The sequence below is a fragment of the Tamandua tetradactyla genome, chromosome 8 (genome assembly GCF_023851605.1).
Source record: "Tamandua tetradactyla isolate mTamTet1 chromosome 8, mTamTet1.pri, whole genome shotgun sequence".
In the NCBI taxonomy this organism is placed as follows: Eukaryota; Metazoa; Chordata; class Mammalia; order Pilosa; family Myrmecophagidae; genus Tamandua; species Tamandua tetradactyla.
The window spans coordinates 8,615,195-8,759,373 of NC_135334.1; the positions used below are offsets into that span (position 1 = coordinate 8,615,195).

The window sequence follows — 144,179 nt, forward strand, 5'->3', positions numbered from 1 at the left end:
AGAAATCAGCCTGGCTGTTTCCCCTTAGTAATCACCTGTGAAATAAGTACCCAAAGAAAAATCAAACTTTCATTTTTTTCTCAGAGACGTCAAAATTTGGTCCTATAGCACTGAAAGGATATTTTCTCCCTTGAGCATGTTTTAAAAATCTTTCTACTAGGACTGGGACTTTGCCTCATTATTTACATTGCAGTGCATTTGGCTTTTCCCTGCCCTTCCAGAAAACAGCTGCAAGAAAGAGTGTCAGTATCTTTGTCTTTGCTACTGAGTAGGATTGGCACTGGCTCTAATTATATTAATTTTATAAATAGACAGTCCTAAAGTGTCACTTGTGGATGTTATCCTATGCCAGGCTTTATATCTGCAGGGTGATCTGCCTCCCAATCACTCCTAAACGCGTCTGGGATTCTCACCCCTCCACTTCCTCAAGGCACCATCATCTCTTGCAGGAACTATAGCAATGGATCCTAATGGATCTTAACTTCCCCAGGCACTCTTCAAATCTGTTCTAATAGCACCCTCAAACCGAGGTTATATGCTAGCTGTTACGAAATTCTATTCTTATTTGAGAAAACAAGTAAACCCAAGGAAAATCTGAAGAATTTATAAGATATTCATTGAGCCATACCATATTCTCAGTCAGGAGAGGAGGTACTGTAACTGAGAAATCAGGATTCAAGGGAAGATTTTGACTACTGAATCATCATATAAATATTCTTTTTTGCTTTCTGACATATTGGAGTAGATAGAGAAATACCTGAAACTTCTAAATTGTAATTCAGCTGCCTTGATCTCTGATAATGGTTGCATAGCCCTTATTTTCTGCCCCTGTGATTGTAAAAACCTTGTGACTGATCTTCATCTGTACCTAGTTATCTGGTTTTTCAACTTTAGAGTCTTGTAATTAGTAAAGACAGCTCCTAATGTTTGTTAATGAAGGGTCTTGGGTCTTCCCGGAACTAACCCATCCCAAATCCAAATTTTCTCGATGTCTGAAACCGGATTTAATCCAAGTGGGCCCACCTGACATGCACAGTAGCTTAAACTTTAACCTACAAGTCACCTATACTTCACTCCGCCATTTTCGTTCACACATTCTGTGAGTAAGCATGTAAACAGTCTGCATATGCTTAATATTAGATCACCTCTGATTATATCATCTGGGGCCACTGTGCTCATTAACCTAAACCCTGCCGATCCTTTTCTCTACTAAAACTATCCAAATGACTGCAGTTCGAGGAGAGATTCTGGGCTGCTAGGCCATCTGCTCTCCTATTAGCCCTAGTAATAAGTTCCTTCTCTCTTTGAAACCCCAGTGTCTCAGGAATTGATTATTGAGCACATTGGACAAAGTAATCCATGGCCTTTGTCTGGTAACAGTACTTGAGGCAGACTAATGAGGAAAAAAAATGGAGGATAGAGATGGAAGGAGAAGAGGGAAAGATGCTGCAAATTGAAGAGAGTGAGGAGATAAAGGGGGGAACAGAAGATCCCTTGGAGAAAACACTACTACCATCAAATCTTCTTTTTAAGTGAGAGGGTGAAAGGAGCACCTCTCTTGTTCTTGAAAGGCACAGATATAATAAATCACATGCAACATGGCAGGGAATCTTATTAGACCTCATTGGGGCACAGTCCAATGGGGTTTGGACAATGCCCAGTGGCGATCCGTGAGCACCACAAACCTCCCAGGTTGCACTGTTTGCTTGACCATAAGCTGTTGAGGAAAGGCAGGAGATTTGAAATGGCTGGGTTATTTGGGGGGTGTTAAACTGGTTTTGACTCAGGAAATGGAAAAAAGTAGGTAAGAAAAAGTAACAGGAGGAAATAAGCATGAATGGCTTGGAAGAAGAAATTAGACAGAATGTGAGCAAATCTTAGCTCCCTCAGTGTAAAGATCTATTTGCAAGACGTACATGGTTATCAGAACCTACAGGTGTAAAATATTCGTCATGACTACTTGTCATTGTCTGCAGTCAAGGGTAGGAGAGGGTCCAGATGAGAGACTCAAAAATAAGAAGATGCATATAGTGGGAAGGGAAAAGAAATAAGAAAGACTAATAATTCATACTTCTATATTTCCATCTCCCTTTCTTCTAACTGTAAGTGGTGCAAAAATGACTTTTAATGTTCCTCAGCCCAGTGTTTTTCAAACTTAGTGTGTAGGCTGAATTAAGAACTCCAACTAAGACATGGTCTTAACCTTAATCTGTATTCCTTTGGGTGTGAATTCATTTGTAAATAGGACTATTTGAAAATGATTGACTCTAAATAGGATCTTCTAAGATCTTCTTTTGGTGTGGCCAGGCTGAATGTGGGTAAACCTTTATTCCTGTGACTGGAAGCCTTATTTGAAGAGAATTTCTGATGCAGCCAAAGGAGCCAGAAACTAGAAGTCAGCAGAAACCAAAAGAGCAGCCACAAAAAGAGAAAGATTACCATGCAACAGGAGGTGGAGACACAATAGTTAAATATTATTCTTAATACTATCTGAAAGTAATTCAGGCAAAGCATAAGGCATATCCCCTGGAAAAGATGTGTGTGTGGTGGGATGGGGGATTGTTGAGAAGTGAAATCCATTCCAACTTTCATTCCTTTTATTTTTTTGTAAGCTTGTAATAGATATAAATCATTCTTCTTTTAAACAAAGAGACACAGACTGTGGTGCTATACTGATTAAATTCAAATTCAAACTATCAAGGAACCATTTGCTAGTTGTGTAACCTTGGAAAGGTGAATTAACTTCTCTGTGTCTCAGTTTCCTCTTATGTAAAATGTGAGGCTAGATTTAGTTAGTAAATATAACCAGATTTAGTTCATAAATATAAACTTACTTAGGACAAGTCCTGGTACATAGTTAGTATTATAAAATCTTTTTTATAGTCAAATCAAATCTGGTTCCAGACCTCACCCACCAAAGTACTTAGAGGTTTGATACAAATCATTTGGTGGAATAAAGACCCAGAGATTGTGCAGTCCAGGAAGGGAGGAGTAAAAATCCCATGATTGTCGATCCATGCTGTCCTTAGTCATCGTCATCAGTCCTTCTACCACACAATGCCATAGGTGGGGGTTCTTCAAGTCTTTGGATATAAAAAGGTGAGATCAAAATGCAGGCTTATTATGTGGATCATTGCCACAAGGACATGCATGATGCCTACAACTCAGCCTCCACAAGCATCCAGTAAACCATCTACAGCCCAAAGTTCTGACACCTCCAGGCACAGTGTGCAACTGAAGCACAGGTCTTTGCCACTTTAGATCTCATAGCCTGTCCCTTTCCCAGTGATTGAGGATACCACCGTGACCAAACCTCCTTCCTCTGCCAGCACAAGTCTCCATCCCTTTTCTCTTTGGGAATGTCCATCCTGATTCTTTTTCATAGGCTTGAGATTGAACCTATAAGATTCTGATAACTTTCCCACAGGGGTGTAGGGAGCACAGACAGTATGTATTATGTTACATTATGTTACATCTGATGATGTTATGGAAAGTAAACAGAACCACCTTTGAAGTATTCGTACTAATAATGTGGCTTGAATTTTTGAGGATCGATGAGTTGCAGTGAATTCTGGAATACAACCCCTGGCCTTGCAGAGTGTAGAATCCCATTGGGAACTTGCATTAGTCAGAGTTCTCTAGAGAAATAGGACTAACAGGGGATATCTGTAAATATGATTTATAAAGGCATCTCCTGCAATTGTGGGAATGGAAGAGTTCAAAATCTGTAGGCAGGCTGTGAAGCTGGCAGCTCCAGTGAAGGGTGTGTCAATTTGACTCTCTTGTGGACCCCAGAAAAGCCATGTCTTTTAATATTCATTCAATAATTGATGCGTGGGACCTTTTTCATTGTTCCCATGGAGATGTGATCCACCCAGTTGTGGGTGGCACCTTTTGATTAGATGGGCTCCATGAAGATGTGTCTCCACCCATTCAAGGTGGGGTTGCTTACTCAAGCCCTTTAGGAGGGAGTCATTCTTTAAGAAGCTTTAGGGCCACAACAGCAACCAGGGTCCACACAGCCAGAGACTTTTGGGGATGATGAAGGAAAATGCCGCCGGGGGAGCTTCATAAAACAAGAAGTCAGGAGAGAAAGCTAGCAGACTTCACCAGTGTGCTCTTCCAGCTGAGAAACACGGAACTTCATCAGTCTTTCTTGAGTAAAAGTAATCTCTTGTTGGTGCCTTAATTCGGACATCTCCATAACATTGCCTTAATTTGGACATTTTCACAGTCTTAGAACTGTAAACTTGCAACTTAATAAATTCCCTTTTTAAAAAACCCATTCTGTTTCTGGTATATCACATTCCAGCAGCTTGCAAACTAGAACAGAGGGTCTCAATGAATTACACAGGAGAGGGTCCCTGACTGAAGAAGCAGTGAAAGGTCTGTCTTCTTCCTTAAAAGTTTTCAACTGATTAGATTATCTCATTGCAGGAGGCATGTCCTTAGTTGATCACAGATGTAATCAGTCACAACTGCAATCAATTGACTGATGATTTAATAAGCCAGCCTTCCGGTTTGTCACTTGGCCATGAAATATCCTTGCAGCGACAGTCAGGCCAGTGCTTACCTGACCAGACAACTGGATGGCATCAACATCTGGCCAACACCAGAACCTAATCATCACAGAAGTCACAAGCTTAAAACACAGCAGATATACTTTAATACTCGCTATAAGTTTGCAAATATAGAACAACTCAAGCAGACCCACCTTGAGCCATGTTGCTTTTATAAATCATACATTTATTCAACTCTTGTTTTGCTTTACTTCCCAAACTGACATGTTTGATCAGATCTGTGGACAGTAAGTTGGTCTCATACTTGAGCAGTTTCTTCCTTCTTGGTATTCTGTCCCCACAGTCTCTATTAATAGAAAGTGAGGCTGCAGAGAACACAAAGCCCCAGCAAGGAATAGACAGGTGTCTACATTTTAACAGGAGAATCACTTAGCTGCAGCCCCAGGAGTTATTTGAAAACCTAAGTGAGGATGCAGCTGTCAGAACTGGGAACAGCAATCTATTCCTTGAAGACTTTTATTTGCATCTGAACACACACACACACACACAAAAAAGCTTCCTAACTTGCTTTTGTTGTGAATATTTGGGTGGGAAATTCTGCTTTGAATTAGGGGTAAAACACACAGCATCTTGGATTCCCTTTTCTGACACCTGCCTAGTTTTTGCTGAGAGTTACAGAGAATTCCTGAAAAGGAACATCAGCCAAATACCTTGAAGACTGTGTCTCTGTGGGAAAGTAGTCCCTCCTCTCTGCTCCAGATGTAGGGAAGATAATACAAGGAAGTCAAAGATTTCATTTGAATAGAACTGGATTGATTGCAAATGGCTTAATTTTTGCAATAGTCTCAAATCAAACTTAAAATATAAATTCACTGCTGAGTTGTAAGCCTTCTTTCTAGATAACAAAATGTGAGGAAATTTCACTTTGTTTTTTGAAGCAAAGTGCTGATCTTTCCTAAAATGTATCACTGGCCTATAACCATTTTCAGACTTCTCGAATTAGTCAAAGGAGTCTGTAAGTAGAGGCAGTATAGCTGAATGGTTAAGAACGTGACCTTTGTGCCGGATAAAATCTGTTTGGATCAAAATTCTTTATTGACCTTGAATAAATTACTTAATTTCCCACTGTTTCTCATGTGTGGATCCTAAGTGTATCCTAAGGGCTAAGCACTATAATGAACGAAGTATGGCTGGCATAGAATTTGACATATAGTGATGGATTAATATGATGGTTATTTTATTGTCTCTGTTTTGTTGCTTAATTCTTTTAAGTATATGATATTTCCTGAATTGCAAGACTTATCCTACAGCCAGAAAATGAAGGCACTGAGCATTTTAAATTGAGTGTCTTCAGTCAACCACATGGCTAGAGTTTGGAACACAAACCATTTGCAAATGTAATGAAAGCCATGGACAGACATCCTTCCCCCAAAAGAAAAAATGCATATTTATAAAACAGTATCAGGAAATTCTGAATTAGTCAGTCTAGAGAAAGGCTTAAATATTTTTTAAGAAGAATTATTGAGATATTTTTTCTACCATAAATTTGACCTAAGAGAACAATGCATTGAGTTTTAGTCAATTAAAGCACAACCATTACCATAATTCAATTTTAAAATATTCCCATCACCCAAACAGTTCCCTGGCGTCCATTTCCAGTTAATTCCTGTTCCTACCTCGGTCCTCCAACAACCATTTATATGTTTTCTGTGTCTCTGTTTTTGCCTTTTTCACAAATTTCATAAACATTAGTGACACAATATGTAATACTGTATGTTTCATTTCTTTCATTTAAAGTGATATTTTTGAGATGCACCAGGAATCAAACCCAGATCTCCAGCATGGCAGGCAAGAGCTCTGCTTGCTGAGCCACCGTGGCCTGCCTTCCATTCCTTTTTTTATTGCTGAATGATAGTCCATAGTACAGAAATACCACAAATTATTTTCCCATTTATCAGTTGATGGAAATTGGGGTTGTTTCCAAGTTTTGGCTATCATAAAAAATGTTGCTCTGAATCTTCATGAACAAGATTTTCCAAAAACTGTGAATTACATAGCTACCTGGATGGAGTGCAGTGTGGATAATCACGACTCTCTCCACTGCATCCTCAGGTAGTCATTTCATTCAATCTAAGAATGACCTCAGAAACAGCAGAGAAAGCCACCACCATCATGGTGTGAAACACTTCTTTGTTGCCTTATTCTAAGTAGAAACCATAGAAATTCAGGGATTTTAGAAGTTAGAAGATCCAGCTCTCTCCTTTTACAAATGAAGAAAACCTGAGGTTCTGGATTGTGAAATGATAAAAATCGAAAGGCTGAAATTGCACAATGAGGACTGGAATCCTAAAGATTCTCTTTCCACTCAACCGTGCTGGGTCAGTTGACTGTAGCTTCCTTAAACCAGAAGCCATGGTCATGCGAAAGTAGACAAGCTGCTGCTATTTTCTTAAATATCACAAGGCCATTCATGCATCAACCTGGAACTTGTATTATATCAGCTAGGAAGTCCTCTGTCTAGGAGTAAGGCCCTACTTTCATTTAGGGTCAAACTCTCCTCCCAGCTGAAACCTGATGCTGATATTGTACTCTGAGAGGACCATGATGCTTTTGGCATGCACACACTGGAACAGTTAGGTTAGTGGTGACTTCTGACCTACCTTCAATATGCTGTACTTCTCCTGCCCTATTCCATTTTCTTGCCCCCAGCCACCAGAGCCTGAAGATCCTGCTATGAAGAAGTTTATGACTTGGCCAACAGCAATAAATATGTCAGCTTCTCCCAGGCCCAGCCCTATTCCAGTTCTTATGGGACATTTTCCTGAGTATTTTTTGGTTAATGATTTCTGTAAGAAGCTAAGTATGACCTAATAACAAGGAGAGATGAAAGACTCATAAGTTGGCTTGAAATATTTCTCTAAACTAGGTATCACATGGAGATAAAGATGCAAGTGTACCAGGCCTGAAAATACAAGTATATTAAATATGAAATAGAATATTTGACAATATGAATGCCAAGGCATATCTGGACCTCTGGTGACTCTACAAATTTATCCAAGATCTATCTTCCTCCTTCATTATTATCAGTTTTGGGGTTCATTCTTTAAAGTCCAAATCTGCTCCATAGAAGTTTTCATAGATACATGTCAATACTATTGAAAATAGAAGAAGGCTGTATATAGTCACCACCTGAATGGCCTGGGTTCATCTCTGCTCTACATAGATTACCTTACTTCATTTTCCTCATCTACAGCAATACTGCCTATTTCATTGGCTTTTTGTGAAGGAGACATGAGACCCTCTATGTAAAGGGTGCAGCCAAAGAACTTCATAACTGGTGACTACATTCAGCCTTCTATTTTAAATAGTATTGACATGTAGCCATGGTTCCATTATATAAATTCTGGAAAGTATAATCAAATCTATTGTAATAGAAAGTTGATCATTCACTGCCTGGGTATAAGAGAGGAAGAGATAGTAAAACGGTATTAGAAAAGTATTATAATGGAGTAGAGGGAAATGATTGAGATGATAAATATACTCGTTATTTTGATTGTGGTTGTGGTTTTATAAGTACATACATATGTCAAAACTTACCAGATTTTATACTTTAAATATATGTAGTTTATTGCATGCCAATTTTACCTTAATAATAAAGTTATTTTTAAAGAAGACAAAAGCACTCAGTTTGTTTATAGTGCAACTTCAGCTGTATGTATATATTTAGAGGTGAAAGCAAAACTGAAAAAGCAAAAAATGTTAGGAAGCTTGAAAATAAATGAATTACAAGAAGATAAGTCAAACTGATCCTTACCTCCCAACATTCACTTAAATTCTGGGTAGCTATGAAAAGATATTTATGCTCACTAGTAAGCAAACTAAAACCCCTATGAGATCTTACCTCATAATGAATACATGGGTTAAAAAATGAGATCTGAGAATATCAAGGGTTGTTAAGGATGTAGAAAAATATAAACTCCCATAAGCTGATGCTGGAAGTATAAACTGATGAAAACTTCAGAATCGGTTTGGCATAACATAATTAAGTTGAGGATATGCATGCTTATGAAGCAAATACTCTATGCCTATGTATATATATATATATATGTACTATATATATATATATTACATTTTTATTATGAAATATAACATATATGCAAAAAAGTGATAAATTTCAAAGTGCATTTTAAGGAGTAGGTATAGAACAGATTTCAAAGTTTTGTATGTGTTACAGTGCCACGATTTCAGGTTTTTCCTTCTAGCTACTCCAAGCCACTGGAGACTAAAGAGAAATATCAATATCATGATTCAGTAGTCATACTCATCTGTTAAATCCTACCTTTTGTGTTATAACTCATCTTCTCCTTTGATTCTTCTCCCAATCTTTGGGGATACTTGGGCTATGACCTTTCTAATTTTTTGTGTATTGAAAAAGAGGCTACTTGTTTTAAAACCAATGCAATTCTTGGTTTCTGCTTTCTATCTCCTTTCTTCTTATTGCTGTACTGTCTTTCTGTGACATATTCCCCCTGTCATTTTTACTGAATTTCTTACCTATGTCTTTGGACTATCAGTGAATCAACATGCAGAATTTAATCTTAGGTTAAATGAATGACTGTTCGTAGTGACTGAGTGCAATTTTTTGCCCCCTTTTATAAAAAGCAGACTTTTAGATGCTTCTCTATCCCACCCTTGATATATTTCATACATCTTCTTCCATTCTTCCTCTCTTCTTTCTGTCCTTACTTTCCTCTTTCCCTCCTTTCTCTTCTTCATCAACGGGTCAGTTAGACCAAATGCCAAATTTGGAAGTAAATCAATTGTTCTCAACTGGGGGTGATTTTACCACCCTCCCGCAAGAGAATATTTAGAAATATCTGAAGACATTTTTTGATGTTCGTGACTGGGATTAGGATGTTACTGATATCTTGTGAGTAGGGGCTAAAGATGCTGCTAACATCCTATAGTTTACAGGACACTTCACTTACCATGAAGAACTACCTGTTTCAAAATGTCACTTGCATCATTGTTGGGAATCTGTTGCAGAAAGACGCTGCAAACAGTTCATTATCCAGTGGGAGAGGGAAAGCCTAAACAGTAAAACTAAGAAATACATGTAGTTTAGTACTATTACAAAAATATGGCCAATTAGGGAATATACAAAGGAAGACTAAGGAAATCTGTGTGTGAATATAAAGTCGATGGCCAAGAAAGACTTCACAGGGGTGTGATTGTAAAAATTTAACAGTATTTTCCTGTGGCGACAAAAGGAAGAGCTCCTGCAAAGGAAATAATGGGAGAAAAACACATTCCATTTGGGGAGACACTAGATAATTTGGATGGCTGGAGAACAGAATACAGATACCTTAGTTTCCATAGTGGCAACATCTGCTTTTTTTTAGTAGATAATAGAGAGTCACTAATGGGCTTAAAGTAATAAAACTGAAGAATCAGATGGGCTTTCTAGAAAGACTGCACTCTACAATGTAGACTTTGGCTTGCTGAAAGAAGAAATAGAACATGATCCTGAAGAGGAAGCTGTGGTTAGAGTCTTGAAAAATGGTACTGGGGACATGAAGCATGGCATAGGATTTTAAATGTAGAAAGAGAGGTGACATGAAAGGAATTTGGTAGAAACAGTTGCATACCTGGTGACTAATTTATAGGGAGAAAAAGTAATTGAGAAAAATTCCTGGATTCTGGCTTGGACAATTGTGTATAAAATGGTGTAATTTGACTATAAAATGCAATACAAAGAGAGGAGCTGCATTTATTGGGAATGGGAGGATAGAGGGAACGGTTGAGTTTTTCTTTTAATGAGTTGTGTTGAGTTTGTAGAGACTATGAGTCATAGGTATAGAGACATTCAGGGAGCTTTTGGATGAAACTGGGATTCACAAGAGAGGTAGGTAGGCGGGTGGAGAAAAGGGGAATATGGAACTGGTCTACAGGAGAGTCTTATAAGGGTGAAGTCTGCAATTAACTGTGCAAGGGTTGAAGGAAGGAAACTAGCTAGGTCTAGATGTTATAGACAGCAACGGATATCTATTTCAGTAGATAAGCCCAAATAACAGGTGTTTTCAAAACGTAAAAGATACTTAAATCAGTCTGGGAAACTGAATTAGGATTCAGATTAGGGATAAAGAGCTAAATGGCAAGAGGTGGGCCCATGACCTAGGCTTAGTCATGGAGGCTGGGTTTGAGGTAGGACTCTAGGCTCAGCATAACTGGATAGAGGGGCAATAGAAATGTAGCCTGGTTCATCAAGCTAGGGGATCTTTGTGCACACAGATGGTGGGCCTCCAGCAATAAAAACCTAATTAGAGCCACCAGCTTGTAGGTTGCAGGCTCCTAAAGTATTCCTTGCTCTGTGGATAATTGGCTCAGACCTGGGGTAGAGCTAAGTGCTAGGTAGAGGACTTGGAGGCAAGTAGGTAAGTGGGTTTGGGAAGGCAAAGGCTGGCATATGTCATCCCCAGCCAAACCACATGGAATCTGAGGTTAAACCTCTATCAGAACTGCCCTTTTCAGAAAACACCCTATCCCATTATGGCTCATGCTTCTCATTTAGATTTTGTAATTTAGTGAATCAGTACCTCCATTTATTTTAAACTGGCTTGTACAACTGCCAAACTCCTTAATAAAGCTTAAGATTCATCTTGAAGGAACCTATCTCTGAAAGCCCTGGATGGATTCAGTCACTCTAATTTTGTGCTACAAATATAGTTTGTCTGTTATTGTATCATGAGATATGTCATCCTGGGTTGCAATTATTAGTTTATATGGCATATTGTATTTATCTTCACATCCCTGGTGGCATGGGTATAATTGGATAAATGAGAAAAAAAAAAAGGAATGAATGGCCCCTTAATCTGTTTTGGTTTGAACATCTTTGTTATTGATCTCATCTCTTAATCATTGTTCTGTTGCTTTTCCACTTAGTCTCCAAAAGTTCAAACTCTATTAGTCATATACGCATATCCATACACATACTCATGTTTGTTTAACAGTGGAACACATTCCATCTCTATGAAGTTGACATAGTTTTGTTTTAATAAGTTGCCACATAATCATCATCCTAACCTTATTTGATTGGGTACATTTTGGGAGTGGAGAAAAATATTTAAGCTTGCAATTCTCAAATCATATTTGGCAGAATTTAACAAGTTCCCCCTCTCTCAGTACCAAATTTTCACACAAAAAAGTACCTTATCAAATTTCCAAAATAATGTAAGGATTTAAAAATAATAAAGCAGTGGTTCCACTGTAGCCTAAGCAATACACACCACTGGGACTCAGGCATGACTGGGTTTGACTCATAAACCACCTGGGCAAGCAGCTCTCAGGTATCTGGTTCAATGAGTTGACCTGCATAAGAGATAGGAGCCTGCCTGAAAGAGCATGGGTGAGAAATGTCCAGGGGACTGTGTGAAATCTTTTGAGGTCTCTGGACCAGCATGAACATAAGCAGTGCATATTTAAGCCCTGTAGAAAGCAAGTATGCAACTCTAAGACATGTGAGCTATTTTCATGATGTCCATATCTCCTGAGAGGCTCTAGAGCACAATTCTACACCACTGCTCTGGTGAAAAAGTATGGGATGGGAGTGTTCTATCCACATTTTTGCAAAATCCAGCACAGATTTTGTATATTGAGAACTCCAGGGAAAGCAGCAATGCATTGGCATTTACAGGGTTGCAGATTTTGTGACATGGGGACATAGATACTTTGTGGTAGACACTACTGAATGTTACACTCTGAACTTGCTAGTAAGAAAACAGATGCTGAGGAGGGCACCATGGCAGATAAGGAAAATCAGGCTGATGCCATATGACTATTGTAATCTATGGGGTTGTTTGCAAGCTCATGGGATAAACTTCGAAGTCACTCCAAGGAACAACTGAATTAGAATATGCAGAGTTTCAGAGATTTTATGGGAGTAGCAGGAGTTGGCATTGGTGAAACTCCTACTAATGCTGCTGTACGCATTGTACTCACACATTGGCAAAGCCTATGGAAACATAGATACATTATTTGATGTATATATGTATGTATATTTTAATATATAATATAGATAAATAAGTGATAGGATGGCTGTATTGCTCTTGAGTCTTTTGTTCATGTATATGTATTTTTTCCAAAAATATTTTCCCTTGTCTAGATGCTTTAAAGTTAGTATTCAAAATATTTATCCATTTGTTCTTCAAATATTTTTAAGAGCTTATGAAATATAATGGGTAAGTTGTAGGATTCCAGATCAGGCAGGATTTGAATCTCATCCTTGCTACTTATTAATTGTGTGGTCAGAGTCAAGCTTCTTAATCTCTCTGTGCTTCAGTTTCTTTATGTAAAATGGGAATAATACCCAATGCAGACACACACATGCAAAGCTATCTCTTTGAGTTTTTACAAATATATATATATATTCAACTGTATAGGATACTATTCCAATGTCTGGCACATAGTAGGTGTTCACTAATCTTAACTTTAATAATAACTACCAATATTATCTGTTAGGTGCATGATATTGTGCTATGCTCTGGGAAACCGAGAAAAAACATCTCACAGTCCTTGTAAAAAGTTTCAGTCCTCTTATTTGCCTAAGTCAGACAGTTAAGTCTTTTTTTTGGAACTGGCATATTGTCCTTGAAATATGGGCTCTCTGTTGTTCAGAGCTTCATGAGAATCTCCCCTTCTATGGCTTCTGTGTGTGTAGAATTCTGAGTTCCCTTTGCTGGTCTATTTTGTTCAGTGAAGAAATAGACACATGGCATTGTACTGCTTGCTTAACATGATTTTGTTCTTCTCATTAATGTTTTTCCTTGATTCCATTGGGGCAGAGGGCTGATAATATTGGAGAAGACAGGAGCCCAGAAAGGTGTGTCAAGCCCTTTGGTAGAACTTTCCTCCTCTTTTATCATCGCACACTCTCCAGAATTTAACTATTTCCACTTGGGAGATATTTGACTTTGGATCATTTTGATTTTGGAAAAGGGATAAGCAAGTTAATTTTTTCATCTCAGTCATGAAGAACATTGTCAAAGAAGATGTAATCAAAAGGAAAAAATAAAGTAATAGGATGCTTCACACAACCATGAGGGCTATAATAAAAAAGATAGCCACAATGAGCATGGGTGAGAATGTGGAGGCATTGGAACCCTCGCACACTACTAGTGGGAAGGCAAAAATGATGCAGCTGCTGTGAAAAAGAGTTACCATATGACCTAGAAATTCCACTCCTCTATGTTTACCTAAGAAATAAAAACACATATCCATTAAAAAGTTGTAGAAGTATGCTTATAGCAGTACTATTCATCAGAGCTCAAAGATGGAAACAAACCAAATGTCCATCAACAGATAAATAGATAAATCAAATGTAGATTACCTATAAAATGGAATATTTTTGGCAATAAAAAGAAATGAAATACCAATAAATGCTACAATAGAGATGAATCATGAAAACATTATGCTAAATGAAAGAAGCCAGTCAAAAAGGATAACATGTTGTATGGTACCATTTATACAAAATGTCTAGAATTGGAAAATTAATACAGGCCAATATTAGATTGGAGATTGCCTAAGACAGGGGTAGGAAAAGAGAATGGAGAGTGACTGCTTGTGAGTATGGGCTTTCTTTTGGGGGCAGTTAAAATGTTCAAAGGATTGTGGTGATGATTGCACAACTCTGTATATATACTAAAAAATACTGAATTATACACTTTAAGTGGGCATATTGTAAGGTATGTGAAATACTTCTCAGTAAATTTGATGTATATATGTTGTTATATATTTATACTTTACATATACATGTAAAGGTTGACTCAATGTAGGTAACTCTCTATGTCCATACCGTGTTCAATCCACAGTGGACTGAAAAATAATCATGAGAAAGCAAAGTTTGCCCTTGGAACAAAAGGGGCATGTATTGTGAATGCAAACATGGAAGATTTCTTCCAGTAATAAAAAGAAACTAGAGGAAAAAAAGAAACTACAATTTCAAGCTAAAGGTTCAAGAAGTGCCAGGCACTTTGGTTTGGCCAAGGTAATTCATCCTCAAATATGCTGTGCCCATAGGCTTTGCTGAAATGTTTCTATTTCTATCACAATACTACAGTAGGAGTGGAATGCCCATTGCTTGTGAAATTGATGAGATCAAGAAAACCAGCCCTAGGATGGCCTGGAGGGAAAACACTGAGTCTCTTTATCATATTATTCAAAGGCCCTTTAGATCCTGTAAAGAAGGCAGAGTCACCCAATGAAATGAAGGATAACACAGTGCAAAGGAGTCACATAAAACTAAAACAGGATTTTTACTCTAGAAAAATCTCTAACTTCCAACATTAGCTAATTCATCTTCCTAGCTTCCCTGAGGCAGGAACTGATAATGTTATTTCCTTCTAGAATATGAAGAGGCTGAGGTGAGAGTAGAGTATAGGTTAACCAGGACTTCCCAGTGAACCTCTTACAGAGAGGAGTAGAGCCCAGTCGTCTAAGGAGCAAGTTCTGGGGTCCATCCACCTGGACCTTCAGTGACTGCAGTTCTGGTCCAGGAACATTTAGGAGGTCAGGTCATTAGGATGACTCATGAAAAAGAGGACAACATGTTGTCTCGCAATCATCAGACCATCACACCCTGGAAGACTTAAATTCCTTTTAACTAGATGGACCTTTTCATTTCCACATAAATAACATCTGATACAGAAACAATCAAACAGGAGCTGCTATAGCTCTGAACTGAGGAAAGCTAAAGGGAGGGAAATAGAGGAAGTGATATTGACTTTGCATTCCTTCCATACCTACTTTTTGATATTCTCAAGGATGGGAAACCCAATCCAGACAGTTTAATGCATGTTCTCCTGTTCTAGCCTCACAAACTCTATAAACCATAACTCAGCATATCAGTTTTACAGATGTGAAAACATAAATGCCTAGAGGCTAAATGATTTTCCAGGATTATGTCTAAGGAGACAGAGCCTCTAGATTTGAATCCATAGCTGCTGAAACATGTTTACTTCTCCTTTACTCGGTAATAGCTGCTTCTAATACTTGCATGAGATTCCACAAATCACTCCTTATTTTCTCTAAATAATTTTAATATTTTCATGAGTTTCTTCATTCCAATTTATGATAATTACCCACTTCCCTGAATTCTTGAGGTCTGATCACATTTATTTAAATAGCATGATATTTAAATTAGCTTTTGTCTTTCCAATGAAAATACAACTTTCCAGAGCAGGAACTGGACCTGAAGTGCCCTTCTCTCTTTCAAAATTCCATGTGCAAGTATTGATGCAAAGTAGGTATTCAATAAGTCATTGTTGAATCAGAAAATTCTGTCAGGCATTTCATTGTTCTAAGTCCCATTTTCTCCTACTCTTTTTGAGCTGCTGTCATGGTCCAGGCACTAAGCTAAGTGCAATTCACGCAGATAAGGAAGCTTAGCAACAAAGAGGTTGGGTACATATTTGCAGTGTGACAGAGCTTGAGCCTTCATCAGCCTGATCCCAGACCCTGGCTTCTTAACCATGACAGTATTTGGACTCAAGACCACCCATCATTGTGTTAATGAGACCTGAAGTTGAACCCAAGAGCTCTGGTTTCTTGGCTGCCAGCCTCATCATTAGATCCTCTACCAAGGGAAATCAACCAGTCTAAGAGCTGTGCATTCCCTCCCAACTAACTCCCTCCACCTGGACTAACATGGTGTTTTCCTCAGGGTCACGTTCCAACCTGGCGTACAGACTGCAAGTACAAAAGTTGTCTCATCAAACATTAACGTCAGTGCTATAAATACACCTACTAATCACCCTACTAAATCATCAGAGTCAGTCCCCGGGATGCTAACGTACTTTCCATTCACTTCTGCCTCTCTCAAGGCTTTTATATAAGCGTTTTACTCCCAACCAAAACCAGATACGTAAGGATGGCATTATATTTCTTCACAGCTAATAACTAGACTGTGAAATCATCCAGTAAGCAACTCCCAAGCCATGTGAACCAGTCTTAACAAATTTCCTTCATTTTGGTATCCTTGGAGATGGAAGAAAGGCCAGGAGGTGGATGAAGGAGAGGGATATTGCCGGGTATTGTTAGCTTTTTCCCTAGGTAATTGAAGTGAGAGCAGCTCAGGTTAGATGAGAAGCAAGAATCTCCTTGGAAAGGCTGGGACTTACCAGGGCCCTGGCAGGCCCATGCTGGATTGATTATGAAGCAGGAAGTGAAATCTGACATGGCTGACACTTAACACCCTCACCACATCCTGTCTCCTAGACGATGAGAATAAAGATATTATATTTTCAGTGGCACTGACATTTTTATAACTCTTAACGAAAGGAGAAATAGCATTTTGGGACTGGTTGAAAGGATAAGGAAGCAGAGAAGATAGGGGAGGTGAGTAGGAAGTTGTATAAGGAAGGAAACATCAAATTCTATACTTTGGGTGAATAAAGCAAACTAATTTGCCTCAGCCAGAGCAAAGAATGGCTTGGGTGAGAAAAAACAAAAAAAACAAATAGCAATTCAGAATAGGAAAATACAGTGTTTCTTTATTACCTGTAATAATTGAAATTTTTCAGTGTCTTCACTTTCGATGTATTCAACAATTTCCAGAACTGAAGGATGTTTTTTTCAATATTTAAAGCCCTTTGCAGTTCCAGAAAATTGAAGCATATCTGCGGATGACTGGATTCACAGTACGTCTTGATTTGATAAATAGGTGACAACTTGTGATAATGCAGTCTGAGGGCACAGATGGATCCTGGGGATCCCCCACTCCGTTCCATCTCCAAGAGGTCTTCTTCTCAACAACTGAAAAAAACAAAAGCAGAGATATCTCTACTTCCATCAGTAGCCTGTTTCCATGGAGAGAATTCTTCTTTTGGCTATTCTTACCCTAGATATTGTTTGCTGTAATTTATGATCATTTCCTCATATTATATATTGAGAGAAAGTGGAAAATAGCCTACCCACTCTCTTTTTCAAAATAAGATGTCTAGTTGAAATCAGTAGATGAAATCTATACTATTACCTTCAAAGGGTTGGAAAAGCACACTCCTCTGTATTAAATGGAATAAAAGTCACCTGCCCCCAACATGATATGTGGATGGCCAGGGATGGGACCACAGGAAATAACATCAATGATATTCTGGCAACAAGAATAACAAAAATAGCTATACAAATATCTGACACCAAAATAGCATCTTGTAATTGGAGTATTTTTGCACAAGCATCTCATTTGAAAGCTGTTTTCATTTTTATTTAAAAATCTTTCATTATTTGCAATTCTTCCCTCACTATAATACAAGCCCCTTAAAATCAATCTCCAGAGATAAATTAGAAATTTCTCATAAACTCTGTACTCTCAAATAACTATTGCTTTTCTTTTATGCTCAGTCTTCTCCAAAGTATGTTATCATTGGTCCATTTCTGAACTCTTTTGTACATTCACATAATTCCTAAAAGCAGGATTCATTCTTTTTCCCAGTTTCACTTTATGAAGCCCTTAACTCTCTTAGTAAGTATTGTTTTCCTACTTTATCTTCTTTTCTGTCATTTTACTGTCCATTGTTAACATCACAAATAAAACAAAATGAAAATGTCTCAGCCAATTGGATCAAGAAGTCTTTCTTGCAGTGCATCAGACAAACATGCATATATGGTTGCATCTGCTTATCTCCACATATTTTCCTTAGGAAATCACTTTTTTTCTCATCTTTTTGCTTTTGCCTTGGTACTCTGGCACACACACACACATACACTGTATTGCACACACCCACACACACATGTCTATGGTGTGAGACCGTCTTCTACAGAGCCAAAGCATTACTCACCACTCCTTATAGACATTACTTAAGAAACCTGACATCAGGTACTAGATGATCAGTCTTATCTTGCTTTCTAATTGAGTCAGCTACTATGTTGTGGAAAGGGCATAAGACTTGGAGCCAAAAGGAAAAAAAGATTTAGGTTGAAAAGACCTGCCACTATTTGTGGAACTGTGGGTATGACACCCAAACCTCCCAGGGTATCTGTCTGCTCATCTATAGAAGAGACAATGTTTTCTGCACCATCTTTCTCACTATGATATAAGGAATAATAGGATTGAGGGTGAGGATGCACATGCTTTATAACCCCTATGTTTAAGATGATTGATAATGATTTTGAAAACTTCACATTCTAATTTACAGTAGCAGTACAGCACAATGGTTATGTGTATAGATTCCATTGGCAAAATGCATGGACTTTTATTCTGGTTTTGATGCTTAATAGTTTGGCAACCTAACTTTTTTCTGTTTCAGTTTCCTCATAATAAGAAGCTACTTTATAGGATGCTAGGAGTCTATTACTGATAATGAATGGAAAGCACTTAGAATGGCTGACAAATAATAGGACCTTTATAAAGTCACCTGCAGTTACATTGTTATTGTTTTTGTTATTATGATCATTTTATTTTCAGTTTTATTTTTAACTTCTTCCTCTCCAAAGAATGCACTAAAGACCTTCATTGGTCTCGCTACTACATCCACATATTCAGGTCAGACTTTCTTTCAGCTCACACCTGGAAGGTTTGTTATTCATATATCAGCTTCTGGGATATTTTGTCCTTATTTGTGTTATCAGTGCCTTTCTTCTATTAGTGAGAATTGCACTTAGAAGGCCATTTTAGAGGATGCATAGAATAGTATCTTCAGGAGACCTGACTGTGGTCAGCATGTATATCGTTTACCCCTTTTGCTTGTTTCCTCTTGCTCAGAATCCACATGTATATTCTAACAGGAAAGCTTCAGCAATAACACCCACATAAGAAGTCTATATGTGCAGTTTTATTCATTACTTCATTTCTGTTCCAAATTATTTTCACTTATCCTTTGGTCATGGAATTCTACTGATTTTATAACATCTTATATTTCAGTAATTTCTATATAGAGGCAGATATTTTTGCATTTTCTTACAGGGAAAATCAATTTTTGATCAGTTGCATTTTGTGAATGAGTAACCATTGATTTCTTGCTTTGGGGATATTCTTCTCATTTTCTCTGAATTTCAGAAAAAAATCACCATTTTTCTGCCCTTATGTGTCCTGGCTGCATTGCCATCTGTTCTAGTTTGCTAGCTGCCGGAATGCAATATAGCAGAAATGGAATGGCTTTTAAAAAGTGAAATTTAATGAGTTGCTAGTTTACAGTTCTAAGGCCGAGAAAATGTCCCAATTAAAACAAGTCTATAGAAATGTCCAATTTAAGGCATCCGGGGAAAGATACCTTCGTTCAAGAAGGTTGACGACGTTCAACATTTCTCTCTCAGCTGGAAGGGCACATGGTGAACATGGCGGTGTCTGCTGGTTTTCACGTGGCTTTACCAAAAAGGACTCTCTCCAAAATGTTTCCTCTTTTAAAGGATTCCAGCAAGCAATTCCACCTTCAGTGGGTGGAGACACACCTCCATGGAAATCATCTAATCAAAAGTTACTACCCACAATTGGGTAGGTCACATCTTCATAGAAACAATCAAAATGCTCCCACCCAGCAATATTGAATGAGGATCAACGGGTATGGCTTTTCTGGGGTCTACCACAGATTCAGACCGGCACACCATCATTTCATATTATTCTCTCCAAGCTTGAAGGCAAATTTCCTGCCTTGGTCCTCTAACTAGAATTAATAAGTTTTATAGATTCTCAGTTTACAATATCATTTTCCTTGTTATCTCAAAGGATTTTATTAATATTTCCCTTCCTCCTTTATACAAATTGTTTTAAGCTTTCTCCCATTTGCCATGAGCAGCCAGAGGATAAATCTTGATCACCCTGTGACAGAACATGTTCTGCAGGGAAACCTGGACTCTCCCTGAAACCTTCTCTTCCCAGGTGTCCACCTTGCCGCTTACTTTTAAGTGGCCATGTCTACTGCTCCATTATTTTATTCTTTCTGCTTTGATTAATAACCACATTCTGTTCAATAGCTCCTTACCTTGATTCTTTTTTTTCTTCTCTAATGGGACTTTTGTACAAACATTAGACCCATCTTACTTGGTGAATGCCATAACTATCTTACCTCTTTAATGCCTATAGCTGCCACCCTTTCCCTTCTTGTTCACTCTGAGAGGTCTGGAGTTAGAGCTTTTATTCTTGCTTAAACTCTTCATCACTCATTTCTTTGATCCCATCTCTGCACATCTCTTCCTTTTGGTCTTTGATTTTGCTATTTCTGCTCAAATTCTCTCACCTTTGTGTGTGTTTTCTCCCTAGTCAAGAACTCCATTAAATGATTACACAGCTGGAAATATCTATTTACTTTTTCAAAGCTGGTGACTTTATACCTGCTCTTGAAAGCCTCCTTTATACTTCTTTCTTTCTTTCTTTTAAAAAAGTTTATTGTTCTCTGAGACTTTTGGAAGTGAACCTGGTCAATCCTCATTTCTCACAGCATAGTTTAAATTTGCTCTTGTTTTAACAGGAATCTGTTCACCTTCCATGTACTTCTATCAGATGTGTCTGTTTCTAAGAAACTTAATTTAACCATTACTAAAGCATGGCCAGACTTGGTACTGTTATTCATTTAAAGCTCTTTGAACTCCAGAATTCCAGCTATAAATTCAATCTAGGCTATTTCTTCATTTTTCTTGGTCAGTGCGTGTGACCATTTTGTAATTTTCACTAGTACTTCAATCTCATAAGGTACATTAAAAATCCACTGTTGGGCGGGCAACTGTGGCTCAATGGAAAAGTTCTTACCTGCCATGCTAGAGACCTGGATTTGATTCCTGGTGTCTGCCCAAGTGAAAAAAGAAAAGAAAAGAAAAAATCCACTGTTGACACTGTGCTTCTTAGGACTGTAGGAATTATTATATATGCAGCAATAACCATTATCAATATTACTTTTCAGATAACATTTAACATTTAATGGGAGTTTAGAGTTTGTTATGTATTAGACCTTACTAGGTATTTTCTTACATTAATTCCTTTTAAAGAGTTATAAAATACCTTATGCGGCAAATAAGGAAGTAGCAGAGCCATTTTATAGATGATAAAACTAAGGTCTAACAAGGAAAACGGCACATTCTTGTTCACATAACAATTCAGTAGCAGAATCAGAATTCAAATGCTGATCTCGCAATTTCCATTATACCACAGAAAGCATTTTTGAACTTACCCTTTTATATTTAAAAAATCATAAGCCATTTTAAGCACATTGAGAAATAGGGATAATATGATAATCAGCATATTTGATCAAAATTTGACATTTCACCATTTTTCCTTGAGAATTATCATTTTATTATTATTTTTCTTAAAGAAAATGTTATAAGAGATGCAGCTGAAGACTTTGGTGGACTCCCATCCAATGCCATTATACTGAATTTGATGATTATCATTCTCAGCCAATATAGAGTGTTGTGCTGGAGAACATGGTATTTATTTTGCTTGTGTATTTCTTTGCTTTGTTTTATGCTACCAGGGATTGTGCTTGTTTAGTTGGTGTGTCATTTGCTTTCTCCCTGTAGTACTAATGGAGTATTGAAGCCTTTAGATCATATGCATCGAGGTAAAGCACCTCTCTACTCAATACAAAGCCTTGATACAAGAGCTGCTTCTTCAAGCCAAATGAGGTTTGCGAAGCTGAAGAGTAGTTTTCATTTTATAATTGCTGCTCAAAAGGTTCTTATTTAACTTTAATGATGTGATCACTTTTGAATAATGAAGTCAGATGGGTGACTCCTGTGTGGTTGTTCTGAGGAGTTCTTGATTTCTTGTGGAATCTGCTTTCCTGAATAAAATGTAGCTATAAAATTGGATTTTGTTTTCCTGACTTATGAGTAAAGTGCAACACGGAATTAATTGAGAATTGATTCTATATTCCCAACTATAGATTTGTTTTTTTTGTTCTTTTTGTTTTTTTTTTTAGATAGAAAGCCTAGTGTTTACTGTTAGAATGCCCATGGCCAGGACTAACTGGGACTGTCTGTGAAAATAATCTACTCTTGGACAGGCCATGGTGGCTCAGCAGGCAGAGTTCTTGCCTGCTGTGCTGGAATCTCAAGTTCAATTCCTAGTGCCTGCCCATGCAAAAAATATATATATATATATCTACTCAATGATTATGCTTCTAAAAGCCTTAAACCTGAGTTCCTCTTGAGTTTAAGAAGACTGACGCGGAGCTTTATTCTATAAGGGTTCTATAGCTTATGAGGGATATTTAGAATTTCAATATAACTTATGAGGGGTATTTTTGAATTTCTTTCAAAGGGAAAAAAATTTTGCAAAGCAAGTATTACAAAGAGTCAAAAAAATGGTATCTCTGTTATAACAAAGCAAATGATTATTGCTTGCTTATTCAAACCAGGCATGGAAGAATCTGCCTTATCTATATCTCCTCATCCAATCCTCATAATTCCCTTATTAAATATTCTTAGTCCCATTTTGTAAATAAGGAAACTGAAGTTTAGAGAGTTTGAGTAACTTGCATAAATTACCCAGTTGGTAAGTAGAAGAGGCAGCATTCTATTTAAATCCAGAGACAGTCTCCTAACCACCACACTTTGGGTTGACCTTTCTCGCTACAGAGCTTGTCAAATCATAGTATCAAATGTATTTAATGTATTAAGATTGCCAAGCAAAGAAGCAAAAAATTAAATGAGAGGATGAAAGATTTGTGTATTCGTGTGTGGGTTTCCACAGCAAACACTGCATATTAGCCATCTTGGCCAGTTTATATTGAATTTTAAATTGTTTGACCTTTTATCTGTTTCATTATCACATCATCTGCATTTAAATCTTGTCTGGCACCAAAATATTATAGCACCAAATATTAATAAAGGGATGTTCAGAACAAAACATGTCTTCCTGTGCATTTTACAGTCCCCAAGTTTCATGAAACTACAGTGGCTTGTTTATTTACTGTATCAGCACCCCTTCACAAAGGAGTTCTCTTAATTTTTCTTTTGTCTTAAAAATGAAGGGAAATAGTAATTACAAAATTAATACTGTTTTAAGAATGTCATAATGACCATAGAGTAATGAAGATAATAAATCAAGGTGGATTCCCTGCTAGCCCAGTGCCTGGTACCTAGAAAGTTATCAGTAAATGCTCTCTAATATCATGATTATTTTAATAAAAGAAAACAAGAAAAATACATATTTGCAACTATGTAAGAATGGGAAGTTATATATGGAATAAAAAATGCAAGCACAAAGACAACTTTCAACTATCAAAAGGCTTCTGATCTAGATGGCATGCAACAAAAAATGCATGGGAAAAGCATGAGCTAGCTTTTGAGGGTATGGGAAAATTTTTCTTATTCTAAAAGACATGCTTAACTTTTGGAACAGGGGATTTCTAAAAGACATTATATTAGCCAGACTCTTATTTATAAGTCTGTTCTGGAAGACAGCAATGCATCAAATGAAGGAAGAGTCTCTTTTACAAGGGCTTATATTATATGAAAGTAGTGCCTCAGGCTCAGGATTAGTCCTTGCTAATAAGAATTTTTATAGTACTCACCTAGACTTATCACACAAATTATTTTAGCCTTTGTAATACTCGAAGAAGATGGCTACAACAGTTTGCACACAGGGAAACTGGGATAAAGAGCTTAAGGGAATTATCCAAGGCCAAACAGTCCACATTTTCAACCTCCAAATCAGGTTACTTTGTAAATTCAACCTCACATCTGCGGGTGTGAAAGACATTACTAGAAATAATATCTACTAAAAAAAAAGGGGGAAACCACTTCAAAACAGCTAATTTTTATGACTAGTTAACAACAAACAATTAAATGTTTATTTTAATTTCGCAATTTAACGAATTTGTAACATTTGTGCTTTACATCGTTTGACTAGCTTTTTTGCCTATATCTAAGCCAATGAAAAGATGCTGTTCGATCTCCCACTGAACTAAGCACAATTGATAGGCCACCCTTTCTGCTGAGCTTCAAAGTACTTACCGTGTTTCTCAAGGGCTGTTCTTAGTCAGTTGCTGAGCATGTTGGGTATTAAGGCAGACCCATTCCTAAGGGGTGTGGGGTTCTCTGACGGAATATTTTGGACTCCAGGACTCCTTTTTTTTGAAGCTGCAGTGCAGTTTGAGATTCCTGCTACCCAATTCTCCTTCATTCTCTCTCTTTTCTAATAAATATAAGACCTACTTCTCAGTCTGAAGGTTCTCTTACCTTCTCCTGCTCCTACAATAAACATCTCACATGTCCAATCTCAACTGGGCATCCACTTCTTGGTAGACATGCAACTTCTATCATTGCCCTTACTCCTAATATTCCCCTTTTTAATGAATCAATCTCTTCTGCAAAAAGAATGAATTTTCCCCTTTTTATGTGTGGGGTCTTCAAAATATAAGTGCAGATCCATATAGCTGAATCTGTGAGTGAGCTGGTTTGAAGTGAACTATAAATGCTGGCTTTCCTGCATTAAATGAAAATTTTCACTTATTGGGGAGGATATTAATGTACAATCCAAAGTTAAAGAGATTTGGGGTCAATTTAATTTATAAAGTAACTTAATCTCTTCTGTAGGTTTCACAGTTCACATTAGCATTCTAAAATCCCTGATAAGACTTAACATTGGACAAAACAAAAACCATTTATCTTTGCTTATTTATATAACTTTGTTTATTTAAAACAGAACATTTTTTTCCATGGAGCATATCTAATATCATTCTGTATTCCCCCTCCACCCATTTCCATCACTAAATTTTTACTCAGCCTCAGGTACACTTGGTTTCACCTGCAATCACCTTCTGATTTTGTGTGACTGATCAATGTAAGATTAGAAAAAATCTCAACAAAGAGGAAGATTCTTGGTGCTATGAAACTTCATATTTGTGAATATTCAAAATAAAATTCTAATTTAAAGTCTATAATTTAAACATTATCCCAATATACTTTATTTTTCTAGAAATTGACATACCATAATTACCTGTGTTTGTGCTTGCAGATATGTGCCTAGGTAGTGGGTCTTAGATGTTGTATTTCACTGGGAATCTAGAATACAAACCATTGGGTGCATCAATAAAAAACTAAAGATCCACAAAAGTGAATTTTACCCAAAATATTTTTCCCCTCATTCAAATTAAAATAATCAAAAGAAAATGAGACCTGAGAGATGGACGTAGTATGAATAGAATTTTGTTATGCTCCCTTTTACAGAGAGGGAAAGAGATACACAGGGAATGCCACTTAGCCAAGCTGGTAGTCGAAGTATGGATTTGAACTGTGGTGTTTGATTCTTAACTACTATGGCCCACTACCTCCCAAAAGTTTGGGAATCATGTGAAAACAAGATTCTCAACAGTAAGATTGGAAGCTTGAAGACAAGAGAGCTCTAGTTTCAAAATTTGGGCAGAAACAATTGTCAACATAAAATTCTATTCCCAGGCAAAGTAACCGATACAATGATAAAATATTTCAGGTATGTTGAGACTCAAAAATTAATTTATTACCACCTTTTCTCAGGGTAATACAAGATGATTTTGTTTTCAGTAAAAATGAAAGGAATCATTTTTTCCTAGCCATGAAAAATGTACTAGGAAAAAGATGTCACCTCTAACACAAAGGATGTCTAACACAATTGAGCAGTAAAAAGAATATTCAATATGATAGCTTGGTAGGAGGCCTAGGACCAAGCAGTATGGTTAGCACAGAAGCTCAGGAATGGAGGTCTCTGGGTGTTCTGAAAGAAAGAGATAGATTTGAGAATATGGAAAGCAATATGGATAAACACATGGCAGACAACGTGACATTTGGAAAAACTATCAATAGATTCAGTCATACAATAACTAGACAAATGAAAAATGGAGGCATTCACCACCTACAACAGCAATAGTGGGCTTTAAATAAAAGGAGAACTTCACAGTATAAACATTTGGATTGTCATGAGAATGGTTTAATTAAAAGCTGTGATATAGCAATGTTAGGAAGCTGGGAGTAGGGCTAGCGGTGAGTGTGGAAAAGCTAAGTTTTAATTTCCTGTGGCAGATTGTCAATACATATTGCTTAAGATTAAAATAAAAACAATAATCAAGGCTAGCAGTGTCAGCACACTATTTACTATGGAAGTAAAGGTCGTGTGAAATAACTAGAAGAGTTGAGGGGAGTTTCCTCCAGGGGTAAAAAGGGCTGAGAAATGAGATGGGGTGAGGTAGGAGACTGATGTTTTAAGACTATGGGGGAGAATGGATTGCAAGGCAAGGTTCAGGCATTCTGAGTATTCATCTTTAAAAAATAAATCTACGCCTGTTTCCTTTCATGTCTAACAAGGACCATGAAGATTAACCAATCACACTTACTTTATGGAAAAAATTTGTTATATGTACAAATATAAGAATCTAAGAACACATGGTTTATAGTCTTGTTCTCTTATGCTTTCTTCTACAATAGAACAGTCCCTGACTATTTATTAGAGACTAAAGTTGTTAATTCTTTGAAGTCCTTTCCAACCTGCTACAGAATAGGTAATTAAAATTTCCATATGATTTTCATTCATCCCATTTTGATTCCTACTGATAAATCACATAAATGCACATGCAAACAAAAGCCAAAAGGATAAAAATGTAAGGCTCATGATAAGTAAAGAATTAATAAATATTAAGAAAAGAACCAGTATTCTAGTTACTGGCATTATTTTAATATGTGCAGCATTTTTACCAAAATCTAAGGCTAATGATAAGTAAAGAATTAATAAATATTAGGAAAAGAACCAGTGTTCTAATTACTGGCATTAGTTTAATATGTACAGCTTTTTTACCAAGGTGGGCTGTAGTCTTATCCAGTTAATCATCGCTTAAGTTCAATAGATGAGACAATAGCACAGAGCTTATTTTATGTAGGTACTCACTAAATCACTGTGAAATAAATATCGTATGGATTTGGGAGAGGAGGCTAGATGGAACTATTTATCTAATTTCCCTAATTCTCAAAAATCGAATTTTGTCACTTAATTTTCAATTTTCTCCATAGTTCCCTCTTGTGAAACTGGGAGTCTGAACTTATCACTCACCAATATAATATTTTAACTTGGGGAGTGGGTCCTACTCAAATCAATGCTCTCTAGAAATAAACATGGAATGTGGCTGCTGGGAACATATCTATTTACAGAGCCCCCAATTTCTCTGTCATAATGTCTTCAAGTTGAATGATTTTTCTCTTGGAAGCTCTTACTACTTTATCCAGTTTCACTTTTTAAGCCTAAACGTTTTACAACAAGGAAGTCACATTTGAAATGTGTTGAAATATTAGTCTCCCAGTGAATGCCCTTGAAACGACATGCTATTTCAACAGTCCCTGACTCAAAACCTGTTGTTTCAATATTCTCTGAGCCCCAACCCATCTCACAGCTAAAAATTTCATTGCTGTCTGAAGATTTACATTCCTGTCCACTTGAAAGAGAAATATTCTGATTGGATCTGGTCACAGTGGAGTATTTGATATTGGTATCAAAGCGTCGTCTCTCTTAGTTGGGTGAGATATGGTTCAGTCTTCTTATCTGTGGTTCCGTTACCATTGTTTCTTTCTTTCCTCATACTATTTTTTAAGGAGAATATGTAACCTATTATTAGAATGCGAATCTACATGGAAGTTCTTAATTAGATCAAGTGGCATGAAAATCTCAACTATCATCCAAAGTATGACCATCAAATGAAACACAAATGATCAATTATTGTTCCACAAAAAGGAGCTTTTTTTTTTTTTTTACAGATTCCATGCAGGCTGCCATGTCATCATATCGCTTAGCCTGCTCAGCCAGTTTGGCCGTCTGCACCAGCTCATTTTTATCCATGACTGAATGTCCTGTGCCCGGAATAGGTGGCAGTGGACAGACAGGGCTCAGCAGTCTCTGGACAGCTACAGCATCAAGGTGGAATCAGGATTTAGTACTTTTAATTTTCTCGCATATAATCCCATTTAATGAGATTATTTATGCTCTTAGAGAGGCCATAACATGTTTTTCAAGCCCCTTGTTTTCAAGCATAAAAGTTAACTAGAACTCAATATATCATAGCTTATGCTTGCTCTTACAGGAAGACAAATTTAGCTTTTCCTTTTGTCATTAAACCAGTGCTATTAGGTTGTATAACTTCATGTTGGTATTGAGATATCAAGATTTGCATTACACTATATTGGGACATTTGCTACATTTCTTCTGATTGTCTTTTGGGTAGAGTTGAAGAGAATAGTCTCAGAGATTAGATGGACGTTTTGTGAGCCTCAGTTTCCTTGTCAGTAAAATGGGAAAAATGACAGTATCTCCCACATATTGTTGTTATGAAAAGTAAACAAACATAGTAAAATAATTGCTAGTTCTAGTTTCTGTTTTTATAATTACTTTTACTAAATGTTAAACTTCTTGAAATTGGGAACCATATCACAAACTTTATTAAACAATTAAGTACCTAGTACAAGTTTATTATTAATTTATACTATACTTACGATTAATGATAAATTCAGAAAATGAAACATTCTAGAAGCTTTTTTTCTTGCTTTTTCATGAATAACACCTTATTTAGATTATAATACATCCTCAGGAGTCAAAACATATTCTTTTTGCCCTGGATTTTATTAGTTTTACTCATTTTTGACTCCTCATAATAATTTTCACCAATGTTTTTTTGTCTTACCTCCATTTCAATAATAGGATTAGGTAATTAGGGAAATAGTAATTAGGCAAGGAAAATGTATCAGTCACTATTCCAGGTAGAGTGGGGGTGACACCAATAACTGAATGATAAAGTCTGCGCTATAAGGTCTACTAGAGAAAACAGGTGTATGTCTTTATAACTAATGCATGACAGATAGTAATAAATGTGTAAAATGTATAAATAAAGTATATAGAAATATGGGTGGAAAAGGCATGCACTTAACGATCTTCAGTATGCATGTGCAAGATATATACCAATAGAGCATTATAAAAGTCACCCACGTGAAATCATCTCACAGGTTTTTCTCACTTGTTCTTATGAACAGTCCATTTCTGGGTCCATTTTAAGCACTTCACCACCCCATCTCTCACAACCCACACTAGATTTCTACAAATTATTATCAGCACGTTGAAATTGGTTTCATAAGCCCTCTATCCCCAGTTGCCCACTCCCTCTTGCAATAGAGAAATAGAGGGCGTTGTCTATGTGGTTAGCAGAGTGTAGGTTAAGCCAGGAAGCCTTGTGTGAGAGAGTGGTTGCTGGTGGTTTGGCTTCAAGCGCAGAAGTCTTGTCAAAGATGGCTTTGCCACTAGCTTTAGAAGTGATGGATGGTGGCCACAAGACTGTTTTTCTCTCCGTGCTTTAAAAAAGTTCATGAAACATGACATTACTCAGAAGATTATTGTAGCAGCCCCCTTCCAAGCTCACACACAGAACTTACAACCTTCCTTGGCCAGAGGACAGTTAACATCATTTCAACTAACCAGACATTTTGAAGCTGTACAGGCACTTGCAAATGGCTTTTAAGGGGCTACTCTGAGAACAGTCTGATACACTGAAAATTCTCCATACACAAGTCATGCATAACACACCTTCCACTCTAAACCACAGACTTGGCTGCATCATCACTTGCTCATTGTTGTCTTTTGTATTTACAAAGTCTTTGCTCATTCTGGGGTCCAGCATTGGAAAAGACAATAGTTTGTTCCTAGCTGAATTCCCAGAACATCTTTGAAAATTATTTTGCTTCTCCTTTATTCTTTTCTCTCTCTCTCTCTCTCTCTCTCTCTCTCTCTCTCCTTCCCTCTCAATATATATATGTATATATACACACAAGCATATGCATAATAGCTCACTACATTCCCATGTTTCTGTAATAAAAGCAAAATAAACCGAGAGAAAGAAGAAGATGAGATGCAAAATACAAACTTCATTACATTCCACTCTAAACACACAGCCAAGGAATATCCATCTATATAAATAGATGAGTTTGCATTTACAATTAGATAAAAGCACACTAAGCATTAGAAAGTAAATGTGTGGTCTCCTGGGCAAACTTCAGTTCAGTTCAACATCATTTGTGGAAGATCATCTGGGTACCAGGTATTCTACTAGGTATTCAGTGTACCTCAGGGTCATATTACCCAAAAACTCACTGAAGAATGGGGAGAGCAGACAAGTCAGCAGTCTCTGCCATGACTAGTGTAAGTACTGAAAACACAGGGATGCCTAGAAGCACTGGGAGTACAGAGGCAACACACCAAGGCAGACATCAGTTCCACCACTTAGAGACTGAATAAGCTGAGCAGAAGAGAAAATATTGTAGGTGGATGCTTAAAGATCAATACAAAATCACCTGAATCTACACTTGGGGAAAAGTGAGGCCCAGGGAGACATAATGACTTACCTTCATTTCTACGAATAACAAACAGCAGACAGGAATAAGGAGGAGGGGAGAGAGCAGGGTAAACAGCTGAGCAGCGGTGGAACAACTGGAGATGCCTGATGCAGCTGGAACACGTGGCCACATTTGAGGGAAATTGTCCAGTGCTTTTAAACAAGAATTTCAATAGATACTTTCAGAAACCAAGACACAGGGTTTTCTGGTCTACCCCAAGAAGACACCACAAGGGGAAGAAAGGGTGTCTTAGGACTCTTAAACTAAGCTCTATGTAATAAGAAGACTTCTCAATGTTTATATATGCATATTTATATACCTGTAACTGTATGTATATTATCTTCTATTCCTATATCTAAGTCTGTGTCTCAGCCTATGCCTGGACCTATTCCTATGCCTATTCCTACTCCTAGACTTAGACCTATACCAATCTATATCTGCATTTAATTGATTTTTTATTCTGTTATATTTGTTAAAAATGTATTGAATTCATATTCATTATTTGTCCTGGCTCCAATTAAAACAAAATCCTACTCACTGAAATAACACCTTAAAGGTCTACAGAATTATGGCATAGACATTCATTCAGTTGATGCACTTCTGTTGATTCTTTCTTAATGATACTCTGCTAAGGCTGGCAATGCCCAAGAGAGTCTGTGGTCCCAGACACTGTTACATAACCTAGCGTAGGAGTTAAGATGTCTGTACAAAAAAGTGAAATAAAAAGGGCATGGTATAACAAATCATTCAAGTAAAAGGATTTCAAGCTTTTTTCTTCTCTTGTAAATGCTTTTCTTTTTTGGTATCTACGGACTTTATTCTCCCCTGTTTTTTTTTTTTTTCCTTGTTTCCAACTGCTTTGTTAGTCTTCTTTGCTGGCTTCTCTTCTTTTGACTACTGTGTAGACATTCTTCAAGCTTACACATTTGCCTCTTTTCATCTTCCTATACATCCCCACAGCTTCAATTGCGGTGCTTACCAAAGCCTTTTGGATCTTTCAGTTCCAGAAGTGTCACCAACATGCTGAAGACAATTCAAACACATCATGTCTGTAAAGAGACTACACAACTTCATCCTGAATTATCCTTCCTAGTAAATTATGTTGCTATCGTGCGTGAGCCAGAAATCTCGTTATCATCCCATCCTCTTCCTCTCACTCCTTAGTCCTGTGCCTCCACATGATTAGATTCTAATCTGTTGATCCCATATTCTAATCTTCTCTGTGTCTCAGATTAGTGTTATTGGTTGCAAGGAATATTAACCCACTTAAGATAGCTCATGTAAGGGGTGTTTATTGTAAAACCATTGCAAGTTTTGGGCACCCAAGAATGTGACAATTAGCAGGCCATGATGAGGATCACAACTGGAACTGGAAATTCAGGAACTAAGGATGACATCTCTCGCCCTCAGGAGCATCATAGTCTCCTTCTTATTTCAATCAGCCTCCTCCCTTTTTCAATATCACCTCCACACCATAGCTTCCCCTGAGCCCATGGATAGGGATAGCTAATCCTTTTTCGTTGGGGCTACAGCACTTCATTCAGAACAACCCTGACCACTAACCCAGGGCTTATCACATCACCTTTACCTTATCTGTACATGTATCTAACATGCTCACCACATTGTGAACTGACTATGAGATCCTCAAGGGCTTTCACTGTGTTTTATTCATCTTTGTATTCCTCAGAAAGTATCAATGCTTGGCAGACAGTGGCTTTCAATAAATGCTTGCTGAATGGATGCCTGTAACTACCTTAAACATGTACACATTTGCAGCAACCCTAGAACCAACCTCATCTTCTCTGGATTACTGCAATGTCTCAAACTCATCTTTATCTTCTACCATTTTCCTCCTAATTGGACTTCCTTCCTTCCCCCATCTCCACACATAAGCTATTATCCATAAAGTGACTGGAGTGTTTATTTTAAAACAGAAGTCTGATCACATGACTTCACTGATCAAAACCTCGCACTGGCTTCACATTTAGATGAAAGCCAGATCCTTACAATGGCATGTAAGGCTATAGGGTCTGATCTTGGAGCTCAGTTCCAACCACCGTTCCCCCATTCACAAGAATCTGGCCACAAAGGCCCCTTCCTGCTCCTCCATCATGCCCTTCTTGGGGCAAATTAACCACTTTTGTTCTGCCTGGAATTTTGGTTTCCAGTATCTTCAAGGACTCTCTTTGACTTACTTCAGGTCTTGGCTCAAATATAAACATAGAAACACTTGTCCCTAAACTCTCTATAAATGCCAGCCTCTGCCTCCATTCAGGCATCCCACACTCCTTTCCTTGCTTTCACAATTAACATTTGCTATATATTTTAAGTTAATTTGTTTACTGTGTGTCCTACGTGCATGACTATCTGTTTTATGAACTCAGGTAATTCTAATGTTTGGTCCACTGCTGTGTTCCCAGTACCTAAAATAGTGTCTGATACTTAGTAGGTGCTGAAAAATGTTTTCAAATGAATGAACTATAAATGGAAAGACACATTTATAGTGATTTTCCCATTTACTTCCCATTTACTGAATCCTTGAGGTTCTCTTTTTCTGCTAGCTTAATCTTATTATTTATTAACAAATGGCCACAAATCCTTTATGTTCTTGAGATCAAGAACTTTTGCTTTAATATAGGAATCAAAGCTAGGAAGGCCAAAAAAAAAAAACAAACTATGGGGATGAATAAGAATATGAGATATCAGTGAGAATTCATGATATCTGAAATATGGATATGCATATGTATGTATATCTGTTCATATATATGTATATATGTACATATGTGTGCATGGAAGAATGCATATGTCTGTAGGTGAATACATGCACATGCATGTAAGTGTGTGCATGCAAATATTTCCCAAGAAGCAAAAACAACCCAGGAGCAATGAGTATGGCTGGACTCAGATTTTGTTGTCTAATACTAAAAGTAAACAGTGATCCCCAGAAGAATGGCTGATAAGGCAGGTAAAAGATGAGCTTGGAATATCTTGTGCGAGAAAGTAAGGAAGTGATCAATATCATTATGAAGACAAGTTGTCAAAACACAGGTGCCAACCTGAAGGGCTTCATTTGGCCACATCTGGGGCAATTTGAACATCACAATTATTAAGTACAGTAGTAAACACTAAAATGTTGATAATAAATAGGTAGATAAATAAATGCAGGGATATGGGGCTTTTAATGGCAGTCAAAGGCTGGATGCTGCCTGGTAAGGTGGAAGAGTGTTCAAGTTGGAGAATCATCATTGCAAGCAGCTCAGTAGAGACTGAATCAGGCAAGGAGTGGTTAAAAGATGCTAAATCTTTGGGGAAATTTTGATGATGACCAGGGTATTCACATGGTTTTAAAGTGCCTCTTCACAGATTGCTTATTGTTGTAAAGGAAAAGTATAGTAATTAAATGATGGAGATATCAGAGCATGTCTTGAGTAGGTGATAAAAATTGGCATTGCCAGTGAGGAAAGGACAGATAGCAAGCTGGTAACTCTGATGAAGTTCCTCAACGAACTCTCAGGAGAGGCTGGCTGGGCAATGTGGGAATGTAAGGTCCAAGGTTTGTAGGGTAGGCTGCAAGCTGACAACTATGATGAAGGGTCTGGATGAACTCCACAGGAGAGGTTTGCTGGCTGAAGCAAGAAGAAGACTGTCTCTTCTGAATCCTCCTTAAAAGGTTTCCTCTGATTAGATTAAGCATCATGCATTGCAGAAAACACTTTCCTTAACTGATTACAAATATGATCAGCTGTGGATGCAGATAACATGGTCATGATTTAAGTCCTTGAAATGTCCTCAAAGCAACAGACAGAGCAGCACTTGCCCAACCAGACAAACAGGCACCACCACATGGCCAAGTTGACACTGAACCTGACCATGACAGGAGGGAAGTACATTTTTTGAGGATGTCAGTGACATAAAACAAGAAAACAATGAAAGAAAACAAATAAAGGCTGTGGAGACATATTAGAAATAAGGCTAAAAAAGACAGAAACATTATCTTATTAAAGACTGGAATCCATACTGGAAGTTTTTCTCTTCTGAGAAACTGCTAAGTTTATTATTGAGTCGCCTGAAGAATTTGAATATGGATCATAGCTAAAGTACTTCATCAAAGTTAAATTTATTGAAGCTGGTAACTACCCTGTGATTTTGCAAAGGGTTATTCTTATTTTAAGAAAATGCACACTTAACTATTCAGGGGTAAAGATCCAGGATATATATTATTTACCTTCAAATGTTTCAGAAAAATAAAAATAAAAATGGATAGATAGAGCAAACTGTAAAGCAAATAGGGTAAAATATGAACAGTAAGCTACTCTGGGAAAAAGATAAATTGTGTGTGTGTGTGTGTATGTGTACTAATTCTTGCAATTTCTCTGGAAGTTTGAGATTATTTCAAAACTAAAAAATTATTTTTTGTTAAAATTGCTGCCACATATTATGAGGCATTTCTTTAGATTCCTAGGAAAGCTCAACTGCTCTTCTGCCTGCCTCTCTACTATTTGTTCCCTCACTTGCGAACATAGAGCTGCCTCCTCCCTTTTGCCCTCTGCTAGGTAGTCACCAAAGCACCAGAAATACAGGTACATGTTCAGGGGACTTTTTTAGATTTAAAGGACTGTGGGTGACATGAGAGTACAGCAAACAATTCAGAATTAATTACTAGATAACCTGTTCTTAAATTTTCTTGGCCAACTGAGTCCACTGGAATTTTTCTCTCTGAATCTGCTCCTGGCCTTCCATGATGGCGTCTTAGACTTTCTCTCATCAACCTGACTCTTTCCTGGTCCTCTTCAATACAGATTTCTCTTGGTCTCTCCTTTATCCACATGGCAGTTCCCAGGGTGCACCACCTGTCTAGAACAGAAGCTGTATCAGTGTTTTTAACAATAGAACTGTCTGCCCCAGAGAAGCAATAGGCTGCTCCTCAGGAAGATAGAAAGGGTGCAAAGCCTACTTTTTGTCTAAAATACCATCTATTTTTTCTCTTCCTGCTCTATTACTCTTGGACTGCTGTTCAAAGAAGAGAAAGAAAAGGAGATATTGTCAACATATAGTGTTCATACCCAAAACTGTGCAGATTATTTTGCCAACATAATTTTATTTAGAAATCACAACACCCCAAGACATAGGTGCTATTATGTTTCCCATTTTCCATGTGACAAAACTCATTTTCAGAAACTTGGTTGATTCCGTACCCATAGGCTCCTAGTTTCTATGGCATGTTTCTACCGAGATGCCTGACTTCCAACTGCAGAGAAGACAACAAGCAAACTGCAAAATGTCTGCAAAGAGAGATAGGTGTGGCATGCGTGTTTTAAGAAGTATTTAATTGGCTATACTTTAATGAAGTGCCTTTAAGACATCTGAAGTAACACGAGAAGAACTCTGCTGCCATCTCGTGGTATTTTCCTCTATGATCCTCATTTAGTTCTGCCTGTGTAAAATCAATACTGATAATGCCATCTTGAGGTACAGTATCCACTTCATTACTAGGTCAGCTCCAGGGGCTGAAGCTTTTCCAGTCCATCCCACACTACTCAAGTTGTTCCTTGGAAATTAACTTGCAAAATCAAATCGTCTCCAGTCATGATCTCACATTGTTTTAAACAACGTTTTAAAAATGATTAACACTACTGGACACTTTACAAAATGATTGTATACATACCCTGAATATTTTTTTTAAATGTCCAGTCGTTTATTTAAAAACTATAAACAGTCACCAAAATAAATAAAGCCATTCTATAACATAAACTGTTAGGTCTATATTTTATACTGCACATCCTAAGGACTCAGCAGAAATGGTGGTTGGGAGGCCTTCCACGTTTTTGGATACTAATAGAACAGGGAATCGGCAGTTATAAATGGATACATTTCATGCCAGGAGGGAAAAAAAGTTTACGGAAGTGAGCAGTTTCTGAGCAGGAATGTGGTACAGTATTAAGAATGGAAGATTAATACAATAAAATCCACATTATATTAAGATAGAAAAAATAGTGAAGAAAATATCATACATGTACATGATGCAATAGCAACACAGGAGAGACCTGTATAAAATTCCATGTACTTAAACTTACTCACAATTACAAAAAATTCTGTCCAAGCTCTGAGCTTGCTCATGACAAACGTTTATATCAGATACATATTAAGGAAAACCAAAGAATACCTTCACATAGGTTTTCTTCTACAAAAATGACACAATGTATATTATTCCATGCTCTTTCAGTCAGAAAAATGAGTTCTACAAGGTATATAATTTTAAAAAAAATAAGAAAAATAGAAGGAATTTTAATTCCTCCTGTGATGCTAAGAGGATTCTTTGTGTTTTCATCTCTAAGTGAATCCCTTTGTTTTCTGCTTTAAAAAAATAAGTTAAAAAGAACTGCTGTGGGAGACCCGGGTTTGATTCCTGGACCATGAGTCCCCCCTTCCCCTGCCAAAGAAAAAAGAACTGCTGTAGCTTATTTGCAGGATGTCTTTTAGATCTGATAAATCCTGATGGAAATTAATATGATCAGAATTCAGTACCATCCACATGGGAATATACTTGGAATACTGTAAAACTTACAGGGTTAGATGAATTAGAAGTATTAAATATTCTTACCTACACCCAAGAAGGAGCACATTTTTATATTTACAAAACCATTAAAGCTGGTTTGAATAATTGAAAAGTTTCAGCACATCTATGTGCCCTAATCTTGGAGGGGGCCGCCAATATCCAGCTATGGATTATGTGTTTTGTTTAGAAATCAGTAGCTTGGTTTTCTTACTTGAGCCAATATATTTTCACTCATTTATTATTAAAAAAATTTACCAGTCTGAATAGGTCTTGTAAATATTCGAGTAGACCAACACCTTCCATGCCACTGAAGCCCCTGGAAACACATTCTGTGATTTCCTAGGAACACGATTGGTAGGTTCTAAAGTTTTCTAGACTCTCCTGTTAAATGTAAGTAATTGTGATATATTCAATGCAGTGGATGAATGTTCTTCAAATTTGTGAAAATACTTTTGCATCGGTACTGATTCTATAAAGTCAAAATAGTTTTTGGAACTGTGATTCATACCCCGAATATTTAATATTTACAATATACCTGTGGAGTAGATATAAGTATCTCCATTTTTAAAAATGAAGAAACTGAGATTCCAAGAATTTGATTTTCTCAGGTCTGCACAATTAGTTAAAAGAAGAGCTGAAATGTACATTCATTTCTTCTTAATCCAAGCCCAGGCTTCCTTCCTCTCTTCCCCCTTTCTTGGTCTTTCTTTTATTCCCTCCTTTCTTCTTTCCTCCCCCCTCTCTCTTTCCTCCTTCGCTTTTCCTTTTTCTTCCTCTTTTTCAGCAGGTGTTTACTGTTATCTGCAGCAGGTCCGTTGACTGGCTATCGTCACATTCCTCGCCTCCATCCTCTGGCACCTCCTGACCACATGACACAGGTCTGGACAGGGCCAAGTGCAAGTGGCATGAAGTCTGCAGCTCACATCACTGCCCTACTAAGGGCACGTTTTCTAGAGGCTTTCCCAACTTTGGCCATCCTTACATCAACATTTCCTTTATATATTCCTACTTCATTTATATAGTCTTCTATCAAGAATGTTGACTAGGTTTGACAGAAAAAAATTCAAGGAATGAGGGAACAGAAACCATGTTTTGCCTTTATAATAAACAAATAATAGCCTGTAATCTTCAGAGTCAAAATGGCTTAGCTTTGCAAATCATTTTCTGGATGATTTACCTTATCCCCTGCCCGCCATCCCTCGCCCCAGTACACAGGCATTTGCTCTAGACCAGAAAATAGCAGCCTTAACCCTGGTTCTTATTTCTTCCTATCTGCTGCTTCCTATTAATTCTTTCTTCTTCATGAAATCTATGACTTTGAGAATGGACACACATGCTCAATGAAGCAAATACATTCAAAGTTTTCAGCCTCACTTTCTGGGAGCATTCACATTGAATCAGGCACTAGAAGGATCAAATTGTAAAGAAGGCACTGAGAAAATTTCTGCTCTCCTCAGACCCACCTCCCTTTCTCTTCAGCCCTTAAGGGGCTCCGCCTGCTCAGTGATCCTACCATCCTTAGGCGAAGCTGCAACTTCTCTATTAAAAGACTGTGATGTCCCTTCCAGCACCTCCAAGAATCCCTACAGGGTTTACCCTCTACCTGCTACTCCAAGCCCCATTAAGTGTCTCCAAGTACCATCCTGTTCCTTAAAAAAGGATGTGTACCTAGTCTTCACATCTCTTTCTAAGCCCTGGGGACAAACTCTTCAACAGGAATGCTCACCTGCTCTGAACTCTCCCCTGGGAGCCCATTCAGCCATCTCTTAGCTTCATGTTACGCAGCTTTTGGATACCTTCTTGGTTCGGAGGGTGGACTTCTGTAACTCTGAACCCCAGACTCAAATTAAGAGTTCAGATACTTAGCATATGGTGCATTTTTAAAATTAAAATGTCTAATTCACATGAATGAAAATGATATGTAAGTCTTTCTCAATGAACTTTAAATTCTTTAACAAAAGATGTTGCCAATGCTGGGTGGGGTGGGGGGAAACATACAGATGCACCAACACCCAGCAAACTCTGCCTTTCTCTCTTTCGACTTGGTAGGGGCATATGTCAATTGGGTACAGGGGGTACATCTGACCCAGTGGTAAAAGCTAAAAAATAATGGGCCAGTGGTTCCAGCAGGCAAAGGTTTTGGGCCAGCAGTTGCCAGGTGGGCAAAACTTAGCAGTGATTCCTCCAGTGGCTCTTGCGTACAGGGTTGAATACCTCTTGGAGAGGTAAGGGCAAGGAATTTGTGCCTGATAGTAAAAGAAATGTTGAAAAGGACTGTGCAGGAGAAGAGATGGCAAGGACTTCCTCCTTTTTTATTGGGAGGCCCAAGGGTTTCAAACACTGATTAATTATTTTTTTTACTTTGTAGTAAAGCAAAGTGGTTATAAGCTCAAAGTTTAAGTCAGACAACCTGGATCCATCTTAAGCATCATTTAGCATCTGTATGCTTGAATTTATAAAATGGGGATAAGAATAATACTAACAGCTAAATTTTAGATAGTAGTTACAAAGTGCTTGGCATTTTTCTAAGCACTTTACATTTATATAATATTAAAATTCCATAATTTACATTTGTCATTACAAGCACTGAATTTTATAGCAGAAAGACTGCTTACCTAAAAGAAGTATATATGCTCAATACAACTCTTGGAAACTCCTGAAAATTCTCATGCAGTATTGCACTTTTTACAAGGTTTTGTGAACCTAACTGAACTCTCAGCAAGCCTCAATTAATTTTTCATTTTCTTCCTCTAGCATTTTAATTAACTCACTTTCTTGGCTATGCTAGCTTGAATCTCTTGTGCACCCCAGAAAAGCCATAAAAATCTTCATTCGGTATTGCTGGGTGGTATCTTTTTTATTGTTTCCATGGAGATTTGACCCACCCAATTGTGGGTGGTAACTTTTGATTGGATGGTTTCCATGGATATGTGTCTCCATCCGTTCAAGGTGGGATTGCTTACTGGAGTCCTTTAAGAGGGAACCATTTTGGAAAAAGCTTTAGAGCCACCAGAGCCATGAGAGCCACCAGAACCAACAGAGCCAACAGAATGGACAGAGCCTCAGGGAAGCTGTTGAAGAGAAAGCTAACAGACGTCACCATGTGCCCTTCCAGCTGAGAAAAAAACCTTGAACATCATCAGCCTTCTTGAACCAAGGTATCCTTTCCTGGATACCTTAATTTGGACACTTTTATACCCTTGCTTTTATTTGGACATTTTCATGGCCTTAGAACTATAAACTTGCAAATTAATCAATCTTTCCCCCCCTTTGAAAAGCCATTCTGTTTCAGGTATATTGTATTCTGGCAGCTTGCAAACTAGAATACTGACCATCTGAACATTGAAGGAAACTCTATATTAATGGCCAGAAACCCTTAAGATATACTTAATCATTATCCAAAATGCAATGACTTTTTAGTAGCTAACTTTTTTTTTGCACTACTATTTACCAGATTCTATTCTGAGCATTTCGCAGTCACTAAATCAAGCAATCTCCAAACCCCTTATGTAATCACTGTTATAATCTTGATTTTACATATGGGGAAAGTGAGGCATAATATGAAAGTGAATATGAACCCAGGCAGGCAGTCCTCAGAGTTACTTCTCTTACAATTCTGATATGCTAGTTATTTAAGGCATTGCCTATTTCATTTAAGTGTGTGATAAAAGTGTTGTCAGAGATGCTGAGTTGAATTCACATAAAACTCAATACTATCGTGATACTACTCTTTGAAAGCATGTCATCTTATTTTATATTTCAAATAAATATCAAGGTTTGGTTCTGTTAATAATGCCCACTTTACTGATAAGGTAACAGGGTTGGAAGAAGTAAAGAATTGCCCAAGCTGCAATATGTATTGTACATCCATGTATTGTCCAATATGTACTGGGCATTCAACATGTCAAAACTGCCAGAGTATTGCCCATAACTGCAATATGGTGGACTGTCGAACCTATCTGATGGTAATTCCTGTAATGGTGTTCTCTTCACTCTGCTGTCTTTCCGCTTTTGACAGTTGCTGTGATTAAATGAAATGAAGCATCTATAAAGACTAGCATGGAGCTTGGTACATTTTGAGGGTTCAATGAATGAATTAATGTCATAGCCAGGTTCCCCAGGAATTAAACTCTGAGGCAGATATCAAAGTGCAGGACATTCATTGGGAGTGCTCTTGGCATTCAATGCCTGTGGCAGGAAGCAGGAGTGAACAGAGGGAGAAGTTAAGCTATAGGAAGCACCGACTAAGTCCTCAGTCCATCCCATGGGATGCTCTGGAGTTGAGGACCCTATGGAGTTGTCTTGAATTGGAATAAGAGAGCCAACCCTTTCTATCCCTGAACACACCCAGTGATGGCTACCACTGGAAGGAGGTGTGACCTGACTTGAGGCAATTTTCTTCAGTTGAAGCAGTCCCCAAAAAGGTTCAATAGCTAAGGCCATGCATTGCTGGCAGCTGGGAAAAATGTCCTCCATTACTGCAGTTAGGGTCTATGTGGTATATAGCAGCAGCCATTCCAGCGTTTATTAATATTATGATGATGATTGCTTTGTCACATGCCTTTTTTTGAAAGAAAAATTTCATATTGAAAAATATTTGAAATTCCTGATTTTAACTAATTCAGTCCAGTTAGAGATAGGAAAATTGAGTCCTGGAGAGTTGAATAACTTCCTAGCTTGCCGTTAGTCATGTCAAAGAATCATGACCTGGACCGATCACGTCCCATTTTTGTGTGCAGTCTTTGGTCTCTGGTCCTTCCCTCCCTGAACTTATTATGTGAAACAACCCTGCTTCACAGTCTCAACCATGAGTCAGTAAGAGAAATAACCCTAGACCTATATGGCTTTCATTGGAGTATCAATAGTTTTCAAAAGCCAACCTTCACCTGGCTAGACATTTAGAGACTAGCATTGCCATTAGAAGAAATAGGATCTACTCTGCTCTGCAACTCTGGGATTTATAGAAATAGGATTCATGAGATTTATAACTAGAAGGCCTTTGGAGAGAACTTTCATGGTTATAAATTAGATATGGGAGTATAGTATATATTTCCCTGGAAAGAAGCATGAAAGAGAGAATGTTGTAGATGTTATTAGCACTCTTACTGTGTCTATTTATGTAAGATTTGCGGCAAGAGTAGATACAATATAATGGAGATCACCAGTGCACAAATAAAAGAGCTGAAAAAATAAAAACGAGTGATGGGATCATCTTGTCTAAATCCTAATCTAGATGTCTTTTGCAGCTGAGTCTGGTAACCAAATGAGTCTCAGCATTGGCTTAAAAACCTCTTCACACTTCCACTTTGAGGAGGAGACCAAGGGTTCAGAGAGATGTGAAGTCCTAGGTTTAGGAGAGCACCACCTGGGATGTACTCCTCTAGAGACTCCTCTTACAGATAGCAAATTGTAGGGCCTTAATCCATATGGATGAAGTCCTTATAATGCAGGAGAAATTTGTAAATCTGTACACAGTCGGTCAGTAGAGGCCAGATGCAGGAAAAGCCAGAGAGAGAGAGGAAATGTCGTGTGACAGAGACAGAGACAAATAAATGTTAAGAATAAAAAAGATTGCAGCAAGTCAGCACCAGAACACTGCAGATCCTGGGAGAAGGTACTGCCTGTTGGGACATTGGTTTTGGACTTCTAGCCTTCAAAACTGAGAGACAATAAATTCTTGTTGTATGATAGTTTTTCATAGCAGCCATGGCAAAGTAAGACAGGAAGCTTTTAGCATGTGTCTGGCGCTGGGCTAAGCATTTTGCGTGCATGGTAATCATTGACTCCTCTCCAGGCTGGTACTGTTATTAAGGTATAGTTTATAAATGAGGAAATTGAGGCTCAGAGAGTAATTTGTTCAAAATTTATTTGCTATCAGACGGAGGATGTTGACTTGGTACAGCCCAATGAGAGTCAAACCTCATCACCACCAAACTCTACTTTCTTTCATTAGAATATCAGAGAATAACATAGAGAAAACTGATTTTGTTTCTGCTTCTCCAGTGTTCTCCGTGGCCCACTGCTGAGTCTTTGTGCCTACAGATTATTCTTATCCAAATTTGAGCTAAATATGGTAGTCAGCTTCCTGGGGTCTACTCTTTACTTGTCTATTCCATGATGCCTTGGAAGCAAGTCAAATATCCCACTTCTTTTCTTTATTCCATTCTACATATTCACAACCACAACTTCAAATATCTTAGACTTTCTACGATAAAGGCCAAATTCTTATCAACCATAGCCCTTCATGACCAATCTGCTCATCTAGTCTAGTTAATCTCCAAGCACGTACTATCCTGGAAGCCATAGACTAGAGCTATTGGAGACCACTCAAATTGCAGAAATAGTGTCTCTGATCAGGTCATTTTTGGTCTCCCCTGTAATGGAAGATATATTTCCCTTGTCCTCATCTGGAGAACTTTTGCCTGTCTTTGAAAGAATATTCTAAGAGCTGCCTCTAATGTAAACCCACCAGACAGAATAAATCTATTCTCCGTGATGCCAGAATGTTCTGCACAGCTATCTGTTATGATGCTTAACACATGTTCCTGCAACCATCTGTTTATGTGCCTGCCAGCTTTCTAGAATCTGGGCTCCTCGAGAACAGTGACCCTCAAGTTTTCATCCTCATTGTGTCCATACATAAATGAATTTCCCTTCTTTTACATATAAAACTGCTAACTCAGCACCTTCCATCAAATATTCCTAGAGTTGCATTCACTCTCTGCACATGGCAGAGGGCCACGAGGGAAACATAAATGATTCAAGTGCAAGGAACTGATTTTGTTGGTGGTGACTAAGTTTCCTGGCTTCAAGTTTAAAAATAGGTTTTCTCTGGTAAGGCCTGAAAACTTTTTCCAGTCAGTAAACTTCTCTGAAGCAAGTGGGATAAATTTCCATGATTCTAGGCCACAGAAGCCAAATTCTCAGGAAGCCACAGCAGCCTCCAAACCCCTTTCATCAGCCCAATAGAATGGTGCAGAAATGCACACCCTCCGGTGACCAAGAGAAGTGCTGGCCACGTGAAGAGATACCCTTGTCCTATATAGGAGGTAGAAATGAACTTCTTTCTTGGTTGTTCTCAGTCACCTTGATTTTCTTTGTAGTGGGAAAGGGCAAGGAGGCAGTATCCCTTCTGCCCACTAGGTGGTGGTGGAACCCCACCTCTGACAAGCTGGAAGCCTCTTATTCTCTAGACCACAAAGCCAACACTGGTGAGAAAACTTCTGATGTGTTAGCAGAACACTGCTGGGAATTTCAGGTTAACTGACTAAGTCACTTTAATTTCCTTGGGAAAATAGTTGCAGTCACACATCAGGTAAGAGGCTCCTGCGGCTCCAAGCTTTAATGTGTGAGGCAGTCCGGCTTTTTCCGGTCCCTAGACATGGAGAAGCTTCTCCTTCTGCCACGCTGCACACATAATCCCTCCACCCTACCCCACTTGCCAAGCCGAGGGCAGATGCCCACTCTTAATTTCCTTGCACAGCTGCTCAGGTTCTCTTAGCTTGCTGCCTGCTGCTCCACTGTGGGCAGGCTGGGTATCAAGGACTGGCTACAGAGTTTAGAGCATCACACTTCTTAATAGGCTTGGCTTGCAGTTGGAGAGCAGGCAGAAAAAATATCAGTGAGAAAAGTAAATAAAATTCTTAGGTCAACCAAACATGGAAATTTGGGTAGTTCTTAAAATATTTTTTAAAAATTTTATTTTCACTCTTACAAAACCTTTCTGTCATCTAGGAATAACATATTCACCTTACCTGTGCACCCAACCATTTTTGAAGGGCAGATTTTCCTTGGCTAGGGATAATTTGTAGTTTCAGTTAATCCAGTATGCGGGATCTGAAATAGTATGCTGCGCAGAGCAGATGCCCGTAAAGGTTAGATGATACTGACACTATTCTCTGGAAATTTTATATGAGCTCCTTCCTCACTGTGACTTCAGAGTTCTTCACCTATAGCAGCATGTTTTCCATTTAGTGTGATTACAGTGCGCCATGGGTTATTATCCTCAATTTATAGACAAGAACAATAAGTCAGGGAAGGATCATTTGCCTCAGGGTGTAGAGCAAGACAATGATAGAGTTGGCTATTCTTCTGTTCTTGCACGCAGTCCTTACTGTCCCTTTTCAGTGAGGTGCTGAACTGTCACCCTCTCCCCCTGGTCGCAAAGAAAGTTGACTCGGGACCTCTTGAAAGGGCCCTGGGTCCCAGACACCATTGACAACCTCTGAGTCCACTATTATCTCCCCTTGTTATTTCTCCTACTCTCCTCTCCAGTGATCAACAGGACAGATCATCAATGTAATTCTCTGGAAAATCAATAGTCAGCAATATCTTATTACTGCAGGAGTCAGATCAGTCTTGCAGCCTTGTTCTGATTTCTCTCAAGCCAGGGACATTCAAAGGATGGAACATGGTTCATATTCAAGCTCTCTCATTTATATGAAACTTCCAGCAAGTGAACACCAGCCTTTGGGGCTAGAAGTTGTATAGCTAATCTATAGAGTGATAGTGGCCAAGGCCCCAAGTTTGTGGAATTGCAGTATCTTCCACCAGCTGAAATTCTGTCTTCTTTCAAGGTGCCACATAAAGTCACCCCTCTGAGATATTCACCAATTTCGTTGGTATTAATTGGTTGCTCCTTGAAACACAAAATCTAGAGAATATTCACATCTTGAAATATTTCCCACACTATCTTTTATCAGATCTATTTATCCACCAGTTATAGTACCCTACAGTACATACATCATACCTAATTTATTTTATCTTATTCCTGGAGTCATGGCATTGCTTTGGTCATAGGGAAGTTCAGTAAATGCTTGTTAAATGGAATTTAATCCTCCTAACTAGACCCATTGGCTTTAGCCACTTCCAATTCATTCTGCACTTGGCCAGATGAATCTTCCTAAAACAACACTGTCATCATGTTACTTTGCTGCTAGGAAAACCTCAATATTTCCCCACTTCCCATAAGAATAAGACTAAATGGGAGGCCTAGCATGCAAACTTAGTTCATCCCCATCCTACTTTTCCAAATTTATCTTCTCCTGTCACCACATGCTGCCTATATGGTCCATAGGCTTTTCACTGCCTCTTGAACAATGCTTTCAAATTTCTTCCTACATATTTTTATTTTAAAGCCATCTTTCCATCTGAAATGCCCTCTCTACATCTTTGCTTCAAAGAGTCCTTGCTTTTCTTAAAAGAAGATGATGAATGATTAGATGTCATTGGATTTTGTAGAAGAGGAATCATTAGTAACATTCAAGAGTGGAGAATAGAATTTCTGTAGGGATGGGCACAGAAATAAGATTCCCAAGGCAAAGAAAAGTAAGAGGTGAGAGCAGTGTGTATGATTCATTTATTAAGTGACTTGACAGTAAGAAAAGAATTGACCAGTACTATGGCCTCTGGATGAGCTCTATGGTTACAAAAAAGGCATTTTGTTTTATTTGATATATGGTAAGGGACAGTCACAGTGTAAATAGAGATGGCAGAGCAGGAACCCAGGGAAAGAAGAATATTGAAGCTATTGGAGAAGGACAGCCTAATTATGGTGGCTACCCCTTGGCAAGCTCAAATCCAGCCAGCCTGCTTTCTCCACCATAGCCTGCTCTCTTCCTGCTCAGCTCTCATTATGAGATTGCTGGACTTTATTACATCCTTTCTCTTTGTCTTTACCCATTTCCTTCCCCAGTTCTCTCCTCAAGCAGCTTGGACTCCATCTTCCATCATTTCAGTGACACCATAAATTCCCTTTTCCTTTAGTTAGGTATTACTCTTATTTGTTGAAACACCAAACCTTGTGAATCCTACTATACTATTCTCTGGTTGTTTCAGGAAACCAAGACTTGCTGAAGAAGGCTTCAAAATAAAACATATGGGTTCTATTTTAAACTTATTGCCACCCATCTGAAATGGTGCCACAGAATTTCCAAAGTTCATACATGTCATCAAGTCAGCTTGTTTTCCCATCCATAGCAAGACTTATCCAACTTCCTCCACATGCCTAAAACACTGGCCCACCCTCCTCACTAATCCTCATTTTCAGGAGAGCATCTCACTTACATTTTTGATGAGAACGTGAAAGCCTAGAAGCCATCAGATGGGAAATTGCTCAACTTCTCATAAACAAGCAGTTATCTTTGTAATTTCTCTTCCCTTTACTTCTTGTTATATAAAGGACTTACCTCCTAGCCAAGGCTAATACCTGACCTAGCTTTGAGCCTACTCATTCCTATATTTTCAGAAAACACAATTCTTTCTCTCTCTCCCTTTCTCTTCTCTTTTGACTCAGTTTCTCAATTTGATCATTTCCATTCTATGATTTCCACCAACAGGTAAATCATGGATATTCTCCAGCCTCTCAAGCCTTTAAGAATGAAACAGAATACTAAACTGTCATTCTTATACTCACAACCATATTTAGTGCTCATTTAGTCTCTTTACTTCCAGGCAGAACAAATTCACAAGAGTGATCTATAGCCACTCTTTATACTTCCTAAATGTCTACTCTGCCCTCAATCCACTAACTTTGGATTTTTCTACCATTATGCCACCAAAATCTTCTAAAGTCACCAATAACTTCTATGTCAATAAGTTCACTAGACATTTTCCAGTCTTTGTCTTGCTCTCACAGCAGTATTCAACACTGTCTACCAACCCCCTATTTCTTGAAACCCATTTTCCTTGGCATCCAGGATATCATACTATACTGTTTATTTCTCTGGCTACAGCGTGTTTGTCTCCTTTGAAGACTCATTGTATTTTTCCCAATATTGATAATAATGTTGAAGCAGTGGAAGAAGCAGCTAGCACTTGGTAAGGACTTATTTTAAGCTAGACACTGTTCTTAGATCTTTACATGTGTTATTTCATTTAATCCTCATAAAGCCCTAGGGAGACAGTATTATTAGTTTCATTTTTACCAATGAGGGAATGGAGGTTAAGTAAATTGCCTAAGGCCACAGAACTACTGTAAGAAGAAATCAGAATTCAGACAAAAGCAATCTGGCTCCAGAGCCTCAACCTGTTATCACTTAATTGTGCAGTTTTTTATTTTTGGAGTTCCCCACTATTGGACTTCACACCATACTCTTCTCTATGCCCACAAGTTCAATTTTACCTATATACTTATGACTAAATGTGTATCTCTGTCTGTGACTTCTTATCTGAGCTTCAAACTTGGTTAACTAATTGCTTATTTGATGTATACACTTGGATGACTTAAAGGTCTCCCCCGAGATGCTGCTCTTCTTTTTGTTTTCCCTTGATCAGCCAGTGGCCTCTTCATTTATCCAGGTGGTAAGGTCAAAAATCTGGACTAATCATCTTCAGTACATGTCACCCTCACTCTTCTTCGCTCTATATCCCATATCAGATGCAAATCTGATCTTCTTGCCTCTTGCTTAAAACCACTCAGTAGTTTATTATTGGTTAAATTAATCAATAAATGTGAAATCAAGTAAGTAGGAGAAACAGGTAACCTCTGATGAACCTTATCTTATACCACTATCTCATTCAATGTGCTTTTGATATTTGGCCTTATTTCAGCAGGCAAAAATGTACCATACTTTCCTTTACCCCAGAATATGCCCTTTATCTGTCTGGAACAACCCTTATTTCAGATAACTTCTATTCAACCTTCAGTTCTTGGCTTCTTCAGAGAAGCCTATTGCATTTCCTCAGACTAAGTGGGGTCTCTTGGTTTTACACTCTCATTATGTACTTCTGCACAGTAGAAACATTCCTTTATTTCCTTAGTTAATTATTTGATTGATATCTATTCTCCAACTAGGCTGACAGTGCTTTAAGGGCAATGAACTTGTCTGTTTTTGCTCACCATGAAAATAAGGATATGATTCAGGTTAGGGCTTAAAGAACTAGGGAAATAATGCTAGGAAAATTAGTCATTGTTTCCAATGGACAAATATTCTTTTGTTCTGTTTTACTTCTGGTATGCTCCTTTTATAAGGAAATCTGCTGGTTGTAGAATATAGAGTGTGTTGACCATGAAAAAAGAGGTTTTTTTCTCAGTCTTATATGACAGGGAACAGTAAAAGACAATATTGTGTGTGTGTGTGTATGTGTGTGTGTGTGTGTGTGTAGGTAGGGGCAAAACAGGTGTGAGGTGTAAATAAATTGGCAGGCGAATGTGAGCCATGCTTCAGCTACCACACATGATGGCATGGAGAATTAGCTACTTTGGTTGGAGGAACCTAGGGGTCCAGCTCTCTCTGCTGAGTTAAGGTAGATGCTGGTGAGAGGAAAATGAGTCAGCCAGCACACAGTAGAGAGGTAGGTTGAACTCTAGCTATGTAATCCATAGACAAAAGTAAGAAATCTGCTTCAGGGAAACCTAATGAGAAGTTGCAGGATATCCCAGCAAACATCAAAACAAGGTGGACTTGTCTTAATAACTTGTAGGACTCCACAGAAAAGGCTGAGACATTACAGAGTCTTCTGGGCTGTAGAAGTCCACAGAGGGAATGGCTACAACAAATGCTTTTGAAATTAATCACGAATGAGTGGAAAGGAGGCATTTCAGAATAATCAACTCCCTAAGATATTTTTGCTAGGTAGTGGAAGTAAGAGCAAGGACAAGTATTAGATGGATAAGCAGTAGAACATTGCCAGGTAAATATTTAATGGAAATTTTTTCTGGAGTTTGAATGGAAGAGGTGACCAAGAGAATCTTCTTGCTTCTCCTCTCCCAGCCTCAGCTACCATTAACCAGTAATCTCTATGTTATTCTCTTTCTGATTCTACCTTGCTCTTTTATATTGCTCCTCTGATTCCTCTTTCCGTTATATTCTGTAGGGAGAATCATTATAAGCCTTAGGATGCTCGGTGCCCATATATGTGGTGGCCATTGGAAGGATGGGATACAAAAAAAAAAGAATCAGGAAGCTTCACAAAGTGGACTATGCAGCGATCTGCTTCTTTGTTATTGTAGGGCCCTGACTTGCCGTAAGAGATTGTCCAAAGTTGAAGGGTGCCACATAATTGCTTCATAAGACTCCCGCTGCACACAAGAAGCAACGCAACTGGTCCAATGCTAGGCTGCCATTAAAAAGTCGACCCCTAACCCACTGAGCTTTGCCTAGCTGTGACCATTCCTGAACTAAAAGTAGAATCATGCTTTTGAATTTGAGACCCAGAACCAGAGATAGATATCTTTGTGATAGTATCTTCTGTATTCCTATTACACCCTCCCAATACTGTACTTTGTTTATCTCAAAATGGACTTTTTTTTTTTTTTTTTTTTTTTAAAGGAAGGAAAGACAGAGAAGGAAGGAAGGGAGGAAGAAAGGGAAACATCTTTAAACATTTTCTTGTTTTTTTATTATATTTTTTTGTTTGTTTGTTTGTTACATGGGCTGGGGCCGGGAATCGAACCGGGGTCCTCCGGCATGGCAGGCAAGCACTCTTGCCCGCTGAGCCACCGCGGCCCGCCAAAATGGACTTTTTACTATTGGCAACTGGGCCCATCCCCCTTCCAGTATCCATACCACTTCTAAAGCACACATTTGGCCCCAGGTTCCATCCTCTATTTGCCTTCTTTTAAGATTACCCGCCCATCTTTAGCTATGTGGCTGAAATTCCACAGATGCCAAAGGCCAGACCAGACCTGTGAGCGTAGCCCTCCCACTTACAGTAGTGCTGGTTCCAGAATCTGGAACAAGTCTGGGTGTATTGGTAGGAGCTTGCAGCTCTGGTACCTACAGTGAGCCCAAGGAGCATTGTAGGTGTGGTACATGGAAGGTGCTCAGCCAAAATTTGTTGAAAGGATGGATGAGTGAATTTGGGGATAAAACTGATGAATTCCCACTGAGAGGTCTTTTCAATCTTTGTCTTCATTTTCACACCAAACAGAAGATACTTTGTAGTTTTCAGCATCAGAATCTTATTTACTGTGACATGGAGCAAAACCTGTCAAACTTGTCAAAGCTTTTTGTACCCTAATATTTAGGACATTAAACTATTTGGATAATCTCCTTCTAGGTCAAGCAACTACTTGTGAAGCAAGGATGCTGGTAAGTATCTTGAAGCCTGGAGAGAATTGGTGCTTGGCACCTCCCACCTGATCAAAGTGCAAAAATACAGTCCATCCCTTAGGGCCTTCGGGATGGCTACTTTAGTGACTCCTAGGAAAGAAACTTAGATTCATTTTCTGTCTCTCTCTCTTCCTAAGTATTATTTTTTCTTAAATTGCATAGATGTTATTTGTTCCAAGGAAGATTTGCCCAAAGAATTGACAGCTGGCTGGAGTCACAGTACTGGCCTTTTCTGTAGAATGGCAATTTTAATAGCAGGTGGTACTAGAGGTCAACCCTCAGGTTTGAAGGGGTGAACCCCCTTTTGAGTAGCTCCTGCTTGCACCAGCATATTACTCTAGCATACTTAATTAAATCCTTTACTCTGATGGTCTGCCTTTGCTCTGGGTGCTTCTGTCCAGTTCATAAGCACTTTTAAAGGCAGATATATCATTTCTAATGGAAAGACACACAAAATAATTGAACTTCTGCCAGAACAAAACTGCATTTCAAAATGTTTGATTACACTTTGATGTAGAGAATGTTTCCAAATATTAATTCATGTTGTTATTATATCAAATATATGCACCAAATATTAATTCATGTTGTTATTGCATCAAGTCTTTTTTTTATATAATTGCTTTTGGACTTGTGTATTTTATCACAAATGATCTACTGTTTCTGATACAACTAAATGTCATTAGCACATCCACCAAATTAGTACTTCTTGTATTATGAAACAAAAGAGGATTTAACTTAGCAGTAATGGGTCCCCACCCCCAAATTCACAAAAAGATAGTCAGAACCAGAACAGTTCAATCCATGAGCTTCAGTGGATAAAGTAGATGGGGTATTGCTGAACTTTTCTTAAAACTTTACAGAAATGGAATTTCTCTCTGACACACGTTTTCATCTTTGTTCTCCAAGATTTCATTATTTTAAACTAACTAATCATATGCGGTTTTTGTCTTATGACTTTATTCCATCCAGAAGCTCCTCACTTTTTATTCTCCAGGATAAAACATAAATGGCAAATTACCTTCTTCTGCTTCCAAAAGAGCTTGCTTTCTCTATCATGATTTTTTTCCCTTCAATTTTCTGCCTTTTTGCCCCCTGACTCTGGCGCTGTTCTGTTTTTTAATGACATTTAAAAATGTGTCATTCTGGGGTTCTAGTGTAATAGGGAAAGCTGTAATGAAAAGACAGCAGGATGTATTAATAGGCTCCAGGGGGACTGTGTACAAATGCTTTTTCTAAAAGTTTAGCTACTCTGTGAAATGCCTTTATCCAGCTTCCGCTGAAGAAACTCTCCTGTGCATAATGGCTTGGGTTCTGGAGGAAAGAGAGAGTTGGTATATTATGATAAACCAACGCACCTTAGAGCTATTCTTTTGCTGTGCTTAGAACATAATTTATTTCTCAGCCATTTGATGAATATAATGCAGAGGGTGTCTCCAGTTTTTATCTTCTCTGGACAGCACAGTATATTGCTCCTGTAAGCATAATGGGTGGAAATGAGGCTCAGAATTCTGGAAGAGTTCTTTCCATATGAGAAAATTAGATACAGATAAATCATCCTTTCTATATAATGCCTTTACAGTAAACTGAGGAAGGATAACGTAGGAAGGAGATGGTGGCTACAGCTCAGTGGCCTCCTTGAAAAGCTCCAATAAATAAAAATAGCATGGTCTAAGACCTGATGTTGCTTTTACTAATTGCAGACTTAAAGTGTCTGCACTTTTTTTGTAGGCAAATAGCTGAATGGGAGTTAGGCTTATTGTCACTTCTACTAAGCTCTGCATTTGAATCAATCTACTCCTTTCTTCAAGTCAACTTTTCCAGTTGCACCACAAGTTGATGGTTATATTTTTGTCCACGTAAGATGTAAGACACTAGTAAGACATTCTCTACTTTTGTAAAATCAAGGTCAGAAGTCTAGGAAGATCCATCACAAAACAGCTTTTCTTGTTGTGAGGAAGGCCAATGTAAGAAAACTTGGAAGACAGTACTATGGAAAGAAGTCAAATAAAACTAATAAAAATTGCAGTCCCTGAATATCTTCTGAAATGCAGTTCACATATCCCCTTATATATATATAAGCACAATATAAGTAAACATTCTATATATAAAACTCTATCTTACATACTTTTCAAAGTGTATCCATGCTCACTATCTCATTTGAACCTCACAATAAGGACTGTGGGAGACATCCTTCTCTCTGTTTTTCTGTTATGGAAATTTAAACTAAAAAAGATGAAATGATTTCTACAGTGTCACAGGATGAGTTAGTAACAGCACTTCACACAATGTCTGGCAAATAGAAAGCACTAATAAATATTTATTGAGTGAATGGACACATGAATAAAAGGCTCTGATCCCCAGTTCATTCTAGCACAATGCTTCCTCACCCCCTGTTGTCTTCTGATACATTGTTTGGCAGAGAATTAATTTGGAACATCCTATCTAAAGGATTATAATCATAAACATTCAGAAAATTTTCTCTTTCTATTGTTCACTGCCAAGTGCATTTTAAAATAATTCTACTTTTGTTTATCTCTGCAACTTCCTTATTTCAGGCCAGATCAAATGTTTTGTTCTTTATTTTTTCTTAAGAGTAAGAGTTTTTAGAAAGGTCTAGGAATACAAATCTGAGCTGTTAGAATTAAATCTTCTTTTTTTCCCCTGCAGTTTAATACTGAGAAAATAATGACAAGGAACTTAATTTACAGGACAAGAATAACTGTTCAGTTGAGTTTTTTGTAATTTATGCATTTTGGCTACTAGATCACCTTTCTTTATGTAGTTTCCTTAAAAATTCAGTAGTAGTATGAAAATAAAATTGGAGTTTTAAATTGAAATGAATCCTACAGTGAATTCTGTATACAGACTATCTCTGAGGAGGAGTTCTTAGGGAAGCCAAAAGTCAAGGAAGGAGAAACAAACCAGGTCACTAGAGAAATTTGAAGCCTCTGGCACCTATAGCTGCAGCAAACATTTACTTCAGTTTGCAGTATCTCTCCCAACAAGAAATTTCAAGACATGCCAGAAAGCAAGAAAATAACAGTCCAAGGAAACAATCATCAGAACCAGATTCAGATATGGCACAGATGTAGGAAATATCAGACACAGAATTTAAAATAAGTACTAATAATATATTAAGGACAGAAAAACAGACAACATGAAAGAACAGATGGGTAATGTAAGCAGAGAGATGCAAACTCTAAGACATCATTGAAAGGAAATTCTAAGATAAAAAACATTGTACCAGAAATGAAGACTGTCTTGATGCACTCATTGGTTGACTGATCAGGGCTGAGGAAATAATCAGTGAGCTTGAAGATATGTCATAGAATTTCCTAAACTGAAACGCAAAGGGGAAAATAATGGAAAAAAAATAACAGAATGAAACTTTAAAGAACTGTGGCACAATTACATATGTGTAATTGGAATACCAGGAAGAGAGAATGGAGAATAAACATTTTAAGTAACAGTGGCTAAGAATTTCCCAATTTTAAACACAGACAACAAACCACAGTTCCAGGATATTCAGAAAACACTAGGCAGAATAAATCCAAAACAATAACAGCAAACACCTGAAGCATATTGAAATGGTAGAAAATCAAAACCAAAGAGGAATTCTTGAAGGAAGCTGGGGTAAGGGAAATACATATTTCTTATTACAAAACAAGGATAAGAAATTAATCAGGCTTCTTGTCAGAAACTGCTAGAGAGAAGAGAGTAGCATAGAATCTTTAAGGTACTCATAGAAGAAAAGAATAACTGCCTCCCAAGCTGGAACTCCATAACCACTGAAAGGATCCAGCATAGCCTTTAAAAGACAAGAGAAAGTAAAGATTTTCTCAGGTAAACAATAACTGAGGGGGTGGTGTGGTGGTGGCTCAGTGACAGAGTTCTTGCCTGCATGCCGGAAACCCAGGTTCAATTCTCACTGCCTGCTCATGTTGAAAAAAAAAAAAAAAACAACTGAGGGAATTCATTGCCAGCAGTCCCATCCTATAACAAATGTAAAAAGAAGTTCTACAGAGAGAATGAAAATAATATAGGTGAAAAACTCAGATCTACATTAAGAAAGGAATATCAACAGAGAATAAATGGATGTAATATATACTTTTTAATTTTTCTTAAACTTAATCAATGTAGAGACAATTGTTTGTTTAAGGTAATAATATGTATTGGATGTTCACAGTATATGGAAAAGTGAAATGAATGATAGAAATGCCACAAGCAAGAGTAGAAAGATGAATTAGTGTGCAAGCAGCCGGAATGCAATATACCAGAACTGGAACAGCTTTAATAAAGGGGAATTCAATAAGGTAGAAGTTTATAGTTCTAAGGAAGTGAAAATGTCCAAATGAAGGCACCAACGAGAGGTTACCTTCACTCAAGAAAGGCTGATGAGTCAAGAACACCTCTGTTAGCTGGGTAGTCATGTAGTTGGCATCTGCTCCTGGGCTCCACTTCTTTCAGCCTCTATTCCTATGGGGTTCCTCACTTTGCTTCTCCAGGGCTGGCTTTCCTCTCTTGGCTTCCCTTGGCTCTCTCCAGGTTTTAGCTTGCTTAACATCTCGTGGTGACATCTGCTGGGCTCCAAGCATCTCCAAACATCTGTGTCTCTGTCTCCAAGTGTCATTATCTGTATCAACTCTGCTCTGAAGTGTTGGTTGGCTTTCTTTGTTGGCTCTGAGGCTTCTATCATTTCTATAGGCTCTGTCATTTCTCTAAAATGTTTCTCTTTTAAAGGATTCCAGTAACCTAATCAAGATCCACCTAGAATGAGTGGAGTCACATTTCCATCTAATCGAAGGTTCACATCCAATTGGATGTGTCACATCTTCATGGAGATAATCTAATCAAATGTCCAACCTACAGTGATGAATAGGCATTAAAAGAAATTGCTGCTTCCACAAGATTGGATCAGGATTAAAACATGGCTTTTTCTGGGGTACATAATGCCTTCAAATTGGCACAGAAGGAATCAATTAGGAATTAGTGAATTAATTAACAAGATTGTTTTAAATTACTTGCAGTTCAGGTGATATGGAAAAGCAGTATTTGAATGAAGATTTAGAGTAGTTGAAATGTAATTGGAAATGCTAAGAAAACCATTAAAATATCTAAAAAGTAAGTTTAATTGATAAACTAAGAGAGAAGATAAAATAGAATCTTATACAATGCTCAGTTAAAACCAGAAAAGATAGAGAAATGGTGGAAGGGGAACCAAGGATAAATGCAATGATTAGAAAACATTTCAAACTAGAACAGGGGGTACTATTCCTACTATATCAGTAATCACTTTATATGAGAATGGTCTGAATACACCAATTAAAAAATAAAGACTGTTTGAATGGATCAACAAAGACTCAACTATATATTGTCAAGAAAAATGAAAACACCTTAAATATAAAGAATCAGACCGGTTAAAAGCAATAGGGCTGAGAAAGATATACAATGCCAACACTGATCAAAAGAAAGCTGTAGTATATACTTTAATTTCCAGTAAAGAAGCCTCCAGAACTAAGAAAATTATCAGGAACAAAGAGGAGCATTACATAATGATAAACTAATGCTTCAAGATATAAAAATAAAAAACTTGTGTGGACCTAACAACAAAGCATCAAACTATATGAGTACAAAAGTGATTCAATGGAAAGGTGAAATAGACACATCTGCTATTATACTCAGACTTCAACACACCATTTCTGGTATTTGAGAAATCAAGCAAGGAGAAAATCATTGAAGATGTAGTTGACTGGAATGATACTATCAATCAAATTCAACTAATTGATTTTATGGAATACTACATTCCAGAACAACTGAATACACATTCTTCTCAATTCATACTGAAATTGATAATATTCTAGGCCATAAAACACAACTTAACACATTTAAGAAATAGAAAGCATGCAAAGTATTCTCTCATACCTTAATGAATTAAGCTAGAAATTGAGAGCCAAAATATAGCTTGCAATTCTGCAAATATTTGGAGATTTAACAGGATATTTCCAAATAACACATGAGCAAATGAAGTTTTATGAAAAAGTTAAAAATATTTTAAATGAAATTAAAATGACAATACAAATCATCAAAATGTGTGGGTTGCAGCAAAACCAGTACCTAGAGGGAAATAATAGTGTTAAATACATACATTAGAAAAGAAGAAATGTGAAACCAATAATCTAAGCCTCTGTCTTACAGAGCTAAAAAAAGAAGAGAAATATAAACCTAAAGCAAACAGAAAGGAAATACTAAAAAATTTTAACAGACACCAATGAAATCAAAACCAAGAAATCAGTAGAAAAATGAATGAAACCTAAAGTTGGTCCTTGGAAATGATTTTTAAAAATTGGAAAAAGAAGAAACACCAATCAAGTTTAACCAGAAAATAATACAGAAATTACTAATATCAAATTTGAAAAGGGTGTAATCATTATTGATCCCATGGATGTTTAAGGAATTATAAAGAAATACTTGGAACAACTCTATGATCATAAATTTAATAACTTGCATGAAATTGACCAATTTCTTGAAATACACCATCTAACAAAACTCATAAAAGGAGACATTGATAATTTTTTTAGGTCTATATCCATTAAATATTTGAATCAATAATAATACATTTCCAAAATAGAACCAGAATTCCTCCCCGAAAAAAGCACTGGTAAAATTTATCAAGCATTTAGACAAGAAATGATACCAATTCTCATAGTCTTTTCTAGAAAACAGAAAAAAAGAGGGTACAATTTCTAGTTCATTCTATGTAGTTACCATTGCCCTAATACCACAAATCAGATAATTATAAGAAAAAAAAGTTACAGGTCAATATCTCTTATGAATATAGATGCAAACAACCTCATCAAATTATTATCAAATTGAATCCAACCATATGTAGAAAGAATTATACAACATGAAAAAATGATATTTATTCCAGGTGTATAAAACTGGTTCAGCATTTGAAAACCAATGTAATTCACCACATCAATAGGTTGAAGTAGAAAAATCATATAATTTTATCAACTGAGGCAGAAAACAAATATTTCAAAATCTAACATAATTCATGATAGAATCTCCCAGGAAAGAAGGAATAGAGAGGAACTTACTGTACTTGACTTACATCTATCAAAAATCCTATGACTAATGTCCTACTTAATGATGAGAGACTGGATACTCAACCCCTAAGATCAGGATTAAGGCAAGAAAATCCATTCTCACTACTCATACTTATCATCATATTGGAGGTCCTAGCTAGTGCAGTAAATTCAAATTGGAAATAAAATGCATAAAATTGTAATTATTTTTAAAATAAATGATTATCTATGTAAGGATTCTCAAAAGATCAACAGAAACAACTCTTGGAACTAATAAACACTTATAGCAAGGTTGTAGAATGCAGGAATAAAATTCAGAAGTCAATTGCTTTCTTATATGCCAGTAATGAACAGTTGTGACTTGAAATTCAAAATAAATTGCCACTTTCAACAAAACAAAACAAAAAATCAATGAAATAGATGTAAACCTGAAAATATAAGATCAGGATATATACATGCAAGAAACCACAAAATTCTGTTGAAAGAAATTAAAAAAGAAACAGATGGAAAGATATTCCATATTCATGGATTTTGGGGGTGATTCAGTCATGCCCCCCAAAAGACATGTTCAAGACCTGTGAATATAAATGCATTTGTAAACAGAACCTTTGAATATCTTATCAGTGTGCTGGTTTGAAAGGATGTATGTCCCCTAGAAAAGCCATGTTTTAATCTAAATCCCATTTCATAAAGGCAGAATAATCCCTATTCAATATTGTATGTTTGAAACTGTAATCAGATCATCTCCCTGGAGATGCAATTTAATCAAGAGTGGTTGTTAAGCTGGATTAGGTGATGGCATGTCTCCACCCATTTGATGGGTCTTGATAAGTTTCTGGAGTCCTATAAAAGAGGAAACATTTTGGAGAATGAAGGAGACTCAGAGAGAGTAGTGGAGAACATCATAGCCATGAGAAGCAGAGTCTACCAGCCAACGACCTTTGGAGATGAAGGAAAATGCCTCCCGGGGAGCTTCATGAAACAGGAAGCCAGAAGAAGCTAGCAGATGATGCTGTGTCCACCATATGCCCTTCCAGATGAGAGAGGAACCCTGACTGTGTTCACCATGTGCCTTTCCAGATGAGAGAGATACTCGGACTGCATTCACCACGTGCCCTTCTACTGGAGAGAGAAACCCTGAACTTCATCAGCCTTCTTGAATCAAGGTATCTTTCCCTTTCTGTAGACTTGCTTTAACTGGAACGTTTTTCAGCCTTAGAACTGTAAACCAGCAACCTATTAAATTCCTATTTAAAAGCCATTCAGTTTCTGGTATATTGCATTCAGGCAGCTAGCAAACTAGAACAATCAGCTAATGTGAATCAGGGTTTGCTATGATTCCATTTGTGAATATGGCCTTTGAAGACGTATTTTAGTTAAGTTCTGGTCAACGTGAATGATGGTTGGCTTTAATCCAATATGCTTGAATTCTTTATAAACAAAGGAAATTAGACATAATATTAGAATCCAGGAAATCACCAAGATGTGAAAGAGGCAGCAATTGAACCACCACCAATTCATTAGAGGAAACATGGCCTGCTAATATGTTATGTTGGATTCCAGCCTCCAAAACCATGAGACAGTAAATTCCTGTTGTTTATTACAAACAAAATGTGTTTTTTTTTGTCATAATAGCCTTAGAAACTTAAAGCAGATTGAAAGACCCGATTTTTAATATTTTTTCAAACTTGGTACATAGATTCAACAAAAATTTAGCAAAATACCAGAAATCTATTGGCAAATATTGACAATATTTGACAAACTAATCCCAAAATGTGTGTGGAAACTCTAAAGATCTAGAATAGCCAACACACACGCACACATGCACATGCACATATATTTAAAAAGACCCTAGACAAACTTTATACCTTTCATAAAAATGACTTCAAAATGAATCATAAACCTACATATAAAAGGAAAACTATAAAACATCTAGAAGAAAACATGAGAAAATTTATGTGACTGGATTTGGCGATGAGTTTTTAGATATAGCACCAAAACCACAGTCTGTGAAGCAAAAACATGGGAAGTGGGACTTTACTAAAATTAAAATCTTCAGTTCTGTAAAAAACACTGTTAAGAGAAGTGAGTAGGAAGCATCAAGCAGGGAGAGACTATTTTGTAAACAGGTACCTTACAAAAGACACATTAAAAACATACAATGAATTCTTGTAGCTCAACAATAAGAAAACAAACAACCCAGTTTTTCACATTGCAAAAAGATCTGACAGACTCCTCACCAAAGAAGAGATGTGGAGAGCAACTAAGTATATGAAAAGATACTCAATGTTCTTTGTCATTAGGGAATTGAAAATTAAAGTAACAATGGGATATCTTTATACACCTATTAGAATGGTTATTATTTTTTTTAATGGCAATACCAAATGCTAGCAAGGATGCAGAGAAATAAGAAATCGCACTCATTTCTGATGGGAATGCAAAATGTTACAGCCATTTTGGCAATTTCTCACAAATACAGTTTGGCAATTTCTCACAAAGCTAACTATACTCTTACTATATGGTGCAGGAATCCTCTACCTAGGTACTTACCCAAATGATTAAAAAACTTATGAGCATACAAAAACCTACAATTGGATGTTTATAGTAGTTTTATTCACAACCTCCAAAAATTGGAAACAATCAAGATGTATTTCAAAAGATGTAGAGATAAATAAACTGTGATGTAGCCATACAGCAGGATACTACAATTCAGCAATAAAAAGAAGTGAAAGCATTCCTGTGATGGTTAGGCTCATGTGTCAACTTGGCCAGGTAATGGTGCCCAGCTGTCTGATCAAGCAAACACTGGTCTAACTGTTACTGTGAGGAGATTCCATGGACTTAAATCATCAGTAAGTTGATTGCATCTATGACTGCTAAAATCAACTAGGAGAGCGTCTTCAACAATAAGAGACATTTAATCCAATCAGTTGATGGCTTTGAAAGGAGAGGTGATGGCTTCAACAATCAGAAGAGAGAACTTTCATCTCTACTTCTGCCTGCCAGCTTCTCCTGGGGAGTTTCATCAAAACTTCCATCAGAGTTGCCAGCTTGCAGTCTGCCCTATGGAATTTGGATCGTGTATCCCCACAGTTGTGTGGACACTTTGGTAAATATAATATTGACAGACACCTCCTGTTGGTTCTGTTCTGTTTCACCCAAACTGGCTAATGCAATTCTCAATGGCCAAAGCGGGAACAATGTGCACACCACAGCAAAGTAGTGTTGGATTATAAGCCAAAGTATAAAGTGAGTATTTATAAGTCCATAATGATGCAAATAAATGATTAAATAAATTTTAAAAAATGCAGGAGAAGAGACAAATCTCCTGTGAAGAATTTCAATGATATAGTTACTACCTCAGGGAGGTGGAGCATAACCCCCCACTCCTTAAGTGTAGGCTGCAATATGGTGGCTTTCTCCCAAAGAGTACAGAAGTGCAAAGGAAGAGAAGGAGGAATGTTGCAGTGAAGAAACCTGGCAAACCTGACCTCAGCCAGGCGATGAAGGCTAGCAGCAGCAATAGTTCGTGCTGTGAGTATGGTCCCTTGATAGGATGAGATGAAACCGACAATTTACATCTGTGGTCTCCTACTCCAAAACCCATAACCCCAGTCTAATCATGAGAAAAGCATTAGACAAATCCAAATTCAGGGACATGCTGTAAAATCCCAGTTCTCTTGAATGCTGTCAAGGTCATCAAAAACGAGGAAAATCTAAGAAACTGCAACAACCAAGAAAAACCTAAGGAGATATAAACATTAAATGTGATGCAGTTTCTTAGATGGGATCCTGGAACAGTAAAGGACATTAAGTAAAAACTGAGAGAATCCGAAGAAGCTATAGGCTTTAATAATTGTACATTAGTTGTGACAAATGTATCATAACTAATGTAAGATGTTAATAATAGAGGAAACTGGGTGTAGTATACATAGGAGCGCTCGGTAGTATCAATTTTTCTGTACAGGTAAAACTGTTATAAAATTAAAAGCTTGTTTGAAAATAGCAATTAAAAGCTTATTTAAAGGCTGATTTTACCTAGTGTAGGTCCATACAAGATTTATTTGATCCTCACAACAAGCTATGAAGCAGGCAGGATACAGTTATCATCATTCCCATTTCACGGAGAAATACTACCAGAGCCAGAAGAAATTAAGCGTCTTGCCAAGTGTTGTACAAGTAACAAATAGTAGGACCTACAGAGACTTTTGATTTCAAATTTAATGTATACTTAACTCTCTCTGCTGCCTAGAACTTTGATCCTATCTCCCTCTTAGAGTGGCATTCTTAGTTCAAAGAGGAGAAAGTACAAAACTAGGACTCCTTCAATTTGTCTGTAGTTATCATCAGTTAAATAAGCAAAAAGTCAATGAAACTCCTATTATATCATAGAATGGAGCTATATTTAAATCACAGAGTTTTACTGATTTTTTTCATGGTTTTAATAATATTCTAAGTTTATAATGGGGCTATGCTAGAGTTTGCCTAAACATGACAATGGAGTTTTCGCCATCTTTCGATGCAAAATATCAAGCTCCAACAGTCTTTTGTGCCATGTATAGGGCAAAAATAAATAGACACGTGTATAAATAATATCACTGACAAAATTAGTAGTAAAGTTAATTATGTGCCAGGCACAGGTAAAATTTTTGTATGTGTCATCGTTTCTCTCAACAGCAACTCACCTCAACACATTGCCGTAACTACTTCTACATCATTGCTAGAAAAGCTGAGAATAAGCGAGATTCAATAACTTATCCAAGGTTAAGCAGTGAGTAAAGGAAGGAATGGGAATTTTAACCTATATAATTGGGCTTATGAGCATACATTCTTAACCAACGCAGAAACTACTTCGCAAAGGTAAGGCACTGTTAAGCCATCCTTGCTCATTTTAAGAAGGACAGTATATCACCAGCAGCACCACCTGCTTGGGAGCACCCACGTTTAGAAAGAATGGAGACTTCTTAACGAGCAGCACAGTCTTTGAAGCATGATATTTGATTGCCCATTGCTTTGAACCTAAGTGCTTTAATGGCACGACATAATTCGGATCATGTGGAATTATTTTCCCTCACAATTTAGAATATAAAGAATATGCTGTGAAGGCAGTGTTCCTAGAAAGCTAGAGGTATTACTGCTGGATAATGGAAAGGAATCAGTTGACTCCTATACATCTCCATAAGTGAACACAATAAAAATAATAACGAAAGTTTTGGTTTAATGAGCACCTACTATGTGCTAGCACCTACTGTGTTCTACACTCATAAAATATAGCATTTCATCTAATCATTACAACAGCACTCTGAGGCAAGTATTGTAGATGAGGAACCTGGCACACAGGATGAATGATTTACAATCCTAAGATTACACAGCTAGAAAAAAGGCACAGTTGGGATCTGATTGCAAAATGTGGGCACTTAAGGACAATGCTGTACAAGCTCCTTATATACAACTTAAATACAAGGAGGGTGAGAGTGACAGATTTTGAGAAGATGGATTTGGGTTCCACACATCAGAGTCCTGTGTTTGCTTGGAGATAAATGTGTTTTCACACTCACCTTAAAAAAATCGTGGCAGTAAGTATTCTGCTAATGTAGCTAAGAAAAGCTAAGTGATGTCCTTGCATATCCCATAGAAATTGAGCATATGTTTGAGAATGTCTGTCTACTTCAGCTAGTTATAGAATTTTGATTGTAAGTCACGGGCTCAGGATTTTATTCCCTTTGAGTCCCGTTAGTTTTGTGTTTTGTTTTGTTTTGTCTTGGGCTGCCACAGAAAGCATCCTGGTCCCAACCACCAGCCAGAAAATTGCTTCATGTTGTAAAGATCAGAGATCAACATTATGACAGAATTGGGCAGAGTTACTGTAGTGCAGATGATGGGTTGGTGGAGATCTTTTTATTTATAAGAACCTGCTAAAATTCTAGCGAGAATATCCTTGTAACTCAACAGATTTCCTGAGCCAAAACAATTTTTCACAAAGTGACCCTCTCTTCCCTCTCTTGGCCCCAGTACAATGTGAAGAGAGCCTGGGTAATTTAATTTTGTATCACACTTCACCATGACAGTGGACTCCCAAATTTGTATTGGTCCTCACACTGGTTTGGGAAGACAGCAAACACATCTTACTGGGATAAAACAGACCCATAGGGACTAGATGACTTGTCAAGTTTAGATAGCTGATAAGTGACAGAATTAATCCTTGAATTAGTCTTAAATTAGTCTTGAATTGTCTGAATTCTGCTTCTGGTGCCCACTCAAAGATAACTTTTCTCTGGTTTGCTAGAAGTATAAAAGAAGTTAGGTTCATGATTTTATGGGTCAGAGTAGTCATACTTTACCTGCACCAACTCTGGTAGCTCTGAATTTCCCTAGTGTAGCAGAAAGGGAATTTGGGAGAAATTTTTAACTGACTGAAAGCACTAAAATTTCTCTGACCATGAGAATTTATATTCATTCCACCTCTGACTGAGAAATGCTTTGGAAATATTCTTTACACATTATATTGTTGGATGTGAAAGTTATCAAGTGATTTATATTAGTTAAAAGATATAGATAACTATATGTCCCAGGAACATAAGAGTATAATTTCATCTTTTCAAGCTGCCTGGGGCAATGACATAAAAGGACATTATCTAAAAATATTAAGCATTTTTAAGTGTGCGGCTGAAATAATACTCAGAGAGAAAATTATCTACACTATTAGGGAAAACCATGTATAAAGACAGAGAAGTCCAGGGCATAAAGAGGATGGGTAGGACAGTCCTAAAGAAAGGTTAGGAGGGCGGGCCGCGGTGGCTCAGCGGGCAAGAGTGCTTGCCTGCCGTGCCGGAGGACCCCGGTTCGATTCCCGGCCCCAGCCCATGTAAAAAACAAACAAACAAACAAAATATAATAAAACAAGAAAATGTTTAAAAATGTTTCCCTTTCTTCCTCCCTTCCTTCCTTCCATCCTTCCTTCCTTCTCTGTCTTTCCTTCCCTTCCTCCCTCTCTCTTTAAAAAAAAAAAAAAAAAAAAAGAAAGGTTAGGAGAACAAGACCCCCACCCAAAGTAAGGATTTGACAGCTCAGACTGTATGTTCGTAGCTGTCATTTCAAATGCTTGCCTAATCCCAGTCAGTAGAGGAGAAAGAGCAAGTAACTTCCAAAGAGAACAGCTCAATAGCCCGCTTCCACCTTGGAATTCCATGAGGAGCGTCTCTACTTGTTAGTTCATCAGCCCAGGAGCCCTGAGAGCTGCTCTAACTTGTTATATTATCCATGGGGAGTCCATCCTTAGAGCCAGGCTTTGGGAGAGAATGCGTAATGTCTTTTTCCTTTTGCCTCCACATCTCCCGTTTCTGTGGCTGTTATCACTGGGTAAATAAACTTGGGTTTCCACAATCGATATTTTCTAAGAAGACTGATTCACAACATAATGTGCATTGAGAGAAACTGGGAAGGGGAACTGGGGCACTTCTGAGGTGCACAGAAAGTTTTGTTGCTTGGTCTGGTGCTGATTACACAGCTGTGCTCAGTTTGGAAAAATCTATTGAGCTATGCATTTATGATGTGGACACTCTTCTGAATATATATTACACTTCAGTAAAATGTGTTTCTTTTTTTTTTTTTACATCTGATTGTATTTTGCCAGGTTCCATGAGTAATAGTTTTAAGGTAAACATATCTAATACTGAGCACATGAGTTAATACTGTAGAATTTCAAACTCAATACATAGAGTTATTTTAAATTCCTGAAGCAGCAAATTTTGCTTCATTTCATATCCTCAGTAGTGTGAGTGTTGTAAACAATGTTATCTAGCACCAGTCCCTTTCCCAAGGTTGCTTTATTTGAGAAAATGGTGAGAAAACATCTTAAGACAACATGTTAGCCGGGCAGTAGCCATATTTAACCAGCGCTCCTATGACCCAAGCAATTTAGTATTAGAGAATATAGTTACTTTACTCAACATTAACACAAACTTCAGAAGTTCAAGATAAATCACAGAAAAATACTTATTTTTTTTCTAAATCATGCCTCATTTTCCTATAAAATGAGGAGGGTTGTATATCAGGTATGGAAAGAAAGTGGGGAAAAAGTGGGCTAACTTGGTTCCTTGTCCCTACAGGAATGTTGGTTTTAAAGTTAGAGTGTAACAATATACTTACTGGATGGGCTGAACTAGAAAGAAATAAAATAACCTTTATCTCTACCAATTAAACATCATATTTTGATTGTACAGATACACACACTTACATACACACATATAAACACATGCACATTTTCCTAAAGCTTTTAGAAAATTTATGAAATTTCAATCAGACCACTCAGGAAAGCAGAAGTTGACTAACAATTCTTATTCCCCAAACTCCACTTATCTGGCTGCCTTGTACATTGCAGGAGAAGCAAGTGGAAATAAGAGATCTGGAATTTGAAGGGAGAAGGGAAATCAAGTCAAACAAAAGCCACCTTCCCTGGGGAAAAGTATTGGGGAGATACTGAGCCACATTAGGATCTAAATATTACATTGTGTGTGGTTGAAGCGGCAGAGAGGTAGAGGGCTGGGGATTTCTTTCCAGGGTAAGGGTCCACATGTATCCACTAGGGTGTGCTTATGCTGCCCAGCTCTGAATCTCACAAAAAGAACAGGGCAGGGCTCAAGGTTCAGGTCCCTAAGATGCACTATGTGGATCTGGGCTCCCAGGGGTAACTCATGGTGTATTCACACAGATTGATCAATCTCAGCCCAAGTAGAGAAAAGGAATCAGGAACTGACTCCCAGTGAAGCAAAATGTTTGAAGACTGAACCTTTGAATTTAGTCAGATAACTAGTGTTCAGACTCTAGTTTCATCACTGACAAACATTGGGTAAGATGAGTAGTAACCCTGACCCTCACTCCCTCATCTGTTCAAGCTCCCTCATCCATTTGTTAAGAAGCATAGAATGAAAAGATGCAAGGTGATACTTAGCACCCACCCTGTTACATAGTTAGAGCCCTATACAGGTAGCTATATTTGCCAAGATGCACAGGTCCTAGAACTCCCTGGAGTTATGATCAATAGCCCTTCCAGATGGTGATCCAGACACATGGGCATCAAATGCTCAAGCTGTGTGTGGGATTGTCAGTTCCATTTAGCCCTTCAGAAACAAGTATTCAGGGCTTTGCCCACTCTCACCCACTTCAGTTTCTCTCCACCTGAGTAAGTCATGCCCTCCAGCATATTCTCTGCAAGTGCCTGGAACTTTTTTTCATCTACCAAACTTTTCCTTCTTCCTTGGAGGATCCTTTCCTTCCTGAACCCTCTCTTTCAAGCTGCAGCACTCCATTTACCTAGACTAATAATGTAATCAAAAAGCTATTTTTTCAGGCTGGAAAGAAATAACATGCATGCATATTATTAATATTGAATCCACTGAGGAAGGTGGGCTGGTTTTCAGTAGAGAGAAATTAATCCACAAAAATGTATGTTAAAATATAAGACCCTCCTAGACAAATTGTAGTGTGCATGGAGCACACTAGACTGAGTACCATCCACTCTCCACAATTTTTTCTCCCTGACTTCATATGCAGGAGATACTTAATGAGTTCTGACTGAGATTTTAAATCTGTCCCTTACTGAATTACTATGCAAAGTAGATAGTTATATATACTAGGTAAAATGAAGACATTTATTAACAGAAACACAAAGGGTATTCTTGAAATCTAGATTGTACATTTGTGGATAGAGCAGGTGATTCCCTTTTAATTTAAGGGTAAGATCTTAGCATTTTGCCTTCAGCTCTAAGTAATATTTCTCTGGTTGGGTTGGTTGACATCTGAAGGCACAGTCACTGGTGGTTAAGAAGACAGTGCTCAGAAAAAGTTGCTATATTACATGTATGCATTTTGGCCAATATATATCATTGGACAAGTGGCATCTATAAGACTATCCTTAACTTCCAAAAGCAATTAGTTGAATACTTACTATGTTATAGATATTTTGCAGGGTATAGGAGCTGAGAATCAGAGCAATATACCTTATGGTCTATATTTTATAAAGACTTAAATTCATTAATGAGCTTGACAAAACCCAACACACAGCATGTATGAGTAGGGAGGGGCATACGAGATTTCAGTTCTAACACATTTTCTTATTACAGCTCAGCTTAATGGAGCTACTATGGAAGTGAATAGAGTGTTTGGACAAAGAAAACAATAGAATAAAAAATTTGATCCCACACAGTGAAATGGTTCATTGGTTGTTCTCTGAAGGATTGTGTGGGGAAGGTAGTATTTAGTAAAGTGCATATAATTCTCACTAAATTCTTGAATAAACATTTTGGCCCTACTCCTAGGGCCATTTTGGTTCTTTTCCTAAAGAATAAATAAATATCAAATATTGAAAGAAGGGTCTTTTAAAACAGAGATCCAGTGAATATTTAGTGAAACAATGTAAATATCAATGTATTCTGGACTTTAAACAACAATGAATTAGAAGCAGAAGTGAGCTGATGGAAATCTGTGGATGGTAAAAATATTACAGCATACTTTTTCTGTGAAGGCCGCAGGGTGCTTTCAACTTTATCTCAAGTCTTTGTCACATGATTTTAGGTACCTGACACATTTGGCTGTAAGCTATACATACTTAAAATAAGTTCATTGCATAATGGGATAGAGTTTTAAAAACCAAGTTGTGGCTTTATCCTTGATCATTGGAGGCACTGCCTACTGACATATAGTTTATGTGTCTTTTTTTGCCTTATTCAGGGTAAAGTGCATTTCCTAAGGGAATAGAGAGCAGATGATATTAGGGTGGCACTTGGGAAAGTCCTGCTTCCCCCTCAACTTCTCCGTGAAGAGTAGTATGTTACAGGGGAAAAGCACCTCCAACACATGGGAGCTCTTAAACCCTCCACATTCATAGGACTACTCCAAACTTTCCCCACCTATCCAATCATTTGGATGAAGGAAATTTATCTTTCAAATTGAAAATTCTCCTTGGAGAGAGAGTTAAGATTTATCTTTTGCACTTTTTAAGGGTGGGCTAGTTACCTCAATTGACTATCTCTTGGAATATGAAATTTGATTAGGAAGATTCTAGTAGAGAGGGAGCAAATTTAGAACATGAGTCAATTCAGAAGAAGGTCCTCAAAAGCTTTGGGGCAATCAGAGGCTAGAAGAGGGGTGAAAGTGAGGAAAAATTGGCTGCAGAAGTAGGTGAGAAGTCAACGTTGCAATGATATATGCTTTTGCTTAGAGTTCTGAGGGTGCTAAGTCCCAGTACATTCATATAGAGTATCTGACTGGCATGAAGTCTCCAAGCCACCTTCCCCTGATCTCTCTTCCTTGCTAACTAGGTGGTCTCTTACAATAGATGCCAAATAATGTCAGATATCTGATGGCTCAACCTCCTTCTTTAGCAAGAGTATTATCCGCTTCTTGCCAATGGGACCTGAGGGAAAGTCTGTTTTATTTTAGAGACTATTTTCTTTCCCAAGGAACATTATCATAGTTTTTATGTGAATATATGGTCACTCAACTCAACTGACTTTCAAAACCCAGTCAAAAAAGCATTTTCCTCTAGAGCCAGTTCACTTCCATTCCTCACAATGACTATTTCACACTTTACCACTTTCCTAAAGGTATCCATTTCACGAATGCCCTAATTTTCTACTTCTCAGGTAATAAACTGTTACAACCTATCCACCAAAGCAGACAAACCCACATTATTTTCCCCATCCTTCTCTCCTCTCATATTCTCACATTGGATTTTGTAGCCCTCTATCTGAAATCAGTTTTTCTCCCTGAGCTATCTTCAATTCTTCAGGAAAGTTGAATCTTTAATTACCCCTGTTTTTTTGAAAAGCCTTTTAAATATTCCATAATATCTTGCCACTTAAACTAACAAAAACATACATTTGCTGTGAGTTTCTCTCTAGATATAGACTTCTCCCTTTCCATTCAATAGTCTAGCTTCTTTTATCCACTACATCTTTGAAATAACTTTGGAGAAGTCAACAATTTTTATTATTGAGGAAGTAAACAAATTTCAGCCTTTAAATATTTGAGGTCTTTGGAAGTGTTGACCAGTTGTCCACTTCCTCCTTGATATTCTTATATCTTGGTTTTTCTTACATCACTACTCTTGGGTTTCTTCATTTTTTAACCCTGGGTTCTTCTGCACATCCTAATTTCCATGTGTTGTCTTTGTTCTTCTATTTTAGTATGCATTATTCCTGGGTGATCTCATTAAGTGTTGTGATTCCATACATTATCTTCAAAGCAATGATTCTCCAAACTCTAAATTCATCACAGTCTGATTCCCTGTATTGTTGTCTTAATGCAACTCAAATCCAACATTTCCAAACTTCAACTTATTATATTTTCCCTTTCACAAGATTTCTTGCTCTTCCCATGGTATTTATTTCAGAAAAAGAAAGAACTGTTCTCTAAATTGCTCAAAATATATCATTGAATCTTCTCCTCTCACCTCATTTATCCACAAAGTAACCAGTTCTTCTCAGTTACTGTGGTTTGAAGCTGTATGTACCTTCCCAAAAGTATGTTTAAAAACTTAAGCCCTCTTGTGGGTGTAAACTCCTTGTAAGTAAGACCTTTTCATGATGTTACTTCAGTTAGGTGTGTCCCTCCTCAATCAAGATGTATCTTAGCCCTATTACTGGAGTCCTTTATAAGAGAATGACACTTCGACACGCAGAGAGAAAGCTGCAAGGAGAAAGAGGCTAATCATTGACAGAATGTTGGTGAGAAGGGAGAGACCAGCAGATGTTGTCATGTGCCTTGCCATATGAGACAAGTATCACTGGCAGCCAAACCCAAAAAACCACATTTTCTGAGAGAAAGAGTTGCAAATTAAAGATGTTTCTTTAATTTGGATTTTTTTTTCAGTTTTAAACCATGAGCAAATAAATTTCCTTTATTTAACCCGACTCACTTCATGATATTTGTTTGAACAGCTTACAAAACTAGAGCAGAATCTAGGGGGCAGGACCCTGGTGTGCAGGTGCACAGAGTCAGGGCCAGTGGGGTGGGATTGTGCCTGTGTGGCCTGGGGGCAGGTGTGGCCTCAGATGTGCAGGGCAGTGGCACCATGGGAGCAACAATGCCATCCTGACAAAAGGGTGAAAAAGAAGTGCAACAAATAAGGTATCAGTGGCTGAGAGAGTTCACACAGAGTTGAGAGGCTACTCTGGAGGTCACTTTTATGCAAGCTTCAGTTAGACACTGCTATAATCATAACTTACCAAACTCGAACCAAAACCATTCCTGCCAATCCTGGGGCAATATACAAGATTCTACAAAGGTTCCATGCACTAAGGGTAACTTCCCAGAAACCTATAACCTCTAGATGGGTCCCTGGATAAGATAAGTCCTGAAATGCATAAGATCCAGCCTTTCTAGTACATCAACTAGTTCCATTCCCCTACCCCACATTACTGACAGCCCCTTCCACAATGAAAATGTTAGAATGGGCATAACTCAAATACCCCTAAAGAATGGGTGAAACATCAAAGGTGATGGTGGAGTTATACAGAGAAGGTCGGGCTTAACAAATGAGTATGCTTCAATCATTATACTGATATTTCTTTTAGTCTCCAGTGCCTTAGAGCAGCTAGAAATAAAAACATAAAATTGTGGAATTGTAACCCAGAATCTGAAATCAGTACTACAACTAGTTGTTGTGATGTAAGTTGAAATGTATTGCTTCTATGTATATATGCTATTTAAAGGGAAGGAGGAGTAAAACAGAGAAGAATGGATTTAAAGAATGAGTATGGGCTGAATCATTATATTGATATATCTGCGGATCTCCAGTGTCTTGGAGTAGCCAGAAGATAAAACAAAAAATCAGGGAACTGTAACCCATACCAAACTTTAAAATCTGTTCTATGACTACTTTTTAAAATGTACTTGGGGGTGGGCCATGGTGGCTCAGCAGGGAAAATTCTCGCCTGTCATGCCAGAGACCTGGATTTGATTCTTGGTGCCTGCCCATGCCAAAAAAGAAAAAAGGAAAAGTAGTTAGATATTTATTGCTTTTTGTATATATGTTATGTTTCACAATTAAAAAATATTGTTGAAGAAAAAAAAAAAGCAGATTTTGGTAACAGGAGTGGGGTAGTATAGAGAATACCAAAAATGTGGAAAAAGCTTTGTATTTGGTAATGGGTAAAGACTGGAAGAATTTTGAGGTGCTTGATAGAAAAGGCCTAGATTGCAGAGGCTGCTGGTAGAAATATGGATGCTAAAGGTGCTTCCAGTGAGACCTTAAATAAAAATCATGAATGTGCTATTGGAAATTGGTAGCAAGGTGATACTTGTTTTAAAGTATCATAAGATTTGGAGAAATTGAGATCTAATGTTGGATGGAAAGGGAAACTTGAAAGTAACAAACTTGGATATTTAGCTGTGGAGATTCTGAAGTTAAATATGGAGAATATAGCCTGCCTTATTCTTGCAGCTTATAGCAAAATGTGAGAGGAAAGGGAGAAGCTGAGAACTGAACTCCTTAACTCCTTGCCTCAAAAAAAAAAAAAAAAAAAAAACTAAAACGGAAGTCGATGGTTTGGAGAACTGAACTTCCAAAAATCAAGTTCCCAGAGTAATGCTCCACATGAGGGTTAGGCTGAACATGAAACCAGTCAGTAATTTCCATTGTAGTAAGGAATTCAAATACAGTTACCCAGGAAAGATCTGTGGAAAGTTCTTTTCTCTGATTATTTGGAACCCTGTGTACTCATGCAAGCCTGACAAGTTTTGTGCATTATCTGTAGGAATGGAACCACTGCCAGCCTGGACTAAAAGAGGCACAGAAGGGACAAATTGAAAGAGAAATCACTTCGAGGGAAGATACATGGAAGCTGAGTTCTAGAACAAGGACATCTTCTCAAGCCAAAAGAGCAGAACCCACCTGTGTGTGGACAGTGTGAGTCTGCCCTGGCTCTTGGAGAGGGTGGGCCTTCCACCCCATTGCCTGGGAAATGAGAATTTTCAGAGAGTCTGGCTAGGCCCTGGAATTTTCAGAGAGCTTGGCTGCCATCTAAATAATTGGAGAGGGTGGAGACTTTAACCTGATGTTTGAGGAGAGGAGAATACGGCCACTGGGAAAGCACTTGGAAAGGGTGAGGCTGCTTGTTCATCAGGCCCAGTGGCCCAAACATCGTTCCATATTTGACTTTCAGATCTTGAATTCTAATGGAGGATGCTCTGCTGTGCTTCAGAATAGTTTGGGAACTGTGTCTCCTGTTTTCTTTCCAAAATCTCCCTATGGGAATGGGAATGTTTATCCTTTGCCTGTCCCTTCATTTTATATTGGAAGCAGATAACTTGTTATTTACATGTCATGGGTCCACAGATAGATGGGAATTGTGCCCCAAGACAGGCCACACCCATAACCAATTTTGATAGACTGCACAAAACATCGTTTCTGAAATAACTAAATTACTAAAAATTTGTTAATGGTATTTACTAGCAGAGAATCCTCATTCGTGGAATGGGTTTATCTGGATGCAACCAGTCTGTCTAGTATTAGTTATCATAAACCAACTTGGTATCTATGGATTTACACACTAGAAAATTTTATATAAGCTATGTGACTATTGGAATAGAAAATGGAGATATTTCATGATCAAAAGAGTTTCCTTTGGGGGAAAATATTAGATAATTAGAGATCTCCTATATCAAATGGGCCAGAACATATCCTTATGTTACCAGAAATAACTTTGGAGACAACCACCATGCTTTCAGATCTCCCTGTTTTGCTTGTACCTTACAATTACTTGGGATCTTGAAATTATTAGTAAAACTTGTTACCAGGTAAGATCACTGATTTTTGGTGATCCAAATCTTTATGGTGTCTCATGGACAAAGAGCTTCCCAAACAATGGACTAACAGACAAGAAGGTCCTGAGTTGTGGAATAGCCTAGGTAGGCTGGGAAACACTTAACATGGTTAGAGCCAAAGATGAAAGATAGGCGTGGCATAAGATGAATTGCAAGAGCAAAGAAGGCATTGGTCACAAAGGGTTTTAAATGTAAAAATAAGTGGTGTAGACTAAATCCTAAAGGCTATAAGTCATGAAATAATAATTCTGAATTTACTTAGGCTTGTTTTATTGCCTATCATTCAAGTTATCATGGAGACTGTTCAATTTGTACTTGAGAAAATGTGTATTCATCTGTTGTTCATGCAACAGATGTCTGTTGTAGCTGTCTGTTAGGTCTAGTTTTTTATAGCATTGGTGAAGTCTTCTATTCTTTGTTGCTGTATCTGCTTAGTTGTGCTATTCTTTATTCAGAGTATGGTTTACTCAAAGTGTGGTTTAAAGTATCCAAATACTACTGTTTAATTGGTTATCGCTCTCTTCATTACCATCAGGTTTTGTTTCATGTACTTCATTGTTAGGTGTAAATGCGTTTATAATCATTATATCTTCATGATGGATTTACTCTCATCATTATAAATCATTATTATTTCTCTTATGTAACACATTTTGTTTTTGTGTCTATTCTAAAGCCACTTGTTTTCTGTTTTGGTTACTTGTTTCACAATATATATATATATTTTGTCTCCTTTTATTTTCAAACTCTGTGTAATTCTGAATCTAAGTTATGTCTCTTTTAGGGAGCACATGAATGGCACTTAAAAATCCATTATTCCAGGGTCTTTCTTTCAATTGTGGTGTTTATGTAATGTGCACTTAGTGCATTTACTGATAAGGTTGGATTTGTAGCTGCTATTTAAACATTTACTTTCTATAGATCTTATTTATTTTTGTTCCATTCCTTGATTTCTGCATTCTTTTGGTTTAAATGGATATTTTTTGTGTACATTTTCAGCTACCTTGCTATGATTATTTTCTTAGTTATTTCCATAATGGTTGCCTGTGGTGGTTAACTTTGTGGGTCAGTTTGACAAGGTTATGATGTATAGTTTGTTTGGTCAAGCACTGAAATATGGTGAAGGCATTTTGTATATGGAATTAGTATTTACAATTAGCTAACTTTATTACCCTCAATAATGTTGGTGGGCTGCATCCAATAATTTGGAGGCATTAGGAGTAAAGAATTGAGGGTTCTTGAGAGGAGAAAATCTGCCTCAATACTATAACATGACACTGTCAGAATTTCCAGCATCAGCTTTAGTCTGGAATCTGTAGGGGAAGCTGGTAGGAATTGATAGCCTGTTGGCATACTCTACAATTTTTGGAGTCATCAGTTTCCACAATTACATAAACCAATTCTCTGAAAAACCCTGAGTGATACATTGCTCTGGAGATGACAATTAGTATCTTAATTTAAGCAATATAATCAGATTAATACTGACTTCATCTCAACATTGTTCAAAAACTTTGCTTCAATATAAATGATCTCTTCATTTATACTGTTATTTTCATACAAATCACATATTTATACACTATAAGTTCATTGGCACTGTTTTATTATTGCTTTATTCACTTGTCTTTTAGAACACCTAAGAAAATAGAAGTTACTGATAAAAGTTTATATTGTCTTTCATTATGCCAATATAGTTACCCTTACCTCTGCTCTCTGTTGCTTCATGTAAATTTGAGTTGCCCTCTGGTGTCCTTTCATTCATCCTAAAAGATACTTTTAATAATCACTGTAGGAAACTCAGATACTGATAATTTCTTTCAGGTTTATCAGGAAATGTTTTAATTTCTCCATTTCTAAAGGAGAATTTTACTGCATATAGATTCTTAGATGACAGTAATTTTCTTTCAACAATATGAAGATGAATCCTACTGTCTTCTTTATTCCATAATTTCAGATATGTAGCCAGTGTTAATTATATCAGGGACAGTTTATATACGATGTCATTAACCTCTCACTGTTTTCAAGATTTTCTTTTTGTTTGATGTTTGCCAGTTTGAGTATAATGAATGTGTCTAAGTCTGAAACACTTTGGTTTTATTCTACTTGGAATTCATTGGGCTTTTTGAATTTTAGATTAATATTTTCACCAAATTTGGAGATTTTTAAGTCATTGTTTCTTTAAATATTTTTTCTCCCTACTCTTTCTTTTTTCCTTCTAAGACTTTTTCTATGAATTTTTGTACCCTTGATGGTGTCCTTTATGTTTGTATGGCATTATACAGTTTTCTTCCTTCTTTGTTCTTTTTGCTTTTTAGACAGGAAAGTCTCTGTTGCCTTATGTTCACATTTTCTGATTCTTTATTTTGTCATCTCTAATCTGTTGTTTAGCCCATCTAGTGAACTTTTCATTTCAATTACTGTACTTTTCAGTTCAAGGATTTCTATTTCTTTCTGTTTTTCTTTTTAAAGATATATTTTCTACCTGTGTATTGATATTTTATATTTGGTGGGTGTGCTGATTTGAAACTATTTCGTACCCCAGAAAGGCCATGTTCTTTAATCATGATTAAGCATTGTTGAGTGGGATCTTTTTTGTTAAATTGTTTCCATAGAGATACAACCCACCCAATGGTTTTTTGATTAGGTAGTTTCCAGGGAAATGTGTCTCGATTCATTCAAGATGGGTCACTTGCTGGAGTCTTTTAAGAGTGAACCATTTTGGAAAAAGCTTTAGAGCTGACACAGACAGTGATGTTTGGAGATGAGGAAAGAAAACTCCCCTAGGGAAGCTGTTTGAAACAAGAGGCCAGAGATCACAGAAGATGACAACCATGTGCCCTCTCAGCTGACCAAGATGGTCCTGAACTATTGGCCTTTCTTGAGTCAAGGTATCCTTCCCTATATGCCTTAGTTTGTACATTTTTATAGCCTTAGAACTGTAAACTTTCAAGATAGCAAATTCGTTTTTTAAAAGCCATTCCATTTACGGTCTTTTGCTTTTGGGCAGCTTTAACAACCTAAAGCTGCCCAATGAGATTTCATTGCCATACTTTCCTTTAATTCTTTAGATATTTTTTATTTTAGTTATTTTAGCATATTTATACTAGCTAACTTAAAATATTTGTTCACAAAATTCAAAATCAATGCCCTTTGATGGACACTTTTCTGTAAACTGAATTTTTTCCTATGTATGTGGCATACTTTCCAGTTTCTCTGTCCAAGTCATTCTTTTTTATTCAAAACTTGACATATTATATAATATATTGAAAGACTATGGTATCAGATTCCCCCATTTCCCATGTTTGTCTTTGTTGGTGTTTTATTGTTGTTATTTTTTTCTTTTTGCTACTGAATTGTTTGGGACTTTCTTGGACTAATTCTGTGAACTTTTAATTCCTTGCAGTGTGTTGTCTTTGAACTATCTGCTATATTTTTAAATTTTAAGTTTATGTTTTTATCTTTTTTTAATTTTTTTTTTTTGACAGGTGCATGGTCTTGGAATTGAACCTAGGTTTCCTGCATGAAAGGTGGGCATTCTAACCACTGAACTACCTGTACACCTCTGTTCTTATTTTTACACTTGGATTCTTAAGAGTCACACATTAGTTAGTATTATATAGTAGCCAGCCAATGATTGTTCATGAGGCTTCCAAAATGCCTTGCCTATATATCTTTCACCTTTTTCCTAAGGGATCTGGATAAGAAGACATGCTTCAAACTTAAGGTAGAAGTTTTTTTTTACTTACTGTGCCAGTTTTAAGTTATTATGCTCCCAGAAAAGCCATGTCCTTTACTCCTCATTCAATACTTCTGGGTGGGATCTTTTTGTTTGGTTCTATGGAGATGTGACCCAACCAATTATGGGTGGTAACTTTTGATTAGATAGTTTCCATGAAGATGTGTCTCCAGATATCCAAGATGGGGTTGCTTTATTGGAGCCCTTTAAAAATAACTAATTTGGAAAGAGCCACCAGAACTGACAGAGCCACCAGAGATGACAGAGCTGACAGAATGGAGAAAGCCCCAGGGAAGCCATTGAAGAAGCCTGGAGAGAATGCTAGCAGATACCACCATAGGGCTTTCCAGCTGAGAGAGAAACCCTGAACATCACTGGCCTTCTTGAACCAAGGTTTCTTTCCCTGGATGCCTTAATTTGAACATTTTTATAGCCTTGCCTTAATTTGGACATTTTCATGGTCTTAGAATTGTGAATTTGCAATTTAATAAATTCCCCTTTTTCAAAACCATTCAATTTCTGGTATATTGCATTCCAGCAGCTTACAAACTAGAATACTTACCTTTCATTTAGGCTTAGCTTTCACTTTTCTTAATCACAGGGCTTCAAAGTCAGGCACAGTTGACTACTCTTGACATGTCCGTTGCTTGGTATACACCCGGTCATGTGCAGATTTTCAGATTCCCAGGGATATATAGGAGCTTTTAGAAGTTCCCTACATTTGTGTAGTTCTCAAGGTTTCCCCTTAAATTATCAGGAATGCTCTTGTTTGTCCCTGCTGAAATCACACTCATAGGTAGTTAGGATTTTACCTGCAGTTTTCTATTCTTACAGTAATACCCTGAGGGTAAATTTCTCTGTCACCATCTGACCTGTGTCTAAAGTCAAATAAAACAATCACACACCTTTTTCCAGGCAACTATAAATTTGGACAAAACAATGACTTTGTTCTAGGGGCCATGATTTTAATGGAGTTCCAAAAACGGTCAGATCTTTCTATTGTCTGCAGTGCTGCTGCTTTTGGTTATTAAATCGTTGTTGATAAGGGACCGGGAAGGGAAACAGCCCCAAGTAAAAATGTAACGAACACTGTTGCCTTATCAAGTTTCAGTATAGGTGATTTTCTCTTGTATAGGTGATTTTCAGCCCTTTATGTGGCTTTTGTTTTTAACAGTCAGTGTTCTGAAATGGTTGATTATAGTTGTTTTACCTGTATGTAAATTGTTTCAGAGGGAAAACAATTTCATGAAGTTTCTCACTATTCCAAAAGTCAATCCTTATATCATTCTTTAACTTCCATGATAGGCAGGATAATGATCCCTCCCTCCCCCAAAGATGTTCACATCTTCATCCCTGGAGCCTGTAAAATATTACCTTACATGGCAAAAGAAGTGTGTAGATGTATTTAAATGAAGGATTTTTAGATGAGGAGATATCTTTGTTTATCTGGATAGGCCTAATGTAATCATAAGTGTCCTTGTGAGAGGCAGTAGGTGTGTGAGAATCACAGAAGTCTCCATAGCGAGATACTAGAGTGAGAGTCAGAGAGATATTTGAAGATACTTCTGTCTTTGAAAATGAGTAAGGAACTAGGGACCAAACAACACAGGCAGCCTCTACAAGAAGGAAAAGGAAAAGTGATGAAATGGATTCTTCTCTAAAGCCTCCAGAAGGAATAGTAACGTAGTGACACCTGACTTCAGCTCATTGAAGCCCAATTCAGATTTCTGATCACCAAAACTAAAATATGTTTGTGTGGTTTTAAGTCACTAAGTTTGTACCAACTTGTTAGAGTAGCAATACAAGTTGAACACGTTCTTATATGTATTTATTTAATATATATTAAATATATAGTTTATTTAGTACATATTACATTGAATTAAACATATATTTAATTTTAACTGTTTATTCCATTGCAGTGTAAGTTCCCTGAATTCAGGGATACTTTTTATTTTGAATACTACTGCCTGGCATTTAGCAGGGACTCAGCATATTTATGAATATTTTTCAATTGCAGGGATTGAAGAGTTGGGATGAGGCAGGACTTGTGATCTCCTTTTAGTTAATAAAGAAACACAATTAAAATAGAATGAAGAACTCAGTATCTTCATGAATGGCATTTCAGTCCAAACTGAAAAACAGAAAGAAAATTAAAAATAAAACAAATAAAAGTCTTCATGACTTTTGCATCTGCCAGCTAAGTTGTCCAAATAACTACTCATCCTTAGCATTGTGGTTGTTATTTTCATAAAATTGAAGGTACCTCTGTAGAGTTTTTAGAATAAAATTGGTCTAGTTAGATTTTCAAAATGTTCAACATTCTGGGAGATCCTAAAAAAATTATTACCTCAATCAAGTACACTCCCATGAATTTGCATGCCCAAATACACAGACATTCAGAAATAGAGAGACTATTAATAAGAGCACACACAAACATAACACTTTAAGATGCTACATAATTTTTTAATTTAATATTTTTTGGTAAAGGTCTGTGTTTTGTGTAAAAGAATACAATCCTTTAAGACTGTAGTTTCCAAAAACCTTTGTAACACAGAAACTTGATAAATATTTAAGATGCAAGGTTTGTTCAAAATGTTGCACAGACAAGAATTGCATTAAATTATCATTTACCTCTCAGAGTATCAATTTTATCACATATTAAATGAGCTTAGTAATACACTTTATAGGACTAATACTTTGATGAAATGTAACAGCATGTATTAAATACTTCCAGGAATTTGCTTTAATGCTTGTTTTCTCCACTGACTATTAGGTAAATGCATATGTACTTCTAACTATTTCTTTAAGTGTCAGTGTGTCAAAAGTGAGAATTTTGAAATGAGAAACATCTGAGTTTGAATTGCACATATTATATATTCTACTTATATGAAACTTTGGTTAATCTGTAATAGAAGTAATGTCATCTACTTCATAGGGTTTCTGAGAGGATGATATGGACTATGATCACAAATTTTTAGCTGTTATATATTATCTTATAGAAGGGTAATGCTCCTAACAAAAACAATTAGGAAAAATCCATTTGAAAATGTCAAGGATCTTCTGATGCATCCGAGATGTCAGAAGAGAAAATGCCAGAGAAGAAGGAAACTCATGGCATTGAGTTTGACATTCAGCACCCTTTTCCCCTGGGAAAATTGTCTGTTTCTTAAATAACATAGAGGAAAAGTCTGAGAAGTTGAGTAAATGGCAACAAATAAGTAAGAGGTAGAAATTGAGTGGGATATGGGAATCTTATGGGACTTAGAAGACAACTGGAGTTCAGTGCTGTGCAAGTAGCCAGGACATGAGAGGAGGGAAACCCAGAAAGAAGGTACGCACAAACATGTGGTTCTGGCACTATGTGCTGATTTTACCCTTAGCACATTGCCTATTTTTAAATCACATGCTTTGAAAGATGAAGAAAGTAGCTGAAAAATTGAGAAGCACTTTTCAGTTTCATAAAACAGGGAACACAAAATTAGAGCTCAGTATACAAAGGAAGAGGGGAATGGTAAATATTTAGTTAGAATTTCTAGAGACTCTATCCGGAATGGGAGTGAAGGAGAAGCAAATCAAAAGTTTCAAAGTCTACAATCCAGCTTTAGTCAGCACAGTCCCTGTTTTAAGCAAAGTGCCTGCCAGAGGATACAAGCCAACCTCTAGAAAATTCTCTTTAATTTATTCAACCATAATGTCTAGCATTCCAATAAAAATTACCAGTAATTACAAGAAAAAAGAACCAAAATAAAACTGCCACTGGAAGCAGACCCACATACAAGTCAGGTGTTGATGTTATGAAGATACAGTCTTAAGAAAATAAATTGAGATTAATTTATTCAAAAATGGATGACAAGATGGAGAATTTTGCCAGAGAGCTACAATCAATAAAAGCATATTAAATGGGAACGTACACTTGAAAATTTAATTAATTAGATTAAGAATTCATAAATCAATTTAATAGAAAGTTGGACAGAGTTGGAGAGAGAATTAATGAACTAGAAGCAATAGAAAATATTTATACCAAAGTATGGAGAGCAAATATGATGGACAATACAGAAAATAGGAAATTAAAAGGCAAACAAACAAGCTAGAGGATAGAGTGAGAATGTCTGGAAGTGTATATACAGAGTTCCAGAAATTAGGGAATGAGAGATAGACAATATTTGAAGAGAAAATGGCTATTTTTTCCAAAAAGGTGAAGAAAGGCATCAAGCCATAAAATTAAGAATCACTACTAACATCAAGGAGAATAAGTATGAAGAAAACTACACCTGGACATATAGTATAACTGCTGAAGACTGAAATCAAAGAGAAAAGTCTTAAAAGAAGCTGGGGGTAGTGGTGGTGGTAAGTGCATTACCTGTAAATGACAAAATAAGACTGATACTGTTCATGGCTCAATAGAAAGAAAGACTTCCAGAAGATTAAAAAAATGATATCCCTAATGTGTGAAAGAAAAATCCTTGTCAATCTAATTTTATTTCCAGCATAATTAAACTTTAAAAGTGAAAGTAAAGTAATGATATTTGTAGGCAAACAAAAATAAAGATAATGTGTTTCTACCAGACCTTACTAAAAGAAAGATTAAAGGGGGATTACTAGGAAGAAGGGAAATAATACTAGTGAGAAGCATAGAAAATTAGTTACAAATTAAGAGTATGAGAACATGTAAATAGGTGAATATATCTAAATGAATTCCAACTGAACCATAGAATAAGGAGGCTCTGCCCAGTGTAAAATATATGTACCATTAAAATACATTCTCAAAGCAGGAGGGGATAAATAGAGTTAAAGCATTGTGATATATCTGATTTATTCAATTATAGGTTATGGGCACTAATATATATTAGACACTAATAAATGAAGTATGCATGTAACAATCGCTAGAGTAACCACTGAAATAAGAATAATATTGAGTATGCCTAGCAAGGTCATAGAGGGTGAAACAGATTAATAGTAAATACTATTATTAATCCAAAAGAAGGCATAAAAAGGAAATAGAAATATGGCATAGATTGGTGAGTCAAATAGAAAAAAATGATAGAACGGTAGGTATAAGCCCAACTAAAGACTCCAATTTAAAAAAACAAAGTTCTCAGACTGATTAGTTACACGAACACTATATGTTAGGTTCAAGAGAAACATATATGTAGAGAGCAATACTGAACACATATATACCAAGCAAAAATTAAAATTAAAAAAATGTGGTGTAGCTAAATTAATCAGACAAAGTAGATTTTTAAACAAAATGCATGAATAGAAGTTGGGGGTTTACTTCATAATGATAAAAAAAGTAAATTTAATGGGAAGATATAATAAACATAAATTTGCAGAAAAGAAACAGTATTGCCTAAAATTTGAGTAAAATTTAGCTAGAATTTAAAAAAAGCAAATAAGATAACTAGAAAATTTTCAAATGTTTGTGAATTAAATAGAAAGCTGCTAAATAAATCATGATTAAAAATCACAATAGAAAAGAAAATATGTTGAACAAAAAAGTTAAGAATTGACATATAAAACATGAAATGCAGCTCTTAGTTTTTACAATTTCTATGCATTTATAAGAAAAAGATGTAAGTCTGTAAAATCAATGTTCAATCTCTTCAAGTAGCTAGGGAAGGAACTGTAAAGTAGACTGAAAGAAAGTAGAAGGAAGGAAATAATGAATATAATAACATAAAATAAAAACAAATATACAATAGAGAAAATTTGTAGTCTAAAGTTGATTCTGTAAAAAGGTTACTAGAATGTATTAAATCCCAGAAATACTGCTCAATGAATGAAAAAAATTAAGAAAAATAATACAGATCATAAAATCAGAAATGAAGAAAGGATATCACTTAAGCCTATTTATAACAAAAATTATTAAAACAATGTTATAAACGTAAATATGCCACTGAATTTGAAAATTTTGATGCAAAAAGCTGTTGGAAAATATTATTTACAAAAAAAAAAGAACAGGGGTGGGCCGCGGTGGCTCAGCGGGCAAAGTGCTTGCCTGCTATGCCGGAGGACCTCGGTTCGATTCCCGGCCCCAGCCCATGTAACGAAAACGGAGAAACAAAATACAATAAAACAAGAAAATGTTTAAAAAGATGTTTCCCTTTCTTCCTCTCTTCCTTCCTTCTATCCTTCCTTCCTTCTCTCTGTCTTTAAAAAAAAAAAAAAAAAAAAAAAAAGAACACAATAGAAGTAAAAACCTGAAAATTCTTTACTTTTAAAGAAATTGAACCTGTAGTTTAAAATATTTCTATAAAGGAACCCCTATGCCTAGATGAATTCTTCCAAACAACTAGGAGAAAAAAATAGCAACAATTTTACACAAATTCTGTCAGGAAATAGAATAAAAAGAAGCAAGTAAAAAATATTTTAACATGCCAGCATATACTATTACATATGTGCACTGGAAGAAAGGAAAATTAGAGGCTGATTAATCTCATGCATATGAATGAAAATACTATAAACAAAGGGCTAACAAATTTGATTCAGTATGTTAAAAAAACACATATGACCTGGAACTATTGCTTCTAATGATTAAATATTTCACTTAATATTTTAAAAAGTAATAATGGGTGGTCCACAGTAGCTCAGCAGGCAGAGTTCTCACCTGTCATGCTGGAGGCCTGTGTCTATTCCCAGTGCCCGCCCATGCAAAAAAAAAATAAAAAAATAAAAAAAAATGTAATAATGTAATCCTTACATTAAGAGATCAATGATCATTTTAACTTAATATATTGAGTGTGTTTTAAATTATTCTAGTTCATACATACAACCAAAAATTTCCCTTTAATCCATATTCCATATATACAGTAGTGTTAATTACATAGAAAACTTGTCCTACCATCACCACCATCCATTACCAAACATTGCCATAACCCCTAAAAGAAACTCTGTGCTATGTAAGCAATTAAATCCCCATTCCTTACCCTCACCCTGGCCTCTGGTTACCTATAATCTAGTTTCTCACTGTATAAATTTGCTTATTATACTTATATCAGTGAGACCATACAATATTTGTAATTTTATATCTGGCTTTTTTTTAAATACAAAATGAAGTCTTTAAGGTTTACCCGTGTTGTTGCATTTATCAGAATTTCATTTCTTTTGTCAATTGATGGACAATTGGGTTGCTTCCATTTTTAGACTATTGTGAATACTGTTTTATGTACCACGCTGTGCAGATATCTGTTCATTTCCCTATTTTCGATTATTTGGAGTATATATCCAGAGATGGGATTTCTGATTCATTGGTAATTCTATACTTAACTTTCTGAGGAACCTCCCAAATCATCTTCCACAGGGACTGTATAGTTTCATGTTCCACCAGCACTGACTGTTCAAATTTCTGCATATCCTCTTCAACACTTTCTCATTTCCATTTTATGAATAGTAGCCATTCTATTCCACATGAAGTGATATCTCATGGTTGTTTTAATCTCATTTCCATAGTAGTTAATGATGTTGAACATCTTTTCACATGCTTATTGGCCACTTGTATATCTTTGACAAAATATCTATTCAAATCTTTGCCCACTTTTCAGTTGAGTTGCTTGACATTTTTATTTTCCTATAATATTTGTTTATATATTCTGGATATCAAACCCTTGTTAGATATGTGGCTTCCAGATATTTCCTCTACTCTTTAGATTGTCTTTTTACTTTCATGGTGAAGTCCTTTGATGCACAGAAGTTTGGATTTTGATGAAGTCTTATTTACCTATTTTTTTCATGCTGTTGCTTATGCTTTTGGTGCAAAATCATTGCTTAACACGAGGTTCTGAAGTGTTTCCCTAAGTTTTCTTCTAGATGATTTATCATTCTGGTGCTGATGTTTAACTCTTTAATGCATTTGGAGTTAATTTTCGTGTCTGTCTTAGGTAAGAGTCCATTTTCATTCTTTTGCCTATCGCTATCCAGTTTTCCCAGCAGCATTTGTCGAAAAGAATATTCTTTCACCACTTAGTGGATCTGGCACCCTTGTCTAAGATCAACTGGTCATGTGAGGGTTTCTTTATGAACAGTTAATTTGATTCCAATGCTCTATATGTCTGTCTTTGTATGGGTACCATGCTGTTTTTATTGATTTAGCAATAAGTTTTAGAATCAGAAAGTATGAGTCCTCCAAATTTGTTCTTTTTTGAGAGGGTTTTGTCTAGTCAGTACTTTTATCCTTCCATATAAATTTTATGATAGGCTCTTCCATTTCTGCAGGGACATCCGTTGGAATTTTGATTGGGATTGTATTGAATCTGTAGATTGCTTTGGGTATAAATGACATCTTAACAATATTTATTTTTCCAATTTAGGAACATGAATTTCCTTCCACTTATTTAGGTCTTCTTTGATTTATTTTATTGATGGTTTATAATTTTCAAAATACAAGTCCTTTACATCCTTGGTTAAATTTATTAATTGATATTTGATTCTTTTAGTTGCTTTTGTAAATGCATTTTTTCTTGATTTCTTTCTCAGATTTTTCATTACCAGTGTATAGAAATCAGTGCATTTTGATTTTGTACCCCACAATTTTCCTGAATTGATTTATTAGTTCTAGTAGCTTTGTTGTAGAATTTTTAGGAATGAAATATGATCATGTTATCTAAACAAATCTAGATGATCTAGTAAAACAAAGAAAATTTTATTCTTTCCTTTACAATTTGAGTGTCTTTTTTTTTCTTGGCTAAATTATGCTAGCTAGAGCTTCCAGTACAATGTTGAGTAACAGTGTTTACATGGACAACTTTGTCTTGTTCTTGATATTAGAGGAAAGTTTTCAGTCTCTCACCACTGAGTACAATGTTAGCAATTTTTTATTCGTACATGACCATTATCATGTTAAACAAGTTTCCTTTTATCCCTAGTTTTCTTAGTGTTTTTAACAAGAAGGGGTTCTGTATTATATCAAATGCCTTTTCATTCATGTACTGAGATGGTCATTTTTTTTTCTTATTCCTTCATTCTATTGATGTGGTGTATCACATTATTTGATTTCCCTTTGTTGAACCACCTTTGCTTATCTAGGATAAGTCCCACCTCATCATGGTATATTATTCTTTTAATGCCTATCAGATTCAGTTTGCTACTATTTTCTTGAGGGTTTTTGCAATTATATTCACAAAGAATATTAATCTGTATTTTCTTTTCTTGTATCATGTTTATGTGGCTTTCATACTACAGTAATATTTGCTTCATAAAAAAGAATAAAGTAAGAGCTCCTCCTCCAGTGTTTTGGATAATTTGAAGGAGGATCACTCTTAGTTCTTCTTACAATATTTGGCAAAATCCACCAGTGAATTCATTTGGTCTTGAGATTTTTTTTGTTAAGAGGGTTTTTTATAATAGATTGAATCATTTTACTTGTTATTGGTTAATTGAGGTCTACTCTTTATTACTATATCAGTGTAGTTATTTGGTGTGTTTCTAGAAATTTGTCCATTTCATCTAAGTTATATAATTTGTTGGCCTACACTTGTTCATAGTGCTTTTATAATCCTTCGTAATTTCTGTGAGATCAGTAGTAATGCTCCTCATTCATTTTCAATTTTAGTAATATGTGTCCTTTTTTCCTTTGTCAGTTTAGCTAAAGGTTATCCAATTTTATTGATCTTATGAGAAAGCAAGCATTTGGTTTTGTTTATTCTTCATTATTTTTTATTCCTGATTCCATTTATTTGTGCTCTGATGTTAGTTACTACCTTCCTTCTGCTCTCTTTGGGTTTAGTTTGCTCTTATTCAGATCCTCCAACTGTTAAGTTAGATTTCTGATTTGGTATCCTTCTTCTGTTTTAAAGTAAGCATTTAGAGCTATAAATGTCTGCTCAGCATTGCTTGTGTTTCAACCCATAAGTTTTGGTAAGTGCTTGTGTATTCATTTCATTTGCCTCAAAATATTTCTAACCCCTCAAGCTGTAATGCAACATTGAATCCAGAATCTTTGCTTCTTGGGCCCTTAACAATAAATTCAGCCTAATCCATCTTTATGTTGATTCTATCATTATTCCACACCCTTAATATCCATCCATATATTTCCCTGATTTATGTGTATATAAGTTGGGAAAACCCTAAAGTTACTTTGGAGTGTACCACACTTCCTCATGGATCACACTTTGTACTGTACCTTTTAGGGCCTGTTGTAACTTCAATCTATTTATAGGTCTGGGAGAAAAGTAGGGTTATGGGAGTGACACATAAGGGGAATTAGCAGTGTCTTACAAGCCAATTGCCTCAAGGAATTCTGTGACAATTTCTTCTTTTATAATAGGGTCAATCTATTCAGTTGGAGGTGTGAGAGCTGTTTCCTCAGGGGGGACAGCTACAGGTTTTATTAGGCCTGCAGGGTTAATCTCTTCAGATGGAGGTGGAATGGTTGATTATTCAGGGCATAATGGAGGTTGTGTGTCTGATTCCTCCAGGAAAACCATTACAGATTACCTGGTAAAAAGACTCAGTAAAATATAGGGTGCCAATGAACCCACCATAATCATTATCGGACCATATGTCCCCATTCTATTTTTCAGGAACCTATTCCTTCCCCATCATTGCCTTCACTTCAATGCAGACACCCTGAAATGTTGAGAATTCAATTTTGGTTGAAATTCAACCACTTGCATAATGGGACTCTGTGTCTGGTTTGCAGAATTATTGAGTCTGTGTCTCCAAGAAATAAGAGTTTCTTTCAGAACACAAATAGAAATTTTCTCGTCCTTCATGCAGCACTTGAACTGGGAATTTGAAGACTCAAGCTAATCCCTTTCTTTAACATTATCCAGTGTTAAACATTATCCGGGAACAACCAGACAACATCATCCTAGTTTTAATTCCTCAAAATTCTGTTAAGGAATCAAATTCTCTGTGACCCAGAGCCTTGCTTCTTATAATGCATTTGAGTAGCAATTTCCAATGGTTATATTTTGCATACCTTGTTTGCCAGTTCACAACATGGACAATGAATGCCATCTGGATCTTTGGAAATAGAGTCTTTCCTGGTTTTAATTTATCAGATTAGAGAACCAATTCCCAAATCCCCAGAACCAACTCAGAAATCTCATCTGTAAGATTCTGTTTATCAGGAAGTGCTCCCAGTGCCAAAATTTGCATTAGCATTCTCCAGGAAACAGAACCAAAAGTATATATGTGTGTATGAGTTTGTGTGCATATATTAAGAGATTTGTTACAGGAATTGGCTCATGTGACTATGGGGATTGGCAAGTCAAAATTCTGCAGAGCATTTTGGAAAATCCTGTGAAGGATTCAATGAATTCCCCCAGGAGAAGTTATCTTGCTGAAATAGAGATAGAAATTCTTCTTTCTGACTGCTAACATAATTCTCCTTTTAATAACTTCAACTAATTGGAAGATACTTCTCTCATTGCTGCAGGCAATCTCCTTTGTTGATTGCAGATGCTATCAATGCAATTTTCTAATTACCTATATTCACAGAGTAGTCTCATAGTAACAATCAAGTCAGTTGCTTGACCAAACAACTGAATACCATAACCCTACCAAGTTGGCACATCAATTTAGCCATCATACCATCTATTTATATTTTCCCGAGTGTTTTATTATGAAAGGTGTTAAATTTTGTTAATTGCTTTTCCTTAATCAATTGGTATTGGCATGTTGAATTTTCTTCTTTAGCATATTACAATGGGGGATTCCACTGATTGATTTTCAAGGACTGAATCAGCCTTGGAATACTGGAATAATCTCTTCTTGGTCATGGGATATAAATCTTTTTTTTTATATTGCTGAATTCAATTTCTAATATTTTAAATGAATTTTTTGTATCTCTGTTCATGAGAGGTATTGGTCAGCAATTTTGTTCTTTGTGCTCATTTTATCTGGTCTGGTATTAGTATAGTGCTAGCTCAATAAAATGAATTGGGAGTATCCCCTCCTCTTCAGAATTCCAGAAGAGGTTGCGAGAACTGGTGTTAATTCTTCTTTAAACATTTGGTATAATTATCTAATGATACCAACTGCAATTAGGAACATATTTTGAGGTATTTCAGTTACTAATTCAATTTTAATAAGTTATATGTTTATACAAATTACCTATTTCATTTGAGTGAATTTTTTGTTTGTTTTTCAAGGAAGTAAACCAATTCATTTAAATTATCAGTCATGTGTTTAGAGTTGTTCATAGTATTCCTTTATTTGACTTTTGATGTTAGAAAGTCTATGTTGATATCCTTTCTTTCCTTTGTAACATTAATAAATCTTGCTAGTTCTGTGAATCACATACAAAGCACTGTGTTTCACTGATTTTGTTTTCTTTGTCATTTATTTCTTCTCCCATGTATTTTTCTTCTTTATCCTTGAATTGGGTTTATTTTGTTTTTCTTTTCTTTATCTTTTTCAGGTGAGATCTTAAATTACTGATTTGAGACATTTCACCTTTTCTACTCTATGCATTTAGTATTATGAATTTCCTTTCAGCATTGATTTATTTTCCATAAATTTTGATATGTTCTATTTTAATTTTATTCAATTCAATGTTTTTTTTAATTTCCCTTGAGAGTTATTCTTTCATCCACATTAATGAATCTGTTGATTAGTTTACAAGTATTTATAGATATTCCTTTTATTTTTCTGGTACTGATTTTCAATTTTATTCCATTGTGGTCTGAGAATACATTATGTATGATTTTAACTGTTGTAAATATGTGTTATTACACATAAAATTTGCTTAACTGTTTGTTTTACAGTCCAGAATATAGTCTATTTTGCTATAGGTGCCACAGGCACATGAAATGATGGTGTATTCTTTTGCTGTTGTGTGACGTGTCCTATAAATGTCAGTTAGGTAATTGATATGCTGAATTATTCTATTATCTTTGCTGATTTTCTGTCTTGTTTTTCTATCAATTGCTTGGAGAGGAGTTGATCTTTCCAACTAAATTTGTGGATTTTTCTCTTTTACCTTTCAGTTGTTTTTTTTTTTTTTTTGCGTGGGCAAGTACCAGGAATCAAACCTGGGTCTCTGGCATGGCGGGCGAGAACTCTGCCTCCTGCTGAGCCACCATGGCCCACCCTCACCTTTCAGTTCTATCAGTTTTTTGTTTTACATATTTTGCATGTTTGCTTTTTATGTGCATATATATTTATGATTATTATGTCTTTTTGGTGGGTTGACACTTGTATCCCTGTCTGTGTCTAAAAATTTTCTTTGCTCTAAAGTCTATTTTTATCTGTTGTTAATAAAGCCACTCATCCAATCTGTTTGTTAAAAGTTGCATGGTATATCACTTTCCATCTTTTTACATTAAAACTATTTATATTGTTATATTTGAAGTGAGCATATGATTTGGTTATATTTTTAATCCATTCTGTCAACTTCAGTCTTTCCATGATATATTTACATCATTTGTACTTAATATAATTTTTGATATTTTTTAGCTTACATCTGTCTTTTTTTGTTTCTGCTGTTTGTTTTGATTCTATGATTAATATTTGTAGAATATGTGGGTGTTACCTTAACACTTTTTCAGAATTCCATTTTGATGTATCAGTAATAGCTTTGTGCATTTTTAGTAGTTGTTTGAGGTATTACATTATACAAACACAACTTATCACAGTTCACTTGTGTCGTAATTTAGTTGGAATGAAGTATAGAAAAACATACATCTTTTTAGATCACTTTACTCTCCCTCACTTACATTATTTTCTAAATGTTTCCTTTATCTATATTTTGGTACTATATCAGATGTGTTATAATTTTTGCTTCAGTCGTAAAACATAATTTAGTAAATTAAAGTGGAGAAAATTTATAGTATTTGCCACTATTCTTTGATACCCTGTTCTTTCATCCTGGTGTTCCAAATTTCCTTCTATTATTATTTTTTGTTTGTTTATAGAAGTTGATTTAGCCATTCCTTTAGGGTAGATCTTTTAGCAACAGATTTTGTTTTTTTCTTTACCTGAAAATGTCTTGATTTGCCCATATTTACTGAAGGATTCTTTGGAGATGGGATGGTTATTTCTTTTCATCACTTGAAAATTACTGTGCCATGTCCTTCTGGCTTTCATACTTCTGATGAGAAATTCACTGTCATTCAAATTGTCTTGCTCTCATTTGTATGATATTGTTTTCCTTTGGATCTTTTCAAGATTTTCATTTTTGTTTTCAGTAGTTCAACTATGGTCTGTCTTGGCATAGATTTCTTGGCTCTGTCCTATTTGGGGTTTGTCCTGTTTCTGAAATCTCTAGGTTTATGTATCTTGCCAAATTTGGGAGGTTCTCAGGATTATTTCTTTAAATCAAATACCTTTCAGTTCTTCCCTCTTTATTTTGTACATCCAGAACTTGATGACTTGAATATTATTTATGATCCTGCTCTTCAGACTGCTGCTTCAGTCTATAATCTCTCTCTTGTTCAGGTTGGATAATTATTTTTGTTATATCTTTCCATTCACTGATTATTTCCTTTATGTCATCCATTATGCTATTGACCCCATTCAATAAACTTTTGACTTTTGGTTGTTATCTTTTCCACTTCTAAAAATTACCATTTTATTCTTCTGGTTTTGTATTGAGGCTTCTCTTCACCTTTTTTAAGTTGGTTATAATAGTTCATTTAAGCATCTTAGTGATGATTATTTTCAAGTCTTTGCCATGTGGTTCTAACATCTCTGTCATTTTGGTGTTGGTATCTATTGATTGATTTTTTAAAGATTAAAACATGGAGATTTTTGTATTATGTCTCTGAATCTTATTTAAACTTCTGTTTTAACTACCTTCCTCACACTGTCAGTGGTAGAGGGGTACTGCCTTGTTACTACTAGGACCTAGAAGTTCCCACACAGCCTGCACTGTCCCCTGAGAGGGACTCTTTATTATTGCTGAGCAGGAGTAGGGTTTCTGGATCCCCATGTGGTTCCCACTGAAATTGCAGTGGATGTGACTGTTACCTCTGGGCTATTATGAAAGCCCTGACTCTCCAGTAATCCACTTTTACCACATCAGAGTAGTGAGACTAAAGGACATCTCATTTATGCTGGGTGGAGGTGGAAGTCCATTCTCCCCTTTTGGGAGAGACTGATGACACTGCAGGGGTAGAGTTATCTCATTAATGACCAGAGAGATGGAAGTCCCGATTTTGAACATGACTTTCTCTGTCCAATTCCAGTGGGTGTGTTGCAGTGCTTCATTGGATTCTTGCAAGTAAGAATGTCTAGGCGTCCTATCAGCCTTTGCTGGCATGAGTGGTGGTAAACTATCTTTTTTTTCTATTGGATTTCTCTGAGGTAGAGCAGTTATTGTCTAAAAGTTGTCTATCTTGCCAGGCGTCCCTTTTCCTGTTTTTCTGCTTCACAAAGTTGTTTTTCTGAGGATTTTTCATCTGTTCCTGTTGGAATTTCCATGTTGCAAGGTGCTTCAACTTCATGTCTGGAAAGAATGTCTGTGTCTTCATTTGCTAAAGGTGTCAGCATGCAACACACAAGAGATAGTTCAGCATTTAATAAGTGGATTTATTTAGTTACAAATTTATAGTTCTTCAGAGGAAAGGCAGCTAGCTTTCATCTGAGTTTCTCTGTCACATGGGAAGGGAGGCAGCAGTGAGCTGGCCTTTTTTCCTGACTTCTGGGTTCCAACAGCTTTCCCTGCAGTGATTCCACTCTGCATTTCCAGACACCTGGGCTGAGATGTGAGTGCTGAGATAAAGTATGCTGATTGCTGAGCTCTCTCCTGACCACTTTTTTTTTTTTTGCATGGGCAGGCACTGGGAATCAAATTGACCACTCTTTTTTAAGCCTCCAGCTAATTAAATTAAACCTCACTCATTGTGGAAAACACTCCCCTTAGTCAACTGCAGATGTAATCAGCCATAGATGAATTTTATATGCTGATGATTTAAGTCCACAGAAATAGAACAATGGGGAATTATCACCTGGCCAAGTTGCCTTATGAACCTAACTTCACAAAATGTAAACACAAAAAAATATCGATCTTGACTTTATAGAAGGCTTAAAAATAGAAAATAAGCAATATAAACATACAATAAATACTAAATCTTGGAATGTGAAAATATCATTAAGCAACACATTTTATCTTAGGCATATGAACCCAGCAGATACTGAGCTTTTTTTAAGTGGTGTTTTTTTGGAACATTCTATTTAAAAAAAAAAAAATTTATTGAGAAATCTTCACACACAGACAGTCCATACATGGCATACAATCAATGACTCACAATATCATCATGGTATTGTGATATTCTTCATCATGATCATTTTTAGAACATTTGCATCACTCCAGAAAAAGAAATAAAAAGGAAAAAATGCATGCATCCCATCTCCTTACCCCTCCCTCTCAATGACCACCAATATTTCAATCTATCCCTTTACCTTCCCCCTTTATCCTCCCCTATTATTTTTTATTTTTATCTTATTTTTTTACTCATCTGTCCATATCCTGGATAAAAGAAGCCTCAGACACAAGGTTTTCACAATCACACAGTCACATTGTAAGTGTTATATCATTATATAATCTTCAAGAATCAAGGCTATAGGAACACAGCCAAATGTTTTCAGGTATTTACCTCAAAGCACTCCAAAGTGCCATAAACTGAAAAGGGATATCCATATAATGCATAAGGATAACCTCTCAAAGCTGTTTAAAATCTCTCAGCCCCTGAAATTTTATTTTGTCTCATTTCTTTCTTCCCCTTTTTGGTCAAGACACTTTCTCAATTCCATGATCCTTAAGTTTTGTCCCAATTTGCCAGGTAGATTTACACCCTTGGGAGTCATGACCAAAGTAGGGGGAAGATCAGTGAGTTCACATGCCAAGTTGGCTTAGAGAGAGAGAGGCCACCTCTGAGCAACAAAAGAGGTTGTCTGGGGATGACTCTTAAACAGAACTGTAAATAGGCTTGGCTTCTTCTTTACAGGAATAGGTTTCCTAGAGGCAAACCCCAGGATTGAGGGCTCAGCCTATTGGTTTGGTTGTCCTCTCTGCTCTCAAGAATGTCAGGAATTCTCCAAACAGGAAAGTTGAATATTTCCTCCTTACTCCCCAGTCCCCGAAGGGGACTTTGCAAATGCATTTTTATTCACAGCCCTAATTGCTCTGGGATATGTTGTGGCATCACACTAACCTGTACAAACCAACAAGGTCTCATGCCCCATTCAAGATTCCATGTATTATGGTGTTCAATTAAACTGACTATGCAAGTTAAATTATGTTATTCCTACCCAATATATAAATTTTGCACCAAACAAACATCTCTTCCTTTGGTCTCACACAGAAGTTGAAGTTTTAAAATATGGACCATGTTATCCTTTATCTTATATTCTGATTTACTTTAGTCCTATCCAGATCAACCTCATTCATATCTGTATTTGAAGTCTGATAACTTTTTAAACTTTTTAATCATTTTCTGTATGGGGAACTGCTGACTTTCATACCTTCAAAGCTCTAATTCTGAGTCTCAGGTGTTACATAAATACCTGAAGTTTCTGGGAACAGCCAGGTTATATACAACAGCATCTCAGAATTTAGAAATAACAGTTATAACTCCTGAATGTATGTGATTGATGTAAGAGCTTACAATCTAGAACTCTTTACAAAAGGCCCCAACCTGATAATCTATGCTCTCAACTCAGAGAATTGAATCTCTGAATCAATAAATTATAGTTAATCCATATAACTGAGCCATGATAATATTTGTCCTTTTGTTTCTGCCATTTCCTTCAACATACTCTCCTTAAGATTCATTCACCTAGTTGCACGCCTCACAACTTTGTTCCTTCTTGTGGCTGCTCAGTAGTCCATTATAGATATACACCCCAGTTCCCCTGTCCTTCGCTCAGTCATTGTATCCTTAGGCCACCTCCTTCCATTGTGAATCTCAAACATTGCCACCATAAACATCAGTGTTCAAATGTCCATTCATGTCCCCACATTCAGTTCCTGCAGGTATATACGGAGCAATAGTGTCACAGGATCATATGGTAACCCTACCCCTAGCCTCCTGTGGAACCACAACACTGCCTTCCAGTGGGGGCTTCCCTACAAAGAGTGAACAGTTACATTTCTTCTTCCGCATTTTCTCTATCACTTGTTTCTCTCTGTTCACTTATAGTTTTATTTGCACATCATGTAATCCAACCTAAGTAAATAGATATGCCTTCACCACCGTAATCTATATGAAGACATTTCCTTTTCCTCCACAAAGAATCCTTACCCCTCCCCCATATCCCCTTCTAGTTGATATTTAATTTTGATGTAATGTCTTTGTTATATTCAGTGGAAGCATATTACAATATTACTGTTGACTGTAGACCCTAGCTTGCACTGGTTGTACTTTTTCCTGCATACCATCCATTTTCAACACCTTGCACTGTTGACATTCATTTGTTCCCCCTCATGCAAAACTTTTTTATATTTGTACATTTAATCACCATCATTGTCCACTCTAGGCATTCCTAAGTTATAGCATCTCAGTCTTTATCCTTTATCTTCCCTTCTGGTTTCATATGTGCACCCAGCCCTTCTCCCTCTATCATACTCATATTCAGTATATTTATATTATTGTGCTACCATCAGATAGTATTGTGCTATCCATCTCCAAATTTTTATGAATAGTCTTATTGCACAAACTCTATTCTTTCAGCACCAAATGCTTAATCTCTACCCTATTTCCATCTCCTGATTACCTATGTTCTTAATTTTAATCTCAAAGTTCCTTTATTAATGTTAGTTCATATTAGTGACACCATACAGTATTTGTCCTTTTGTTTCTGGCTAACTTCTCTAAGTATAATGTCATCAAAATTTATCCACATTATTACATGCTTCATAACTTTATTCTTTCTTATAGCTGCATAATATGTATATACTACAGTTTGCTTAGCCACTTGTCCTTGGATGGACACTTGGGTTGTTTCCATCTCTCGGCAGTCATAAAAAATGCTGCTGTAAACATCAGTGTGCAAATGTCTATTTGTGTTTTTGCTTTCAGTTCCTCTGAATATAAACTTAGTAATAGGATTGTTGGATCATATGGCAATTCTATACTTAGCTTCCTAAGGAACCACTAAACTACCTTCCAGAGTGGTTGTACCATTTTACATTCCCACTAACAGTAGATAAGTGTCTCTATCTCCACATCCATTCCAGGATTTGATGTTTTCTGTTTTGTTTGTTTGTTTGTTTGTTTGGATAATGGCCATTCTAGTAGGTGTGAAATGATATCTCATTGTGGTTTTGATTTGCACTTCCCTAATAGCCAGTAAAGTTGGGCATCTGTTCCGGTGCCTTTTAGCCATTTGTATTTCCTCTTCTGAGAAGTGTCTGTTCATGTGCTTTGCACATTTTTTAACTGGGTTGTTTGTCTTTCTGTTTTTGAGTTGAAGAATCTTTTTATATTTTCTGAATTCTAAACCCTTATCTGATATGTAGTTTCCAAATATTGCCTCCCATTGTGTAGACTGTCTTTTTTACTTTCCTGACAAAGTTCCTTGATTCACAAAAGTGTTTAATTTTGAGGTGATCCCATTTATCTATTTATTTTTTCAATGCTTATGCTTTGGGTGTAAGGTATAGGAAACCACCTCCTATTACAAGATTTATAAGATATTTCCCTATATTTTCTTCTCAGAGATTTATGATTTAGCTCTAACGTTTAGGTCTTTGACCCATTTTGAGTTAAGTTTTGTATAGGGTGTGAGATATGGGTCCTCTTTAATTCTTTTGCATATGAATATCCAGTTCCCCAAACACCGTTTATTGAAGAGGCTGCTCTGTTCCAAGGGGGTTGGATTGACTGCCTTATCAAAGATCAATTATTCAGAGATGAGAGGATCTATTTCTGAACACTCAATTCAGTTCCATTGGTCAGTATATCTATCATTATGCTAGTACCGTGCTGTTTGACAACTGTGCCTTCATAATATGCTTAAAGTCAGGTAGTGTGAGACCACCCACTTCATTTTTCTTTCTCAAGATATTTTTAGCTATTAAGACACCCTGCTTTTCCAAATACATTTGGTTATCGATTTTTCTATCTAAGTTGTTAGGATTTTTTTTTTCTTTTTTTTTTTCTCTATCTGCCTGCTTACTTTCTAGTTATTGATTTCTGCCCTTATCTTTGTTATTTCTTTCCTTATACTTTCTTGGGCTTTAATTTGGTCTTCTTTTACCAGATTCTTGAGATTGAAACTGAGCTCACTGATCACTGACTTTTCAACATTTCTTCCTTTCTAAAATATGCATTTAGAGGTATAGATTTCCCTCTGGATCTTGCTTTAGTTGCATCCCATGAATTCTGACTTATCATGTTTTCATAATCATTTATTAAAAATATCTTCTCATTTCCATTATAATTTTGTCTTTGACTTACAGGTTATTTTGAGGCATGTTGCTTAATTAACAAATATTTAGGAATCTGGTTATCTTTTTTTTTTATTTCTAGTTTTTTCTATTTTTAATTCCACAGAGTCAGAGAACATACACAATATGATTTCAACCTTTTAAAATTTTTTGATACTTGCTTTGTAGTCTGGCATATGATGTATTTTGATAAATGTCTGGCATATGGTGTATTTTGATAAATGTCTCAAGTGCACTTAAAAATAACGTTTTTTTTTTTTTTTAAGTGGCGCAGTGACAGAGTTCTCACCTGCCATGCCGGAGACCTGGGTTTGTTTCCTGGTGCCTGCCCATGCAAAAATAAATAAATAAATAAATAAATAATGTGTTTTCTGCAGTCATTGGATATAGAGTCTACATAACTCAATTAGATCAAATTGATTAACCATGCTATTAAATGTTCTAAATCCATACTGATTTCATTTGGGGATCTGTTCTGTCAGTTATTGAGACAGTTGTGTTAAATATCTTAGGGTTATTGTAGGCTTATCTATTTCTCCTTTTACTTAGCATATTTGAAGCTATGTTACTGGGTGCATATAAACTCAGAACTGTTGTATCTTCTTGTTGAATTGACTTTTATTATTGTAAAATGTATTTATTCTAATAATACTTCTTGATTTAAAGTCTACTTTGCCTGAAATGTAGCCACACAAGCTTTCTTTAGGTTAGTGTTTTCATGATGTGTATGTATCATCTTTTTATTTCAACTTTTTTTTGTGTCCTTATAAGTTGTTAGGATTTTATTTGTGATTGCATTGAATCTATAAATCAATTTGGGTCTAATTGACATCTTAATTTTATTTAGTGTTCTAATCTATGAATATGGAATGCCCTTCCATTTATTCAGGACTTCCATGATTTCTTTTAGCAATTTCTTGTAGTTTCTGTGTATAGGTCTTTTGTATCCCTACTTAAATTTATTCCTAAATATTTTATTCTTTTGATTGCTATTACAAATGGAATTTTTTTTTCTTCATTTTCTCCTCAGATTTCTCATCACTAGTGTATAGAAACACCACTGACTTTTAGGTGTTGGTCTTGTACTCTGACATTTTGATATACACATTTATTAGCTCTAGTAGCTTTGCTATAGAGTTTTCAGGAATTTTGACATATAGTATCATGTCATCTGCAAATGTGAGAGCTTTACTTCTTCCTGGCTAGAACCTCCAGCACAATATTGAGTAACAAGCAGTGACAGTGGGCACCCTTGTCTTGTTCCTGATCTTAGAGGGAAAGCTCTCAGTCTTTCTCCATTGAGAATGATGCTAGCTGTGAGTTTTCAATATATTCCTTTTGTCATTTTGAGGAAGTTCCCTTCTAGTCCTATCTTTTGAAGTGTTTTCATAAAGAAAGGATATTGAATTTTGTCAAATACCTTTTCTGTATCAATTGAGATGATCATGTGTTTTTTTCACTTTGACTTATTGATATGGTGTTTTACATTAATTGATTTACTTTTGTTTAACCAGCCTTGCATACCTGAAATAAATCTCACTTGGTCATGGTGTATAATTCTTTTAACCTGCAACTGGATTCAATTTGTGAGAATTTTATTGAAGACTTTTGCATTTATATTCTTTATAGAGATTGGTTTTTAATTTTCTTTTCTTTTAGTATCTTTGTTTGGCTTTGGTTTTAGGGTGATATTGGCTTCTTTGAATGAGTTAGGTAGCTTTCCATGCTCTTCATTTTTTTTTGAGTTTGAGCAGGATTAGTACTAATTTTTTCTTGAATACTTGGTAGAATTAACATGTGAAGCCATCTGGTCTTGGACTTTACTTTTTTGGGAGTGTCTTGATGACTGATTCAATCTCTTTACCTGTGATTGGTTTGTTGAGGTCATCTATTTTTTCTCAAGTGAATGACGGTCATTTATGCCTTTCTAGGAAGTTGGCCATTTCATCTACATTGTCTAGCTTATTAGAATATGGTTGTTCGTGGTTTCCTCTCATTACTTCCTTTATTTCTGCAGTATTTATATCTTTTCTTCCATTTTTTTATTTTGTTTATTTGCATCCTCTCTCTTTTTTGTTAAGGGTCCATTGATTTTATTGATTTTCTCAAAGAACCAACTTCTGATTTTGTTTTTTTTCTCAATTGTTTTCATATTTTCAATTTCATTTATTTCTGCTCTAATCTGCATTATTTATTTTCTTTTGTTTCTAAGGGGTTAGTTTGATATTCTTTTTCTAGTCTTCCAAGTGAACAGTTAATTCCTCAATTTTTGCTCTTTCTTCTTTGTTGACATGAGCATTTAAAGAAATTAATTTCCCTCCCAGCACTGCCTTTGCTTTTGCTGTATCCCATAAATTTTGATATATTGTGGTTTCATTTTCATTTGCCTTGAGATATTTATTGGTTTTCCTTATAATCTTCATTGGCCTATTGGTTATTTAAGACTGTGCTGTTTAACCTCCATCTATTTGTGAATTTTCTGACCCTCTGCTGCCTGTTATTGATTTCTAACTTCATTCCATTATGATCTAAAAAAGTGTTTTGTATGATTTCAATCTTTTAAAATTTATTGATAATTGCTTTGTGACCCAGCATATGGTCTCTTCTTGAGAGTGATCCATCTACACTTCAGAAAAATGCAGGTGAGTATAACATTCTGTAAATGTCTGTTAAGTCTAGTTCATTTATTGTACTATTCAAAATCTCTGTTTCCTTATTGATCCTCTGTCTAGATATTCTATCCATTGATGAGAACATGGAATTCAAGTCTCCAACTATTATGATAGGTGTCTACTTCTCTCTTCAGTGTTGTCAGTGTTTTCCTCATGTATTTTGGAGCATTCTGGCTTGGTACATAAATATTTATGATTGTTATGTCTTCATGTTGAATTGTTCTTTTTATTAAAACATAGTGTCCTACTTTGTCTCTTTTCATTGTTTTACATTTGTAGTCTAATTTGTCAGATATTAGTATAGATACTCCTGCTCTTTTCTGGTTGTTGTTTACATGAAATATCTTTTCCCAACCTTTCACTAAGGTGGGTCTCCTGTAGACAGCATACGGTTGAGTCCTATTTTTAAATCCATTCTATCAGTTTATGTCTTTTTGTTGAGGAGTTTAAACCATTAACATTTAATGTTATTACTCTAAAGGCAGTATTTTCTTCTACTATTTTGTCTTTTGGATTTTATATATCATATCTATTTTTTTTCTCTTTTTACCTTTGCTGATAGTCTTTATTTATACCCTCTTCTCCAGAACTGTCCTGTCTTTTCCTATCTCCCTTTCATGCTCCCTTTAATATTTCTTGTAGATTTGGTCTACAAGAAATTCTCTCAGTGACTGTTTTTCTGAAAATTCTCTCAGTGACTTTTTTTCTGAATATATGTTACTCTCTCCCTCACTTTTGGAGGATAACTTTGCTGGGTGTAGAATTCCTGGTTGGCAGTTTTTCTCTTTCATAATCTTAAGTATATCATACCACTGCCTTCTTGCCTCCATGATTTCTGTTGAAAAATTCACACATAGTCTTACTGAGCTTCCCTTGCATATAGGATTGCTTTTCTCTTGTTGCTTTAAAAATTCTGTCTTTGATACTTGACAATCTGATTATTAAGTGTCTTGGAGTATATCTATTTGACTCTATTCTGTTTGGGTACACTGTACTTCTTGGATTTGTAATTTTATGTCTCTCATAAGTGGTCAAAATTTTCAATGATTCTTTCCTCCATTAGTCTTTCTTCTCCTGTTCCCTTCTTTTCTCCTTCTGGGACACCCACAACACATAAATTTCATTCACTTCATGTTGTCCCTCCCTGAGACCCTCTTCATATTTTTCCATTCTTTTCCCTATATTTTCCTTTGTGTGTCAGATTTCAGATATTCATCTTCTAGTTCACTGATCATCTCTTCTGCCTCTTCAAATCTGTTGTTGTAGGTTTCCATTGTTTTCTTTTTTAATCTCTTCTGTTGTGCCTTTCATTTCAATAAATTCTGTGATTTGGTTTTTCAAGCTTTCTAGTTCTTCATTATGTTTGCCCAATGTCTTCTTTATATCCTCCCTCAACTCATTGATTTGATTTTTGATGAGATTTTGCATATCTGTCTGCACATCCTGAGTTAATTGTCTCAACTCCTGTATCTCATTTGAATTGTTGTTTTGTTCCTTTGACTGGGCCATATCTCTGATTTTTCACTTTTGACTCATTGCTTTCTGCTGGAATCTAGACATTTGTTTTCCTTAATTAGTTTATTATGGAGGTTGTTTTCACTGTTTAACCTAGGATTTTCTTGCTGGATATCTTTGTTCCCTATCTGTTTTTGACATTAAGTTCAACTTATTCTAGTCCTCTAACATAGGTTCTGTTGAACTGATCAGAATTTTTCAGTTCTTGTTTTTCTGTTTCTTGCTTTGCCTATATGGAGCCTTTTTTTTTTTTGAGATGGATCTCCTCAGATATTATTTACCCAGTCAGATTTTCCCAGATCAGACAGGCCCACAGCTCAGGAAGGAAGAATATCCAGCATTAGTTTTCTCTGAGGGTGAAACCCAGCAGGTTGCCAGACTTTCCTATGAAGCCTCTAGATCCTGTGCTTTTCCTATCCTGTCTAGTATGTGGCACTTGTCTGCCCATGGCTTCCCACCAGTGTAAAGTGATGTGGTGCTTTTAACTTCAGCAGACTCTCCCTGCTGGGAGTGTGGTTCAGACAGAGAGTGTAGAAGCATGTGGTCTTTGATTGCTTCTGTTTTCCAGCCCCTGGGGCCTCAGTTCCCTGAAGGAGTGGCTCCACTTGAGCTGGGCCCTGTCTACTTTTCTTGTAGAAGATACACTCGTTAGGGAATTAAACCATTTCACCTTACTAGTTATTTGTCTCACAGACATGCCTTAGTTCTGCCCTTGCCGGGGCCAGTGCTATAGCCTGAGAGTGCTTGCAGTTCCATCTAATGAGCTGTTAAGAGGTAAAAAAATAAAAGCAAAATGCATTTTTCTGAGCTGGACACTGCTCCCTGGGTCTGCTAATCAAGTGCTTGAGTTGGCACCTGGCTCTATGTATCCCCAGGTTTTATGTGCCCCCTTTTCTTGGTATCCAGCCTTTTTCCAGGATTTTGTGCTGACCAACTCAAAAAGCTTGTTTGTTTTTTCCCCATCAGCCCTGTCCCTTCTCTGCTGGGGCAAAAACTTCTGTTTCTTTCAGTGCTTGTTCCAGGCTTATCTGTGCTTGAGGCCTGTTTTCAGTAGTCAGAGTTTGTTAAGTAATTCTGCAATTCAAGTTTGGTTGTGCTAAGCCCTTGCTGCCAGTAAAGTCTATTTCTTTTCCCCTCAGGGTACCAGCCTTGTGTGCCCATAGGGGAGGGGCATCAGACTCTGTGGCTTTTAAGACTTACAGTTCTGTGTGGGATCTCAGCCATTCCACCCTGTCCAGACCGGTGTATGGTGTGTGTCTGGTCACTGATGTCCCCCCAGCAACAATTCCATACAATTCCTGACTATTTACTAACTTCTCTGAAGGACAAACTAAATCTCTCACCTCACTATGCTGCCCGCTTGCCCGGCTTAGATGTTAAGCTTTGTATGGCTTTTAAGAAAGCGTAATATGTGCTTACATATCCAATTTTACCTTAATAAATATTTTGAAAACTAATTAAAAAGGACAGCACAGACACCCATCTCTCCTAATAATGAGAGCAAGGTAATAACACATTAATAAAAAGTTTAATTATTTGAACAGAGATAGAAGATGAAGTTTAATTCCAAGGTCTGCCACAAACCAAGTTAATCTGGCAAGATAAGTTAATGAATTGATATCTTCCAATGTGCTAATATCTTCTACTATATAACACACTGGAGTATAACATATTTGAGTATACTACTTTTGTTATAATTAAAAAAAATAAAGTTGATAACATAAATAGAAGTTTGATCAAATACTCAAAAAAAAAAACACTTAAAAGCAAATTTCAGTTTGAAAACTGAACTGTTAAACTACTGTCATGCTTTCTTGGGCACATACATTTTCAGCACAGTGATCTGTACCAAGTAGACCTAATAAAGGGCACTGACTTGTAAGTGATCATTTAAGAAGTGCAAGGACCTGGAGGTTACATGCAGTTGGTCGTGGAAGGGGTTTCTGAACATTTCTTTCCCAACATCTCTCCCTGCCTTTGAGTATTGGAATTCAGCAGAACCATGCCTGTTCAAGATATTTGCATACACAGACTTAAATAAAATTCTAGAAATCTCCAGGGGGAAAACAATATGGAACACTATTCTTTCCCTCTCCCTCCATAAAAATACATCTGATAAATGAAAACAAGTCTGAATAAAAAAGAGATGTGATTGTTCTAAGAGTGTCAGTATATAAAATGTACCTTAAGAAAAAAGAGAATCTGTCTAGAGCCTGGACTTCTTACTAGCCCAAATAGATGGAGAATTTGTTATTCTAAGGGACAGAGAACAGAATGGACTCAGTACTAGAAGCTGTTCTAGTCCCACTTTCCTGACTTTGTGGTAAAACACCGTAGATGTTACCAAAAAGCCTAAGACTGGGGCAAAGACCTTTTTCTGGAGAACTTCCATTGACTGGATATTTCACTTTGAGAAACAGAAAGAAGTTAAGATGGAGCTAGAAGAGGGGATGGAGAGCAAAGTTTCAGGTCAGCAGCTCTGCAAGGATCACGTATCTGTGGGACTATTGGCGTTTTCAATGCAGATATACCTCTGACAGGCTCTTGAGCACCCTCCCCTGCAGCTGCTAGTAAGATACATCTGTCTTGGCCCCCTGGAAATCAGTAATGGTTGAGTGATGAAAATCACATGTGCAATGCCCCATGTGGTATCTTTGGGGGTTCTAAGATACATTTAGAGAGAGGGACAAGCCTGAGGTTACTGCTCATTAAGCGGATGGAGACTCAAATTCATTTTGATTTGGGTATAAAAGGACATGCAATATTTTATATTCAAAGCTATTCAGACATATGTAGGTCTAAATTTTTAAAGTAAAATCCATATTTTATCTGTTAACTTCAAAAGTTTCTTGGAAAGCTTAATTAAATAACAATTCATCTGTGCATTCTGCTCATTCTTCTAAAATCTGCTAATGCTATGGTCTTAATTAGAAAAAAAAAAAACCCACCAAACAACTAATGCAGCTTTTAGTTTTTATTCTGTTAGATCAAGAATTAAAAGCACTCACCACCTCTGTCAACATCACAAAGACTTGTTCAATTACAGGTTGATTTTATTCGGTTATACATCAGTCAGGTTAGAAAATCCTTGTACCTATTCCACATTTACTCTATTTTTTTCTTCATGATTAAAATGTGAAGGTTGATTTTCATGCTGCTTGATCTGTGTTGATAATCAGCTAAATTCTTAACCTGTAGAGGTTGGAGTATCCAGGTGACCCTTAGATTCAGCAGGAGACTTAAGCTATCTTTCCTCCCTTTGTCTAAATCTGAGTTTTATTTCTGGTAGTCTATTTCCTCAGTTGTTTTTTTTTTTTTTTTTTTTTGGTATGCTGTGTGGTGGTAGTCACATTTCATTCTTTTTCCATGTGACTATCCTGTTATTGCAGCACCATTTGTTGAAATTTGGGAGGGGAAGTGCATGGGCTGGGAATTGAACCCTGGTCTCCTGCATGGCAGGCAGAATTCTACCACTGCCTCATTGTCTTTTAAAAAGCTTGGGTCAGGGCCAATATTTGCCACTCTGAAACTGAGCTGTCATAAGCATCTATAAGGGTATTAGTTGAAGTCCTAGCAGGACTGAATTGTGGATTCATCAATAAGGAGTCTAGCCTCTTGACTCCATCCTTATTAAAAGAACTTGTGTGCTTTTCTCTCAGCAAGGGAATGCCATTGACTCAGACCCACAGAGATCTAGAGCTGTACAGACTCTTGAGAGATCATACGAAAGCATCTCCAAGTGCGTAAATTCTAAACAGAGCCTCTGCACTGTAATTTAAACTGAATCCCACATTTCCAGGTTTCAAACTGCAAAGCTGTTTCCTGTCTGTTTGGAAAAAGAACAGATCTGAAGATGCAATACAAATGAAATGCAGATTTGTGATATAAACTTGGATTATGTTGTGTTCTCTTTTTGCTCTGACTCCTGCATGGAAAAGAAGAAATAACGATATCACTCCTTGGTTTAATCAAGGTGAGTTTCTTGGCTGATGGTGAGAATTCAGGTAGAATTTGATGGAAAAGAATAGAACTGATAGATGGGTTTGTGAGCATAGGATGAGATGAGAGGGCACACAATTTTAAGTTGAAGAAAGGAGATCAAGAATATAAATTTACCTGGATAAGTACGGGATAATGTAATCATCTAGTTGTGAGTTATTTATTTTATTGTTTTGTTTGTAGAAATAAGGTTCTTGGAAATTTCGTGGGGATCCACAGACTCAATCCCAATCTGAAATAGAAATTGAATTTCAATTTAAGAGAATAATAGAAAGTGAAGTAACAATTGTTGTAAGTCTAATACATGCTATGCACATGTGTTATCACACTAAAATTTGACAATAACCCTATGAGATAGAATTTGTTATACCATTTTACCAAAGAGAATAGTTAGATAATACAATGGATTCAGCCCTGTGGGAATTTAAAATGCATTACCCAGACAGTTTCTTCTTGTTTCATCATAATTAGAGAAGAACAACTAACAAGTATTTCCTATCTATTGTACCCAACCCTGTCTAGGGGAATCCTGAAGTAACTATCACCAAAAGCAGCCTCCTTCTTTTCCATCTCTGTAAGAGCATGAAGGTACAGAAATTTCACTTGATTTTGCATTTGAAAACACCTCTCTCCTTTGAGGAACAAGTAATGATTTTAAAAGCCTGTTTAATTCTAATTAATTTAATGACAAAATAAATTAATGTCTATGAGAGGAAAGTTGTTAATTACACTCCCAATAATAGGGATGTTCCTTCCAAGCTCAGATTCTGTAAAAAGCCAGCCCTGATCTTTTTTTTCTTTCTAAACTCCATTTGCACACACTGACACTTTGCTGAGGAGTTCTTTATTTGGGTTGGTTAAAATAGACCCTATGAGTTAGCACTCTTGCTATCAAGTTTCTATTTTTTCTCCATTTCTTCATCTGCCCTCTCTCATTTTATTTATTCACTCATTTCTTAATCGAGTCCATGTTACAAGTTTACATTTCAAGTATATGCCTGGTACCTGCCCCTGTACTAGGCATTGAGAACACAAAGATGAATAAAACCTCTACCCAAGTTAAAAGTTTCAAGTGATAAATGAACACTCAAGCAGGTAATTACACTTCAAAGTGGAAAATGCAGAGGTAGGCACTTACATCCTGTGGAACTTGAAACTGTGTGTGGGTGGGGAGTAAGAGAAGAGAAGTCCCAATACTTTTACCTTAATGATGGAGAAGCATGATGAAGTATTGGACAAATTTATGGCCAGAGGGCAGTTGGGAAAGAGGACAATAATTCCAGGCAAAGGGAAAGCAAAAATTAAGGCAAGAAACCACACAATGTGTTCCAGAACTACAGGCAGTTCAGAGTGTATTTGTGAACAGCAAGAGATGAGTCTGGAGAGGGATGCATGGACAGTCAGTCATTACCAGCAGTAGTAGATGCTTTTCCATGCCTTTCCAGCAACCATTCCAATTATCTTGCAGATATCCTCCCTCCAAGTGTCCAGAGAAAAACAGTGTAGCCTCCCTCCTATGCAGGTGGTACAACCCCTTTAGGCCGGGCTAGTTAGGAAATGGGCAGGAGACACCACACTGTCCGGTGAATGTGAGAGGACTGTAACCTGGTTTGCACAGGACAGTTCTGATGTGTGCTCCTTGTTCTGTGCTAGGTATTAATACTTCTGTCTTACGTTCTAAAGAGTGGCTCAGTTTGGAAGATGAATTGCTTATTTACCCTAGCTCTGACTCTTCTGAAAAATAGTTTCCTTGTCTTAAAATATGTTCAAGAAGCAAGAATCCGTCTTTTTCTCTGGACAGCAATGTGTAACATGTGTTGCCTGGATTTGCTGCTGCCTTATTGTGAATGACATGCTGAGGATGATGATGGGTTGAAGACAGAAGGATCTGAGACCTTGGAAATATCAGAGAGCCACTTAATAAACCAATTCTGGTATTGCCCTCTGTTCTAGTTTGCTAGCTGCCAGAATGCAATATACCAGAAACGGAATGGCTCTTAACAAGGGGAATTTAATAAGTTGCTAGTTTACAGTTCTAAGGCCGAGAAAATGCCCCAACTAAAACAAGTCTATAGAAATGTCCAATTCAAGGCATCCCGGGAAAGATACCTTGGTTCAAGAAGGCTGACGACGTTCAACGTTTCTCTCTCAGCTGGAAGGGCACATGGCGAACATGGCAGCATCTGCTGGCTTTCTCGTGCCTCTACCAAAAAGGGACTCTCTCCAAAATGTTTCCTCTTTTAAAGGATTCCAGCAAGCAACTCCACCTTCAGTGGGTGGAGACACACCTCCATGGAAATCATCTAATCAAAAGTTAGCACCCACAATTGGGTGGGTCACATCTTCATGGAATCAAAATGCTCCCACCCAGCAATATTGAATGAGGATCAAAGGTCATGGTTTTTCTGGGGTCCACCACAGATTCAGACCAGCACACCCTCTGTTCAGCTTTCTTGTTATAAGAGATAATAAATTCCTTGTTATATGCATTAGTTGAGATGGGATTTACTGCCCTGCAAATGAACATGTTAACTGGTTTTCGGGATTTGAAATTCTCAATTTAAGAAATCACTAGAATGCAGACACACGTATACACACACACACACACACACACCAAGAGGTAGCTAAATAATTTCACCCACACTTTTACTTTGTCTCAATTAGTAAACTTAAAACCCAAGGTGATGAGGAGACTTACCTGAGGTCACAACGCTTATTAGTGTACACTGAAAAGCACCTCCTTACCCGCATCTACAAGTTAGTTTCAACTGTGCTGAGTGTTATGATCTGAGTAAGGATATTGCAAAGAGACTTTTTCCCACAAACAGCCTTCATAGCACTTTTGGATTCACTCCTTAAAAGAATAAACACAAGTAAAGATCCTACTCTGTGTCATATTGTAATCTAAGAGAGGTACAAATATTATTTTACTTAATAATTTTATTTTCGTAATAGCTCTTTGAGACTGACACTCCTCTTATATTCATGCTGATGAAAAATCTGAGGTTTAGAACTGTTTCATTAACTTGACAGGTCACAAAGCTAGTGGTGGGCTGAGAGTAGTTATAGGACTCTGGAAGTAAAGGTCAATAGCAAGAAGGCAGAGTGAAAGGGCTTTTAAATGATGAAGAACTTCTGAATGCAACTTACGTTCTCATAGTAAGCTTGACAGTGATTGGTTATGAATGTTGCGAAGGAAAATTTATCCAAAGAAACTATTACAGTTTTCCACCTTTTGAAATGTATACAACACTCTTGTGTGTTGGGATCACCATCAATGGTAAAATTTTACTTTGAGAAAGAAGCTTAATCTCCAGTGACACCAGAAGATTTCTCATACTTTGTCAACCTGGTTAAAACTAATGGTATAAAAAAAAAAAAAAAAAAAAAAAAAAAAAAACTAATGGTATGATGTGCTGGTCAATATTTTTGTCATCATCTGTAGGAATCTGCCTGAAAATGAAGTCAATCCATGAGAAAACAAAGCCAAGAGATAGAAAGAGGTAGATTTCCAATGACAGTGTTTTTCTTTCTTTCTTTTTTTTTGAATATCTGAATTAAACTGCTCCATTCTACCCTTACAGATTTTAGTTGCATGTGCAATAAATTTCCTTTCTTACTTAACTCTATTTGTATCAGTATAGTTTCTTTCACTTATAATTGAAAGTGACCCGATTAAAGTGTTTACCATTTTGATGACTCAGCTATTATTTTCATAACTTTTGCTTCTTGTGAATGATTCTGTCTACCATTTTGTGTATTCACATTCAGATTATCAGTAGTTGTGATCTGATTGGCTGTCAATTCATGTTCCAGGATTGAGCCACAATTGGACAGAGCTTTCCTCCCAGGTCCCTCAACAAATGTCTGTTGTATGGATCAAGTATTGATTCATACCCAATTAGCCATGACCATTGCCACTGATCGTCCATTAATATCCATGCATAAAAAAACTTATGTCTTGCTTTTCTCTAAGGGTGACCTGTGGAAATTGCAGGTACACAGAACCATAGATCCAGCTTCAGACTTCCAAATAATGCCATGTCCCATACTCTCCATGGCTTGGTAATTAAAAAGTGGGGTAAAATGACTTACAAGTTGGCCTCGTTTGGTACAATAAGAGACTTTCCAAAAAGTTGCATGTAAATTCAATTCTACTTTAAAGATGCTAGAGAGTTTTCTATTGACTTATATCCTACTGAGAATCCTTTCAAAAGTGAATAATTAGTTTCTAAATTTAGTCTTTTTGGAAACCTAGATTTTTAAACACTGGTTTTGCCTAAAGTAAGATCCTCTGCAGAACAGAACACAGTCATCTTTCATTTGTGTTCTTCCTAAGTTTTAAAGTTGGTGAGTGTCCTTTTTCAGACTTATCACCAGCTTATTCCATTTTTCTATATAATGAAGAATTAGGCCCATCTTGCCTGTGAAAGTGATTTTCTCATTTTCAACACCAATAAAATATTTCTACTATACCCTCTTAATAAGTGTCTCTTGATGGGGAAAGTATGTGACAACCCACCCCACCCCAAATTATTTCAAATTATTGTGAACTACAATTTCAAATTCACATATTTTAAAGAAATAGCAATGCATTTACATAGAAACACTTAAGGCATAGATACCGATTTTCAGATGTCTTAGAGACACTTTTGCTCCCAGATTGGGAATTTCTGATATAGTTCATTGGGGAGGGCCTGATCATATTCTCCTGGTTTTCAAGTTCAAGATATGAGTCATATTCTGCAAATAATGCCCAACAGGAATTCAGCCTAGAAGTCCATTTGCAACCTGGTCTCAGTCTTACCTTTTGTCATTCCCTTCATATTTAGTGCCTGAGCTTTACACACATTGGTTTCCATGTTATCTTTCAGAAATCAGATCTTACTTCCTCTGGTAGCCTTTCTGCCTCACCTAAACAGGGCCGATGACTCATGTCTCTGGGTTGCATTGTACATTTACCAAAAAATGAGTTTTGTATATTTAACATTTATTAAGTTTTATAATAGATTAATGTTGTCTGATCAATTGCAAAATAATTTGATCCAGAAGAAAGTTTTACCGTTTAGAATCATATGATTACAGGAAGTTAAATATATAAATATAAAATATATACACATGTATTTGTTAATAGTTTTATAGCAGAAAATCTTGATATAATGAAGAATAAAAGATATTCAAACACAGAACCATTAACGTGGGGAAAATTATTTGGGGAAGGTGACCTCTGGTCTGAAAAGAAATTATTTAAATTTCTGGCTATTAAGGAAAATGTTTGTTTATATATATATGTGTGTATATATATATATATGTATATGTATATATATATATATGTATATATATATTTTTTTTACACAAGCAGGCACCGGGAACCGAACCCAGGTTTCTGGCATGACAGGCGAGAACTTGGCCACTGAGCCACCATGGCCTGCCCTATATAATTTTTTAAGTAGATGATTGTCATATCAAATTCCTACTGCATTTAAATTTCATCAGGTAGATATAAAAGACTTAATTTAAAGTAAAAATTTTTATAATATAAAATGTGTATCATTTGCATCTATTTATGATTGATTATATAAAATATCCTGTCAATTTCAAAATGTGTGAGGGTCTACATCTTTTTTCAAAAGTTTTTAGGGAACACATAGGTGCTAGTCCCTTCATTAGCATGAGTTCTAGAGTACTGTTTCTCAAATTTGAATGTGCCTGAATCATCTGGGGAATCTTGTTGAAGGCAGATTCCAATTCAGTATATCTGGAGGTAGGAGGCAGCTGAAATTCTACAATTCAAATGAACTTTTAGAAGATGGTAAGACTTGTTGTTGCCCTTGTAGTATATTTGGGGTGGCATGATTCTAGAGCAATATTTTTCAAGCTGCAGTTCATTACCCATTATTGGGTAGTAAAACCTGTTCAGTGGCTCTTTTTGTTTTGTTGTGTTTTTGCATGGTCAGGCATGGGGAAACGAACCCTGGTCTCTGGCAAGGTAGGCGAGAACTCTGCCTGCTGAGCCACCATGGCCTGCCTTATTCAGTGGCTCTTGATTAGCCTTATTTTTAAGGCAGTAGAAAAGAATAGAGAAGCAAAAGTGAATGAAAAAGAGAACAAGAAAGAGAAATGAAAAATAACAGAGCTCTTAACAGAGTTAGAGTATTTATTCTTTCAGTGATTTTTGTTTCCATTTTTTGAGTGTTTGTATATAGTACTTGTAAAGTGCATTTATTTCTATGGATTGAGGGCAAAAAGTTTTAATGATATTGTTGTAGAGGAAAAGTCTGTCTTACTCAATTTTTGTTCCCAGTACCTACCACAGTAGAATATAGTAGAGGATAAGCAAAAGTTTGTTGAAGGAACAAATGTCTAAATAATTAAAAAGTGTCACTCATTTAGCAAAACCCACCTGGGTTGGTTTGAAACTATTAGATACCCTGGAAAAGCCATGTTTTCATCCTGATTCAATACTGTAGATTTGACCCTTTTGATTAGACCATCTCCATGGAGTTGTGACGTGCCCAATTGTAGGTGTGACCTTTTGATTAGATGGAGATGTGACTCCACTCATTCCAGGTTGAGTCTTGATTAGTTTACTGGGATCCTTTAAAAGAGGAAACATTGTGGAGAGAGTCACAGTGACTGAAGCAACAGAGCCAACAGAAACTTTACAGCAGAGCTGACGCAGATGCCAATACTTGGAGAACAGAGATACGTATGTTTGGAGATGCTTGGAGCCCAGCAGACATCACCATGAGATGTTAAGCAAGCCAGAACCTGAAGAGAGACAAGGGAAACTAAGAGACAAAAGCCAGCTCCCAAGAAACAAAGTGAGGAACCCCCACAGAATCAGAGGCTGAAAGCAATGGAGTCCAGGCAAGGAACCAGGAGAAGCCAGCCATGGGACTACCCAGCTGATAGAGGTGCTCCTGACCCATCAGCCTTTCTTCAGTGAAGGTAGCCTCTTGTTGGTGCCTTTATTTGGACACTTTCACTTCCTTAGAAATGTAAACTTGTAACTTTTTAAATTCTTCTTTTTAAAAGTCATTCCAGTTTTGGTATATCACATTCTGACAGCTTACAAACTAACGCACCACCTGTAAAATTGATAACCCTAGATTTTAGAACATTTATTTTATCAAATTAAAGTAACAGAGTGGTAGCAAGCTTGTTATGGTTGTTCCATGCTACCTTACTAAAGTAGGAACAATATGCCAAGGAAGTAAAGCACATTTCTTGTCTTTAAGCAGTCAGTATTCAGTCTCACTAGCATATAAAGTAAATGCATATGAAAGGCTGATAAAAGTAAATTGCACAGCACTGATCTTTCAGTGAACTTCAGTGATTGCCTGACTTCTGACCTCCTCTATTGAATGGGAGAATAATCCCAGCTCTGGATTGTTGTGGGTGCCCAGACCTTACAGATAAAAATAGATGCTTTGTTTTTAACATAAGACTTTCTGCTGTAGTTTGTTTTCTGCTAAAGTTACCTATTTGTCATATTTACTTGATTCTTTCTTGTTGGACGTTGTGTACAAAATAGATAATAAACAACTCACCCAGGATAATTCTGCCTGCAGGTGGGAGGTGAAAGTATATGACCTCTGGAGTTGCTTTCCAGAAATACTTTTCCATTTAATTCACTTTTTTAAAAATTTAAAATTACGCTCTTTGCAAAGGCTCCTCAAGGTGTGAACATGAAAAAAAGAAACATGAAGAACTCAAATATTGTTTGAAGAGTTCTATGGCATCATTAAATACAGAGAAAAACAACAACTAAAAGCAGCAGATATCGTATTATTTATGTCCACCCTGGGCAAGCTGACCCCACAGAAGTAGACCGATTCCATGTTTGGATTGGGAATCACAGGAGGCTCCAGAAAATAAAATGTCCAGGTCCTTTGGGAACCTGAATCCAAAAAAAGGTCTGTGCAGAAAATTTAGGCAGAAACAAAGCTTTTTGTTTGTGTTGTTAGATAAAGACCATCAAGAACTGAAGGTCTAGTATTTCTTCTCCTTGACCCATCAAATGATTTTGTGCATTTCATGTAACCTCTCTGAACTTCTGTCTTTTTGACTCTGATGGGAGTGTCAACATTTATCCAATACTCATCTCACAGAAACGTGCAAAATCCAGACAGCATTTTAAATGTATTCTATATGGGGTCTGTAAAATGCACACTTGGGTAGTATAGTTAGGCAAAATAATACTTTGTATATAGTACTTGTAAAGTGCATTTATTTCTATGGATTGAGGGCAAAAAGTTTTAATGATATTGTTGTAGAGGAAAAGTCTGTCTTACTCAATTTTTGTTCCCAGTACCTACCACAGTAGAATATAGTAGAGGATAAGCAAAAGTTTGTTGAAGGAACAAATGTCTAAATAATTAAAAAGTGTCACTCATTTAGCAAAACCCACCTGGGTTGGTTTGAAACTATTAGATACCCTGGAAAAGCCATGTTTTCATCATGTCCATATCTTAATTCCAGAATATCACAAGATAAAAAAAGACTTGGCAAATATGATGAAATTAACGCTCTTGAGATAGGGAGATTTTTCCTGGATTATCTGGGTGGGTCCAGTGAATCACAAGAGTCCTTATAAGTAAAAGAGGGAGGCAGGAGACTCCTTGATTCCGTGTGAGAAGTGCTCAATCCCTAATTTCTGGAGGAAGAGGTACAAATTAAGGAACAAGAACAGGAAAAGGCAAAGAATGAGTTCTCTAGAGTCTCCAGAAGGAATGCAGTCCTGTTGCCAACCTGACTTGAAGCTCATTAGAATTCAGTCCTCCAGAGCTGTAAGATAATAAATTTGTATTGTTTAAGCCAATAAATTTGTGGTAATTTGTTCAAGCAGCAATTGAAAACAAATACAAGTGGTGAAAAGAACCTACCTGGGATGTAAATATAAATATAGGGTGGCTGCTTTCTGATGGATTGGCTAGGCCTGGTGATAATTAGAACAAAATCTAGCTTTTTTTTCCCCCAGGGGAAAACAAGTCAAACAAAGCACACACCCACGCAAAGTTAAATCAAATTTATGTCCCTACACCTGGTCAAATTCATTGAAAATGAGGCTTATATGAAATAGAGATAAAAAGATTGACCATCTTAGTGAAATCCATCAGATCACATCCAATAATGATGGCAATTGTAATATTTTTTAAGAACCCCTAAATGTAAACCCACATAGAGCACTTAAAGCTATATAAAGTTCTTTGACATTCTTAGTATCATTTGACTCATTCCCAATTTTATTAATTATATGCATTTTACAGAAGAGGGAATTGAGGCTTAGAGAGATGAAGGAATCTGATAAAAGACACAAAGTTAGTTAATGGGAGTACCAAACCAAGATCCAAGAAAACAGGCATTTCCACTCTAAATTCCATCTTTTACTTTTTTGCTTCCCTCAGTGTGATTTATGATAAAATTGGTAACAATGCAAAATGCAGGTCAATATGCCAATTCACCAGAATGTCTCCTTGCATTGTCAAAAATGGGGAGAATCATTTAGGAAATTTTTAAATCATCAGAATTATTTTTTAGGACACTAAATTTAATAACACCATCACTAGTTCTTCTGCCTGTCTTTCTCTTTGCAAATCACAAAGGCTAAATTCTTCAAACACATGAACAATCATCGGTGATTTGTCCTATTTTTGTTAATGATGCTTTTCACAGGAACAGATGGACTGACTCCAGGTTCAAATTGCCGTGTCACCTAGAAATATATATTGACATTTCAATTAATTTTGAAAAACCATATGGGCACTTGCATATATGTGTGTGTGAATGTTTGTATGTGTTTGTTTGTCAGTGTGAGAGACTGTATACATGTGTGTTTCTGGAATTTGGATGGGACTAGCCAGTTAAACCACATAATCTGAGAACTCTCTGGCTTTATCTATGACCTTGTAATAACAACAAAATTCCTTCAGATCTTGGATTTTCAGTGGTCCAGGCAGTGTGTTACAGCACTATCACTATTCTCTGTATACGCATATACAAAGGTTGTTCCCATGTCTTGGTTTTCTTGTTTTTGTTTTTATTTGGAAATAATTTCATTTTTATAAATATGTTACAACAAAAATTCAAAGAATTCTTGTATACCTTTCACCCAGATACCTTAGATTTTAACATTATACCACAACTGCTTTATTGCTTTATTCATTTTCTGTCTCTGGCTCTCTCTCTCACGCACACACATACACACACATATATGAATAAACCTGTATATAATGTGTAGGCTCCGGTAGGGGACAATGCTAGCACAGCCTGCTGCCTCTCCCTGGGACCCACAAATACATCCTGTGCTTTGGACCAGGTGTGTCAGTCCGGTTGGATAAAACTCAGTCCTCTAGTAGATAAAGGGACTGCTGGGGCATACTTCCCCTATAGCCTCAAGCAGAAGTAAATGGTCACTGGAGACATTTTGACTCTGGTGGGCATATTTTACAACATCCAGCTCACCTCAGTGGTTTACCTGTGCTGGGGCTCCCCCACTGCAGCAGCCCTGAGCACAGGGGAAGGTGCTGGGCAGAGGACATCTCCTTGCATCAGCCGCATTGAGAGCCAGTGGGGTGGGGAGCTGACACCTGCTAGCAAAGCTGACCTTGCTCTGTCTCATCTCTGTGAGTAAAACATCTTTCTCCCGAGCCTGTGGAAGTTGTGCTTTTGCTGGCAACCTGATGCCTGTACTGGAGTGGGGTGAACCTCCCTTTAGGTGTCTCTCCTTCTGAATGACATACACATACACACTCACACACAAAAATATGCATTTCTGAAATGTTCCAGATTAATTTGCTCATGTGGTTGCCTTTATCTCTAAATACTTCAGGGTTTATTTCCTAAATACGGAACATTTCCTTACAAAATCATGCTAGAGCCATCAAAATGAGGAGATTAACATTGATATAATCTAATGCAAAGATCTTATTCACATTTCACCAATTGTCCCACTAATAGGACGTCTTTTTTCTAGCCCAGGTCCAGGACCACACATTGTGGATTTGTAGATTTTTGTTTTGGGATTTTGACACTTTTGAAGAGTATCAGTCACTAATTTTGTAGGCGGGCCCTCAGTTTTGGTTGTTTGATATGTCCTCATGATGACATGCGTTTCTGGCAGTGATACAGTACAAGTGAGGTTGTGCCCTGCTGTTGGAATGCACATGATATCGCTTTATCCCCGTCCTGGTGATGCTAGATGTAATCACTTGGTTAATGGTGATATATGCTGGTTTTTGTTTTACTGTAATTTTCATTTTACCTTTTTAACTAGTAAACATCTCCAAATAAGTACATTGAAGCTATATAAATATCTTGTTTCATATCATAATTTCCCCACTAATTTAATTTATTTTAGCCTCCAATGTTGATTTGCAGCTGACACAATATTTCTGTGGTGGTTTCTCTCCTTTTTTTTTAAAGTTTAATTACAGTGTGATTAATTATTTTGCCTTTTTATTTGATATTTTTAAGTTATTTGATATTTTTGCCTGGAGATTTTGAGAGTTTTTCTTGATCTTTAAAGTCTACTTGTTTTACCAGGAAATGTCTTCATAGATTTTTCCAGATGAATTTTTCTACATACTCAGATGACTTTCAATATGTAGATTTTGATTTTTATTGTGGTAATATTTTCTCATTATAATTTGAAATAGTAGCTTTTTCCATTGTTTTGTTTATCTTCTTCAGGGGTTCCAGCTATACTAAAGTTTTTCTTCTTTGTCTGCCTTCCATTTCTACCAGGTTCTCTCCGACCCTTTTTACTTGTTTCTTTCTATTGTTGGTTATTTCTCTACCTTTCTTCAACGCCTATTATGAAATTTCTACGTTGCAATTTATTCTTCATGTTTGAAGTAATTTTGTCTTTTTCTTCCATTTTCACCCTGAATTCAATAAACAGTTGTTTTCATTACTTCCTAGACTTTTTTTCCCATTTCTGTCTTTAAGTTTTGAACTTCTGATTCAATGTATTCGTTCATGTCTCTAAATGCTTACTTGAGTGCATTTAATTCGTGTTTAGTATTGTGTTTTACTTTTTACTGCTTCATGTAGCAGGGGGTGAGGATCTGTTTCAAGAATTGAGGTGTGTTGATTCTTATAATTTTATTTTTCTCTTTGACATAATTGTCTATAGACATATATAGTTTAAACTGTTCATTTTATGGATTTGGGTTGGTTTAGAGGCTATTCTCTTTTAACAGTATAGAAAATAGCAGGTCCTGTAGTAATTTGTGTGTGTGTGGTACACAAAGGTTTGTGGAGCCTAAGTTTTTCTCTGACAACAAATTGTCAAAAGAGATTTTTCACTTCCTTTCTCCCTGTTTTTCTTCTCCAGAGACTGTCTTTAACTTCTGCTACCTAAAATCACATATATGTTTGCATTCTGGCCACTTAAGTTTCACACTTAAGAAGAACTGGCAGAATTTTTAGAGGTATTTTAAGCCTTCTACTAACTTCATCTTTTACCAGGCTACCCTTAATTTCATCAAAGTTTTGATGTAGTAACACCAGTAAATGCTCACAGGAATTTGGTAGGGTGTTTTCTACTTACAGTTAATTTGAGGTATGGACATTGCATGTTTTTTTTATGTGTTTTTCTTATTATTCTATTATATTTTCTTCTTATATGTTATTGTATTCTATTATATTTGAAGGATATATAAGGATGTGAACAGGTGCTATTGTTCTCAACTACTCAGAAGTTTTCACAATCTCAATTTTAGTCACAATCTAGAACTAACCACTGTATACTAGTCAAAATTCCCTTTTTTACCTTCCATCTTCTTGCATTCCTGGTATCTATATGCATTTATCAACATAGATGTCACTGTTTATATATTTAAATCATTCTTTATTTAAGTTTCTATTCACATGCTGGATCTATATAAACTTTTCATTTAATGGCATGTTCCTGAGGATTGGGAGATCGATGTACTTTTTTTCTGAATATGCCGATTGTCTGGCCTTAGACATTAAGGGGAATCTCTTTCCGAAGGCAGACTGATTTGTTCCTCATGCTTTCTAAAGCACACTTAGATAGCCACCAATGAAGTATCTTGACAATCACATATCAAGGAAGATACCACTTTCTCCATGTGCGAACCTCATTTCTCCCTGTCTTTGTTGTGTCACCTTGGCCCTTAGACAGCAGTTTTACTTTCTTGTGTTGGCTCAAACAAAAACCTTTCACCCTTCATGAGATGGAAGCCCAACTAAATAAACCTTCTTGGGCTTGGAGAAGAGGAGGGACATATGGGGCCAAAATTTATCAATCTAAGTCATGGCTTTATGTGAAAAACAAACTTAGAAGTAAAGAAAGCGGAGTAGTGGCTGTCAGAGAAGGTAGCAATAAAATCTGTAAAACAAGACATTTTTACAAGGGATGAAAATCTTTTTTATGTAAATACTTTCCTCTAAATCACCTTCATAAGGTAAAATAAGAAAATTATAACTACACAATGCTAGAACTGGAAGAAATATTCAAGAGTCTGCATTCCAATGCAATTTCACATATAAGGAAGTGGTGATGACAAATATAACACAATACGTAGAACACAGCGTGCATGTACCTGTCGGGAAGTGGGCTAAGTACTTCGCCCACATTCTCTTCATTATTCTTCACAACAACCTACTGAAATAGGTTGTGACCTATTGTGACCATAGGTTGTGGTCAATATTATCAGATCCTCATTTAATATCTATTTTCCTCTATCCACTTTCTAAGAGAATTGCCCATGTATCTTGGATGACTCTGTGGTAGATACTGTCAGTATCCAATAATGTCCATGTGTTCTTCTATCTCCCACTCTTTTTTTATGGTTGGGTTGGCCATCTGAATAATCCTGATCAGAGGAATATGACTGTGAGAGATGTACCACTTCCAGACTCAGGGAGGGTTATGGTTTGATACCCAATTGTCTTTCTTCTCTCTGCTGGCTGGATGATGCTAAGGTGACCTGAAATATTAGGTAGTAGAACTGTGAGATTGAAGCAGCTTGGAATTTGAGTCACTGCTTAGAGGGCAGTTGATAAACCTGCACTGGACTGAAAAAAAATGAACTTCTGTGTTAAGCCCCTGAGATTTGGGGGTTTATGATTACAGCAATACAATCTATTCTATCTTGGTTAATAAATAAATTGATATTTGGAGAGATGGGATGCCACAACAACAACTTTATATTATGTGGAATTGAGTTATGAATCAGGCAGCACTTGGTAGGAAAATTAATATCTGAGTGTGAAAAATAGGAGATCAAATTATTCAGAGACTGAATGTTTTGTAAAATGGATTCCCTCTATAACTGGAAAGGCAGATCAAGCCTACTGAGTCTATAACTCCAGGAGAAGCGGTCAGAAAACAGACTTTTAATAGTTCATGCTAACTACAAGTAGCTCCATCTGGTAAGATATTGTGAGGACAAGATTGAGATTATGAGTTAGTTGACTAGTTTATAAGTATAAAAGAAAGGGAATAAACAAAGTCCAAGAATTCAGATTCTTGCAAGATTTAAAAGCACACTTCTTCTATATCCCAAACATTAAGATTTGGATTTAGCATTGAGAAATCAAGGCCCAGTTAAACTTTTCAATAGATTAAAATTTCTCAAGGTATAACTTCTCAGAACACAAATGTTACACAGATTAATGTGTGTCTTCCCATCTACTGTTCCAGGTAACCTAAAAGAAGTATCTCTTAAACTAGAATGGGAAGTTACAGAATTAAGGAAACAAAATCAATCAGGTTCTAGAATTATATATAAAAAAATAACTTTGCTATAACTACTGGGAATGGAACAGAACAAAAGCAAAGAGATTGGAGACCTAGTAAGGTTGTGAGGACATTGTATTGGGAAAACAAAATAAAACAGACATAAGGCAGAATGAGAACAAATGAGGCTTTGGTGTTTGAGAATTAAGAGAACTCTTGGTTCCCTGTACTGGGTTGATTTCAGAATCCAGCTAACAATCGATGTAGGTCTATCTAATACAGTTATCATGTCCCAGTATATTATATATTGAATGTGTATGTGTAATTTTAGGTAAATTTTCCTTTTAGTTCAAAGATTGACAGTCTAGTCAGAGATGCATCCAGATCTCATGGAAAAGCTCATACATCACCTGAATTTTATGATGGATGCAAGAAATTAATGAAATATAGGATTATGTCTCTTAAAGAGGGAGTGAGCCTATTGTAAATGAGGGTAAAAGAAAGGAAAGTGGTTTTCAAAAGCCAACTCAAAAACGGTTCTCACTCCCCAGTATTCATGCATCCTTCAACATTTCCCAGCTCTCTTGCATTTAGATTCTCCATTTGACTTGTTTGAGCAAATGGAAATGATGGTATCTTAAATGTCTGGTAATTTACTCACCCTTTCTTTCTTTCTCCCACATGCTGACCAGATGATTTAGGGGAGTTTTGAAGATACAAAATAGAGGAGACATAAGCCTAATAAAGTCATTTGGTATTTGGAGACACAGTTTAGAGGAGAGCTCCCTTACCAACATGAGACTGTGACATGGATAAGAAATTAAATTCCTTTATGTTAAGCCCCTAAGATTTCAGCATATGTTGTTACTGCAACAGAGCCCAACTTACCTTGACTATTACATACTCTGAATGCAATTCTAGGTGAAGGAGATGGTTCCTATTGATTTAAGTCAATCTCACATTCCATTCCCATGGCCTTAGTTATTTGCTTAAGATTGTCCTGTGAATTTGTTTGGTATGCAGAACAGAGGCTCTGTCTCTCTTCTGGGTGACAAATTTTGGGTAGGTAAGCCTTGAAACTGCTACAGCCATTTTGTCACCATGATGGAAGACAAACTTGGAGTAAATCTGACACCATAGGAGCTAGTAGAGAGATGAGATTGAATTGATGACATCACTGAAACACCGAATCAAATAAGCTCAACAACTATCTTTCCAATGCAACATTTTTATTGCTTAAAGAGCTAAGTATAATTTTCTATTGTCTACAACTGAATTAATGTTAATAAATATGTACTATAAACATTGCTATTTTAGCAATGAGGAAATTACAGAACAGATCACTGAACTGAGTTGTCTAATGTCACAGTGCTGATAAGTAGCTATACCAGGAGACCAATGCAAACTGCCCAACTCTAAACCCCATTCATTTAATTGCTATGTGTTTTCATTTTGTTTCCCACTCCACTATTCTAAAAATCTGCCACTAACTGTCAAAAGCAAAACAAAACTATAAAATAAAATCCCGGTCTCCCAAGATCCTATTCTCACTGGAACTCTCAATCTATTTTCAGTAAGCCAAATTAGAAAATTGATTCCTCTTTTCAAGTCCTGATCAGAGTAGAGGGACCTCTACTATCCTGGAAAGACTGTAGCTATAATGACTAGACCCAGGGATTATGGGATTTGAGTCCACCGCCCTTAGTGAAGAGGAACTATAGAAAAGGGAAATGCTGTAGACTCAGTAAACACAATATCCAAAACAACCATCAGCTGTGCCTGATGAACATCTGGGCAATGTTTATGATGGGGGTTGGGTGAGCAATATAGCTACATCACTTATTGCATTTCATAAAAAAATTAACAGCTCGATCTTCCAAAAAAAAACGAATCTTTTATTTCTAGAGCATGGAACAGATGTGAACGTGTTTGAAAGATGTGTGTCTCTGTGAGTGTCTGTGGGTGTTTGGAATGAGGATGATAAATATATTGTTTTCCTATAGGTGTATGGTCACAGCTCTTGCTGATGATTGGGAGTCATAGAAATTGGAAAAGAAAAGGGATTTCCTGGAGATGAAGTAAAGGCAAAATGAACTAAGAAGATACTTTGTACAGACAACTGAATTGTAGAGGCCAGGATTCACTAAATTCATAAGTGAAGGCCTCTGAAATAAGCAGACATTTTTTGCTGTTGAAAGACATAGATTTTCAGGTTTTTTCTATAATTATAAATGAAAGCCCATCTTTCAGAATGGAAAACACTCCCAGTCTCCATTATTCCTTGAAATTTTAGTAATTGTCTTCTTTAACTTTTTGTGCTCAGTCTTTTAACATGTTTAATAATGAAAAGAAAATTAAAGAATAAGTGAGGGTGCTTCTTAAATGCTACATAATTCTAAAAGAACATATTAACAAGATACTAGAATCGTAAAATCTTGGCACTGGAGGGACTTCTAGGTTCATACAGGGCAATAAAGATGCTTGAAATTGTTTATTTTTTCTCCTTCAGATGGGATACAACTAAGCCACTCAAAGTAAAACCACACCCATGACAAATGCCACTGCCAGCCTCATTCCACTTTTAAATAACGTGTGTGTGTTACACACACACAAACACACACATACTACTCAAACCAACCCTCCTACTCTTCTTTCTTTGAGTCAGAAATAATTTTTTAGCATTAACTAGAGCAGTTGCCAGGTCTCTTTTCATGGTCTCTAGTGACTCTATTATAACATGCCTCTAAGGGATGCCCAAGGAATTAGGATTGCTATCCTCAACTCTAAGACTGGAAAGGGCCGGAGCTGGGCCCTATTAACTTACACTAACAAAGAGTTGCATTGAATATGTCTTCTCTTTGTGCCTGAAATTCTTGGGAGACTTCTCAGAGGAAGACTGTCCACTGCCTGAATAAGTTTTTGTGAACTCAAGGTTGATAGGAATGAAGACCAGAGAGAAAAGGGAAAAGAACCAAACCGCAAGGATGGAAATAGCTCTTTGCTTTGCTCAGTTATCACCATTATGGGGGGGGGGGGGGGTGAATTTCTTGGGAAAAGTCTTGTCATATCCTTTCTACATTTGGGAATTTTCCCAAGTGCCCTCCTTTTGTGACTCCCAAGGGTGAAGGAAAGCTGGGCACTAATCTCAAAGGAAAGCTATTTCTGCTATTATGTCCTCAGCATAGTCTCGGGATCCACAGACTACTGTTTTGGGCCTAATCCATCTCATTGTTTGCTTTGGTACTAAGAGTGGTTGTTATCTTTTTATTTTCACATGGGCAGGCACTGGGAATCGAACTCGGGTGTCCAGCATGGGAGGCAAAATCTTTGCTACTGAACCACCTTTGTCACCCCAGTTATTACCTGTTTAAATGATTGAAAACAAAAAACAAGAACATTATTTCTTGGTATATGAAAATGATATGAAATCAAATTTGAACAACAATAAATAATCTTTTACTGGAACATAGCATGTCCATTCATTTATGTGCTGTCTATGGCTGCTTTCATGTTACAGTGACAAAGTTGAGTAATGACAGAGACTATAGGACCCACAAAGCATAAAAGGCTTACTGTCTGGCCCTTTATAGACCTGGGCACAGATTGGACAAGGTAAGTTACTGGGAGGAAACTAAATAGTAAGAAGATCAAACATATTTGGCAAGTCTCTCTGTAGTTCATTTAGAGCACATAGGAAGAAATTAGCATTTCATTTGGGAGATGAGGCAAATATTTTGGTGCTCAAAGATATTTAGGTGGGAGACAATCCTCATTTATTCATTCAATAATTTGCTCATTCAGTATACTATATTAAATACCTACTGCATTTGAAAGATGCTATCTTAAATGACAGGAGTATGGGGGATTAAGACAAAAAGGGCATTGCTTTTGTAGGTGTGAAAGATCTCCTGGATCATCTCAAACACAGTTTTTACAAAATAGTTGGTTTTCTTCTCAAGGTACACATATGTATTTTGTCTGATTCAAGCATACAAATCCTTCCTCTTTGAGTTCTGAAATAAAGGGTAACCGTTACCACACAAGTACTTCTCTCTTGTTCATGCATAAAAATTCCCCTTAGGTTTCCCATAAAGTGGGTCTTTGGTTTTCTGTCTTCCTTAGTGCAACAGTGCTAAGCTACCTGTACTTAGGTCTAGAAAAAAACCTTTTATGTGCAACAAATGTGTTTGTCCTTTGCCTTAGGTACCATTAATATTTCCAATTTAAAGGTGGGTGAATTGAAGTTGAGTGATGTGGCTAATAAGTGACTAAACCAGGGCTTTAACCAAGGTCCTTTAATCCCAAACCGAATGATTGTCATCTGAAAAGGTACTAATTTGTTATCTGAGCTTCACTCATTATCCTGACTGAGAACGGAAGAAACACAACAGACAAAATCCTAAGCAAACCATAGGGAAATGTATTCTTGGGAACTGTTAGCCACTACTGCTGGCTGTGGAAATCATACTTTATCTGAACTCTGGGCCCCAACCTGGAAAAAAAACAATAATTCAACTTTGACTTTAAATGCTATACATTTTTTTAAAAAGTACTTCTTTGCAAATCCAAAGGAAGAGAGATGATGTCATTCTGATTTGACCTCAGAATACCTGGATTCTAGTTCTGTGTCTCCATTAATGAACTGAGTATCCTTTATCTTTGGATGTCTCTTCAAATCTCATAGCCACAGTTTTGACATCTATAAAAAGTGTAGGATTAGTGAAATTCTTAAGTTCTTTCCAGGTTTAACATCCTGAGGTTCCATAAATTCTTTTCTGGTATCTTTAAATTAGTGCTAATTTTTATAAAGGCATCTATTTGACCCAAAGAGTATATCTAAGTAGAGAAAGTTCTTTCTTTCAATTCACAATAAACCTAAAGTGCATTTTTTTTGATAAAAGTAAAAGTTTTCTCTTGACCTGCTCTAATTCTTTCAGTAACTTCAGTAAAATGAGTGAAAATGCAGCAAAAACCTATTGCTTCAATTCCTACTTCCTCTTGGAAGCAGTCCTTCGAATCTCAGGTCACAGTGATCTCACCCCCTCATACCCACTGCACCAGAGTCCAGGTGAACAGTTTGGGTTTGAATCCATCCTGCCTCATGATATCTTAGTTTCACCGCATCCTCTTTTGTCATTATTTAACATGTGGTCAGTTGGATGGGAATATACCTCTTTCCTTCCCAGCTACACTCTGAGCCCCTTGAGTTTGGAGGCGACCCATGTCTTGTACTCTGTAACCCCAGAGAGCTGATTATGATGCTTAGTATGTATCATGATACATACTAGTGCTTTGTAACAGCTGGTACTCTGTAACAAGGGAGTCCCAACTAAAACTCCTGCCATTTCACATATTTAACACATGAAGTGGGCTAGCATTAAGCAATGCAAGTCTGGATATTTGGCAAGTCTCTCTGGAGTTCATTTAGAGCACAAAGGAAGAAATTGGTATATTAGAGATATGAATATTTAAAATGCTCACTTCAACTCTAAATTGTTGTTACTATTTGTGTAATATATGTTACTATATCTCTTGAAATGTATATATCTTTTGTTGGAATATTAAATAGTAGATGAACAAATGTTGACCAATTTTTTTTTTTTGTCTTTGGGATAATACATTCATCTTTGACTGAAACAATTTCTTTCTCAAAATTACAATTCCATATTCATCTTTGAAGAATATAACCAAAGCAACAATACTAAAAGAGGATCAACAACTATTCTAGTCTACCAAAGCTGCCAGAATGCAACACACCAGAGATGGATTGGCTTTTAATAAAAGGGGATTTATTTAGTTAAAAATGTATAGTTCTTCATAGGAAAGGTTCCAAACTTTCAACTGTGGTACTTTCTTACATAGAAAGGCACTAGACGATTTCTGCTGCCCTTCTCTCTAGGCCTCTGGGTTCAAACAACTTTCCCTGGGTGATTCCTTTCTGCATCTCCAAAGGCCTGGGCTGAGTTATAAGTGCAGAGATGAGGTATGCTGAGCTGCTTGGGCTGTGCTATGTTGAACTCTCTTATTTAAGCTTCCAGCCAATTAAATCAAACATCATTCATTTCAGCAGGCACACCTCCTAGCCAACTGCAGATGTAATCAGTGACAGATGCGCTTCACATGCCATTGGCTCATGTCCACAGCAATAGAAGCAGGCACCTTCACCTGGCCAAGTTGACACCTGAACTTAACTACTACAGCAACACTAATCTCTAATATTGTTACCTTATTTTTTGATTGCTATTAATATTTGAATCTCAATTCACTAATGTCATGTTTCAGTCTTGGGATTTTGGGCAGCATCTTGACTTAGGGAAAACTGCAGTAATTCTTGTAAGCAAAGAAAACTTTGGTTTGGAAATTGCTGATTTTTAAATTATTAACACAAGAACACTCTAGGATAAAAAGGCATTCCATAGCCAAATGTTAGCACTATAGGCTTTCTCTTGAAGTTGTCACTATTTGGTGTGAAAGATTGTTTGATGTTGATAAGGTTGAAAAACACCCATTCTTTTTTTTCTAAATAAAAACCTTTGTTTCTCAGTTTGATATTTTTTTTCATGAATAATTGGAGACTGGGGAAATTGAAAAAGATTTTTGTCTCTGGCTGAACTGAAGTGGTAAACATTCTTAGAAATCAAAACCTGCAAAACAGCAAGCATTTTTTCTTTCCAACTGTTTAAGCATAACCTGTATATTGGGAGGCAAAAAAACAAAATCCAAAACACACAATATCAATAGGATATCTGTTCCATATTCTATGAAGTCACCACGAAATTGTTTATTCAGGTCTCTATGGTATATTTACAGTGACTGTTATCCTAGAAAGTGTTCTTTGCCTAAGTCTAAATACAAGCTTCACAGCCCACCTAAATCAGTATTCTTATGAAAGCTTATGGATACATGCATTGTATCTTGGCATTAATGACAGTGCATTGCTTGCCATATGAACCAATTCATGCTATTTTCCCACTCTCTGTGGATCAATTTCATAAGTGATAATAACAACAACAATAATTGCTTCCATCTGATGATCACCAATTTGCCAGGCATACTAAGTACTATATGGCTTATGACTGAGTTAGTACATAAGCATCCTTTAAAAACAGGTATTTTTGCATGAAACCAGGGACAAAGCTGCAAGCCTCCAGGAATGTTAGATGGAAACAGAATATATCGGGGTCAAGGCTCTGAAGGAAGTAGGTTTTATTCTTCTATGGCCATAGGGCTCAGCCGAGTAGCTTCTGAAAGTCTGAGGCCCGAACAGGGGTTGTCACAGGGTTTTAAGGGAAGCAGTTGGCTAAGTGCTGATGTACAGAATGGGAGGGGTTTCTGCAGGAATTTTTCTTATCCTGCCTATGTGCAGTTTTAAATGTTCCCAGGGCGAGTGAGACTTCTCAAGGTGGAAATGGCCTGAGTAAACAGGGGCCTGCCTGCTGTGAGAGGAAATGGCTTGGGCAAACAGGGGCTGCCTGCTACAGTGTCATTCATCCCATCATACCAATGAGGAATTTGAAATTAAACGATTTCCCCCAGGACACATGCTAATTGTGGAGTGGAGCTAAAATTCAATCTCAAGTCAATTTGCCTCCAAAGAAGGTGCCAAATCCCATTCTTACAGTGCTTTGAAATCTAGGTAAGGCAATTGGCCAGATTTAGAAGAAAAATGACAAAGCAAACATAGTTCCTAGATGCTGAATGAGTGAGCAAGGTGAAGTTCAGGGAAGGGACTATTTATTTAGAGCAGGGCCAGTGAGGGTTGGCTCAATGGAGGAAGTTGTGGGAATGGAAAGTGGGACTAAGAAATCCCCTAATGGGTCAGCAGGGAATTTAATATTTTGAAGTGGAGAGGAGGAGAGATGAAGAGCTTCACATCGATTTTATCCACCCCTCCAACTAATAAAAACAACAACTTTCGTCTCATTTGCACTAGCCCTTCTGACCACTGGAAAAGAACATTAAGGCAAAATTCACTCTTTAATGCAATGCTCATTTTATAGCCCTCCCCATGTTTTAAGCTGCAGGTAACAGGTGAAAAAAAAAAACAGGGGACAAAGTTTAATGATTTGGTGTCATTCAGCCATTCTTCCATTGAAGATCAGATGGTAAAAGAAGAGGGAACAGGGAAGGAAAATGAGGAAAGGAAACAGATTTATCATTGTGTGTCATATTAGAACACATTGTAGGCAAGGTATGATGCCAAAGGGTAGATAACCTATAGCCCTGATGTTGGACTTGCTGGGAGAGGCTGGGAAGGACAGAGCTAAGGAGAAAGTTAGGAGAATTGAAGCCAAACAGGGTGAGAAATAGTAGCCTCAGATAGGGGACAAATAAACTATGGAGCAGAGGCAGTACAGATCCAAAATTCTGTGTTGGTTTATGACTTCAGAAGTTCCTAGTAGATATTACAAGTGTGCCTAACATTGAACCAGCACATTTCAGGAATTTTGCACCAGAAAACAAGACAAGGAGAAGTAGCAAAAATGCCATCTCAAGAAACTACTACCAGAAGGGAGTCAGGCAGCAGGCTTTTCCTGTTACTTCGGGTGCAGCCTAATTTTAACTCAGTCACAGGAGCCTAATGCCGTGGAAGAGGAGGGAAAAAAATGTCTGGAATAAGCCAGATATACAAGCTAAGGAGGGCAAAAGGAGAAGTCTGCCATTCCTTCAACAGGAAGTATGAAGCAATGCCTGAGCTCATTCCAGGCTGTCAGCTTGTAGAAAATGGAAGATTTCAAACACGTGGTTTCTGCTAGTTCTAGGTTGGCTCTGGTGTGGGTCAAATTAATATCTCAGAAAAGATTATGACCCCCTTGTAGACAGAGGTCATCTTTATTTTTAGTTTTATTTTAATTGTTATCCAGCATCTTTTAGAACCTCCCATGGAGGCATGCATAAATAATGCTAATCGATGTTTGTAATTGGCTGCTAGAAAATATGAATACAAGAGAAAATGTAGGAACACACAGAAATAATAAATGGAAATAATGAGTCCCTTTAGGGAGGAAAATGGAAAAGACTTCCTTTTTAGCTTTCTCTCCCTGCAGCCTGATCCAGGCTAGTTGAAATGCAAATGGCATGAGCTTGATGGAAGGATGTGCAGGTTAGTGAGAAATTTTCCATCTATCCGCATGATGCCAAAGGGTAGATAGCCTGTAGCACTGACAACACCAATCCATCAGGCAAATGGGTACATCCAGCAAATGCCACTCGACTGTTATTACTTGGAGTCCCTGACAGAGATTCCAACAGTCCTGGAAATCTGCAAACCACTGCCCTGGGCAGAAGGCCTGGTCCTCAGAGCATACAAAGCCAAATTTGCATTTGCCTATTATTTCTCACAGGGAAGAAAGAAAGAAGGTAGAGGGGAAGCACAGCCCCACATTAAAAAGCAAAGGAGTTTTCAAACAGCTGAACTAAAACTAAGAGAGGTCCTGGGAGAAATGGAATTTGTTTCAAAGAAACCAAGGTGTGAAGCATGCAGCCTCTTTCTCATTAGCATGTTTTGGCAAAGTCCTTCTGCAAATAAAGGCCTGAATCCAAACTGAATTTGCCCCTTGCCTCTGCCAAATTGGTCCCTGGACTAGCATCACCAGTCACACCTGAGAATTTTTAAGAACTGAAAATTCGCAGGCTCCACCCCAGATCTCATGAATCAGAAACCAGAGGTGAAGCCAGCAATGTGTTATAATGAGCCCTCCCACTGAGTGTGATGCACTCTAAAGTGTGGGAGCCACTGACCTAATTAAATTCAACTCAATCCAACTTCAGAGGGATCTGCAGAGTAGACCTGGTATCAGGGCCACTCCTTGGTTTCTGGGAATGGAGCTTTTTATAATTCTGATGGACAATGGGGATGATTCCTTACTCTTGCTTCAGAAAGAATGGAGTCAGTTCGTACTACTTTCAAATGTAATTTTTATAACATTAAGTGCATGGCTCTCATATAGAATTACTACATCCCAAAGATTGTATTCAACCCATGTATTGATGAGGAAACTAGTAAGATAATGAAGCAGATGCATTTACTGCCAAGTAAAAATTAAAGTAATATTTGAATAAGACTAAGAACAAAACTGTTTAATGCCCCAGAGGGTGAACAAAGCATAACTTTGGAGCTTATCTTTTCTATGGAACATAAATTATGTATCTCTACCAAATACAATTCTGTAAGTTAACACGTTCTTTGCAGAGCTGGAACCTTAATTAATGGCAAAATTAAGTCTATTAAACAATGCTCTGGAATGTCATTGAAAGGATGGCCTTATTTATAAGTTTTGGAATATTTTTCATAACCCCACACATCTTCTTTTCAGGACCTGATTCTGGGAGCTGAGAAGGTATCTCCTGGGTCATCATTAATCTGTGAAATCCACATTTAGCTTGTTTGCTGAACATGGTGGTTTGCGCTTTTCTGCACCCCAGGCCTGGGCTGGTATATGTGGCAGCAGACGTTCCCCTACATTAGCAGGACCCTTGGCCTGGGACAGACCCCTGCTTTCTCTGGAAAGCCCCCTCTCCTTTTATGTGTAGGCATTTTGTTCTTCCACAGCCCATCTGCAAAGAATAGTACCAAGTCCTGGATTAAGTTCAGAAAGGAGCAGGTATAGTAAATTCAGGGAAAATTTACCTATTCTTAAATGCTCCTAACAAAACTTGGTTCACTGCTGGTGCTCTTTCTCACGACACTAATTGACTCTTAGGTAAACGGGAGGACATTTTTTAATAAGATGTGAATTTTAAATGTCAGAAATAAAGAGACACAGAGGTGGATGATGTGCTTGGGATACTGATAAAGAGACAGCTGGGCAGCAGCAATCAAAGAAAAGCTGATACCCAGGACATCAACTGAGCATTTAATTCCTCCTGGCAGAGAAGCTGAGAAATCCCTAGGCTTCACTGTCATTGTCAACCTAGAACCAGCCTATTGTTGCTTTATGGCACGAGTTCTTAGTGTAGGGTCCATGGACTCCCAAAAGGTGTGTGGGCAAAATTCAGGGCTGTCCATGAGCTTGAATTATTAATTTAGGCAATAAGCTACAATAGTATTAGCAGCCCTGGGACTTTATGATCATTTTCATGTCACTACTTTGTCATGTGACTTGATTTTATTATGGAATGTGTACATACAAAAGTACAACTATATGATGTTAAAAGTAGTTGAATAAGTAAATTGGTAATATCACTTGCTTTGCAATCTTATGTATTTTATTGTATGTATGTAAAAACATTATCTGTGAAGAGATTATTTAATGTGTTCATAAAGTAGTATATGTACAACTATATGATATTTTAAAATAGTTTGATAAGTATAATTTAATATTAATAGTTTCTTTTGTGATCTTAAACATTTTATTGTCTACATGTAAAATGTCATTCTGAGAAAAGATTTATAAGTTGTATCAGATTGTCATGGGGTACATGGAACAAAGAGGCTTCATAACCCTTGCATATTGTAACTTCAAACAAGCAAAAATTGGTTTCATTTAGTTGGTCTGCCAACTTGTGCTTTTTGGGTTTTGTGATGGTATTTTCTTTTGCTCTATCTAAACGAGGAAAATAGCATACCCCTGGTTATTTTGTACTATATTCTTTTCCTCCTGAGGAAAAAGAAAATATAATATATGTGTGTCCATGTGTATTTTTTTTTTTTGAAGGATTCTTGGTGTATAAAGGTGGAAGAAAGGCAGTATGCTTGGGATTAGGACCCTGGAAGGGCCGGGAGCTGTTCTGAATATTTCAGGCAGTCCCAACACAAACTGAAACAACTAATATCCATTAACATAGAATTCAGGCAACTGGTCCTTTCAACCTCATGAAATCCTTTCCACAGTGAGAAGCTATTATTCTTCTTCAAGCTTCAGATGGCACATCAGGGGCCAAGAAAGACTTTCTTCCCAATTAGGTGCTTCCACAGTCATTGTCTGTAAGGGAAATAGGGAATAATGAAAGAGATATGAATTTTAACTCATGACCAGACTGGACTTTTTTTTCCATTTTTGATTTATATTCAGTGTTAGGCAGTATTCAGGAGCTGCTTTTTAAGGGGAAAAAAGGACAAAGACAAGTGTTTGCCCTGCATTTAAATTTGGCCAAGAGATGAGAAACCAGGCAAAAAATAAAAGGCTTTTACTCTAGCAACCACTTTAAGACTTAGTGTCATAAATTGAGAAAGTATTCAGAGGCAAAAGAGTTGGACTCAAATATATGCTCTTCTAATTGTGCCAAGATATGCTATTTAATCATTTTGAGTCTTACACAGGTGTAAATGTGCTTACTATATTTAACTTCAATTGTGAATTAAAGTTTATGTCCCCGTGGATATCAGGATTCTATTTGCCTGGTGAAGTAGGCAGGGGTCTTTAGAGAGATGTCCGTGTAAACTTACGAGTGGGTATCATTGGAGAAGGTGGGCATGAAGACGACAGGCTGGAATCTCATCTCCCTATCACCTTCCACAACATGAAAACAAATTTAGGATCTGTTTGTTGGAGAAAGGTCCTGCAGGCATTGTACCACCATCTCCAGAAGCTCTGTGAGCCATGGGACATGAGTACCACAGTGTCCACGTGTAGTAGGGGAAGTGGGACAAATGAGATGTGTTCTAATTCTTTTCTAATCAGATTTTATCTAATAATGATGATGCTAGATTTTGGCTTATTGTAAGTAAAGGAAATGGTCTGGCCCAAAGTCATCAGGATGGAAGAGAATTCTGAAGTGCCACTTAGGTTTCTCTGTGAAGAAGTATCAAGGCATGGTGGCCAGAGAACCTACATCTCAGGAAGCAAAGACTCAAGATAAAGGAAAAAAGAGAATGAACCTTTTCCAGAAGGCTTATGAGCATTGGGCAGCAATGAAAATGAGGGGATTAAATAATGCCAGTTTTTATAACCATTACATATCAAACACCCTTGGGTACTTCCAGAAATGAATGGTATAGAGTGAGGGAAATCTTGATGGACTTCATTCACAATCCAAGTAGGGCCAATGAGCCAGTGGAGGTTGTGTTATTGCTATAAATAGCCCCATCCACAGTCCAGGGGGAAATTTGGATTATATGAAGTTAAATTAGAAGTAGTGTACTGTGAGATATATGTGTAAGCTATAAAGCCTTGCACAAATGTAAAATTGGGGGACTTTCCCCCAGCAAATTTCCCAGCAGCTATGGCAGGAAATAAGTGTCTGTTCATTGACTGAAGGAGTAAACACAGGGTCCAAAGAAATTAATCCAACTAATTTATGTATAATATACATTTCAACCAATCCCTCTAGAGAGGAAAGAATTTTCTGCATTTAAATACCAACAAATTCATGTGTCTTGTATAAACCTTAGGTAAAAAGAAACATGCAATGGCGAGCAAGAAAGAGTGAGAAATTGTAGGACTGGCTTGGTCAGCCAATGCGTTTTCCCATTTTTATGGAAATAATGACAGCCCCTGTCTTTTACTATTTTTCATGTCTCCCTTTTCAGTCATTTAGGATTCCTGTTGAAGACCTTTAATTGAATTCATACTCAAGTATTTGCCAATCTTCTCTGTACTTAGAAATCAGGAAAATAAAAAGAAATGTAGTTTTTTGACATCTTCAATTTTTCCTTTCTTTTTTTTAATGTGGAAACTATACTGAAGATTATATTTTTTAGAAAATATATGCAGGGTGAGCCACCATGGGGCTCAGCAGGCAGAGTTTTTGCCTGCCATGCCAGAGACCCAGGTTCAATTCCCGGTGCCTGCCCATGCAAAAAAAGAAAAGGAAAATATGTGCAAATACTCAATAATTGATTTATAGCTTACTAGTTAAATGCAAAACATGGAATTACCTGTCAACAAAGTATTCAGAAAGGCTGTGTGCACGCCGCCAGGTCACTTTGTGTGCATGCAATTTGTTTGATTCTTTTGGTAAAGACAGTATTTTGAAGTAGGTGAGGGTTAGTTACTGCCTTCAAAACACACTATCAATTCTTAATAAAGTAAAGCTCCAACACCAAACTGTACCAGCTCACAAAGATATCTATTAAACACACATTCATTATTAAGGAGGTACAAAATACTTCATGCAACCAGTTATGGTAGCTCACTGAGCTCCCAACCCTCTGATTTTTGGGGGCGACCCAACTACACTTCTATAAATGATTTATTGAAGAAAGTCACAATAACCATCCAGGGGCAAGAGTCTATTATTCTGTTCTCCTTGTAGTCATTATCAATGAGAAGTCCCCCAACTCAATGAGTAAAAGTAGAACCATAAGAAAATTAGGACTCAGGTCTTTCTAGTGGTGACAAGCCTCCCTAGATGTCAACACCCCATTTATGCAAGAGTGGAGCATATCTTTAAAATATGTCAGCTACTTTGCATATCTTATATCACCCTTAAATGTGGAAATACATGCATCATGCATACAGATGTAAACATACATATACACACACATACCATTATCTAGGTCAGGTGTCAGTAAACATTCTTCTGGAAAGGATCAGGTAGTGAATAGTTTAAGCTTCTCAAGACATACAAATCTCTGTCATAGCTACTCAACGCTGCCATTGTAAAATGAAAGTAGCCAGAGACAATAAATAAAGACGTGAGCATGAAGTGTTCTGACAAAACTTGATTTATAGGTGTCATGGTCAGGTTCATTTGTTAACTTGGCCAGGTGGTGGTGCCCAGTCATCTGGTAGGGCAAGTGCTAGCTTGTCTGTTGCTATGAGGACATTTCATGGACTTAAATCATGATCATTCTGGCTGCATCCACAGCTGACTGCATTTGTAATCAGCTAAGGGGAGTGCCTTCTGCAATGAGTGATGCTTAACCTAATCAGCAGAAGGCTTTTAAGGAGGATTCAGAAAAGACAGTCACTCTTCCGAGCCTCTCCTGTGGAGCTTGTCCAGAGCCTTCATCAGAATCACCAGCTTCATAGCCTGCCGTTTGGATTTTGGACTCTTCCATTTCCATGATTGTCTAGCCAACCACTCCTGAGAGTTCATTGAGGAACTTCATTGGAATTACGAGCTTGCAGCCTGCCCTACAGATGCTGGACTCTACATTCCCATGGTTACGAGAAACACTTTTATAAATTTTATATCTATGGATATCTTCTGCTGATTCTGTTTCTCTAGAGAATCTTAGCTAATACAATGGGCATTGAAATTTTAATTTTATTCATTCTCACACATTACAAATTATTCTTTTTATTTTTCTTCTTTACCAACCATTAAAAATTAAAAATTTGTTCTTAGCTTGAGGTTGTAGGCCATAAAAAAAAACAGAGTATAGTCAGTATTTGCCCCCGATACCTCATTTGTGCTATTTTCCTTTAAAGTGAATTATATGATTATAGTATATGCCCTGTGATAGATAATGGGGGAAAAAGGGGCAAGGCAATAATTAGGGAACACATCTGTTAGATCCAATTTATACATTACAATGTCTCTTGGAGATATGTCTTTTATTATTTTCACCATTGTATGCAAGTGGAGAGGGAAGTTCAGTGACATTGTAAATACAAATTAAAGAGTAAAGCCCAGCCTACATGCTTTCCTCTCAAAGTCATGTCTGTGGGGTTTCTCTTTGAAAGGAGCAGTTAACCCCCTACAGTGGAGAGGTCTGAGCATTTTGTTGCATTATTACACACATCCAGAGACACCATTCACATTGGGTTATTAGTAACTGGCACCTTTGAACACTTAGGATACAATGCGGAGGGAGCTTCTTGACTTTTTGTATGGAGCTTGGCCTGTTTATTTGACTGGTAGGCTCTGGCCAATAACTATAAAGGGCTTTTAAGTCTTCCATTGACGTGATCAAATTGGGGTTTTTGAAGTGTAGTATTGAGATTTGGGTCTGCATTTCAAAGCACGAACTTAACACCAAATTAATCACTGATGTGACCAGTTTTATATAATAAAAGGTAAGATAAGACCATGAAAGTTTATAATCACTTGAAACAGAAAAAGTATATCCAAGTCCTAAAATGGGCATATATATTTTATGCACAAGGTGGCTGAACAAAATATATGTAAAAAATATACCAAATAGAACTGTACTTTTTCTCACATTTAACCTAATATGTCATGAAATAAATATTGCTTACAGACTTGCCATTCATTTTTTTTTTACTGCATGGAATTTGAAAAGGAATATTTCCAAATGTTATTTGAAAGGACAATTTCACAATATTTATTAAAATTTTAAACTTCCATAATCTTGACTCAGAAATACAGTATGTAGGTACTACTTTTCTTATGTGAAATAATATATGTATTAGTAGATAATTTGCAGAATTTTACATAAAAATAAACATAAATACTCAGCAACATAAAGATGGTTAATAAATTATTATGCATCCATACAAAAGAAGAGTCTGAAGTTTTTAAAAGGATGTGATGGCTGTGGATATACTGCTATTAAAAGATCTCCAAGATACATTGTTTCATTAAAAAAAAAATGCATGTGTGGTGGGCCACGGTGGCTCAGCGGCAGAGTTCTTGCCTGCCATGCCGGAGACCCAGATTCATTTCCCAGTGCCTGCCCATGCAAAAAAAAAAAAACATGTGAGTATATATCGTGGATATAAAACACACCCCTATCAGTTTCTATCAGTCAGTGTATGTGTTGATATGTGTATGTTTACCTGTGTGCGTTAAATGCTATGTCATTTACGGGGGTGAAGGAGAAAGTACCGAAAGGAAAACAAGACACAATAAAACCTAGTTATCTCCAGGGAGGAACAGATAACTGGATGAGGCCAGAAATGCATGTATTTTGAAAACTTTGTAACTTTCAATACTTTTTGAATTTTACACCAGGAACCTTTATACATACTTTTTAAACATATTTTTATTGTGAAATATAACATATATATAAAAAAGCAATACATTTCAAAGTACATTGTAGTGAGTAGTTACAGAACATATTTCAGATTTGGTATGGGTTATAACTATACATTTTCAGGTTTCCTTCTAGCTGCTCCAATGCACTAGGAACTAAAATAAAAATCAGTTTAATAATTTAGCACTCATATTTATTTGTTAAATCTTGTATTCTTTGTTATAACTCCTCCTTCTCCTTTGATCCTTCTCCTAATCTTTACGGATATTTGGGCTATGCGCATTCTAACATTTTTATGTTGGAAAGTGCTGTTGATGATATGGGATAAGGGGTTGGAACTAGTTGATGTTCTTGGAGAGGCTGGCCCCTCTGGGTTTCAGTAGTTATCTGGTCTAGGAACTCATTGTAGGTTTCTGGAAAGTAATGATATGGCATGAAACTTTTGTAGAATTTCAGAGGGGTCCCTGGATGCTCTTTAGGGTTGGCAGGAATGGTTTTTGTTGGAGTTTGGCAAACCATGGTAAATAGAAATAACTAGTTTAAGCTTGCAACTCTGTTTGAACTCTCTCAGCCACTGATGCCTTATTTTGTTACATTTATTTCCCCCCTTTTGGTCAGGAAGCCATTGTCAATCCCGCAGTGCCAGGGCCAGTCTCATCCACCTCACCAGGGAGACTTTCACCCCTGGATGTTGTGTCCCACGTAACAGATAAGGCATTAATTTTGCTTGCAGAGTTGGGCTTAGAGAGACAGGCCATATTTGAGTAACAAAAGAGGTCCTCTGAAACTAACTCTTAGGCATAACTCAAAATCAAGGGCTTGGCCTATTGGACTTGGGAGTTCCAAATGTTAAAGACAATATCAGGGGTTTTCCCATTTTTTTTTCTCCCTTACCTCCAGAGACTTTTCCAATTTTTTATCTGCCCAATATACTCTGGGATTTATCCTGGCATTACATTAAACTATACAGAATTATAAGCCCTCATTCGCATTCTGGGCTCCATGTGTTTGGGTTGTTTAAATAAGCTATCCAGACAGGTTAAGTTATATTATGTTGCTGTAGAAAATTACATTTTGAGCAAAATAAATTTCTCTTCCTTTGGCCTCATAAAAGGAAGTTCTTAAATCCAACTATGTGTTTCTTACCCGTGGATTCTGATCTACCTTAGCCCTGATTGGTTTTGCTCTTATCTCTGATTGAGCGGATCACTTTTTGGTTTCTTTAACAGTTGTTGTATATGGCAGTGCTGACTTTCAGGCTGCAGAACTCCTGCTCTGAGTCTTAGGTGTCACAGGTACCCAAAGTCACAGGGAAATACCAGTTTTACATATATAGCACAGCATCTCAAAATCTAGAAATAACAATTACCACTCCAGACTAAATGTGACTGCTATAAGAATTTATAATCTAGGTCCCAATTATATTGTAAGTATTTTCTAAAAGAGACTCTACAATATTTATTCTTTTGTTTCTGGCTTATTTTGCATCACATAGTATCTCCAGTTTCATTCACCTCATTGCGTGACTCATGGCTTCATTTCTTCTGTAGCCACACAGCACTTCACAGGTTGCCATTCTACTTATCAGTGAATATAAACTTCAGCCACCTCCATCCATTGGGCATCATGTATAATGTCCAAAGTCAACAATTCATGTCTCACATTACCTTCATTGTACAATCATTAACACTCTCATTTTCAGACTATTCTCATTGCTCAAAGAGAAAAATAAACACAACCTTAACAAATAGAAAGACCAAATCTCCCCTTAACTCTTGTCCTCCCCCTCAATTATTAATACTGGTATTGCTGTGGTACCGTTGATATCTTCCTGTTAAATAGGCCCTAACATAAATTCCTCTTATGCTTTTCTAGTGTCTTCTTTTTTTTTTTTTTTAACATGGGCAGGCACCGGGAGTCGAACCCGGGTCCTCGGGCATGGTAGACAAGCACTCTTACCTGCTGAGCCACCATGGCCCGCCCTCTAGTGTCTTCTTGATCTCCATTTTGTCATTAGATGACTCATTGAATTTATTTATGAGAGTTGTCTGAACATCTTTGATTAGTTAATTCATAGTCTGTGCCTCCTCCAGTGTTCTAATTTGGTCGTTAGGCTGGGTTACATCTGCCTGCATCTTTATATGCTTTATGATTTTCTGTTGGTTTCAAGGCAATTAATTATCTTGATAAGGTTACTTTGGAAGTTGACTTCCCTCCATCATCTAAGGTTTTGTATTTACTTGGATTTGTGTGGAAGGTCTCCTTTTGCACTTGCTTCCCCACCAAACCAAGGTCCAGACCTCATGCATGGGATGCAACTCTTCTTGAGGATCTGTTTGAAGCTAGACCGTTTCCCAAACTGCACCTTCCATTTCTTTGCAGCAGATGGAGCTCTTTGGCCTCTTCTTCTCTTCCTCCTCCTCCAACTCTCCCCAACTACAGCAGCCAAGTTAGCTGGATGGAGACCTGGAGCAATTCTAGCCGGGTCTGCTGGTCCCAGTACATGCTGAATGCCATGAACCATGGGGCTGGAGGATGGGCAGTGTGCACCACAGCAGAGATTCTGCTTGTGGGCCTAATGGGCTGGTGGCTCCCAAGTTCCCACTTGGAATAACCTTGGGCTATGGGACTGAGTATGTTAGATGACCCTGTCCACAGCCCACCTGGAAATGCCTGCTGGTTAGGCGTGGTATTGGGCATAAGGTGTGGGATAGTGGGGTGCAGGGAGAAGGGGCATAAGACTGCAAATTGTGGCATGGGTGTGGCATGGGTGTGGCATGGGGTGCAGGATGTGGAGGCAGGAGGGCAGAGCATGGGGGTGTGGGGGCATGAGCACAGGGCATGGGGGTGGTGGGCAGTGGGTGGGGTGCAGGGGTTTAGTGTATGGGTGCACAGGTGGGTGGCCCACAGGGTGACAGGACATGGGGCACAGGTGGTTGGGGTACATGTGGGTGGGCTTTGGGGAACAGGGCACGGTATGTGGGGCATTGGGGATGGAGGGGCAGCATGTGTGGGTACATGGGTATGGGGCAGATGTGGAATGTGGCATGTCTTGCCTCTTCATGCCTGCCTCTTTTTTTATGCATTCCTGAGGGCTCAGGGCCTCTGCTTGGAAGAGGGTGTGGTAAACTCTGTGTAACAGCTGGATGGTCTCTATGAGAAGGGAAAGCTAGTCTAGTGGCTTCTGGGTTCCCTAAGAGAGCTCTGAACTTTGGGATTGAAGGGGTTGATATTCCAAGCTAGCTGTGGTAGCAGGCACTTTCCTGGGTATGGCCTCTTGTCATGGTGGAGTCCTGATGGAGCCCAGTCACCCTCAATTCCTCAACTTTTTCATCCAGGAACTCTTTATGTAGTGCAGAAGACCCTCTCAGGTCATTTGCACCCTGGAATTGCTGTCCCAGTCACTTTTTTTCTGTCATTGTTCTAGAAAACTTTGGAGAGGGGGTGAATTCAGCCTATCTTATTCTGCTATCTTCCCAGAAGTCCTTTATACATACTTTTTTTTTTTTGCATGGGCAGGCACCGGAAATCGAATACACATAGTTTTAAAACTACAATTGTTGAGAACTTGTGAAGAAATAGGAACACTCATTCATTGCTGATGGGAATGTAAAATGGAGCAGCCACTGTAGAATACTGTTTGGTGGCTACTCAGGAAGCTAAGCATAGAATTACCATCTGACCTGCAATCCCCCTAGTATAAACACACAAGAATTGAAAGCGGGGACTCAAACAGATATTTGCACACTGATGTTCATAGGCATAATTCACAATTGCCAAAGACAGAAACAGCTCAAATGTCCATTAACTGATGAATGGATAAACAAAATATGGTGTAGACAAATGATGGAATAGTATTCAACTATTAGAAGGAATGAAGTCCTGACACACATGGCAACATAATTGAACCTTGAGGACATCATGCTGAGTGAAATAAGCTAGGCACAAAAGCACACATATTGTATGATCTTACTGATATGAACTAATTATAATAAGCAAACTCATAGCATTAGAATCTAGAATATAGTTACCAGGGCATAGACTGGGGTTAGAGAATGGGTAGTTGATGCTTAATGTGCATAAGAGTTCTATTTCAATTCATGGGAAAGGTTTGAAAATGGATGCTGGTGACTGTAGCACATTATTGTGAGTGTAATCAAGAGCACTGAGCTATCAAGGTGAATGATTAAAAGAAGAAAGTTTAGGATGTGCATATTGCTAGAATAAAAATTGAAAAATAAACATAGGACTGTTCCAGACAGTGAACCCTGTTTTGGATGATTATAGTTGATAGTACAGATATCAGAATGTTTTTTCATGGATTATGACAAATGTATGATACTAAAACAAGGTGTAAATAGGATTGTGTATAGGAAAAAAATCACCTAAGGCAAATTAGGGACGATAGATAATAGTAGGATTTGCACAATCTTTTGTGAATTGTCAGGAAATTTTAACAAAAGCAAACCAGTGTAAAAGGGAAAAAATGTATGATTATAGAAACTAGCGTTGGGTGGGCCATGGTGGCTCAGCAGTCAGAATTCTCGCCTGCCATGCTGGAAACCAAGGTTCGATTCCCAGTACCTGCCCATGCAAAACAAAACAAAACAAAACAAAACTTGTGTCAAAGGGAAAAAAGTACGATTATATAATCAGTTATAACAAATGTTCCACGCCAATACAAAGTGTTGGAGTGATGGGATATAGGAAGACACATACAATCATCTTTTTTGTGCATGACTGCTTTGTAAACCTGTGATTTTTCCAATAAAAGAAATTAAGACATAAAAAACTCTTTGAAGAATGCTAAGGAAGCCTGAAATGGCTGATTTCTTTTGTTTCAGTAAATATCCACATAACAAGCCTACATAGTCAAAATTCCTCCATCAAACTTAATGGTTCCCTGGAAGTAATAGCAGTTCAATGGATGTTCGTGTATCGCTACTTGTACTGATATTTTCTCTTCATTTTTTGAAGGACAGAATTGATCTTTCCCCTATACCTTATGTTAAACTTCTCTGTTCACATGAATGGAGCACATAGTCTTCACACAGAATCCTGCTGTATTAAAAATAACAGCTCAAATTTATTGAACACTGACTATGGGCATGCCCTGTTTTAAGAGCTGAGCATATGTGAACTCATTCAATCCTCCAAGCAATCGTCTGCCAAAAGTGGGATTTTTCAGATCAGGAAACTGGGGCACCAAAAGCTTAGATAACTTGCCCAAGGCCATACATCTACCAAGTACAGGACCCAGTTTTTAACACCATGCTCACTGCATCCTAGGACTGTGACTATTTTTTCAGAGTTATTCCCCTCCTTGCATTAGGTTCCATGGGGTGAGATCCCAACCTATTGACTTGGCATTCGAAGTGCCTCATGGCATTAAACCCTCCCTTGCTTCCCTCTGCAGTCTAATCTCTCCCCACTTCCTTTTCACCCTGTATACAGCCCCAATGAGTTTCAGACTTTCCCAAAGATCTGGGCTCACTTTTGCCTGTCCCACTGATCTGTTTCCCCTTAGTGGAATGTCCTTCCTTTACGCATCTATGCCACTGACTTCTACATGCCCCAAAGATCCCAGATCAGGCCTGATATTCCCTTCCCTTTCCTCTCCTTGACCTCCTAATTCACTCCATCCTTCACACACAGTGGCCTGGGTTGTCACTTCTGTCAGATCTGTACTTGACCACTGAAATACCTTAATTTTCCTCAGCGCTGGAGACACTTTGTTGGCAGGAGTCTCATGTCCCCAGCTCCTTGTTAAGTGAGTGGTAAATAGCAGAAGTTTGATAAATATATAGCAAATTAATAAGTAAACTAATAAGTAATCTAAAGGAGAGCTGAATTTGCTTGAGAAAGCCTTCCTGCATGACTGAGTTTCCAAGGACACTCAACGATGAAAAGCAGTGATTTTCATTCCTTCTAAGTTGATTTAAATGATGAGAACAATAGAGATGAAAGTTTGCACTTAGTTTAAAGGAAAAATGTTTCCTAAAATTTGGGGAGAGGGGGAATCCAACAATTCAAT

General features: G+C 37.0%; 1 protein-coding gene and 1 long non-coding RNA gene across 10 annotated transcripts; one reads left to right on the forward strand and one right to left on the reverse strand.

Moving 5' to 3' along the window:
* Positions 1 to 17,063: 17,063 nt before the first annotated feature.
* LOC143644036 (uncharacterized) lies at positions 17,064 to 37,756 on the reverse strand. Of its 9 annotated transcripts, XR_013156465.1 has the most exons (6): positions 37,651 to 37,756; positions 35,508 to 35,693; positions 30,849 to 30,991; positions 25,444 to 25,508; positions 21,253 to 21,288; positions 17,064 to 17,327 (listed from the first exon to the last, which is right to left on the reverse strand). XR_013156465.1 is itself a non-coding variant. In XM_077112472.1 (4 exons), exons 1-4 carry the CDS (start codon positions 37,721 to 37,723, stop codon positions 17,155 to 17,157), a joined length of 468 nt encoding a protein of 155 aa, XP_076968587.1. In that variant the 5' UTR covers positions 37,724 to 37,756; the 3' UTR covers positions 17,064 to 17,154. The 9 variants fall into 9 exon arrangements, 5 of the variants coding, with proteins under 5 accessions (XP_076968587.1, XP_076968585.1, XP_076968586.1 ...); XR_013156466.1 differs by lacking the exons at positions 17,064 to 17,327; positions 21,253 to 21,288; positions 25,444 to 25,508 and adding exons at positions 25,946 to 26,196; positions 31,819 to 31,862; XR_013156468.1 differs by lacking the exons at positions 21,253 to 21,288; positions 25,444 to 25,508; positions 30,849 to 30,991 and adding an exon at positions 31,819 to 31,862.
* A 22-nt stretch (positions 37,757 to 37,778) lies between these two features.
* On the forward strand, positions 37,779 to 107,285 carry LOC143644037 (uncharacterized). Its single transcript, XR_013156470.1, has 6 exons — positions 37,779 to 37,785; positions 51,397 to 51,428; positions 73,291 to 73,442; positions 77,839 to 77,880; positions 106,547 to 106,581; positions 107,130 to 107,285. It is a non-coding gene; the product is annotated as an uncharacterized LOC143644037 (long non-coding RNA).
* Positions 107,286 to 144,179: the final 36,894 nt, after the last annotated feature.

What these genes read in the sequence shown, in the direction of transcription:
- LOC143644036 (XM_077112470.1), bottom strand. Translation starts at nt 37,723, where the DNA reads ATGTGTTTCCAGGGGCTTCAGTGGCATGGAAGGTGTTGGTCTACTCGA. An exon ending in CCAAGAAAATTTAAGAACAG is followed by an intron (nt 30,992 to 35,507) that starts GTTATCTAGTAA and finishes CTTGTTTAAAAG; the next exon opens with CACTGGACAATTTCCCTCAA. An exon ending in TGTTATTCGTAGAAATGAAG is followed by an intron (nt 17,328 to 30,848) that starts GTAAGTCATTAT and finishes TGTTTTTTTCAG; the next exon opens with TTGTTGAGAAGAAGACCTCT.